This window comes from Dermacentor albipictus, chromosome 1 (assembly GCF_038994185.2).
Source record: "Dermacentor albipictus isolate Rhodes 1998 colony chromosome 1, USDA_Dalb.pri_finalv2, whole genome shotgun sequence".
Taxonomy (NCBI): Eukaryota; Metazoa; Arthropoda; class Arachnida; order Ixodida; family Ixodidae; genus Dermacentor; species Dermacentor albipictus.
The window spans coordinates 217,180,155-217,319,185 of record NC_091821.1 but is presented as its reverse complement, the minus strand read 5'-3'; the positions used below and the strand labels follow the sequence as shown (position 1 = coordinate 217,319,185).

At 44.8% G+C, this 139,031-nt stretch overlaps 3 protein-coding genes across 4 annotated transcripts in view; 1 reads left to right on the top strand and 2 right to left on the bottom strand.

The window, feature by feature from the left end:
- Positions 1-31,605: 31,605 nt before the first annotated feature.
- Vps35 (Vacuolar protein sorting 35) lies at positions 31,606-90,328 on the top strand. Of its 2 annotated transcripts, XR_011511074.1 has the most exons (18): positions 31,606-31,847; positions 32,292-32,490; positions 32,603-32,726; positions 39,906-40,091; positions 40,585-40,641; positions 40,745-40,961; positions 43,482-43,675; positions 47,770-47,866; positions 52,574-52,722; positions 65,155-65,362; positions 72,278-72,433; positions 72,527-72,649; positions 75,550-75,729; positions 75,880-76,119; positions 76,769-76,912; positions 79,285-79,491; positions 88,457-88,563; positions 89,430-90,328. XR_011511074.1 is itself a non-coding variant. In XM_070530882.1 (17 exons), the coding sequence occupies exons 1-16, from the start codon at positions 31,845-31,847 to the stop codon at positions 79,462-79,464; spliced, it is 2,457 nt and encodes an 818-aa protein (XP_070386983.1). In that variant the 5' UTR covers positions 31,607-31,844; the 3' UTR covers positions 79,465-79,491; positions 89,430-90,328. The 2 variants fall into 2 exon arrangements, 1 of the variants encoding a protein (XP_070386983.1); XM_070530882.1 differs by lacking the exon at positions 88,457-88,563 and having other exon boundaries at positions 31,607-31,847.
- Positions 90,329-101,046: 10,718 nt separating this feature from the next.
- On the bottom strand, positions 101,047-103,478 carry Pdp (pyruvate dehydrogenase [acetyl-transferring]-phosphatase 1-like protein, mitochondrial). The gene is made up of 2 exons (XM_070530881.1): positions 102,956-103,478; positions 101,047-102,688 (listed from the first exon to the last, which is right to left on the bottom strand). Exons 1-2 carry the CDS (start codon positions 103,097-103,099, stop codon positions 101,411-101,413), a joined length of 1,422 nt encoding a protein of 473 aa, XP_070386982.1. The 5' UTR covers positions 103,100-103,478; the 3' UTR covers positions 101,047-101,410.
- Positions 103,479-135,582: 32,104 nt separating this feature from the next.
- LOC139056386 (uncharacterized) overlaps positions 135,583-139,031 on the bottom strand; it is a 6,432-nt gene continuing 2,983 nt past the window's right edge. Inside the window, exon 3 of the mRNA XM_070534587.1 lies at positions 135,583-136,107. Coding sequence (XP_070390688.1) covers positions 135,924-136,107 — 184 coding nt within the window. The 3' untranslated portion in view covers positions 135,583-135,923. The remainder of the gene's footprint in view (positions 136,108-139,031) is intronic.

Below are 139,031 nucleotides of genomic sequence, written 5' to 3'. Positions count from 1 at the left end.
ATAATGAAACCATACCTATCAAATTATTCATGTGGCTACTAAAAGCAATGAAGGGAGTAAAATAAATAATAATTTGGTGCCCTGGAAATGGATATATTTGTTAAAAATAAAAAAAATTTGGTGTATGCTCGTATTGTTTTAAACATAGTGACTTTTTATCTCTGTTGTTTCACACCAGGGTTTCTCCAAGTTTGTTGCATTGCGTCACAAAAGAATATCTTGATTTTCACTGGCCACAATGTAAAAGTGAAGTATTAAGAATTCACAACTCCTGTCAATTTACAAATATTGCCTTTCTTCCAAAATCGAGAAAGAAAACCTCCACTTACATTCTTTCAAGCATCTTGCAAGTAATTCTCCTTAGTAAAAAAAGAAAAAGGAAACATTCAAAAACATAGTGCATCATTTTAATTTCTTTTTGGCAAAGTTGTGAATCATCAAGCTTTGTACAGTAAAAGCTCGTTAATTCGAACCGCAAGGGGAAGCCGCTTCAGTTCGAATTAACGAAAGTTCGAACTAACGAAAGTGAAGGAGAGCAACAGTACACTGCGATTTGGAAGCAGTAGGGCATGTCAGAAATTTGGCGTGTCGGAAAAAGATGGCGTGTGCCGCGGGCACACGCCATCTTGAAGTCGAAGCTCTGGGTCCGACTGTGCCACACTACCGATGTCCACCGAAACGAACGTTAGCCGAGGCTTAACACCATCACAATGAATCGCGATGGCCGATACCTCCTAAGCTGAAAACAGACGTGCACAACCGATGAAGACTGCCGAGACAAAGACGCTGAACATGTGAAGGTGGCGAAGGCCCTGATGGTTCTTGATTGCAAGCGCAGCTGCGACGTACTTGATTCGCTGTGTTACGATGGCGCTTGCCGTGCCATCTCCGCACAACATTAGCAGCTGTACAAGATTTGCAAAGCCTCCGAGATTCGCAACGGGCATGAAGTCTCGGAGGTTACGTAGAACGGAGAGGCGGCAGCTGCCTTCTGGCTGACCCCGCGTCGGTTAGATTTTTAACGCGATAGCGTTAAGGAGCTCGTGTCGCAGAAAAGCCGGTGTCGTCGGCGTCGGTGTCGGCGTTTGCGGCGTTGACCGTGAGCGATAAATCACGGCAGGAGCTTCATAAATAAAAAGCAACTTCTAAGATTGGCCCGGTGGGAATCGAACCAGGGTCTCCGGAGTGTGAGACGGAGACGCTACCACTCAGCCACGAGTTTTTTTTTTTTTTTTCTTTATTACCGGCTTGGCAAGTACATACAAATATTGTCAAATAAATCCGAATGTTAAAAAGTCTAGTCTTTACTAAGACTGATGTGTCATGTTAAAATGGCTTCATCGAAGCCAAACTGTCCAACACTGAAAGCCAATTTGGCGGATCACTTAGCAGTTTCAACACTTCGCTTGTATAATTAACATTCTCGGTAAAATAATACATTGCTGGCCTTGCATCAACATCAGCATTGCGTACAGCCATACGAGTTCGCCACACACTTTGCATACACAATAGCATCAACATGTCCACCGGCACACCGTCAGGTTCAGCACATGGCAAAAACCTTATTCCGAACGCAGTGATAGGAAGCTCCTTTTTTAATGTTCTTTGCAGGATGTCCCAAAGAAAGCGGGCATCGTGGCAGTCAAGAAAAATATGTTCGACAGTTTCTTCCTTGTTACATATAAGACAGTTGTCTGACCATGGGACAAACAAGCCCTTGCTTCTTAGCCATGGCTTAACAGGCAGTGTGCCGGTATGCAGTTTGAAAAAGAATGATTTTGTGTTAGCTCGTACAGGCATATTATTGACTCGCTTGAAAACATCTCGTTCAGGCCCTAAGTAATACATAGAACGATACACTGGTGTAGGTATAAACACTTCAACAAGATCCTTATACAATTGTTTTCGTGACACTGCAAACAAGTAGTCTTTCGAAAAACGAGCGTTTAGAAGACGTATCGCCATGGAAACTTCACGCAGATAGCCCTTTAGTGCCATCGGTTTGATTGCGTGCGACGATACAACAAAATCGGGCAAAGCGTCGCGCAATCTCACTTGGATTACCGTCCGCAGAAACCCATCGCTTTGGTCGCGGAAGAAGACAAATCTCGATACAAGTTGCTTGAAAAACAAATGCGTTAAACCAAGTCCCCCACTGCGCAATGTGTGAAACAAATTACCTCTGCTCGTGCGTTCCCACACCGAACCCCAAATAAACTCTGCAAACACTCTGTGTATTTTTTGAATTGAAGATCGGCTCATGCATAGCACCTGCAGGACGTAGAACACTTTAGCTACTAAAAAGATATTACATACTTTGGCCCTAGCAAACATCGAAAAGTTGTGGCCTCCCCATTTGTTAGTTTGCTCTTTCATTCCGTCTCTCTCGCTCGTCCAGTATTCGATTGGCTCACGGTAGGCACTGAGTGGAACCCCAAGATAAGTGCCGGGTAATACACTCCATTGCATTTTGCAAAAGACCTCTGGTGCATCTGGCCAATTCCCGTGCCAAAGCCCTAAACATTTTGACCAACTTATGGCACTACCGGAAGCCTTGCAAAAAGCTTGGGCTTCCCTCACAGCTTCTGCAATGCTCTGTTTATCACGACAGAACACTGCTATGTCGTCGGCATAAGCTAAAACTTTTATTTCTCTACCAAAAAATGTGTACCCGCGAATATTATGGTTATGTAGTAACTTTAAACAGAAAGGTTCTAAATAAAGTGCAAAGAGCAAGGCTGAGGTCGGACAGCCTTGCTTTATGCTAGACATTACTGCAATCCGCCTGCTCAGTTTGTTGTTAATGATTAAGTTTGTGGTACAACCATCATACATCATTTTTACCCCGTCCAAAATGACTGATCCGACATTAACATATTCAAGAAGTATAAACAGGATTTCGTGGGACACCCTGTCAAAAGCTTTGGCCAAATCTAGTTGTAGCATAGCTACATGATCTCCCATCGTATCGCAACATTCAAGTATGCTTCGCGCTATATGTATATTTGTGAATATAGTCCTGCCTTTTATACCGCTTGGAAGCATCGAACTCGTGGCTGAGTGATGAAATCCCTAGTAGGTACACATCACTCAGCCACGAGTTCGATGCTTCCAAGCGGTGCAAACGCGCCTCTAGTGAATGCGGTGTTGCCTTCGAAACGAGCCGTGGAAAGTTATACTGAGGTGTATATCGGTAATTATGAACATGTAACGTACAGAAGTCACAATTACACGAGTTGCGAAGTGCGTTTCCGCTGCATTTCTTCTGCGCTTTCCGCACACGCAGAGCCATCTTGCGGCAAACACAGAAGACCCCCTCCTCTCAATGTACGGCGCTGCCCCGACAGGAGGCGCGCCGCGCGCGCATTGGGACCGCTGCCAGGCGCGTCGCGGGACTCCCTCTCCCCTGACGACGCTTTTTTTCCGATTTTGCCTTCTCTCGCCGTTCTCTCCGTTTCGGGGGCAATGCAGCCTTGTGTGTAGGCAGTAGGCGCGTTTCTCTGGCCGTGTGCCAGGCGAGCGTAGTTCGAATTATCCGTGAGGGAACCTTCTCGCGTTCGAATTAACGGACTTTTTTATACATACACTACTGTGGAGCTTGGCCGGACCAAATCGTACAGTTCGAATTATCCATAAATTCGAATTATTGAAGTTCGAATTAACGAGCTTTCACTGTATTAATCAATCGTCAATGTCAAACTTTGTCACCATGAAAATTGCTTTCTATAAAAACAGTTTATTTTTGTGCTTTTGGCTTAACTTTTCTGCATAGTGAAGGCTAGGTCACATGATTGCCAATCAGTAACAAGAGCTGGCTGCATATTCCAAAGAACAGAGGAAAGATCGCCCATAGTGTGCTAATATATTATTCCATGTTATTCAATCGGCCTCGCGCAGAGGGCAACCGGAGGCTGAGAATGGAGTAGCCCTTCTGGTTGGCTAATGCGTCCCTTAGCTTTAACTAAATTGCACAGAGGCTTGCCTGTTTATCTTGTTTTGATGGAATAATGTGCTCAAACACAAAACATAAGCAATTTCTAATTGTTAAACTTTGTATGTAAACCAAAAAAATTATGATAATCAAAACTGAGAGCTGGGCGAGTTGGTGTGGTTCCATCTTAATGAAAAAGTGTGCGAAAAGAACGTAGACGAGAAAAAATTTGTCATTTCTCTCTTTCTCGTCTACGTATTTATTGCACACTTTTTCGTTAGGATAAAATATGATAAGCCTATGCCAACAATAAGAAAGTCACAAATGCGAAAACACAGTCACTGCGATCAATGCTTGTGAAATAGACTGCAAAGTCTATATATGTGGCTGTGCATACGACGATGAAGGTGCCGGAAATATGGCCACTTGCTCCATCTCATCTTCTCCCAGTGTTGATTGATTGAATAAATGTTCATTGTCCAAGCAAAAGAGTTGGTTACAGCATCAAGTTTTTCTTCCTGGCATGGGCTATACAGGCTACAGCAAATCAACAGACCACATAGAGAATACAAATGGCACAGACGGCATCATATCATGAGAAGCCAACAAACAAATACACCAAGGACAACATAGGGTAAATTACTTGTACTTACTGAGTTAAAGAAATGATAAATTAATGGCAATGAAAGTGGATGAAAAAACAACTTGCCGCAGGTGGGGAAACGACCCCACGTAATCGCATTACGCATGCAATGCTTAATGCGAAGATGTGGGATCGTTCCCCACCTGCGGCAAGTTGTTTGCTCATCCTTTTATCATTTATTTAATTCAATTAGTAAGTACAAGCAATTTCCCCTATGTTGTCCTTGGTGTCTTTGTTTGTTGGCTTCTCATGATATGATTAATAAAAATTGGGCCTCTCGGTTAACCCCCTTTCTTCTCGTTTTTACAGAGTGCATCAGTAGCTCCTGCCAACTCCAGTGTTCAAAGCGAAAGCAGTTCAGTAGTATTGACATAGTATAACTACTATGCTGTAGTAAAGAGTTTAGACTCTCGACCGCAGTGTGAATGGTGGTCGAGAGTATGATCCCGTGGTCACTTTCACTCAGGGTCTGCAGCATTTTGGAAAGTCTGCAAGAGAAATCTCGGTGCCCAAACACATGAAACACACGCAAGGCCGATTATTGTTTAGGGACAAGATTAGCCTCCAAGTTTGCAAGATTTTCTTGGAGGCATACTAACAAAACTTTTGTCACATTTATATTTCTTTATTGGATAGCTGTCAATGCAGCAATTATGACGTGGAGCATCATTTCCTCAAGAGCGCAGTGAATTATTAATTATGTTGTTTTAATGTGACCATTTCAAAAGGCACACCAATTGTAGTGCGGCTTCATACACAAAAAAGGGGGACTCGTCACATCATCTAAACCTCTTGTGGTGGTCTCGCAGTACCAGATACCGCGGATGGGTACATTTTGCATGCACACATTATGACCTTGCTGCCGAAAGCCGAGTCCATTTGGCCAGGAGGCTCTGATTTGGCTCTCTACAGGACGAGGGGATCAAGAGAGCAGGTCCTCTTGCGTTTTTGGCCATAAAGTATCGCCAGTGGTTTTGCTACCAGTTTGTGATGAGTTGTTTGTGGTGCCACATGACTACGTACTACCTCCGCTTTCAGTCACGTCTGAAGCCACGCTGCTGTTCTTGGCATGCGTTATGAGCACACAAACTTTATTCTCGCATTTTCCTGACCCAAAGAGCCCCAAAAGAGAAATCTGGGGACTTCTTAATGGGGAATCTTGCTCCTAAATGTACCTTTGCCTAGGTGCTGTGGAAGACGACATGCTTTGATTCGTTGGTCACTTAAATTTTCATGCAGATGGGATCATAGCGGCCGATACAGATGGCAAAGCGTCAGTTTTTTGTCGTCGGTGGTTGGCACGTGTCACATGCAACATGAGGTTTGCTGTTTCGCAGTGTGTCCTCGGTGTGCAGCCACTGGCACGACTGTAGGCGACGAGAAGATCAGTACGTGCCACATGGGCACCCTCCGCTTACCCGCGGCCCAGCCACAAACAAGAATTTCAGTACAGTCAAGCCCACTTATAACAGTATCGGTTTTAATAATATGTCGTCAACTTTTGTATGTTTTATATAGGAAAATAACCCGTTTAATACAATATCCCCATGCCGCATTATCAGTTCAAACGATGAAGTCTGGGTGCTAGGTGTCTGTGCCGAAAGGTAATGAAATGCAAAATCCTTGAAAAGAAAAAGTGAAATGCGAGCCGCTGCACAATTGCCCACCACCCCAACTGTCAGGGTTGCCAGGTCTTCAAGGGAAAATATAAAGTAGCCAAAAAGTTCCAAAAAGTGCCAGAAAAGGTCGTCACAGTGCAACAAACCAACAATTGCCAATTTTTGACGCGAAAATAAAGAAAAAAGCAAGAAAGACTTGTAGTTTCGTGCTTCACTGATGGCAAACAAAAATAACAGGACAAAACAAATGTTATCACATATTATTGTGTCATAATTTACCATAATGGCCAACTGACATATGATAATTTTCGCCGCCCACTTTCATGCTTTCTCATAGCCGAAACTGTGTCGTCAGTTTCAGTTCAATAAACTCGCCGCATGGCGTCCTTGCACCACTAGCTATGACTTCAAACATTCCCGTGACTCCCGTGCGAACTATATGACATGACAGACTTCACGCACTGGTACGCAGTCGCATATAAGCACATAGACATTGACACCTGTAATGTCATGGCTGCTATGAAGCGTTTTCGGTTGTTGCCGTTTCTGTCCCCAAGAACCATGGTCTTCGAGATTACTCTATAGAGCTAACTGTCACTGGGGGTAGTACTGGGACACCACCTATTACTTACATCATCCGAAGGACGCAAAAGCATTTCCTTTAAGATTGGTTAATTCCTGTTACTCAGAGGGAGCTGCTTGGGCCTGTTGAATTATCCGTCCATGACAGTCCCGGATTGCCCGAAACATTGATTTCAGCCAACGAACGTTGCATATATGAAGCATCTCGGGCAGTCCTGGACCAGCGCCTCCTCTGCCTGGACAGCCTAGGGCAAGTTCAATAGGCCCACTGACCATATGACGGCTATGATATGTATTCAGCTCCTAAATTTGCTTCCGGAGCTTGCAAGGCACAAAAGCACGGCCTTCAAGATCTGGCCAGAAAGTAGCCAAGTCGCCAAAATTACGATTTTCGGTCGCCAGGAGCCTCTAAAGGTAGCCAATTTTGCGAGAAATCGCCAAACTTGGCAACCGTGCCAACTGCTGCCGCGCGCTTGTATGGTCCCTAGAATATATTCTAGGGATCATAGCTCTTGTCTCAAGAGATGCACACCAGCCTGGCACGCATCTCTCTCGTCGCCCTTCCAACCCTCAGAACACGAATGGGCTGCGCTCATAGCTCTGCGCCGCGCCAACTGCACTGAGAACACTGCTGGCGCTGCTACCAAATTGCGCGCACGGCCCTCACAGTTGGTTCTTTATTCTCTGGCCCTCATTCTACGCTATTCTGCGAAAGGATGAAGTCGCACGTGCTTGTCTTTGTTCGTTGCGTCGAAGTCGTTCCTGGCCACGTTTTCTCAGCGCGCTCGTTTGACTAGTCGTCGAAACGGAAGATGGCTGATCCCCCCACTGATCACCGGCAATGCACGGCATTGCCGGTGAAAAGAAAGCGCACTGAAGTGCTTCTAATCGATATAACCGATGAGGCGATTGTCGCGAACTTGCTTGCATCGGATAGTGGCAGTGACGGCCACGACAGCAGCGCTGACGCGGTAGGGCAGGCTGCCTCAAAATTGTCCCCGCGGGAGGACCTGTAGATGATTCAGTCCCTCATGGGCTTGTTTTCGCGAGGGACCTTTCGCTTCACTACATGGAGCACATGGATGCCTTGGTGAAGGTTGTCGGCAAACTTCGCGTAGAGCAAACAAGAATGACGGACATGTGGTTTTCTCTAGCAAGTCACTGGGAAGTACATGGCGAGATGCTTGTGGCGATCTCACTCCAGTGTTTATGGATTTCTCAAACTGAGATGCTGCCGCACCAACCTTCCCGCATATTTTAAAAGGCGCCTCTTGGAGCCACCAAAGTGATGCTCCGGCGGAGCTCGTATGTCACTTGCCGCCCGTGACCCTTTGCAGTTGCTTTAGACGTGGCATTCTTAAACGCCGACAGCCGCGGCTTGTTAACAACATGCGATCAGAGCGCGCAGGAAGCAGAGTTAAAACGAATCAACACAATCAGAAGCCGGATGGAGAAAGGTGGTGGGGAGGAGAACTGACCTCTCCGCCATTATAGTTTTGTCGGAACACTACACAATCTCCCACTTTTAATATTATTTTTCATGCAACGTGGTTATAACAATGGAATTTTCATGGCACTTGAATATTGTTATAAGTGGGCTTGACTGTATAACCTGTAATTGAATATTAAGCACTAAATGAATTTGCAATAACAATTGCATGTCATTATAATTGGCTGCGGTCGCCAAAGCGGCATACACATTTACCTAAGCCTCCCTCCCCCGGCCACGCTAAGAGAGATTTAACGTGTCACATCGCGTCCACCGATGCCATATATGGAAACAAAGCATCGCATGAACAGAGGTCTATCTGCGGCGGCTGCTGTGAATCGTGCCCCCGCGTCACCCATGCATGCACTGCCTCTCACGATCTCCCGATCAGCGAGGCAGTCGCGCTACAGTGTACTAGAATATGGTTCTAGTACACTGTAGTCGCGCCACACTTCGCTCCATTTGCAATGTGCCGCACTGGACCGTGCAACGTTTATAAAAGTATTTATAAACGTTGGGACCGTGTGTCTGCGCAGCCACGCTACTCACAGCGTTCTCTGCCACACACACACACACACACACACACACACACACACGCACGCACACACACACACACACACACACACTATACTGACAAGCATACTTTTGCATGAGCTGCACTCAAATTGTATCGTAATCGTAATAATCACTCCTGAATATATATATATATATATATATATATATATATATATATATCCGCTGTCACGCCGAGCTAGGCTAGGGACAAACGGATCGAGCAAAGCGCGTTGTCCTCCATACTGCCTGTGATCAGAAATTCAGCAGCAGACAAAATAGAAATGCCTAACGCTATGCATGAATGCGAGCGGGCGAGCTTTCTGGTAGAAAAGCGCGGTCTCTTGCGTGGGCTGCGGATGCGCGAAGGCGAGCGCAATCTGGATGGTCTTGTGGCAAGGTACTGAGCGCAGCGCGCCGCTCTACGAATGACAGAAACGCTGGAAAAGGGGTTTATGTTTGAGTTTCCAGATAACAGAATCATGTTTTCTGGTATATTCAAATTGCAATCCGGCACTATCATATGTTTGTAGGTTGTGTTTAGGTTGTACTTTACGATTTTTCTGACGCATCTTACTTTGAGGAATTAAATTAGTTCATTAATGCCTCTGCGCCTAGCGGAGGGCCTGCGTGGTTGTGGTGCAGAACGATTTTACCATAGATGATTTTACGGTGAACGACGTCAGACGCAGGACGCCGACACGGATTTTATGCGACAGGGCCCTTAACGCTATCACGTACATTAAAATCTGGGGGAATGTGTGACTTTGCCCAAAAAGTACTACGAAAAAGTTTATTTGCTCGTTTTCCCTTAGTTTTCCTCGTGATCCTTGGATGTTGAAGCTAAACATTTCGACAGAATTGCCTGTGTGGTTGGGATATTGATTAGGACTTTCAGACTGACTCCAACCAAATAAGTGAATGTTATTAGCCCGGCATGTTCTGACGTCGTTCTCGTGTTGTCTGATCCTTTCCTTTAGATTTTTGGTTTCCCCGATGTACGATGCCGGGCAGTCGGCACAGCTGATTTTGTAGACGCCCTAGCAAAAATTCTAATACAAAAACTAATAGCCTATGAGGTTATTGACACTAATACAGTCTATTATGTCTATTAGTGTATTAGTCTAATAGACCTATTGGTGTATTGGCCTATTAGTCTGATAGGTCTATTGGTGTATTAGTCTAATAGGTCTATTGGTGTATTGGTCTAATAGGTATATCGGCGTATTAGTCTAATAGGTACATCGGCGTATTAGTCTAATAGGTCTATTGGTGTGAAAGAAAAGGTCTCAATGCACCAGTTACAGAATGAAAAACAGGCATAATTGCTAGGAGCATTTATTAGCACACAAATATTTTTACAGATTTCTCTTTCGAGATCTTCGTCAGGTCAGCAATTTTTATTGCCAGAGCTTTTACTCCACCACTTCGACCAGAGAACGTCCTTTTGGGGTGGTCAGAAAAACCTGGGTTGAAACATACACACATATAGAAACATTTAAAAGCAGGGGTGCTAGTTCTACCACTAAATGTTTAAGCAGGCAATATTTGCTTCTAAATTGGAATAATATGGCCCCGTAATTTCCAAACTAATTTTACGGCAAAGTTTGATATGCTTAGTTCGATATGTTTATCATAAAGAAAAATGACGCCATCTGATATGACAAAACAATTAGACAGCACATAAAATGCACCAAAAATGTTCTGTGTGTTACATCGAAACTGTAGGCAGATAAAGAACAACTCTAGACAGAAATCTTGCACAGCATTGTCGGAAACATGCATGTCACTGCTGCTATGCGCACAACAATCGGCCCAATCACACTGTACTGAAGTGCATCCACCATTGGGATAAAAAGAAACAACTTTATACTATACTATAGAAGCATAAATAAGTACAATAGTTACCTCCAAATGGAAAGGAATCGGCGCCGGCGAAGACACATCACATCGATGCACGCTGATAGCTCCACGAAGCACAGGGGTAAAAACAGTTGCCTTCCGTTGTTTTGAAGTCACACAACACCCATATCCAAGTATTATATTGCAGGAATAAGATTGCGCAGACGCCAGCACTTCGGGTTCCTTAAAAACACGTCGTTAATTCACTAAAAATCGCGCACACTTCGCCTTGACATGGCTACAGTACACTGCAACATGGTAGCCGCCAATGCACACGTGCTGTGCGCAACTACGGCTGACTACGGCCGTACTTTTGCGATCTTCCCGCCTGCCGTGTTCCCTTCTCTGCGATACTGCTCATTGATGTCAATAAATATTACGGCCTTTTATATGGGGTATTAAGTTATCAATTTAGGTTACAAGTTTAACACTGCTTTATGCGCACTTCAACAGAAGATACGGGACTAACGCAACTTCAGTGGCAAACAACTATGGTTGCTGCGATTGCACCATCGTTCGTAAACCCACCGGGCATCGCGACTCTGCCTCGCAGGTCACGGCTGGTTGTTCGTTGTTTTTTTTTTTTTCGTGGCGAAGTATTTGTTGCGTTGTAAACATAGCTGTTTCCTCACGACTCATCGCGACGAGGCTCAACAGAGGCCTAGTTATGAGACGTCGCCAGTGAAACAAAATTAGCAAGACCATGTTGGCGCGCGTCGATCGCTTTCGTGTATATCGCTGAGAGATAAGCTTAGTACGATGAAACTAATACAAACGTGCGAATGCTGTGTGCTGCACATTTTGTACAGCAAAACTCTTAATTATTCAGCGAATAATCAGAGACCTCTATGCAAATGGTCCCCAATACAGACTTAATTTTTCATAAACTTTCACCCTCGCATTAAACAAGCAGCAAAAAGGGGCAACAGAATTCAACAATGCATGTTGCATAACAGACCAGCAACAATCTGTATAAAGTCAATAGGACGTATCAGTCTAATAACGAAACTAGCAGACATGCAACACTGTTTGTATAAGACTAATACGCCTAATACATAGGCTCTAGGTCTTATAGGTCAATCAGTACAACTGATAGAAATTTCTATTGGTCTAATACAAAACTTATACAACTAATACAAAACTGTATTAGACTAATACAAACTTCTATTAGAATTTTTGCTAGGGCGATGCCTTGAGCTTTTTCTTTTGGTGGACGATCTCTTGGTTTAGGGAGGAGGGTATTGGAAGTGTTTATCGGTTTGTGCGCAACTTTGAGGCCTTCTTTTTTCTACATTCGGCTGAGAGCTTCGCTGGTACCTCTGACGTATATGGGATGTATACTCGATCGTTTCTGGGGTGGGGGAGAAGTCAACGGCTGAAGGTCCAGTCGTTTGTTTCTTCTATTTGTTGTCGGGTTGTATTTCGAATGAAGTAGACTAGTGTAGTCATTCCTTTTAAATTCGTTGAGAACCGTTCTCTTTTCTTTCTTTTGATGTCTGATTCTGAAGAGGAATGAGTTTCGCCTCTTTTGAACAAAGAATTTACAACAGACGTTTGTGGTTTGCCGGATGGTCGGATTCGAAGGTAGCGGTCCGTGTGGGTTGGTTTTCGGTAGATTGAAAATTTTAGAATGCCGGACGTCTATCTGTTCGTGTAACTTCTACATCTAAGTATGGGAGCGATCCGTTCTGTAATTCGCGCTCATATGTGAACTATATATCTGGGTCTATGGAATTTGTGTCTCTGCAGGTTTTCGACTTGCCCCGTCTTCACGATGCAGAAGCAATCATCCACGTACCTGAGGAAGCCTTTTGGTTTCGGGGAAAAGGTAGCTCCTTCCTCGATATTCTCCATAGTCAAGTTAGCCATGACAACGGAAATTGAGGCCTTCATGGGAGTTCCTTTAACCTGTCTGTAGTAGCTGCCTCGGAAGGTGAAATAGGTATAGGACAGGCACAGTTCGTGAAGGTGGCAGATCTCTACACTCAAGGGGGTTATCTCGCTGAGTGTATCGTCGCGTTGCCTATCCTTTCCCTAGTTGCGGAAATAGCCAACTTAATGGGTACTCTGGTGAACAGAGAGATCACATCAAAAGAGACTCGGCATTGATCATCTTCGATACGTAGTTTTGATGCGAGTTGGATGAAATTCTCGGAGTCGCGCACGTGGGATGCTGTCATTCCGGTGAGTTTGTAGACGTTTGGAGCATGGAGGAAGGAAAAAAAGATAAGAGGGAGCATACCGCAACGCGATTGAAGCCGAAATCTGCTGGGCCAGTGGTGGCCCAACACTAGATAGCACGTCAAAGTGCGCGGGTGGTTTTAGTGTTCCCGTTTTACAGGCTGTTCGAGCCACGGTAGGGCAATTGAACAAGCGCGCACCGAATAAAAACTACTGGCATATATACTGGGAACCAAACATCTCAAGAAATCTCAATTCTTGCTCTGTGATACGACGCAAGAGGCCACGTGTTGGGCCACTACTGTGGCTTCACGGAGCATTCGCTTGCCAAGGCTGTCTGCGGGACGTAATTCTCTCTCCTATATTTTCCCTTTCTCCATAGTTGGGATACAGTGTACTAGTTCTAGTACACTGTAGTTGGGAGTAGAGTGTACTACTCTGCTCCATAGCTCTACTCTACGTATGGGCCGAACGGCGCTCTCCCGTTGATGCGCTGAATATCTCTCGCGTGTGCGAGGACGCTGCGAGCGAGCCTGGATTGGGGCGGAGACGCGCTTCGCGGCAAATTCAACGTAATTTCGCTTCGGGCGCTGAGACCGAGTGCGCGCGTACGCTCTGATAATGGAGCTTTATTTCAACTGCAAACTTATAATGACACCTTTTTGCTACGTATGCATGATTGAGGCATGGGTTATGCAACATTATATCTTCAATTTTGCTGTCGTTGTCGAGTGCGTCGTCTGGTAGCGAGCGTGCGTTCGTTGCGCGGACGCTGGCGGTCGCCGTTTTTCTCGCCTGTGCAATAAAATTTTTTATGGCTTTATTGCTTTGGTGCGCCCGCGACTCTTGTCAGCCGGTACCAATTGTAGTTTTAGCCTGTTGAACTGCTGTATTTTACACTGTTTTCTAAAAGTAACACGTAATTTTAGCCACAGAAGCTGCCTATCTGCAACATAAAGCTACGTAAGAAAATTTTATTGATATCATGTCATTTTACGCGCGCTTCTTGTTGGTGGAGTATTGATCAGGGACAATGATCAAAGATAATAATGTAGTGAAATAAACCAGGTTAACTGCGTAGCACGAGAAGATGCACATGACCAATGCACTTCTAGATAAATCTAAAGATACATAGACATATATATCCATGACCCTTATGTAGGAGAAAAGTTATCAAATATTGTAAATTCACTGATTGAAAAAAGTGAAAATTCCCGACCGGGATAAGCTTGCTTCTTTTAAAGCTGCAGCAGCCCCAGGTGAACCAATCGACTTTCCGGGAAAAGCAATCAAGGCAATTATTGGTTATTGGACGCAATATGAACAACAGTGATAGGGAAAAAAATATTGCCTATGTACACAAACTGAATCGGGGAGACCGGGAAGTCATTACCAGTGTAATCTCGGCTTGTTTGGCGATCTCCTTCAGCGTGCCAGCAGGCGAAAAGAAGTAAGAAACACACACACACACACACACACACACACACACACACACACACACACACACACACATACATATATATATATATATATATATATATATATATATATATATATATATATATATATATATATATATTCCAATCTAATGATTCAAAGTTGTTTTGGAACGTAAAACCCCATAATTAAATTAATTAATCGAATGGTATTTGCTGTTCAGATCGCATTCTACTTCAGAATTCACTATTAAAATTAGCGGATAGCCGTTTCTATTCGAATATGTAACGCATATAACAGCACTTTTGACGTCGTGAAAGTGAGGGCCCGACAAGTGAGGACTCTTATTCCGAATGATTGTGCTGCTGGAGAGACGTGGCTGTTGCGCAGAGGAGCACCAGTTCCTGAGAGAATTAACACACTGGTGCTAATTCGGTTCTGCTGAACAAGGTCCCAGCTGTCATTCAATATAAACGCCCCGTTTTGGGCCGGCCTGTAAATCTGCTAACTTGATTCAGACAGGGATAACATTTTTTTTTACAATCATATATGTCTGCAACCCATTAAAACTGTGTGCTTAATCCACACTTGTATCTTCTTCGACTAACACAGCAGATCTACAAATATCTCTACGTGTATATGTGAGGCATATGTGCCGTGTCTTTAATTGCTTCTTATTATTGTCTTTATGATAGTGCACCGGATAATTGAAAGCAGCCGTTTATAATGCAGACGCTAGTTGAGCGGACGTACAGTTCGGAACGACATTGCAATTAGGTATGAAATATAATTAAGACCCTAGAAAAAAGTTGGACGCTACAGCTATACCTCCTTTTTTTTTAAACAAATTCTGGCGTTTTACGTCTGGCGATAAGAGTATGAAGCACCCTGTTCACTTCTCACCATCTGGGCTTTTTTTTACGTGCACCGAAACAGAAGTACACGAGTGTTTTTGCATATCATTCCCATCGAATTCTGCGACCTGGTTTGAACCCGTGAGATCGAGTTTAGCAGCGCAACGCCATATCCACTGCATATGTAGCTAGGCTACCGCGCCGTTTTTTTTTCTTTTTCTTTTGTTGTTGTTGTTGTTGTTAAGCATGGACTGGAAAAGAAATTTCACACGGCTTACGGGTAAAAGATTATGGCTCCCTAAAACTGCTTTCGGCGCCCGAGGTCCGACCGCAATAAAAGAACCCGTACCAATTACTCTGCATTCTGTTACGCTAGGAAGACGGAAACATATGAATGGACTGTTGCACTGCAGTTTTTTTTCCCCCCTCTTTTTTTGAAAAGAATACTTCCTGTAAATCTGAGTACAGGGCGCTGGATGGGGCAATATGTTTTATTTGTTTGAAGCGGCAGGCAGGAAGCTTACATATATTTTTGCCTCATGCACTTCGCAAGACATACTGATGGAAAACTATATGCGCAGAAATACACACGATAGATATATGCTGCTTGAAGAACGAGACAAATATTTGTTCTCCAAAGGGAACCGTACAATAACATGGTAGAATGAGAGCCGACACTGCGGCCGCAATGTACGCGCAATAACCGAGCGGCATTAAAAAAAGAAAGAAAAGTGAAATAAATTATTGCTAAGGCATAAATACATGTCATATCCAATCATAAACACTGTTTGAGCAGCCTGAACGCATGCGCGAAGTAGTACGAATGACCCATCCCAGAAGTATCGCCAGCACTAGGGTGGCACATCGAGGCACCCTAGCCAGCACTAGAGTTACTGTATATGCTACCGCAGGTATTACCTGTGGTAGCATATACAGTAACTCTAGCCAGCACTCTCCAACGGCGCCACCTTTACGCGGCCCAATGCCACATAGAATAAAGAACCAACTTCTGGTCGAGGCCGACGCCGCGTCGCTATTGGCCTAACGGCATCACGTGGGCCCTCGCGCTGGCTTCGTTTGTTTACAGTAGAGTTCACATCTGGTTTAACCGGAGGGAAGTGAATTCGGTCTCGAATACCGGTTATCCGGTTGTCCGGATTTCAATAAACGGACATTGAGGATATCCGATTTAAATAACCGCTTAGCCGGATATTCGAATATTCGATTTTACTACATTTTCCCGCTCAAATTAATTCAAGCGCCAGTGAATTTAACTCTACAGCTGCGCATTCATTCTCAGCGCAAAATAATTTATCTACGCACCACATATTTTAATCCTAAAGCCAGTGAATCTAATACAAAGTAAATATCCATTTGCGGAGGTGTTCTAACATGTTCAAAATAATGACGAAATGTTATAATATTGCACGTACCAAACGACTGAAGAGCTTTCTTGATGAGCGTTGTCATGTGACAGCAAAAATTCCTTTTCTGCGCGATACATGATTTAAATAATACATTGTTATGGACACTGCTGCCATGAACAGGTCATGTAAAACGTAGTTGTTTGATGGCTTTGCTCACATGCATTGAAACAAAGGGGCGTCCAACAACAAACCGTTGATGTCTAAAGCTCATAAAAACCGGCTAAAAAGAGCGTCACCTGACCTGTCATCATTTTGTTTTCTACAAGGCCCGTTGGCATGCATAATAAACGAACGAGCTTCGAACAATGTCTGCGGTTATAACATAGTCTTTCTCTACGGTTATAACCACATGACGCTTCTGAGATCACGTTGAAGAGGGTGTTACGGGATGGCACGTAACATTCGCCAGCATATTCCTCATTCTCAACTATATTGACATGGATATCAAACGATCGGGCTTCGAAGGAGCTCCGTGGTCTAGCATGCCCACGAAGGGTATGCTAGACCACGAAGTGAAGGATGTCTCGTGACCTTGTGTAACTTTCGGAAGCCCACATGTGATTCACAAACACAGTGAGATGGGTGTCAAACGAACGGCAATCGCAAGAGCCATGAGATGGTACACACGTAGCGAACGTCAAATCACGTGGAAGACGCTGTCCCATGACCTCATATATATTTCGCTGGCCCATGCGTGATTCCCAACCATACTGACATGGGTATCACACGATCCGGCTTCGAACAAGGTCTGCGATAACACGCACTCCCCGTACTTCAGACCACGTAGAACAGAGTCACGTGACATCACGCAACTTTAGCCAGACCATGGTTAATTACAAACCATGCCGACACGGACATCAAACGAGCGGGAAAATCAAAAGCTATGCGATGGTGTACACGTAGTTAACGTCAAATCACGTGAAAAAGGGTATCACGTGACCTCGCGTGTCTTTCACTAGCCCATGCGTGATTCCCAACCATACTGACATGGATATCAAACGATCCGCCTTCGAACAAGGTCTGCCATGGCACGCACTTCGCGTACTTCAGACCACGTGGAAAAGAGTCACGTGACATCACGCAACTTTAGCCAGACCATGGTTAATTACAAACCATGCCGACACGGACATCAAACGAGCGGAAAAATCAAAAGCTATGCGATGGTGTACTCGTAGTTAACGTCAAACCACGTGGGATAGGGCGTCACGTGACCTCGCATATCTTTCGCTAGCCCATGCATGATTGCCAATCATACTGACATGGATATGAAACGATCGGGCTTCGGACAAGGTCTGCGATGGTATGCACTTCGTGTACTTCAGACAGACCACGTGACATCACGTACCTTTAGCCAGACCGTAGGTATCACCAACCATGCCGACACGGATATCAAACGAACTGGAATCGTGAAAGCTATGCGATGGGGTACACGTAGCGAACGTCAAATCACGTGGGAGACGCTGTCCCGTGACCTCATGTATATTTCGCTGGCCCATGCGTGATTCCCAACCATACGGACATGGGTATCACACGATCCGGCTTCGAACAAGGTCTGGGATAACACGCACTCCCCGTACTTCAGACCACGTGGAAGAGAGTCACGTGACATCACGTAACTTTCGCAAGCCCATGGGTAATTTCCAACCATTCCAACATGGATATCGAACGAACTGGAATCGAGAAAGCTATGTGGTGGTGCCCAGGTAGCGAACCTCAGAGCAGGTGGCGAAGGGTGTCACGTGTCCTCACATAACTTTCACAGGCCTGTAGATGCTTCTCAACCATATTGACATGGATAGCATACGAATTCAGAGTGAGTGTTATAAGACATCATGGGGCTTTCTCCAGTAATCTTATGATTTACAGACATACTGGTATGCATACTAAACGATTAGCAGTCGAACAGCCCGTGTGACTTTTGGCACGCAACACCACGAAAACGGAGGTGAAAACGCGTCACGTGACTTCACGTAAATCTGCGTTGAACGTGATTTACTGCTTAAGCGGTCGCCGTGGATATCACGGCGAGCGGAATTTACCTTGAAGGTGATGTGGTACTGATAGAAAACATGAATTGGTAATGCTTGCCATAATTTTTTTTCTTTCCTCACACACGCACAGGACGACTGAAATACTTGCAAATTCTGGTTTCTATAGTTGCTGTCCACAAATTAACGATGCCATCGAATTGTTGTAATCGTCTCGTTCATCCGGATGCTGTGCTACATTGTACATAATTACTGAGTCAGGAGCTTCAGGGGAAGTGTTTGCAACCATCGCGGGAGCACTGCGTGCTAATAAAATTTATTAAAAGCTTTTTTCTTCCAGTTCCATTCGAAAACGTCACCCGCACCCCAGAAATAGGTTTTTGTTGTTGGGAAATGAAGCTGCTAGGAAACTGAGGCAGTCGGGGTAAGCGATAATAATTTGATATAGACATGTCAGGTAAACAGGTTTGTTAAAGTTCGGTGGTGCCTGCAGGTTGCTCGTTGCATAAACGGTGCTACATTTTTCTTGTGCACACATTGGTTATAACTGAGCTAGCTGCCCCAAATGAGCCGCATGTGCTGTAGAGAAATCTCGAAAAATTTGTCACGAGAAAGCGCAGCGATGGAGATTAGAAGGTATGAAAAGACCTGTATCCCTTTGATGTGCATAGTGTACTGTGATATGACACTCTCTTGCTATTTGTGCACCTCAGTGCATTGCGAAGCGCGCATATAGATTAAAATGGCTAACTGAAATATTAGAAAAAATTAGGAAATATATATGAATGAATGAATGTGTGGTGTTTATTGGCGCAAGGGCCAGGTATGGCCGAAGAGCGCCAAGGAAATATATAGTACAACGCAACACGAGTTCAAGCATTGCGTTGTTTGAAGTAGAGAAATAATACCAGGATAATTCTCGCCGATATTATTCTGTTCATATATTTCGTTCCGTCGAGTGGCGAATTCCGGTGAAAGTTGACACTCAACTTGTTCGAGCCAAGGTCGCATGGCGAATATTAAAAAAAAAAATGAAATGAAATGACCGCTATTTTCTATTACGCCTAGTTATACTTCTGCTCACCCATGGTTCGGAAAGGCGCGTATCTCTTTTCACATACAAAGGAATTTCGTGCAGTGATAACGCACAAAGCAGCCCAGAATTCCCAGCAACGAGACGATAAAATTAATTCGATAGCGTCGTTAATGTGTGAAGAGCAACTACCGAAGCAAGGATTTCAAATCATTTCAGGCTTCCTGTGTGTGTGTGCGAGGAAATAAAAAAAAATATATGGCAAGCTTTACCAATTCATTCCTTGTATCAGTACCACATATGGCTTTCCACGAAAATTCCTCTCGCCGTGAAATCTGCGTCAATCGGTTCAGCAGTCAGTCACGTTCAATACAGCGTTACGTGAAGTCATGTGAGGCGGTTTTCACCTCTGTTTCCGTGGTGTTGCGTGGCAAAAGACGCACTGGCTGTTTGATTTCCATGCGTTTAGTGTGCATGTTGTTACGGTTCACTGCGTGCGGCGATGAATGGAACGGATGTCAAGCGCCTGAGACGACGCGCCTGATCGTCACGCTGCTCAACATGAAAAGACTTGTCCGTTGGGTGTGTGCGACGGGATTATGCATCAGTGCAAATCCAACTCTCGTTTGTCCTACGTTTTTCCCCTCTACACCAGGGAGTGGTATCGCTCCGAATTCCCCTTTGCGGGTTGGCCAGTCGGTTAACCAGCGTGTTGACGCGACGTGACCTACGCTCCCCACCACTACTTCAGTGAGTGGTTTTTCTCCGTATTTCTCTGTGTGGTCAGCGTGTTGACGTGACGTGACCTACGATCCCCGCCACTACTTCAGTGAGTGGTTTTTCTCCGTATTTCTCTGTGTGACCAGCGTGTTGACGCAACGTGACCTACGATCCCCGCCACTACTTCAGTGAGTGGTTTTTCTCCGTATTTCTCTGTGCACCGGCTGACCAGTGTGATGACAAGGCCCTCGACCAGAAAGAAAGAGAGAATGAGGTTGCCCGGATTGTGTAGCATATAAGGAGGTAAGCGAGATGCCACGAACACATCGTCTCTGCCTATGCGTGCAGCAGCACGCACGCTGAACGTTCGCTCACTCGTAACGGGGCATTAAACTTCTGTTATTAGCTTTTACATCATATCATCTTTCCTGCCGGACCCTAAACGATACTCAATCTAGTTCTAACTCAAGCCGCTGTTGAAGGTCTCCGAAAGCCTGTCCCCGAGACATCTTTATGTTTGTGAATCACCGAATGACTGGAGAAATTCTCGTGAGGGCACGTGACAACGTGACACTTAATCGCGTGGTCTGACGTGCTTTTCGTGCGTACCATTGCAGAGCGTATTCGAAGCCAGTTCGTATAATATCAATGTCCAAGGAGGTGAAAATAAATGAAAAATATGATTGGGAAGCACCCATGGGCCTGCGAAAGTTATGTGGGGTCACGTGATACACCTCGCCACCTACCCAGTCTGAGGTTCGCTACGTGGGTACCACCGCATAGCTTTTTCACCCTCATTAAACAGTTGAAGTAGCGCCCGTGGTGTCGTCGTCTTTCTTGTGCATGTGTGTTGTTTTTTTGGCGCAAAATCTGGCGCAAAATTTTGGCGCAAAAAAGAAGAACAACCCCCTGAAGAAGGAGCCGAATGGGCTCCGAAACGTCGGGCTAATAAAATTCAGTTATTTGGTTGGAGTCAGTCTCAAGTTCTAATCAATTTCTCAACCAGACAGGCAATTCTGTCGAAATGTTTAGCTTCAAAATCTTTTCAGTATTTTCGATTCCCGTTCGTTTGATATCGATGCCGGTATGTTTGCAAATTAACCATAGGCTTGCGAAACACTGACCTGGAGAGGCAAAGCAGAAGAGTGGGTTTAAAAATTAATCTGCAGAAAACTAAAGTAATGTTTAACAGTCTCGGAAGAGAACAGCAATTTACAATAGGCAGCGAGACCCTGGAAGTAGTAAGGGAATACATCTACTTAGGGCAGGTAGTGACGGCAGATCCGGATCATGAGAGAGAAATAATCAGAAGAATAAGAATGGGCTGGGGTGCGTTTGGCAGGCATTCTCAGATCATGAACAGCAGGTTGCCATTATCCCTCAAGAGGAAAGTGTATAATAGCTGCGTCTTACCAGTACTCACCTACGGGGCAGAAACCTGGAGGCTTACGAAAAGGGTTCTACTCAAATTGAGGACGACGCAACGAGCTATGGAAAGAAGAATGATAGGTGTAACGTTAAGGGATAAGAAAAGAGCAGATTGGGTGAGGGAACAAACGCGAGTTAATGACATCTTAGTTGAAATCAAGAAAAAGAAATGGGCATGGGCAGGGCATGTAATGAGGAGGGAGGATAACCGATGGTCATTAAGGGTTACGGACTGGATCCCAAGGGAAGGGAAGCGTAGCAGGGGGCGGCAGAAAGTTAGGTGGGCGGATGAGATTAAGAAGTTTGCAGGGACGGCATGGCCACAATTAGTACATGACCGGGGTTGTTGGAGAAGTATGGGAGAGGCCTTTGCCCTGCAGTGGGCGTAACTAGGCTGATGATGATGATGATGCGAAACTTAAGTGACATTACGTGACTCTTTTTCACGTGGTCTGAAGTATGCGACGTGCGTACAGTCGCACAGCTTCTTCGAAGCCGGTTGGTTTGATATCCATGTCATTATGGTTGGGAATGACCCATGAGCCTGGCGAAAGATACGTAAGGTCGCGTGACACCCTTTCCCATCTCATTTGACATTCGCAACGTGCGTACCATCTCATAGCTTTTACGATTCTCATTCGTTTGATAACCACGTCGGTGTGTTTGTGAATCACATGTCGGCTTTCGAAAGGTACGCTAGGTGACGTGACACTTGGCCTTTACCACTTGACCTGACGTGTCTTGCGTGGGTGCCATCACGGAGCCTCTTCGAAGATCGTTTATTTGATATTCATGTCAGTACGGATGGCAAAGACCCATGAAACTGGCGAGAATTACGTAATGTCACGTGACACCCTTTTTCTCACGGTTTGACGTGCGTGCCATCGCAGACCTTGTTCGAAGCCCGATCGCTTGATATCCATGTCAGTATGTTTGGGAATCACGCATGGGCTAGCGAAAGATACGTGAGGCCACGTGACACCCGTTCCCACGTGATTTGACGTTAACTACGTGTGCACCATCGGATAGCTTTTCATTTTCCCGTTCGTTTGATATCCATGTCGGCTTCGTTGATAATTATTTGTGGTCTGGCTAAAGTTGCGTGTGTCACATGACTCTTTCCCACGTGGTCTGAAGCACGCGAAGTGTGCACTATCGCAGACCTTGTTCGAAGCCTGATCGTTTGATATCCATGTAAGTATGATTGGGAATAACGCATGGGCCAGCGAAATATCCGTGAGGTCCCGTGACGCCATTTACCACGTGATTTGACGTTCGCTACGTGTGTACCATCGCGTAGCTCTTGCGATTCCCGTTCCTTTGACCCCCATCTCACTGTGTTTGTGAATCGCGTGTGGGCTTCCAAAAGTTACGCAAAGTCACGTGGCATTCTTTACCATGTGGTCTAGCGTACCCTTGGTGGGTACTATGACAGAGCTCCTTCGAAGCCTGATCGTTTGGTATCCATGTCAATATGGTTGAAAATCGGGAATATGCTGGCGAATCTTACGTGAGATCCCGTAACACCCTCTTCCACGTGATCTCAGATGCATTACGTGGTTATAATCGCATACATTGCTCGAAGCTCGTTCATTTGATATCCATGTCAACGGGCCTTGTTGAGAACAAACTGATGAGAGGTCACGTGACGCTCTTTTCAGCTTGCTTTTATCAACTCGCTCCTGGCTTTCGCCAAGGACGCGAAGCTCCTAGGACGGCTCTGAACACGCCCCCCCCCCCTCCTCTTCCTATTCCCCATTATAGGCCTTCGAGCCATCCCCCAATAAATACATCTTATCATCATCATCATCATCATCAGCTTTAGCAATCAACATATTGTTGCGGGATGCCGCTTTGTTTCAATGCATGTCAGCAAAGTATCAAACTAGCTAGGTTTTGCATGACCTGTTTATGGCAGTAATATAATGCCCATAACAATGCAATATTTTGGTGGTGTATCGCGCGGTAAAGGCATTTTTGTAGTCACATGACAATGCTTTTCAAGAAAACTCTTCAGTTATGTTTGGTGGGCGCAAAATTATTACATTTCGTCATTGTTTTGAACTTGTATAACAGCTCCGCAATTGCATCTTTGGATTAAATTCACTGGTGTTAGTATTAAAATACGGGGCGTGTAGAATAAATTATTTGCCGCTGGGATTAAATTGACTGGCGCTTCGACTAAAATAGCTGGTGCCTGGAATAATTTTAGGGGGAAAAACTGTAGTACTGTTTTAGAGAGCACAGTCATTCGGAAAGACAAATTTAAAACGAAAGGCAAGGAGGTTAACGAGACAGGATGTCGTGTTTGCACGAGCGGTTGCAATAATAACTACAAATCTAATACAAAAGAGTAAGAGAGGTAATTTGGGCACAAGTACAGATGAACAAATACCAGGGTATCCGAATAACCGGCTATCCGAATATCCGGTTACTGATAACCGAATTACCAACCGCATAACCGATCACTCCGGTTATCCGGTTTTCAAATTCGGATAACCGGTGAATCGAATAATCGGATTTTCCGCAAAATCGGTTTCATATTGCTGCACTAGTTTACAGTCGCGCTTCAGCGCCATTTTCCCTTAAGAGGAAGCTTTAGCTCGGGTGTTCCTATCTAAATACATGTAAAATGAGAATCCGTCTTTTCGGCAACCACTGCACCAAATTTGACGAAGTTTGTTGCATTTAAAAGAAAAACTTAAAATCTAGTGACTGTTGGTTTTGAATTTTTGAGTTAGGTCGGTAATCTTTTATTAAAAGTTGTCAAAAATCAAAAAATTTTGAAAAACAAAACTATCAAGTTCACAACTCTGTAACTCAACAACGAAAAATGATAATACAATTCTGTGAATTGAATCTAATAGTGCATCCAAAGCGCACAAAATTGATATGTTAAACATGAATATAAAAAATTAGTGATATGGAAATACAATTTTTGCAGAACCATTGTAAACAACGTAAAAAAATCATGTAAGATGTAAAATGACGTATCAAATTTGTCCGCTTTGAATGATCTAATGGACGGCTTTTACAGAACCGCAATATCTGTCCTTGATGTAGAGCTATGAATTTGTAAATTTCGAGTTTCTATGTTTTTCAAATGGTCGAATATTTGAAAATCTGTTTAACAAAATTCAGGCCCTAAATCAAAATTTCGCTTCCAACAGTCACTAGAATTTAACTTTCTCTCTCAAATGCAACAAATTTCATTAAAGTAGCTCCAGGGGTTATCTCAGAAAAACGTTTTTGCGTTTTACATGTATTTGAATAGGCCGCGTCGGAGTTGGGCCCGAGGTAAAGCTTCCTCTTAAGAAGCGCCTACGGAGTGGCGTGGAGAACATGTTAGCGCCGTTACTCTTCTGTGTTGTTTTGGTTTGCGAACATGAACTTTTGTGGCAAGCGCGAACATACAAAGCATAATTTAGCTGGCGCTAAATATGCTTTCCATGATAGTTTACCAACACGCCCAACAAATGGCAATGCGACGTCGCTTCACGGCATTTTCTATCACCATAACCTGCGCTGCGCCTTCGTATGCCAAAATAGTTTCAGCAAAGACAAGAAGTTCTTCTCGATACTGTCCGGTAAGCGCTATACGGGTTAAGAAGAGACATGGATCCGTCGAACTGAGAGGGAAACGTAATTACGAAATCTTTAGGATTCAGCGCATTCCTTTTGACAAAATTTGACACTCAAGCTTGAAAACTCATCTTAGGAAAGCAACTCTGCATTTGGTGGTTACTAAATAGCCTTCTTTAGAGCGAATAGCTTTGTTTGCATCTTTTCTTCGTGTTCATCATTGGCGGTCGTCCGGTGGATTTGCGATAAAAAAGGAAAAGCGTGCGTGCTCTCCCGAAACCGCGTTCGTCGCCGAACGATATTAGAGACGTACGTGTTAATTCGTGCCAGCTTTAAAGTGTCTGTAGGTTAAGATGCGGCGGTGCAGCACTCGTAAAGGAAACGTGCGATCGCCCGCTCGTTCACTGGATGGTTTAGTCGTCGTTCGCGCGTGCGTTTATCGTTCGCTTACTCGTTTGTGCAACTGTATATTAGCTCATTCGACCACTATATCTCTTTGAGACACACGTAATGAGACAACAAATAGTGCCTCAATTGAACGACTGCATCATTTCACTTTCCGCAATTTCGGCCGCGTCAATGTATGTTCTGAGCGTCCCCTTTGGAACGGGGTGGTGGATTGCGCCACCAAGCTCTTGCTATTATACTGCTTAATGTCCTACCTAGGTTAAACAATAAAAAAAAACACTATGAACTCCCACAACCAAATTTTCTGATCCCATATTGCGAACTGTGCTTTTGTACGTCTCCGTTTTTTGTCGTTTCCCTACTTTTATTCCACCAATCCTCCAATCGCCTCTCACTAATCCCTATTGCGGACATGTTTACTTTTCCACTGCTCTCGCTGAACCCAAGGGCTTCAAGGAGGCCAGTGGTGCATAAATCGACCGCTGGGTAGACTTCTTCACATTCTAATAAAACATGCTCCATAGTTTCCCTAGCTTTACCGCAGCAAGCGCATGCTTCTTCTTACTTCTTATATCTCGCCTTATAGGTGCGTGTTCTAAGGCATCCCGATCTCGCTTCGAAAAGTGATGAGCTTCTCTTTGAGTTATCATAAATAGTTTCTTTCCCGATTTCGTTTTTTTTTCTCTCATGGCAGGTTTATTTTCCATTGCCGCCACCCATGAGATTATTTCGGCCTCTCTGACTTATCGCTTGACGTTCTTTGTTGCTGTGTTGCCCACCCTACATGCCGCATACTTGCTGGTATGCTTCGTAGTCCTTTTCCTCCACTGTGAATCAATATTTTTCCTGTACAGATACCACAACACTGTCCCAGCCCATTTACTTTCTTTCATATTCCTCAGTCATTCTTCATACTCAATTTTACTGTGAGCTTGCCTCACTTCAAAACTTGTCCAGCCCATATCACCCGGCACAGCTTCATTTGTAGTCTTCCCGTGAGCGCCCAGTGCGAGGCGTCCCACTGACCTTTGGTTCCCATCAAATTCTGATTGTACCCCTGAGTTCAAGCAAACAACCGCATTTCCAAAAGTAAGTCCTGGAACCATTACACCTTTCCACATACCTCGGAGCACCTCGTACCTATTGTATCCCCATAGCGCTCTGTGCTTCATTATGGCTGCATTTCTCTTCCCCTTCACTGTTATTGTTTTTTCCTGTGTTTCCATATATCTATTGCCTTCGTTAACCATATACCAAGGTATTTATATTCTGTTACCCGAGCTATTTCCTGGCCCTGCATCGCCACTGTCTGTTCACTGTTTTCATTGAATACCATAACACCTGATTTTCCAACACTAAATTTCAAACCTAAATTGTTGCCTTCCTGTTGACAGCCAGATGTTGCAAATCACTTTACTTATTAGCTAGCAACACAATGTCGTCCGCATAAAATAAACCTGGGAGCTGCTGCTCCACTACTGTACCCGCCTGTTTGTAAGAGAGATTAAACCCGATATTACTTCCTTCTAGCGCCCTATCCACCCTCACCATGTACGTCATAAACAGCATTGGGGGTAAAGGGCACCGCTGCCTCAGTCCTTTGTTGATATGAACTTTCTCCTCGCTCCTAATTCCTTCCCGTTCAACGCAAACAGTATTTTCTAGGTAAATCTCTCTCAAAAGCTGTAGACAATCGTCACCTAAGCCTTCCTCTTCCAGAATATCCCACGAAATGTTGCGGTCTACGTTGTCATAGGCTCCTGTAATGTCTAAAAAGGCCACATATAACGGTCTGCTTTCTACTTTTGATATTTCAATACATTGAGTAAGAGAAAATAAGTTATCAATCTAAACGCCTATTTATTCTGAAGCCATTCTGAAGTTCTCCCAAAATGCCATTATTCTCTGCCCATGCTTGAAGCTTTAATTTTATTGCCTGCATTGCTAGGCTGTATATTACCGATGTAACACTCTTAGAAAATTTTACACCCTTTGGGGCTTATCTTGTCCCACAACAATAATCGTCATCCGTGTTGCCCGCGTTTCCTTTCTTTAACGCTGCGAGCCCGGTACTTCCCAGTCACGAACGACATGCGCGTTATCAGTGTGACGCAGCATTCTCGACAGGAAAGTAGCGAACGCCGTGCTTTCAGGAAAGGAAACGCAAGCAAGGCAGATGACGATTATCATTGTGAGACAAATATACACCCCAAAGGGTGCAACCGTTTTAAGAGTGTAATGATCAACGGTCTATACAAGTGAATTCTATCGTTCTCCCCCTTACCTTTATAAATAAATTCATTCTACTTTGTCAGCAACTCTGGTATTTGTCTATCTCAATGCTTTCTCCACTGCTTTCATCAGAAATTCCTTACCTTTTGGTCCTAGTTCGTTAATCAGCCTAACGGGAACCTCGTCTAGCCCTGTGGCTGTGCGCTTAGGAATTTTCTCTTACACTCTTAGAAATATTTACACCATTTGGGACGTATCTTGTCCCACAACAGTAATCGTCATCTGTCTTGCCCGCGTTTCCTTTCTTTAATGCTGCGAGTCCGGTACTTCCCAGTCACGAACGGCATGCGCGATATCAGTGTGACGCAGCTTCTCGAAAGGAAAGTAGCGAGCGCCGAGCTTTCAAGAAAGGAAACTCGGGCAAGACAGATGACGATTATTGTTGTGGGACAAGATAAGCCCCAAAGGGTGTAAATATTTCTAAGAGTGTAGGCTTTCTTCCAGTTGAAATTTGTCAGCACCAGCTCCTTTTCCACCTGGGTCTCTTTCATGCTCTTTTTTTCTACAAATACAACCTCGGCATTGCCTTGGAAAGATTCGGCTGTAATTTATTGCCGCTTCTCCTTCCAGTCTGTTTCCATCTTAGTTTAGGATATATTGTTGTATTGTTGTTGACTTCCTGCCTTCAGAGCAGCGATCGTTTGTGCCCTCTATGGGCCTTAATTTTTTGTACATAGCTGATACGTACGCGTCGCGAATTCACATGGTAAGGACGGCGCGGATCATTTAGGCTACTGAGGGCTTGCTGGAGGTCAGGATGTTGGCATTCGATCGTAAATGTGTTATCTACAACCATTCGCAACAGCATCTTGCGACACTCACTTGACAATGTTGCGTACCTAATTGTAGTGCACGCGATACATTCGGAGTCGCGCCATGGCACAGCCAATGCCTCCTTTACTAGATGCCTGCCGCGTGAGCTGAGAAGCTGGTTCTTGCCCCTCTCCTCTTTACTCTTCCCCACCCGGGTTACCCGGGTTAAAGCCCCTCAATCTCCCAAAGTAGCGCCATTCACTTCCCTCCTCCTCCGCTCGGCGCGGCCTCGACGGTGGCGCCGCTGGTGGTGGGCCTGCCGTAGCAGACGACGGCTAACACGCTACGGGAGGAAATCCGCGGAAAAGTTCGTTCGAGTCCTGTGGAGCAGTTTTTTCAATCTAGATCTTGCCTTGTCAGTCGGTAACTGGCCTTAAGAATGTCGTGTCGGATTTGCGGAAGAAATAGAGAAAAGCACCATTATTCAAGGCGTATTTAAGGCGTAAAGCGCGCGCACGTTGAAAGTTCGTGTTGCTGAAACACGACACAAGCACGCGGTGTGCTCAGACACGCGAGTAATTACCAGAGTTTCAGGTTTTGACAGCGCGAAAGTATGTGCACGTGGTTTCGTAGGTTAATTTACGTACCTGCAGGATGCTTTTGTTCGGCCGGCGCGTGAGAGATTCCGACTGTCTGCGGTCAGCAATGCCTGGCAGCAGGGCCGTTTCTGTTCCGCGCCTTTTACAGATGTACGTAGCTCATGCACAGGTTGTGGTGGCCATGAGCAACGTTTTCACACATAGCCGGTATAGATAATTTTAACAACGTACCAGCATATGAAATCGTTATTTATTTATTACAGCGCAAATGGTTAGAATTTGATAGAAAAGAAAGAAGGAACTTGATGGGACAACTGGAAAGAGGTTCAGAAAATAATTATCCCCCTCCCTCATTGGCACCAGCAACACTTTTGTTGAAGTGCTAATTTTATCTCTGTGTACTACGTGCGTCTGTATTCTTTTGCGTTGTAAGTTTTCACAAGGAAGCAGTGTTGCGTTAACTGGAACAGTCAAGGCACACAAGACAGAAGAAAAGTTGATTCTTGGGTTTTACATCCCAACACCACGATCTCATAAGGCAAGCCATAATGGGGGCTCTGGATTAATTTTTTTTGCAGCTGGGGTTCTTTAACGCACCCCCAATGCACTGGACACGGGCCCGTTTTGACACGGGCGTCAAAAGAAGAGGTTGGAGGAGCCGTGTCACTTCACAAAGCCGCGCGTTCTTTGCCACTTGCTCGAAGTCAGCCCGCCCGATCTTGTGAATCCACACTTTTCTTCGTTTTGCGTTGCGCCCGGCGGATGGTAAAACAAAAAGCTTTTTGCCGTCACTGGGTCTGTTGTGGCAACCGTAGGCGCAGCAGCACGGCATCGCAATTAAGCACTCGGCCCTAACACATTGTATAAAACTACCGCGCTCCTTCAAACCGCCTGCCGTACTTCGTCGCGCAGGCCCAAGAATGGGGGTCGCAGGCCCAAGATTGGGGGTCGCAGCGCGCTGGAAAGAAAAGATATACAAAAGCGCGGCGCCTGCTCTGCGCCAGAAAGAAAAAAATATACAAAAGCGCGGGGCCCGCTTTCACGTGACACAGATTGGCCAATGGGGGAGCGGAGGAGGCTGGGGCGACAGGAGGAGTGGAGGAGGAAGCGCCTGGGTGAGCGGGGTGGCGGAAAGATCTAAGAATGGCGCTACTTTTGGAAAATTGAGGGGCTTTAACCCGGGTCGGCTGCGAGCGCTAGCTGTGGTGGCCGCTGCAAGCCTAAATCACGTAGCCCAGCCTCCGAGATTTTAGCGGCGTCTGTTGCGATCCCGGAGGCACAGGACCCGCGGTCTCTCATCAAGCCATTGGTCGAGCGCGCGCCAGCCTAGTAATCGTCACTTCCTCCGCAACAGGAAGTGGGTCGGCTGCGAGCGCCGTCTCTCCGCGACTACCCTGAACTACGGGAACCTCCACTCCAATGGGAAGACTAGCGACGCGGCAGGCATCTAGTAAAGGAGGCATTGGCACAGCGTTAGCGCTCGTTCAGATACTTTGAAAAATTATCAAAACAGGAACAAAAGAAAAGCTTCCGTCACCGAATTTGTATAACTGTCCGTATAGAAATTCTATGCTGTATACGAAATTACTCGGAGTTAGAAAGCCAACGCGAACGTCTAGAGCGCACCGCCTTGCTATGCGGGCATTCACTCAGAGCGGTGTAGGCGGCGCCACGGCCGAGGAGAGAGCGTGAAAGAGAGGATAAACGAGGAATGAAGGCGGAGGAGGAGAGTGTCGCTACTCTATGGGTATTCTAGGGATCATAGTTTAAGGCATAGATGTGAAACTCTATTAGGGTGGCCACCCTAACTCTATGGTTTAAGAAGTTTTAAATCCACTTCGATCGAAGCGCCGCCACTGTATTTTTCGTCGTCGCGCGCCTCACTGCAAAGCATGCGCTGCCCCAGCCTCTCGTCCCATAGAGTTTCTATGGCTCGTCCTACTCAACCATGGAAGAAGGAAAAAAAAGCTCAGCTGTATTCTAGTACACTCTAGTTGGGAGTAAAACAAAACCTGACAAATCCCCTCCATACACGTTTTCGCGTCTGTGCAAAGGTGGCTTTGATCTGTGGCGCATGGATGGAGGGGACTTTAGTTGGGAGGGAGCCGGAGTTGCGTTTTGTAGACTTCGCTCTTCGTCCACTAGAGGGTCTAAACTCTTCCTGCTGTCATAGCATCATAGCTGTCTGCAGCTAATGTGACTTCTATACCAGCGTAATAGTGGCTCACCGTCGACGTTGTATCTGTGGTTGTATGCACTTCATGGTGGGCGTCAAACGAAGTCATTTTGGTGTGTTTACGGCGGCGTACTGCCTGAGTATTCAAGCTGGTTAAGTCATAGACCACGTATACGACGTAGTACTGGGCTTCAACTCGGCGGGAGGCCACTATTCCGTACTGAAGCGTTGCCTGTGGACATCCCGAAATGGTACGCACTACGTGCATTTGTGTGTATCGATGATCTGTATACCCCAAGTAACAGTTGACGGCTGTATAAACGAAAATCTTTGTAGCTCCTTGTAGTTGTGTTTGTTGTCTGTCGCGAGAACTCCGTGGAACAACCTCTAGGTCATTAACTCGTTGACCTTACATGGGTAGCAAACGCAGACCTCGTCAAAGCTTTAGTGAAGTTCTGCGCATACTATATAAATATAGTTAGCATACTATATAAATAAATAAGTGCTATATAAGTATAGCAGGCGTGTAGCGTTAGTGCATGGTCAGTTTAACATGTGTTACTGCGAGAGATGGTTTGTCGGCAGATAATGCACACCCGCGTCAATGCTGATCAGTGCTTGTTGATTAACGATCTATTGTAAATGCATCTCCCTCCTGTTTAGTTCATCCTGATTAAAAAAAAAATATCTTGCAGCCTCAGACACCACAAGCGTCCCCGCAAGAGGACCAAGAAAAACTACTTGATGATGCGGCCAGCATTGTCAAAGTCCAAGCATTTCACATGAAACGCTGTCTCGATAAAGGAAAGCTTATGGAAGCATTAAAACATGCTTCTAACATGCTCGGTGAACTTCGCACTTCTCTCTTGAGCCCGAAGAGCTACTACGAGTTGTGTATCCTTTTCTTAGTTCATGGATATTGATATGTGAAGATGCATGCAATTTTCACAGCATTTTTTTTTTTACATGGATAATGTTCTGACGGTTTCCTTAATTAACTATTTAGATATGGCGGTTACTGATGAGCTGAGGCATCTAGAAATTCACCTTCTAGATGAAATTCAGAAAGGGCGCAAGATGTCTGATCTCTATGAGCTTGTTCAATATGCTGGCAACATCATCCCTCGTCTGTAAGTTTCTTTGGCTTCCTTTGTACTGGCGTTAAATTATTTCGAATGCAGGCAGTCATGCTCACTGCTTACTTTGTGGCCAGACTGAAGTAATGTTATACTGTGCAAGGCAGCTTGCTTAGTGGTCTTAGTAACATGCTTAAATACAAAATAAAGAAAGCAATGCCTTCTTAGTCCCTGGCTGTCTTGATTGATGCTACATGGGAAAGGGCAGTGCATTGCTGTTAAATGGTGCACACTTTGACTCTTGCTGTATAGGCTGTATTTTGTTGTCCGAATAGGTAGTTGAAACTTGATTTAACGAAGTGATGACCATGCTTAAATTATTTCGTTAAATTGGGAAGTTTGTAAAATTGAGAAAGGGATTGTTTGGTCCTTCGAAATCTAAAATTGTAACGTAGCAACACCCAAAAGCTGCCACGGCATTGTATTCGCTGCTAACCCACGCTTGCGTGTCTACGGTTGACGCTGCTGGACTTACCGCTTAACACTTTTTCTGCAATCCTGTATTGCTCTTTAAAGCATGAGAGTCAGCCTAGGTTCGTCCTGAACTCATGGTACCCAAGAAAGCAGACAAAACTATGTACTTTCTGTTGGACCACTTTCCCGGTCCTTGCATGTCCATAAACCACATAAAGAGGGCTTCCTCCAGCTTATCGTGTAGTGTGATCAACATCTTTTTCTTGGATACGTTCCCGGACAAAGCGGCATGCATGATGCCATCCTAATGCCATCTGGTAAGTAACAGCGCTACCGACTGCCATGTCCGTTGTTCCGTGCATAGGCGCAGCGTGCAGCCGTGTCAAAATAAAAGTTAGGGCTGTGACTAGGACACCGAGATGTTTTAACGCTGTAGCGTTAGTGTGCATGCTTGAAGAAAAACCCATCTTTGTCAAAATTAGAAAGAAATCACTTTCTTTTTAACTAATTTATTGAGTTTAGTGGCCAAGTTAGTTTCGTTAATTCGGGTATGTGTCAACGTTGAATCCTATGCGTACCTGCCGGGGAATGGAAGTTGCTTTGTTAGATTGGGAACTTTGTAAAATCTGGTTTTGTTAGATCGAGTTTACCTGTATTGGTATATTATTTGGGGTATGGTGTTGGTATAAAATGCTATGTAATACTTTCTGCTGGTCATATGGCAATAACCATCCACCATCTCTGTGCATAAGCTGCCTAAGTATCTGGAAATGTTTCATCCTCATTTTGTGCTTCTTTTGTACAACATAAATTCTGTCAACTTGGAATTACCATGCTTGTATAAGGAGCAACTTGACATTGTATTGAATTCCTATGTACAAGAATATAGAACAGACTAGCAATGACTTTGAAGGTAAACAGCATAAAGGATGATGACGGACAGAAGAAATGAACACACACCGCAAAGCACTGGACAACAACTGGAGGATTTATTGTGATGACAGCAATAATAAAAAGGAAAAACAACCAACATGTGACAGCAAGGAACATTGTTGCTTGATCAAACTAGCTTGAAGAAAGCTATTAAAAAAAAAAAAATCTGCAGACTCACCTGTGCTGATCTTTATGCACTGTCAGGGTAACTCATCTTTTTTAGTTAGAGGTAAGGACGGGGTGTGCACACAAGCATCACCTCTTTTATTGATCGTGTATGCTTCAGCGATAAGGTGACCATATGTGCTACGATAACATCCTGGCACCTTGCACTTTGCAAAGTCTGGAGCACAACTGCAGGCATTGCAGTGAAGAGCCATGTTGCTGCCTTTTGTTTGGCAACACTTGTTGGCATGCTCACTGAGCTGCTGGTTAAGACAGCGACTGGTCTGACCAATGTAGATGTTTTTACAGTAGAGAAGGACTTCATAGACGACGTTGACTGTACACTTCACGAAGGGCTTTGTGTGCCTTGTGGTACACACAGTCTTCTTGGGCCCTGTTGTGTTGACGTGTCTACATAGTCAACTCAGCTTGTCGGGGGCTGAGAAAAGAACTTTGACTCCCACTCTGTGGGCAATTTTCTCGGTCTCGTGGCAAAATGCAGTGTAGGTACAGAAAAATGCTCGTCTGGGACCTTCTCTAAGCTTGCTGCATGTTGCTAGTCTACCAGAGAAGCTCAGTGAAAAGCTCTTTGGCTAGGAATTGGAAGTCAATTTTCTGGGTAACCTGTGTTCCGCAACCTTTCCACTTGAGCCTTGAAGCTGAACCCTACCGTGTGATGGCATGGCCAGGTGAGAGCTTTCTTGAGCATGGTGGTACCAACAGCATCCTTGACAAGTTTTGAGTGGGAAGAGGGGAACGGGAGCAGGCCCTTTATGGTGCAGGGTGCATAATGCCAGCAAACGTGGTTGTCGAGTCTGGTTGGGCTCCAGACATTACAAAGTGCGAGTTAAGACGCTGTCGCAGAACATATACTTGCCTGTTGCTGAAGTGTATGTGATCAACAAAAGAACTGAGGCCTGTGTGAGCAGCCCATCCTTAGCTCGAACTAAAAACAGTTCAGTTATGTTGCCAGTGTGTAAAAATCCAAGCGAGGGTCTCTGCATACTTTTCTTTGTACCATTTCTTTTTCAATAACTTTCCTCCTGCTAGTTTTCTCATGTGACAATGTTTCTTGCTGTCACATGTTTCTTTTTTTGCTTTTTATTATTGCTGTCATCACAATAAACCCTCCAGTTGTTAGTCTGCATTTCGTGGTGTTTGTTCATTTCTTCTGTATGTTGTCATTCTTTGCACTGTTTTACCTTCAAAGCCATGTGCAACTAACTAGCCCAGCATTGCATGCTTCTGCAATATAGTAATGAATATAGGGGAAAATAGCAATGGGGATGCCTCACCTGCACTGTAGCTAGTGGCATATACATGAATGTGACAAGTGGTGCATTGCATCGCATTTACAGCCCATCACATTCATGTAAACGGCGGCAGTGTGCTAGGAAGGTGAATAGCATTGATCGACAGGAGAGGCTAGTTCGAGATAGTAGAATTCGTCTCGCATGGAGCAATCAAACGATGGTGTGTTGCACTGAGAAAGACAGAGACAGCTGCCGCCATGCGCTCCCCTCCACTTGCCGATGGAATGCAAATACCTGAAACAGGTTTCAGCTTGTTTCGGATGAGGGCGGATGTGCCACATGTAAATGCTGTCACATGGCAATTATTGGGGTGCGCTAAAGAAGGTGACACACTACTGTTGCATTCATGTAAACATAGCTACTGTCTTGCAGCATTGAGAGAACCTGAAAGATGCCATAGCTAGTTAGAAATAGTGTATTAGATCAAAAATGTCTGGTGCGCAAAACAAAGGTTTCAAGAGAGAAGGGCATTAAAACTTCGGACAACATGGCCCTGTCTAATGATAACTTGATATGTAGTCATAGCTATTTCAATGCATACTCTTCCTTGCCTTTGTTTGAGAGGCTTGAAGTGACTGTAGCCTTGACTTTGTGCGTACATTTTACTTTTCTAAGATAAAAAAGTCAAAGGAACCAGTACAAACACCCTGAATTATGCCCAGGTCATTGTCTTATCCCTGAAGCATACACTCAGAAAAGGGAGCAGATGTCTCCATGACTATACAGCTAGAGTTCATTAGCCATGCATGTGATGTAATCAAGGTAAAGCAAAAATTTTTTCAGTGGCATCTGAGAAAGGTGATAAGGTTCTTAAATAGTCACTTTTTTAACTAAAATTTTAATAATGTGCCTATTATGTTTATATAAAAACATCTAGTTCACGGACCCTTGTTACAACTATGAAAATTGTGGGGCCCCATCTTCATAATGTGCCCAATGTATAACTATCCATGCAATAAAAACTTGCATGGATGAGAAGTGCAGTAACCACAAGTAGACAGTTGCATTCTGTACACATTGTAGAGCGTGGATGCAGAATGTTACACAAGACTGCAGAAAAGTGTAAAAACCAACCTGTGTTGCAACACAAGAAAACAGCATTTTAATGGGCAATGACACTGAGACAGTGTAGAAAAGTGCTTTTCTCATTGCAGTTTTATTGTTAGAATATAAAGTTTGCAGGAGTTGAGGGGTCCCTGAAAGGGATTGGACAGATATTGTAGACACGTAGGGCACAGCTACAGTAAAGCATTAGTGCCACAATTTAAGTGAAGCATCTCATATTAAGAGAGCTACAGACGATTACAAGTTGCCCTCCTCCCTAGACACGCTTTTCCTCCTCAACATGTTCGCCGAGTGATCGGGGCTAACGTCCGCCTTCACTGGCTCTGTGTCATGATCTGACATGTCGGTTAGTTCCGGTTGTCTTAGAGCCAGCACGCGAAGCCCCTTCAACCTCTCCACTAGCCGCCTGGCCGTTGATCCCCCGCAAGAGCTATCCAAGCAGCGAGCGTTCTGTTGCAGTGCCGAGCGTGTACAGTATTCTGGCAAACTCAGGCGAGCTGGGCATTTTGGCAGATGGGTGGAGGTGTAAGCTAAAGCCCGTCTATTCTACTACCGCTGTGATGAAGGGCTTTAGTGTAAACGTGAGCTGCCTGCACGGTGTAGCCACCTGGCTGCACAGTGCTTAACCAGCCAAAGACAGAGCTACTATTGCTGGAACCCATTGTAAAACATTTCAAATATTTGCGCAAAAATTTGCACCAGCAGCAAAGTAGAATACACTTGTTTACTGCTATGTTAGCTATGTGTTTGTCTGGTTGAGCTTTGTGCCACCAGGTAGCTACACCATGCAGGAAGTTCACGTTTGTGCCTCCACTCATTCAGTAAAACATCCAGTCTGCTTGCGCTTACCTGCATACTGGACATGCTAAAGCTCTCTATTATGATAGTGATCTTCCGGTGTGGAGTGATTGCTGCCAATGCATAGATGCTGGCGCCAATTGGATACTGACAGTCCGATGCGCTGCAGCCACTCTGCTCATCTGCTGCCTTGCCGAAGGACACGATGTCGCAGCTTGACATAACGGTGATGGCTACATTTGCAGCCCACAATGCAACAAGAGCGAACCAAGGTGCTCACCCACTGTGGTTGCTTAGTGGCCATGGTGTTGGGTTGCTGAACGCAGGATCGAATCTAGGCCATGGCGGCCGCATTTCGATGGGGGCAAAATGCGAAAACACCCGTGTACATATATTTAGGTGCGCATTAAAAGAACCCCAGGTAGTCCAAATTTTCAGAGTCCTCCACTACAGCGCGCCTCATAATCAAGTTGTTTTGACATGTAAAACCCCATAATTTAATTTTTAAATTTGCATTCTCATGAAAAGAAAGCTCAAGTCCGACACTGACCGCGCAGCTCGCGTCAACATGGGGCACGTTGGAACACAAGCAGACAACACTTGCTTTGTGCCAGAAGTGCTTGAGTGCAGTGATTAGCTGTGGTTTTGTATTCTCCTTCTGTAACTTCTTTTAATAAAAACAAATGAATCAACATTCCAATTTTTACAGAGAACATTTGTTCACCATAAAGTTGTAAAAATTATCAATGACGCGACCTGGGTAGCCAATCGGATAGCTCACCAAACTGATGTCAGTTGGGCCAAACGCGTCAATTGAGATGGGGTGACTGAAATGTCATGGGCGCGGCGTTGCTGCGATCGGTAGCAATGCATATTTTTGAAACCCTATAATAAATAATCATATCATAAGAAGCCAACAAACACTGACACCAAGGACAACATAGGGGAAATTACTTGTGCTTAATAAATGCAATGAAGAAACGATAAATTAATGGAAATAAAAGTGGATGAAATAAACAACTTGCCGCAGGTGGGAACCGAACCCACAACCTTCGCATTTTGCGGGCGATGCTTCACCAATTGAGATACAGCGGCGTTGTTTCCCCGTCCACTTTCTTGGGTATTTATGTGTCCTAGTAGAACCCTGGGAGCGTTAGCCAGCACCACCACCCACAGACCTTGGCGGCAGACGTGGAACGTCCTTTTTTCCGCAGGCGTCACGAGAACGTGATCTTTTTGGGTGAAGGCAATGGACCAATCAACCCACACACGCTACCTGAAGGCATCAATGTTGCCGGATTCGAGACCCTCATTATGTTCACCCAAAAAGATCACGTTCTCGTGACTTCTGTGGCAAAAAGGATGTTCCACGTCCGCCGCCAAGGTCCGAGTGGTGGCGCTGGCTAACACTCCCAGGGTTCTACTAGGACACACAAATACCCAAGAAAGTGGACGGAGAAACAACGCCGCAGTAGCTCAATTGGTAGAGCATCGCACGCGAAATGCAAAGGTTGTGGGTTTGGTTCCTACCTGCGGCAAGTTGTTTTTTCATCTACTTTAATTTCCATTAATTTATCGTTCTCTCTCTCTCTCTTGTTTTCCCTACAGAAAATTGACTTTGATTAGTATCTGGGGCACCTGAAAAGTAGTGTATTCAGGGTGTGACTTGTGCTCTAATGAGTAGTGTTAAACACTGAAGTGAATCGCACATTGGAAATTGTGCAAATTAGCACGTTTAAAGCACATGTTTACATAGCTGCCAAATAGCACACACAGCTGAAATCAATCCATGGTTACATGCACAAACATTTCATTTTCCGTACCAATGTTTCAAAATGTGACCCAGCTTATTGACCTTTCTAACAGGAGGTCCCTTGGCATCCATAATCTATTGCCAGACTGTTGTGAGCTTGCATGAGCACCTGATGAAAGTAGAAGGCAGCAACACATGTGCTTTGCACTTGCTCCCAGCTGTATAAGCCTTGGCGTAAAGGACAAACCTTGGTGTAAAGCAGAAAACTGTTCATATCAATCTTTCAGATGTGGCTGTGCTTTATTATTGTGAGAGCATGTGAACCCTAGAGGAAGCTTCTTTCAATGTAAACTACTGAGAAGGAAACACTTTCATCAAAGTTTTTGGTAAACTTTCTTAATGCACAAATTTTTAGAATAATTAGGTTTAGTCGATAGTGTCTTGTGGTTATTATCTGTTATGGGTCTGTCTAATATTCTCCTTGAATTTAATTTCTTGCAATTTGTCTTAATCTACATTACATTGTGTAAATGCTAGTTTTATCTCAGTGTGGCTTTTTTTTTTTTTGGTAAGGACGTGTTGCTAACATATACAGCTCACTGTGTGTTTGGATTTCCTAGTCTTGATATTATGGTTTCAAATAGCTATTTCCCATCACCTGAATGTCTTGCTGTCCTTTAAGCATGTCCTTGCCATTCACAGTATACTACAGCATGTGCTTTCTCTCGATAGATATCTTCTAATCACTGTTGGATTGGTTTATATGAAGTCAAATGAACACTCTAAAAAAGACATCCTTAAGGACCTTGTGGAAATGTGCCGTGGAGTGCAACACCCACTACGGGGGCTCTTTCTGCGCAATTATTTGCTGCAGTGCACACGCAATATTCTACCTGACAATGAAGAGGATGCAGCCCTGTAAGTAGCTGTGGTGTCACTTCAGTATCGGTCAAGATGGCTGTAATGATATATTTGTGTAGCATTATCTAAATTCTATGCTATTTAGCCAAACAAGGTACAGGAATATGCATCTAGTGTCCCAAGGAGTGGTCAGAAGTCTGTAAATTGCTTGTGGAATCAAATTCTAATGCTGTCGTGTTTACCTGTGTGGCAGGGTGCAGATGACATCTGTAGAGAGACATCAAACACCACATGTCATTTTCAGTGCTCGTGCAGCACAGGTGTGGTCTATGCATTATTATAGCAGGTAATTGATTATGGTAACTAGGTAACTGCAGTAGAAACTGAATACCTTTCTGTGGAAAAAAAAATGTGTAGTTTTAAATAAGTTTCTACTGTCACAAAAGTAGGTGGCTATATAACTTTTTTCTTTTTTATCTGTTCATACTTATGTTGCACAGCATAAAAGTTCATTTCACTCCACTTCAGAGTACCTCTTGGTGTTTTCCAGGAATGACGCAAACCTGAATGCTGATGGAGGGAAAGTTGAACTGCTGATGTACACAAGGTAATCGTCTAGTATGAGTTTGCAGTTTTAAATTTCCAACTTCAAGGGGAACTATTTCTGTAAGGTAGCTGCACAAAGCAGTCTTGTTGCTGTTTTTTTCCAGAGACAGCGAAGTGAGTGGAACAGTGAAAGATTCTGTAGACTTCGTTCTTCTTAATTTTGGTGAAATGAACAAATTGTGGGTGCGGATGCAACACCAAGGCCATTCTCGGGATCGAGACCGCAGAGAAAAAGAACGCCAGGAGTTGCGTCTGCTGGTAGGAACCAATCTGGTGCGTCTCTCTCAGCTTGATGCTGTGGACATGGAACGTTACAAGAAGGTAGGCTGTTGTCCTAGTTATTTTCTGTATAAATGTGGACAGGTTTTCCTTGTGATTAATGAAAGGTGCGATGAGAATCACGAAATGATGTCTGATGTTTTGTAGGCTACTGGCATAGCAGCCAGTAGCCTACAGGCAAGTTTTGTAGGCATGTTTGCATAGCGTTCCATTACGCTTCTGTCGTCTTGACCAGAAGCAGCATGGTTATGACAGCTGCAAAGGACAGTGTTGAATTCAAGCACCAAATATCCTTCTAGTCAGCTTACAGAAAATATTGAGATGCTTACACCTTGTAATCCTTGCTTGCTGCATCATAGGTAGCTGACTAATTTCGTCATTGGTCTTCAATGCCCCCCTAAACCTTGGTATTTTAACATTTCAGCAAGGAGCATGACCCTATGTTTAATCTTAGAATGCTGTTTCAGTCTTGGTTTCATTTGATGCTTTCTGATGCAGTGGTGATCATAATATTTAATGTACCCAACTAGCAGTTGACTAGGGACTCGTATGTTTGCACACACATCTGTGGGACCCATTCTTTTTTTCTAAATAAGATACGATAATGATGATGATTGTCATGCAGTCAGCAGAATGAAGAATGGTAATATAAATTGCAATTAAATAAAAGTAGATTTGCTGTAATAGTTGAGACAGTAGTGTTGAGACTGCTTCAAAGTCTTGGAGTTTAAGTGGTATCACCTTATTGATGACCATAGCTGGGTTTTTGGGATGTGTCCCAGTTTTGTACAGTGTCTCAATAATGTCGGGTACCATCGGACATCTACTAAGCACCATGCACTTGGTTTTCATCAACATTTCTGTCCCGAGTTGTCCTGAAATTATGTTGAGCAGCTTGCAATTTACAAGTCGTCCGAACTTTCCAATAAATGCGTCGTTATTGAGCACATACCTGAACTCGGTATGTCTTTCACCATCGTCAATATCTTTGAATTGGCAAGCAGTAATATGTATTGCTCCCCTCAAGCAAACAGCTTTATAGAATCTGAACCGTATGTGCGTTCAAGCTATGTACACCCATGAGCAAAATTATATAGACCACAGGGTCACCGAAAAGAACAGGATTTCTTTGTAATTAACACGTATAAACAGAAACTGATGAGTGCACTAGAAAATTCGTAATGCTAAGTTTGGACTGTAGTCTTTACTTTGAAGTTGCATTCACAGACAGAGGAGAAAATTAGTTTTATCGTGCAATCCCTGGTCCGTATACTTTTGCTCATGGGTGTACACCGTGTGTGGAGTGAGACAAATTGCTGGACCAAATGATCTTCAAATGCACTGGCATTTTCCCTGTCTGCTCTCTTTTCTAATTACAGCAGTTGGCTTCATGCTTGAAGATGACCAGGAGTGAGTAGGTGTGAAGTAGATACAGTTTTAATTTACACAGGGCATCGCAACATTGATGCTTTCTGCAAGTAGTGTGGGTTGAAGCAGTTTACTTTAACAGGGATTTTTCCTAAACATTAGCTGGTAAATTGAATCATTTTTGGAAGAGGAATATATTCTGGCAGCAATCCTTTAGTTTAATTTTACATTGAAACTTCTACTTATCTTTGTGTGCTTTTCCCATCATGTTCATTATCTTTTTGTGTTGCTGCAATGAAACTGTTCTCAGCGCCTGTTGTGTGGTCTTGCTTACCTACCATATCTTCTGGTGTATAAGTCTTGATTTTTTCCTGAATTTTTCTACTATGCATCTTATAGAAGGTGCAACTTATATACGTTTTATTTTTTCCTGAAAATAACTGCTGTCACAATTGAATTGGATGCTATGGGCACGCGAAGCGTGCTGGGTTGACCTCCTCTGGCAGTTGCTATGGGTTGTGTGTATGCAATGGAGGTACCGGGTTCTTCTCGTGATCGAGTTGCCGAGTGTGTTGCGAGAAGGACGGAGCAGCAATGCAAGTGGCAGCAGGCTGACTGCGAGTCGACCGACTATAAAGTTGTTGCATCTGCAGGTCGCACCACTGCGCAAACTATGAAGCTGCTAAAAGAGTACAAGCCCCCCTCCCTCCTGCACTGCCTTGCTGCTTTTCTTCCTTGTGTGCGATTTGCCTCACCGTTGCACGCTTTCACTCGCACGTAGAACATACTGTGCGTATGGGCGATGTTATTGCCCCTGGACTTCATACGGACCGTCTCGGCGACCACAACGGCAGAAATGCGCCTGAAGTGTCCATGTCATTGCTTGTGCATGACCCGTGTTCGTGAAGTGAAATGTCACTATCTTTTTTAACTCGTTTACCGAATGAACAGGTGCATCTTATACACCGGTGCGGCTTGTATATGTTTTTTTTTTACTGTTGTTTTTAGGGGCGTGTGACTTGTACAAAGATGCAACTTATAGACCGGAAAATACAGTGTGTTGTTTGCAGTGTGTCATCAAAATAAAGTCCAGTTGGCCTCCTGGCAGCAGCTGGCCGGCCTTAACTCTTTTGCGAAAGGTGTATGTGTGCTGTCATTTCATGTCGCTTCTTTTCGGTGTGTGTATGTGATCAGGTGGTTTTGCCAGGCATTCTGGAGCAAGTAGTAAGCTGCAGGGATGCCATAGCCCAGGAGTACCTCATGGAGTGCATCATTCAAGTTTTTCCTGATGAATTTCACTTACAAACTCTGAGCTGCTTCCTGAAGGCCTGTGCAGAGCTCAGGCCGCAAGTAAATGTCAAGAACATCATCATTTCCCTTATTGACAGGTAACTGCCATTTTTCTTGTTTTTCACAACTTTTCTGTTAGACCTTGATTTGATTTGCCAAATGCATTTGGAAGGAAAATTAAATTCTGTTTAAAGAGATGCTGAAGTAAATGTGTGCTTTGCACTTTGTACAGTCACCGAGGCACTTTTTTGTCTAATCGTTGAATCCAGCTATTGAACTTGGTGTCATCCAAGAAATATCCGAGACATTAAGTTCGGCCACCTTCAATATCCTTAAAGTACATTGCAATTGGCTTAGCAGCTGTGGTGTTGTGCTGTTGAATGCAAAGGTGCACATTCCATACCTACCAACTCCTGAATATTTCGTAACGTTTTCAAATTTGGGCTCGTTCTATGATTTTATTAATGTTGTGCCACATTTTATAAAAAATAAATCTTATTTGTAAAAAAAATGTTAAAGGTGTAATAGATGGGCTGACACAAGATTGCAAAAAAAAAAAAATGCATGGGAAAAAAGAATTATGTGGTACTTGTGCTGCCTTCTTGAGGCAGTACAAGACATATACTAATGGGGTACTTGCTTTGAGCAAGTTTTATTAAGTATAGTTCCTGTAGCAGGTGAAATCAGCAACGGCAAATTTGCTGAACATGTCAATGTAATCTAAAGACAATGTGTTGTGGGTTAGTCTCTGCTGCTCCAAGTTTGCTGCTGTCTGTGTGCTGTGTCCGAAGCTAAATCAATTATAAAGCACACGTACGTATGCCAGAAAAGGTGTGTTCTCAGGTCAAATTTCTTAAGAATGTGTGCCATACACTTCTAAAATAAAATAAACCTAACATATTGCTTAAGCATCAGGCTTTTCAGCATGCCTACCCTTGATACTGTGAAATACTGCACACCTTGATTGTAACGTTTCAGTCATGGTTGATCACACATAAAGTTGTTAGAGTTGGTAGGTTAGTGAGAAATTCTTTATTGATCATTTTATACCTTTATCGCTTGAACAAAGCATATCCTTCTTTCTCGTATGCTGGCATGTCTCGACCATAGAAGGACTACGTTGTGTACTTCACACCAAGGCAGTGGTGATGCTATCCTGTACCTCGCGGTTTTGGACAGCTTGCATACTATGATGATCAGATGAAAATTTACAGATAATTTGATGATGTGACATATGATGATGATGATGATGATGACATATGATGATGTGACATGCAAGGAATTTGAGAACATAATGATGACTTCAAGAGAAGCATTGATATTTCACACAACATTAAATATGTTCACGTACAATTGTAGGCTATTTACTGTTGTCAAAAACTGTTGTGAGTAAAGCCATCATTGGCTTCAATAATTGACCTAATGTGGCTTTGAAAATGACTGCATGCTTGGCTGTGTGCCTGATGTTGACCATTTTGTGACATGTCACTCTTGCCACGTCACTCTTGCCACGTAGTGTACCCTTACAGGCCAGATACATGTCACATGTTGTGTTAATAGGAGAGTACATTTCCCCGGCACAACTCAAAAGGGCAAGCATGCAGATGGCTACCCATACTGTAGCATTTTTCTTGAAACTTGAGCATTTTTTCTTGGCACCATCACTTGACCAGTTGATGTTTAACTCAGCGTCAAGGTTTTGGAAGTTGTCATCGACACCATGCCATTGGTTGAAAGGACCAACGCAGGCGTGCAGGTGACATGTTGTCCCTTCAGCTTTTGTTGTGGTTCCACAGGACCTTCAACCGGTCAAAGAAACTGTTATGAGACAAATAGGGCCAAGCCCTCAGAAAATTTGACTGAGCTGTATCATGGAAGTAAAAAAATTCAATGCAAGCCATCAATGTTGTGTGATATCTCAAGTGCCCTAACTTTGGTTTACTAGCTGTAGAAAGTTTGGGCATCCAGAAGTTCCTCTGTGCAACAGAATGCATTGAAGAACACTATGCCAAACTTCTCAAAAGACTGGATCATTTGCTGGGCAAATACACAATCCATCTGGACCCTGCAGATGGGCCATATTTTGCCTTAGCTAACAAGCAGACAGGGCAGGGCCCCATGTAGTGCCACATGCATGTGCCTTGTATTGAAAAAAGAGTGTGCTTCCACTGTGCACATCAAAGGTCAAACACATGCACACCTGTACTTCTCAGCAATACTTTTTTATTCCCAGCCAGCAGTTTGGAGAGTCACGCTTCCTCATGCTCTAAACATGCAACATATTTCTTCTACAATAGCAGCCTTCAGCAAGCTTTTAATATTGTGTTTTCTTTAAGATCCTTTTTACTGACACTGCAGAGCTTGCAGTCTAGTGGATTTAAATGTTGGGAACTACGAGGTGGGTATGACGGGCCTGTAGAAGTTCACAGATGGCTGGCTACTCTTGGGCTTAGCCAGCTGTGTGGGAGAATGCAAAGCCATCATGTAGCACTGGTACCCAGTGTGCTTGTGTACAAAAAGCCTGACTATTGACCCTGCCCCTTGGCAATGGCTTGGCAGTGGTCTTCATTGACTTTCAAGTGTTCTCACTCATGATGTTGTGTACCTGCTGGACGAATTCACCCATCTGGATGACATCCTACTGCCGGCAGTGCTTCTTTCTCTCTGCTACAGATTGCATGTTGTTAGCAGTAATGCATTCTTTTCCGACCTTGAAAACAAAGGACATAGGTGGAGAAACTGCACTTAGAGTGCTGACATGATACTTTCAACTCTTCATTTTTTTCATTAAATGAAGGTTTTGAACCTTGAAATCCTAGAAAAGATACTGAAAACCCTTGGAGCACCCTAAATATGTTAATACAATTGCTTTTCTACTACCAGTGTCTGTTTCATTTCCAGGAGGTTACTGTGTTGTGACAGCACGACACAGCAGGTCATCATGACGTTTTGACACTTGCTCCAGCTTGCTAAGTTGTCTGCTGTGCTGCTACAAAAGGCCTCACAATGAGTAGCAGCATAGAAAGCGACTGAGGGAGCCAGAACAAGTGCCAAAACAAAGCGATGACCTTCTCCCAAGTGACCACCTTCTGCACAGTGAGGTCACAACACAATAACCTCCTGCAAATGAAACCGAAACTGCCTGTAGAAAAGCAATTGTATTAAATTAATTAGGTTGGGCTGAGGCTTTCCAGTATTTCTTCTAGGATTTATCAGTATATAACATCAATTTAACACAAAATTAATGCAGTTGAAAATATGTAAGTACTTCTCTAACAGGACAACAGCAGTCAACACGCACAATTGTTGATGGGAAACTTTAATCTTTATTTGTGGTGAAGAGCTACATATATGCAGGTGTCACCAAGTGCAAACCAGCAAGAAATGTTTACAAATCAGCAAGAAATGTTTACAAATCGCACTCAGAATATGCCAACTCTTTTTTGGACAAAGATATGGAAGCTTTCTTAAAGCACTGTCCCTTTGCCCAAGTATAAACCAACCAGTCTATATTTATACTCTGCGATGGAGATTGTCACATTTAAAAATGTGGCAATCTCCAAGTTGCGGTAGCTTGCAGCGAGAGCAACTACGACTGCATACGTTTACGTCCCTCTCCATTCTCTCCCATCAGAATGGAAACAGCCACTTTTGAACAAACATCAATGACAGAAGAATTGATGAAAACAAATTTCAGCACCTAGACAGATAATACACGAGTGTTAATTTCTTTTGTGGTGAGCCAAAGTTATGTTCTCTAATATCTTGCACATCTAGTGTTTAGAGATGGGTGATGTTTCATTCAATGTCAGTGTTTTAAGAGTTCCTAAAGCGACATATTGATTGTGAATGTATATCAGTAATGAGCAGTGTGCATTCATGCATGTCAGCACTATGTAGCAGAGTCTTTTTTTTTAGTCATGAAGCACAGAAAATGCTTGTTGAAGAAAAAATATTTGAGACATGTATCCACCTCAAAACCTTGAAATTTGAAGACTTCGTAATAAATTGATATATTCTAAAGGTAACATCAATGTATTTAAGAACCTACTAGATATTTCTGAAAACGTGTAACTAGTTATTGGCTGGATCTAGCTACATCTGTATCTCAGCATATTGAAGAGACCTCTACTGTGAAGGTTGTTCTTAACTGTGGAGCATATCGGCTTTTCTTTTTTTTTCTACCCACTAGACTAGCAGCCTATGCAATGAAAGAAGATGGACCAGGCATTCCAGGTGACATCAAATTATTTGACATCTTTTCTGACCAGATAGCACAAGTGATACAGGTTAGTGCTTTTGTTAAGTGTGTTGCTTAATTTGTACCACTTAGTTGTCTTTGGTTTGAACATTTAGCGCTTATTAGGCTCTGTTTGTGTATGTTACTACTGTTTGTGTTTGGTTTGTTGACGTGTAGTGCTGGATATTGTTAATTAAGGAAAAGCACAGTCTATTCTGTTTCCTGAAGTAGGTGTGAACATGAAATAGCCTCATATGTCATATCTGTTTATTGCAGTCTTTCTCACTGGAAGATGGAACACTTACGTTACATTCATTGTATTCAGTTTTCTGCGGCATTGATGTGTGGGCCTAAGCCTCAGACACACGATGAATCGCTTGTTTGATAAGGATGGAGGACATTGTTTGACACAACAAGGTGACAGTGCAGTTAAGAGGACAGCTAGCACACATGAGGAACTGACAAGATTATGCGGCCTAAGTCATGCAGTGGCTACTAGAGCCTCTTGCGTAGGAAAGTTTCTTGGGCTGCATTAGCATTAAATAGTCACATATTGTAGGTCCGTATATACTGGGTGTTTCTTTTTCTTCTTTTTTTTGCTACGCCAAATTTTTAAGAATCGCCTGCGACAAGTATTGCAGATAAGTCTCTACAGTTTAGTCAGTTCAGAGAGTCTGGCACTACTCTTGTGAGCAATCACAACATTCACTACAGTAATTAAGCAAATTTCAATTAAAAAAATTATGGTTAAGTACATTAAGGCACCTGGTGTGATTGCAGACAGAAGTTGATCAGTGCTGAATGCATATCAGAGTGGAAGCTAAAAAAATTTAGACTAGCGCCAGTTGCTTGATTGTTTGCACTCATTGGTTGATGGCATTAAGTTATCACAAGTTTTCTAATTTGGTGGCAGTGAAAGTCATGGGTGCACCACATGGTGGCCAATTGGTAAAATTAAATCAGGTGTTCAGAGCTATAAATATGTGCCCTTGTTCAGCCTGCTAGAATTTAGAAGCCTTTGTGAGTAATGAATACCTTCTTCCGCAAGTGCAAGTGGACCTGGAAAAGCTCAGATGAGGAAACAAGAAGTAATTAATTTATGGGGTTTTACGGGCCAAAACCACAATCGGATCATGAGGCATGCCATAGTGATGGACTCTGGATAAATTTTCACCCCCTGGGGTTCTTTCACATGCACTTAAATATAACTACATGGGTGTTTTTGTACTGCCGCCATTGAAATGCGGTGGCTGTGGCTGGGATTTGATCCTACGACCTCGTGCTTGGGAGCGCAACACCAAAGCCACTATGCAACCACGGTGGGTGAAACAAGAAGTTGGTTTCATACTCGGTACAACTAAAATCAAGAAATAGGTTTCGTACTCATGAATGAGACCTTAACTAAGCTAATTTCAGCGCCCACAATTGAAGTTTGAGGTAAGCCATTAAGACAGCAAAAAAGGCAAGCTCTCCCAAGTAACAAGGGAACTAATAAGGGAACAACAAAGCATGACAGTTTATAATTCAGAGATAAGATTGAACTGGCTGATTATTGAAGCTGATAAACAGGAAAAAGTGACATTCAAAAGTATAACATTGGAAAGGTTGAGGAAGCAGTAAAGAAGGGAGACAACATGAAATATATAAGGAGGAAACATTACATTGGCAGAGTCAAGGCGTATGCAGGCAAAGATAAGCAGGGCAGTGTCACCAGTAATTCTGACAATATAATAAAGCCAGCAGAGGAAATTCTGTATGTGCTAGTACCCAACTTGACATGTAACTGTGATTGAAAGTAGTGATGAAGAGGGAACAAGTTCTACGTGTAGCTAGAGGTGAGGTTAGAAGGGCTTTAAAGAAGGAATTACGGTTGATTAAAAGATGGAGGGCATACTGCACTCTAAAAGCTTGGGACCCTTTATATGCAATGCCTCATGACTTCACTTGTACTAGAAACTTGGAAGAATGCCATAATATTGCCACATCCAGTACGCGGCACATAGAGAAAGATGAAAATCTCGCACATTGCAGAAGAGAAGAGGTCCCTGCGTGATCACTTTTCAGTTGGCCTGCAATTAAAGTGTCCTGCCCTTTTTTATCAGTTCTTGCTGCTTGTGAATCGTGACAATATTGTCATGTTGTAGTGACTATGAAGAAAACAGCCAGAAAACTGTACGACGAAACTAACTTTTTATTCGGTAAACCTGTGCCCACAAAAGCAACAAACTCAAAGCACAACTATAGTGGTGAACACAGTCTGTGATCGTTGAAAATCTGATCTGCGGGTCAAGCACATCAATTTTTATACACGAGTCATCGAATGTTCCAGAGTAATTGCTGGTGCCCGTGTGTATCCTAGAAAGTACTGCATAATTCGCATCGCGCATACAATCAGATTATACGAGGTTCGGTGACAACAGACAGCGGATAGAATCATAGATAACATTCGAGAAACTTCCGATACATGCAGGCACACCCTGTGCCGAGTGATAACATTTGTTAGACGATGAAAAGCGGTCAGCAGAGAAAGATAAACAAGTACACGTTTCAATAACTCATCCTTAAAAAGCATCGTCCCGATGCTACAAACATGAAAGTGAAAACAAAACCACGCATAATAAGCAACGAAAAGTCCGTAAGTTTGTCAGCGGGTATAGAAAGGCTTACGACACACCACTTGGACGACTTCAGGTCATGCGTGGCGCTGCTGTGGTTGCAAAGTGCCGTCTGGCACGACCTCATAGTCCAGTGCGCGAATACGTCGGCTGATGTTGTACTGCCCGAAATAGCGTCATAACAGTTTCTCTCAAAGTCGTCGGCGTATTGGAGTCTGACCCAAACACAGTCGCGGGGCTGGTATTCCATATGACATCGTTGAAGATTGTAGTGCCGGCGGTTGGTCCTCTGCTGGTTCTTGATGCGCAGGCGGGCGAGCTGATGGGCTCCTTCAGCGTGCTGGAAATAGGCGATGACGTCAATATTCTCTTTGTAGGTGACTTGCGGCAGCATGGCATCGAGAGTTGTCACTGGGTTTCTTCCGTAAACCAGCTCGAATGGTGTGATCTGCATTGTTTGTTGCACTGCCGTGTTGTAAGCGAAGGTTACATATGGCAGGATGGCATCCCACGTCTTGTGCTCGACGTCGACGTACATTGCAAGCATGTCGGCGAGGGTCTTGTTCAGCTGCTCCGTAAGACCATTCATCTGCGAGTTGCAGGTAGTTGTCCTCCTGTTGGTTTTTTAACAGGGATAGGCGGGCTAGTTGGTGGTCGATATTGGAATGCATCATGTAACCGCGTAAACAACAAAGGACAAAGAAGGAAACACACAGGCCAGGTGCAGACATCCGCTCCTGTCATGTGTGTTTCCTTCTTTGTCCTTTGTTGTTTGCGCGGTTACATGATGCATTCCAATACCTCCTGTGGCTTGTCTGGCTCTACTGCAGTATAGCTTGAGTAAGCTCACCTGTAAAAGCTGTTCCTCTGTCAGTAATGAGGACTTCTGGTGCACCATGTTGTAGCAAGATGTTTTTGATGAAAAATTTGGTTACTTCCGCTGCACTACCTTTGGGCAGGGCTTTTGTTTTGGTGTAGTGGGTAAGGTAGTCAGTGGCCATGACGATCCATTTGTTTCCAGATGTTGACGTCGGAAAGGGTCCCAACAAATCCATCCTGATCTGCCGAAACGTTCGGCAAGGAGGCTCGATCGGCTGTAGTAAATCCGCTGGCCTTGTCAGTGGTGTCCTTCGTTGCTGGCAGTCATGGCATGTCTTGGTGTAGTGGGTGATGTCGGCGGTCAGGCGTGGCCACTAGTACTTCTCTTGTATCCTCGATAGCGTCTCGGAGAATTTGAGGTGCCCAGCGGTTGGATTGTCATGTGAGGCGTGCAGTGCTTCTGGATGCAGTGCTGAGGGAACAACAAGGTAGTTGGCATGGACTGGTGAGCTATTATGAGGATGTCGTTTTGCAGGGAAAATGAAGACAATCCTTGCCTAAATGCCTTAGGGACAACAAGTACACGTGTCAATATTAATCCATAATAAGGGAGACGTTGAAGAGTTGATGTGTCAATAATAATCCATAATAAGGGAGGTGTTGAAGAGTTTAAGAATATAGGCCTATTAGCTTCCTTACTGGCACATGTGCATCTCTGTTAGTTGGCTTAGAACCACTTTTAACAATAGACAACCCCTCAGCCTATATAGCAAGATTTGCTTTTTTCAGATTTACTTTATTCTGCATTGAGAGATATGAGGTCAAAAAGTCAACCCGGACGTTGGATTGGGGAGTAACCATGCCCCTTTTTGATGTACAAGGGACAGTGGCAGCAAAACAGATAATACTACATCTTGATTACAGCAAAAAAATGCAAGAGCACATTGAACTATTGACAATACTACAAATATACAAATGACTAGCTCTTACTTGTCGAACATGATTATAAAAAATAACGAATTTATCACATGCATTATGAAACGAATTATGCTGGCACTTGTGTCACCACGAGTGGGGCCTGAGTGAATTGGACAGTGTTGCAAAAGCTTTGCATTTACTTAGCCTTTTTTTTTTCCGAAGCTTTTGGTTGTGCACATCCTCGGAACTTGTCTGTATCAAAGCTTGTAAAGTTTGACTAAACCCTTTATGTTTGCAGGATTGGTTCTGAAGGTCTTGTGTATAAAAACAACTCACAAAATGTACAGAAATACTGCGTATGATATCTACAGAAATGCTGCACATAATTTTTTTTTTCTTTGAAGATGAGGCAGGACATGCCAACAGAAGACATCGTGTCATTGCAAGTTTCCTTAATTCACCTGGCTTTGAAATGCTACCGAGAAAGAGTTGACTATGTCGACAAAGTGCTTCAGACAACTGAGGAAATCTTCATCAAGCTTGGCATAACTAGGTATGAAACAGTGTTTACTCTCCTCTTGAGCAGCAAAAAGAGCTGCAGTATGTGAAATGACATATCAAAAATAGCTTGAAAGTATCGCTGAAAAAAAAATAAAAAATGTGCGCTTCACAAATTGGAGATGAACTCAGTGTTTTGAACATGGTGTCATTGTAGGCAGTCTTGCATAAGAAAGAATATGTTGCTGTTTAAATCACCTATCTAGCTAGCAGTAACGTTTGACATTGAAGATAAATATGGAAGCTTTGTTATAAAGATGTAGAGTGTTTCCGTAATCAAGCTCAAAAAAGTTGTACTTGCTTGAAAGAATACATGCAGCACATTGCAGTAAGAAATTATAATGGTTATTGTTTACTGCACATGACTACAGCTGCATGAGCACCATGGCGACAAGAAATGAATGGTTAGGCTGTGCCTGCCTGATGCATTTGTAAACAAGCTTCTAATGTCAATGGTTATTTTATTTTTGACTTTGTTTAGTGCTTAGAAAAAGATGTCTGAACAGTTTTTGGCACTAGCTCATCTTTTCATCTATGCTCTACAACCTTCTAATTTTTTGAAAGATTTGTTAAACTGTACCCAACTGTTTTCTAAATTTAATTGCTTAGCAAATTTAATATCCTTCTTACATGACATGGCTTTCAAGAACACAGCATACGCTTGATTGTGTCAAAGTCATTTGTTATACTTAGATAAATACCATGTTTGAACAAAACATTATCAAAAAAGAAAGACGCATTGCTATACTACATTTAAGAATAATTTGACTTGGGATGAAAACTATGAAGTTTTGGCACTTGAGACTCGGCAGGTGATGATATGACGCAAATGGACACAATGCAAGGTGGATTGCACTCAGGTGATGATGCTGCTGATTGGCTTATGCCAACTGTAGCTTCAATTGCAGGGCCACATTACTGCAAAACAGTGCAACCATCCAGTGAATGTTCTTTTTAAATGAAAAGACCACAGTAAATTGGACATGCAGCAGATTTAGCTCAAGATGATTTAACTCTATCACCAAAAGAGCTGAATGGCATGCTCCTCATCCATCTAGATAAGGATTGGTATGCAAATGCAAGATTTTATGCAGTAAATAAAGAACAGTGGCTGACAGTAGGCACTTTTTGCAGAATTCAGCTTTGGCGTGTTTGGCATTTGCATAAGTATGTGGCAGCATCAACATACAAAGTGCAGGCAGCATGTGTAGTCACTTTTGCATTGACACATCTATAAATGCATGCATGCAAAAACATTCGTACATTGTGCTGGATTCATCTTGTAATAAAGTCAGTTGGAAACTGGAGAAATGTAATGGTTGTAAAGTCTGTGCTCTTTGTTCCATTTCTACCGAGAAGGTTGTCATCGAGACCTGATAACCACACGATTGATTCTTCATTTAATCATTCAAGGCTCCAGAACCTATGAGGTCTTCTTCCGTTCAGTAGATTTTTAGGATCTTAGTAGATAACGTCATTTCAACCACGATAATGATGCTCCTAGATCAACAGAGTAAGAGGTGGTACTTCGGCACAGCCATGCACGGTCGGTAAGCTTTCAGCAACAGGCTCTTGGGCAGTGTATTTAGCTGGGACAGCTGAGGTATGTGCTAGCAAGATGCCTTCAAGTTTGGGGACATGATGGGAGTTTAGAAGGCTGATTACTATGTTGACAAAGCATGCAGGGAAAAATTCATAGGGGTGCGCGAATATTCGAAATGCGAATATTCAAAAATTTCGAATCATATCGAATATTATATTTTTAATGTTCATATTCGGTTTGGGAACTAGATGTTCGAACATTTTGGAATATGCAGTTGGATGCGAATATTCGAAACAAATCGAATATATTGCTGGTGATGCAGGAGCAAACACGGTTCTTACCGTTTGTTTGTGACTAATCTAAGAATATGTGGCTGATATTGTGCTAAATTTTTTGGTAATATTGTGTTGCTGGTGAAATTTCGCCTGTAAAGCACGCTTATCCACTGGACGTCCAAGCTGTGCGGGAAAGCCAGTTTATCAATAGCAAGGGACACTGGTTTGCGGACAGTGCGGCTGCACTAATTTGCAGTGCCATCCCCAGTCCTGGGCTTATTGCTTGACAGCAGATGCGATGAGTGATGACTAACGCAGGGTGGAACGCCTCCGAGATTACGGGCATGTGATGTTGATGATCAGGCACAGGTAGGCGAGAACAGACATCTGGTGGGAATTACTCAATTTTCCAAGTTAACCGGAGACAAATATACAATATTTTAGTATAACGGCTGACTTGTCTCATTTTTGCCATTAACAATGGAATTGTGATGTTCCAACATGTTAAAAAAATTCTTAGGTGTCTTTAGCTATCGCCTAAGAGATGTGAAGGCAAAAGCCTTGTAAAGCATATTAATCCTCCTTCATCCACCTTAATCTACCTTAATCGACATAATCCATCTTAAGCCACCCTAATACACATGAATCGACCCTAATCCTCCTTCATCCACCTTAATCGACCTTAATCCACCTTGATACACCTTAATGCATCCTAATCCAACCTAATCCAATCACTAATCAATCATTAATTAACTTTGCTACTCATTGATCATCTCTTTTGCACGGCTGGACATGCTTTGGTTCGCTGCTGGCCTTCCTTGGGTCACGTGATATTTTCTGTACCTCACAATGCAACCTTGAGACAGACATTTAAGGCTTTCGCCTTAAAACCCAACTTACTAAAAATGCATGTGCATATTCAGTACTTGAAGCTAAGTCTTCGTATTCAATTCGTATTAGAAAATCTTTATATTTACACACACCTACAAATTCAGAATGGCATAATTGTCACTGCTCGTTGGCTGGCATCTCCATTGAAATACTGGGCTTTCAGCTCACCATGATACTGCGGTTTTCCCCGCAGGGACATCTGCGTAAGTGGGCATTTGGTGTGTTGCAACACCACAGACCCAAGCACATGGGGGTTGGACCCTCCTATGTGTAGCCATGTGCGGCTTAGCCTAGTCTGGAGAATAGGGGATCCTGGGGGTTGAGCCTATGCTGGGTGTTTGGACCTTTATGGCCCCTCGGCAGAGGCAACACACCTCTTGGACCTCCACTTCATGTTTTCAGCATCCCAGTACTAACCCACACGGGGGAAATCAGTGGTTGCCTTTTCCTGCCCCTCTTTACACCCCTGTGATACTTGGGTAATGCAGGCAGGGCAATTATTTTTATTCTTTTAAGCCCAATACCATCTCTCTGTACCGCTTCACAACTTTTCCTTTCCTATTCTCTTCCATTTCCTATTCCAAGAAATGACGAGCTAATCTCGCCATTTCTTGTCGCACAGAGCCTTACCGAAACAATTGGACCTGCGTATAAAGCTAGTAAAATGGCCAGTGGTGACCTCCATCTGGAGCTACGTGACAAGCTTCAGCAGGAAATGCTCTTGAAACTTGTACTCTTTCCCGACATCCCAGTCACTGCTACTCCACACCACTCCTTGAACACCCTACGAGGCGTTATCTTCAATTCTTATCTGCTTGTTCTTACTACCAAAGAGCTCCTGGAGAGTTCCAAAGACCAGAATGTAGTAGACGTGTGACAGGTTGTGATAAAGTAAGAAAACAGAGATTCCTGCAAAACACTTGATTCTTACATTTTCATCCAGTATTCTGCCAGAAAGCTTTGAAACTGGATGCATCAAAACCCGTGTAGATGCTTCAGATGTCAGAAGTATAGCCATGACTCACAGAGTTGCCATGGTCTACTCACATGTGCAAAATGTGGGACCCAAGGCCTCCCCGCAGGTGATTTTGCTGCTGCATTCCACTGTGTAAACTGTGACGATGACCACGTGGCGTATTCAAGATTTTGTCTAACATGAAAAAGAAAAAGAAATGGTCACTCTGAAAGTAAAAGAAAATCTCATTCAACGAAGCTCAGAAAAGGTGCTCAGCTTGTCTTATCCTTTATTTTTTTTTATTTATTTAAAATTTCCTTACAGGCCTCGTATGAGGCATTGGGTAAGGGGCCGTCACAGTATGGACTAAAAGGACAGCTTGTGCTGATGTGGCATGTCAGGGGACAGCGTCACACCTGCCTTCATAGTGGCAGTAGCTAAGTCTACTCCACCTGCTCTGCAACAGAGCTCGGTGACTCCTGGACTATCAGGCCAGAAGGTATCTTCTCATCAGGCGAGGCCTGACGCAGAACGAAGAGCCTGCAGGAGCAGGCATCTAGCGCCTCCCAGGAGGCTATAGACATAACTCCAGCTCCTTTGGTGCCAACTCAGCGCCGCAGTTCACATGATTGCAACAACAATGAAAAACCAGATCACTGTTCACTGGTTCAAGAACCAGTGAACATAAACATAAACGCTTCCCTGGTGCACGGAACACTTTTATTTTATTATTGCTATGGTGGTACAGATAATGTATTGGAATGTGAGGGGTCTCATTTGCAACCTGGATGGCATCACTAAAATACTTTCTGAATATCAGCCTAAAGTGTTCTGTATCCAGGAGATGCATCTAAACTCGAAACAACTGAACTTCCTTTGGTGATATGCCATCTTCCAGAAAGACTGACAACGCTGATGTCTCATCCAGTGGAGTAACTATACTTGTAAGCAAGTCTGTGGCTTGTCGTCATGTAGCTCTTCGAACGCCCCTTGAGGCAGTGTCAGTTTGGACAGTTCCTATTTATAAGCTCATTACCGTCTTTTCCGTGTACAGGGTGTCCCAACTATGATACACAAAGATTTAAAAATATGTGAATGCCACATACCTAGACAGAACCAAGGTAATGTTGTTTGCCGTCTCTTGGAGATACTCAGGGTATATCTTACATTTCGCCTAGTTACATAGTCTTCACTAATTAATCAACTTCTGAAATGTTATGATTAGATGAAGGGTGTCAATGAGAAAATTGTAGAGCAGCAAGTAAAACTCCCGATAAAGCTTTCTGTTGCTCAGTATGTGCTACATAAGTGTTTTTCCAAGCGTGAAGGAATCCCGCAAATACACACAAAATCGGCGCGCGACTTCCTGCCCGAGGCACTTTACGTGTATTTGCAGGCTTCTTTCACAATCGGAAAAACACTTTTATCGAACATGATGCACAAAGCAGCTGGCTCAGCAGGACAAAAGTTGAGATGCCTTATCAGTCGAGTTGGCACTCCTGTTTATCATACTCCATGACCACAATGCTGGTGTGATGACGAGCACAGGGAGAGGGGAGCGAATGCTTCGTCTGCCTCTTGCTTCAATGTGTCTCTGTAATCTGAGTCTTGCGTGACCTTGAGAACTAAATGCGCAGAAAGATAGAGCACATGAAGCCACCAGCCATCGCAACTCTTCTAGCATATGTACCCACCACAGATCACCTACAAGATAGTGCATGCAGTTCACGTATGCATTTGGCTGTGCAGACAGCCATGCGAGGCCACAGCCATCCTGCTCAGCTCATCCTCGCACCCACAGCATGTGACGTGCAGGGCGAGATAGGATTTTATCACACATGGACTTTGTACAGAACATGGTGACGATAGGGTTTGCGTTCAGTACCATTACTGCTGCTCATTTTTATCAGTGTTATTGCCTCCTGCTGCGGTGGCTTAGTGGCTATGATGTTGTGCTGCTAAGCACGAGGTCGTGGGATCAAATCCCGGCCGCGGCGGCCGCATTTTGATTGGGGGTGAAATTCAACAATGCCTGTGTCCATTGCATTAGGGGCATGTTAGAGATCCCCTGGTGGTCAAGATTAATCTGGAGTCCCCCACTACGGTGGGTCTCATAATCAAATTGTAGTTTTGGCACGTAAAACCGCAGAATTCAATTAATTGTTATTGCCACATGAGGCAGGAATATTTGCCACAACCAAACACCAAATCAGGTGCTTACGCGATGCAAACTTGGAATGCAGAATTATATGCGGCATAGAATGCGTGTTGGGCTGCGCTGGCACCACACTTGCCACTTGTGACCGATAAAATCAGGAAATGAGTGCTGTGAGATTTTGGACGCCATGATCAGCTGAATGCGCAGCTACCAGCGAAAGTGCTGTTCTGCTTCTGTGGCTTCTCTCTGTTGCGCGGCATGCAATTCGAGAGGTGCGTTAGCAAGCAAGCACATGTAATCCATACATTTGACCATCTATGTCCGTGACAGTTTTCATTTATGCCCTCAGTATTGCTGCAATTAAATTTAATTATATTAAAATTGCATATAGATACTTCATTATATTGAGGTTCAAAATAGCATGGTGTTCTATGGACAAGAAGTTATAAAGAGTTAAATGCTCTGTTATATCATGAATTCATTATACAGCCAACGCCCAATTTTTTTTAGATGTCTGATGCCTGACGCCTTCCTGGCATCGCCGTGTACCCCTTAAAGCCAATGTACAAAGACTTCTGAAATTTCAGACGCTCACAATCCTGCGACATCCGATTTTTCTAACATTTTGCCATGACCGCAAGATAGAAGTGGCATCAATTGAAGCCACCATCGCCGCCATTTTGATTATTTGCCCGCTCGAAACAGTGCTCTCGCATGCCGGTCCACTGGCAACCATAGTAGTCGTTTTGTGCTGTCATTAGGCCTAGCTGCCGCGACGTTTGCTATCAAGCTTCCTGATGTTAGCTGCCGTGTTTTTTTTATTTAAAAGATTCGCCGCTGTCAGCAATGGTACCGACTATGTCGTCATTATCCTCGCGGATGGTTTCGAATCGTGAAAAGCATGTGCAGAGTCTGAAGTGTTGCATATTGCCGGTTCCCGAAAGTCATCTTCACCGCAATACAGCGGTGTTACACGATCAAGCATACGCAATGTATTGCTATGACGTTTTGACAACTGTCACTGGGGTGGTAACTGTATACGTACTAAGCTTGCCTTTGTCCAATCAGTTTGTTTCACCTTATTACAGGTTTTTACCAAGGTGAAGCACACTAAATATTGTCTGTTGCTTTGCAAAATGCATTAGTTTGTCATGTGTACAAGTAACCACTTGGCAGGTGAGGAAAGACACATAGAGCCCTATAATGTAAAATTATTCCAATCTGTTTTTATTCCTATCTTCTGACATTAAATTTACGTAACTGCCGACACAAGCATTGGGTGGTGACCCGCAGCGTTGTCTGAACAGCCCAATCAAATGTTCTCCTCCTTTATAGGAGGTCACTTTTGTTTGCTTTCAAAAGGAGTAAGATTGCCTAGATTGAGTGGTTTTTCTTATCTGATTGGCTGACAAGAGGCGAGGAGCATGCTCAAGTGGAGAGGGTTTCAGTGGGGCCGAGCCAGCATGGTAAAAATAGATAACCAGATGAGGAGGGTGGTTCCAGTGTCTGTGATTAGTCTGCTTCGCCTTGCTTAGCTTGCGGTGGCTGGTTGAAAATTGCGGTGGCGTGTGATGGAAAGTTAAGAATGCCGATAAAATGGGTCCCCAGCGAAGAAGAGTTGGCAGAGTGATGTCATATGCGTGTCAAAAGGGCTCAATAATGTTATACTGCCATGCAAAAAGATTATTTTATGCAAACAAATCCATGCTCTCTGGCAGGTGGAAATAGTCAGTGCCTGAGCGATCGGTGGGCAGCCATCTTCTATTCCTTTCGGAATGGGGCAGTCACTGGCTATTCAGAAAAAAAAACTTCAGTTTTGTTCATCATATTAATGCATCTTTAACGTGTACATGTCACTTTGACGCGGTGAGTTTTCACAGTTTTGTGACGTCGTGTGACAGACAGGCGAAGTGGGTGCAGCCCGAAAACGTTTGACGAATAACAGAGGGCTAATGGCGAAAAGGCGCCGAATCAGAAATAAACTTTGCATTTCTTCAATATGTTCATGTATTATTAGTGTGTACATGTCGTAGATACGTAGCTATCACAATTTTCGTGATGTTGTGTGATAGACAGGCGAAGTTGGGGTGGCCCGAACATTTTTTGACCAATTGTGGAGGGCTGATTGCAGAATTGGAATAGAGAAGTTTGGAATAGCTTTACGCTATAGCGCCCATAGTTTGGAATGTGAACTCCTCTAATGCCATAAACGATTTTTAAAGAATATCTACAGCGGGATGGCTGCCTGCAAGGCGCCATTGTATCGCTGTCAGCACCACACCACATGCGTGTTTGCTTGTTCCAAAACATTATAATTAATGCCTGTTGATGGCAGTCCTGGCAACGTAGCAGGGGTATGTCTGTTGGCCTAAGTCATGGTTTTAACGTCCGAGTGCCACCCAGCAGCAGTTGCGATTCGAATTTACTTTCATCAACTTCGCATACATTATGCCCGGTCTCCCGAACAAAATACGTGCTACCTAATGGACAGGTAACTCCACGATGGGCCATTTGTCATCAGAACAAGTTCAACGAAAATACCAAACATGTAGCTGACTTTCTTCAATGAACCAGCTGGGTTCAGGGGTTTGGGCCATTGCTTCCCTGATATCCATGCCAGCAAAAAATTCGCAGACGATTACTATACTCCCTAATGCGAAATTTGAGTGCAGCTCTATATGTGTTTTCATTTTGGGATATATTAGCTAGTGCGGATAATCTGTCTCATGCGGCATGTTACAAATGGAGCGAAGTGTGGCACGACTGCCTCTCTAATCGAGAGATCAAAAGAGGCAGCGTGTGGGTTATGCGTGAGTGCGATTCACAGCAGCTGCCGCAGACAGATCTCCACACATGCAGCACTTTGTTTCCATGCAGACGATGCGCACTACTCTGGCACCATCTCGTAGCCATCGTCGCCGCAAAGCCTGTCTTGCGCTGCACTACGCTTCTCACGTTTTTGCCCTACCTTCCTCCTCCCTTTTCTGCCTTATGGTTCCACTGCACCTTCTTCCTCCACTTTCTTCCTCGCTCTCTCTTCGCTGTTGCCATCATTCATCCCACACTGCACTCTATCTTTATTTCATCCTTCACTGTGCTCATTCGCTCAGTTACGAGGGACAACACCAACGCTCACCGCAGGAACGGGTGCCTAAAAGCTGCGTACCTGGAGCATTGCTGTAACACTCTTGCACCCCACAGCACAGCAGGTTTTGCGGTTTGGACATGGATTTATTGCAGTTAATGTCTATAAGCTCAGTTTTCAGTTGAAATGTAAATGGTCCAGAACAAAACAATGCAAAGAGTGTGGCCGGACTCTGTATAATGACACCGTCACCATTTTAAAAACATTGGTTGCTGCTGCCAGTATTAGTAACTCTATATGGCTGCTGCTGCTAATCTCAGGTTACGCTCATGCCCCTGGTAAAGGCACCCTCGTCGGGGCTGCATCTGCAGGGTGCCTGTAGAGGAGCCACTGATTACCATCTACCGGGCACTTACGAAAGCACGCTTCGGTGCAGTAGCAGACAACTCTTTGCAGCAAGGATGACTGATGTATGCGGCTACAATTTCTCCTTTGTTCAAGTGCTGGACAGCTTCTGCTAAGGTGACAGCTGCAGGAAAGGCGTGGGCCCCTATGAGAGCAGACATGTACGCTATGTTACTGGAGTTTAGGACAGACTAGTCCGCGTACATGCCAGATGCGTCCCGCAGACAAGCCTAATGACTGCAAGTTACGAAGTGGAGCTCGTGTTAAGCAGCTATTTTGTTTTGTTGACTAATGTGATGACTCAATCATTTTTTTTTCTAAATTCTACCCTTGCTGCATTGCTGTTTCTATACCTCAATAATCAGCACACGTTGGTGCAGACTTATATCTCAAATGACTCTCACAGCGCGATTATGACACACATTGTAGTGATCTTGCTACTGCTGAATACACATGACATCACTGAATAACCGCTGTGAAAATCGCCTCATCAAGAGCAATCATGAAATTGTTAACAAAAATGTGTACCCTTGTCCGAAGTCACCAGAAGCACAGGTGAATACAAGCACAACTTGGAGCTGCACCGCTTATGCGATTCCGCTGCGTACGTTGACAAAATGCTCTTCCCGCTAGTCGTTATCTCAATTCGAAATTGTCTTAGTGACCTGCTTGAAAACGTACAAAGCTAAAGTCTTACCAAATTTTGAGTGTCTTTTAGAGCGCAGCTCTTAGGCGACCATTCCTGGGGTGAGCGTTGGCATTGTGCCTCAGTGTAACTGAGCGAACGAGCACAGCGAAAGGTGAAAGACGCGAGGAGGAAAGCAAAGAGGAGGTTGCAGCAGAACCATGAGGCACAAAGCAGAGAAGGGTATTGTGAAAGTGGGAGACGAAAAGCATAGTGCGGCGATGATACATACGAGATGGTGCCAGAGTAGTGCACATTGTCTGTGGGGGGGTCTGTTGGTGGCCGCTGCTGTGAATTGTGCCCATGCGTTACCGATGCGCTGGCTCTCATGATTTCCAGATTAGCGACACAGCCACACCACGCTTTGCTCCCTTTGCAATGTGCTGCATGAGACAGATTGTCTGCGCCAGCTAATATATTTTAAAATGAAAACACGTATAGAGCTGCGCCCATATTTCGCATGAGGGAGTAGTGTAATCGTCGGTGAACTTTTTTCTTCAAATGTAACTGAAGAGAGTAGCTGCATTACATATTTAAAGGCAGAGCAGTGCCAGCCAAAGTACATGGGCGCTGGTGGCAAGGGCAGGTTTAGTCCTTTGCAGCGTAAATATTGCACTCCTACAGATGATTACAAAATGCACACGAAAAAGGCATCTGGCTGTGGAACAAAGCACTCAGCATGGTAAGTCTGCTCATACAGCAGCAAGCTTTAATGACTTCACAAACATGACTCAAATTTTTCAGGAAAAAACATACAGCAATGTCATATGCAGGAGCTAACAGCAATCCTCGCCTTGAGCTACCCCTTTTCTAAAACATTTCACAAGTAACCACAATATCGATGATGCCCTTGGCTGTAAAGAATCGCGCTGTTAAAGAATCACTTGCCTGTAATCATTCTGATGAAACAGGACGTGATTTAACTCTGCTACAAATGAAGCTAACATCTCGTGCATAAAAAAATGTTTTAAGAGCTCATTATATTGAGGTATAACTGTATTTTCAGAATAATTAGCAATGTAATAGTGCTTGCGTTAAGTAAAAAGGCCTTAATATATTTCATCTTATTCCCCATTGCAGTTTTTCTTGGTGGATATTTACCAAATCTTATCCGATTTCTAGTGTTCTTGCTGAAATTATGCAAGAAAATAATGCCAAGTGTTTGTAGACCTTAACCCTTTGAGGGTCGAATTATATTGAAAAAAAACTTTCCCAGGTGGTCAAATTACTTAATTGCGGATCTTGAATTTACAGAATGTGCAAAGTCTGGAATAAATAGTAAAAAAAAATTAGGAACAGTATTTTGGTGTCGGCATCACTCAGAACCGCAGCATGTTCAATAGTATTTCAGAGTGCAGTACTCCTTGAAATGCGTGTCTATGCACAGTGCCTTATCGCAGTCTGCACACCTAAAACGTGGGTCTGTTCTCCTCTTGGAACGACAAGTTGTGTTGGCACACACGACGTATTCTCTGCATGCGGCTGCCTTGGGCAGAGGTCTGAGGCGCCCTCTCGCTTAAGCGTGTTGTCGCAGAGAGTGAGAATACCTCGTGAGCGACGGTGATAAACAAGCTAAGAGCAGTGCCACAAGCTAAGAGCAGTACTAATCAAGATAGAAATCAGCTTCTGCCGCCCCTGCAAGAGAGTGGCGACAAAGAGAATAATCGTGTTTCGCGCGCCTTCATTGCGATCGTGCGGCAGAACCGAAACCGCGAAAGTGCGTTGCCGCTAAGAGCGAGAATACCTAGCGAACGGCGATAATCAACAAGCTAAGAGCAGCGCCAATCAAGATAGGAATCAACTTCCGCAACCCCTGCAAGAGAGTGCCGACAAAGACAAAGATCACGCTTCGCGGGCCTCTGTTGCGATCACGCGGCAAAACCGAAACCACAAAAGGGGTGTTGCCGCAGTCTGCGTGATGCACTGAAGCTAGAAATCAGTTCTGCTTATTTGTGCAAGAAGGTAGCACAAATTTCAAATGCTTCTTGTAAGTCCTAAGAGGTGGCAGCACCTCCCAGTAAGCACGCATCATCATTATGGCGCGAAATTTCGAACGGAGGGTTGAAACCGTACCCGTACGGCAAAGACCTTGCGGGACAGAAAACCGCCGCCGGACATATACGGCAAAAACTTTCAAAGGGTTAATAACGTTCATTTTCTATAGCTTCTGTTCTTATTGAAATTGTTCATATGTAGTGGATTTTCAGCAGGTTTGCAAAAATCTTTAACAGGTTACAACGGGTTTTCAATGATGTTCTAGTGAAATCTTTACAAGAAAAATGGCAACACTGATGCTGATAATTGCTAAAAAGTGTTTGCTGATTTCATTGTAGAGAATGTTGTTTACATAAAAAAATTGATGAATATAAGAATTTGCTATAGCCTGTTGCACTGACCTTCTTTCTATCTCATTCCTGTTTTCTCCTCTAGAGTGGAGCTCTCAAAACCTGTTGGAAAGGAGTTGGTGCGACTGCTGAAGATACCTGTGCAGTCATACAATGATTTGCTGACAATTCTGCAGCTCAGCCACTTTGGAAGTCTTCTGCAGCTTTGTGACTACCGTGGCCGAAAAGTGATGGCCTGCTTTCTTGTAAACAGTGCCCTTGATAATGACACTCTGATTCCAACACCAGAACAGGTATTAATGCATGTTTTCTGGCTTGAAGTATTGTTGGTTGAAGGCTACTAACAGTATAATTAATAGAAAAAGCTCCATATTTTATCATGAAATTTCAAGCACCTGGAAAGCCTTGGCACACACATTTATGAGCATGGAATAAGCCACATTGCAATCCGCTGATAGCAATACCATATATAACAACGCTGTTTGTAGCAATGAGTCAGCATTGTCAGCTGTTAGGTAGGCTGTATGTGAGAAACTGCATTGCAGGTGTTTCAAGGAACACTTAGTGACGTTAAGCTCAGCGTTGTAGTAGAGACTAGAGGCGGTTTTTACAAAATTAAACCAGCCATTATGCAAAGCAAACCCATTTGCTTGAAGGCTTGTGATTAGCACCAGTTCTGAAAAATGTCCTCGGAAGATGCAGCAAAATGCAGTGCTGTTCCACTCAATGTTTTCTGTACTGCATAATAATGCCATGGGAACTGCTAGTGCTCATGGGAACTGCATGTTAGTACAGTGACCTGCATTTTTGTTCCTGCAAACATCTGATAAATATTTTATGCTTACCGTTCACCTTTTTTGTCTGGGTCAATTGATAATGCACTTGGCGTCATTGCTCACCTGGTTCATCTAATTCACGTATGCACACTATCATATGGGCACTTTTATAGTGAAGCTTTCTTTAGCTACACTACTGGGTTGGTTGTCTGGCAGGTCTCGAGCAGAGCATACCCAGCACAACACACTCGCATGGAAATCTCGCCTGACGTCTCTCGAACACAGTGCACAGAACTCTAGGTCAAACACAATAGACACCAGCATCAATTCAATAGACTCCCACATCAATTGCAAGAAGGAACGTGCTCACATGGAAGTGTTTACAGGCAGCCTTATCGTATAAATCGGAGTGGTGATGAGACGAGACCACCAGAGATGCCTGGCAGACCTTCGAAGAAGCGAAGCAGGGGAAAGCTGAAAGAGAATGTCAGTGCTGTGCAGCAAACAGGGTAAAACATCAGCGTCGGGCAGCAATGTCTGCACGAATGCCTTGAAAGCTTTGCATTCTTGTGGTTCTGACAAAGGCATCTAACCTGTTCAAATTTTATATTGGTGAACCAAGTGGCTGCAGAGACATAGACTAATTTCATTCCCTATCAGCAAATAAGGAGAATAGCATAAAGAGCGATACTAGCAGCAGGGCACTGCTGGCTCAGCATATTTCAGAGTATCGCTCTTAGGTGCCTGTTCCTGTGGCGAGCATCAGCGTTGTCCCTCATAACCAAGTGAACGAACAGAGCAAAGAATGAAAGCAAATGCGGAGCGGCAGCAGAAGATGAAAGATAGCAATAGCAAAGAGAGCGCGAGGAGGAGGGTGCAGTGGAACCATAAAGCGGAAAGTGGAGGAGGAGGGTATGGCAAAAGCGCGAGAGGAAAAGCGCAGTACAGTGAAACTTCGTTAAACCATAGGTGGCTGTAGCTCGGAAAAAGTATGCACTAAACAGTACTGCTTAGCCGAAATAGCACGAGATCGCCCACTTACCTGTCAAAAACGGAACTCGGAGAGAGTGCGATGAAAGCGTAAAAACATGCAGTATTCACTTCGTGCAGCAAAAGTGTTATTTTCACTCCATTTGATGCCGTGGCAGCCTAGCAGTGATGACAGCGGCCTCTTACTTACTGAACCTGTGAACCAGCTTTTCAGCCAGCCTTCTCTTCTCGGCAAACACTTGCATGGCTGATTCCTCGTTGGCATTAGTACATATTCTCCGTGCATGCACGCGGTAGCCCTGCAGAAGTTGCGGGGTGCCTTTTTCATTGTGGGGTGCTGTTCCCGTCGCGACGATTGCATTCATGAGGCTGACGTAACGCACAGCTTCTGCCACTGTCGGGCCTGAATTGCCCATGCTGTTGCTTTCCGTGTCGTCCTCATCACTGTCGTTAGACGACACTTCGGCAACAACAGAGGCAACGACGAAAAGTTGAACCTTGTAGCCGACATCTCTTCGTGGTCATAGCAGCGCTGCCGTGAAACTTCTTCTTATTCCAAATGCCACATACCGTAGTCAACGGTATATCCCTGTCGCGTGCCAGCACCGACTTCGTGTCACATTCGATTGCACGAATGATGTCCAATTTTTCTTCTATGCTGAGCACCTGGCGTTTTTTTTTTAATCCGAGCTTCAGCATGATGCGAGTCCTAGCTTGCACAACGCCACAATGCTCTCTGGCAAGGTGGCACAGCGCCGAAATGATGTTGAACTTGATGTGGCTTCACGCACGAACGCATAGGGCGCTTGGAGGCCGTTCTAATATCTGATGCTTGTTGTTCTATCGAGCCGCCTGGTGGGGACGACGCACCACCGTGATTGCGCGACAAAGAGTATCGGAAACACTACACGTTAACCTATACATATGCAATAAGCTGGTACGGTTTATGCGGATACAAAACACATGATGTTCAGTGGTTGATGAGTCGGGGATTTGACTTTACTACTTTTAAAACAAAACTACTGTTTAAGCGGGTACAGTTTAATGAGGTTTTACTGTACCGAACAAGATGGGCTTTATGGCGACGATGGCTACGAGATGGCGGCAGAGTAGTGTGCATTGTTTGTATGGAAAGAAAGTGCTGCATGAGCGGAGGTTTGTCTGCGGTGGCTGCTGTAAATTGTATCCACGTTTCACCCACGAGCCACCGGCTCGTGATCTCTCAATAAGCGATTTGTAAGTGCTGCAAGTGCTGCAATGATCTCTCACTCCATTTGAAAGTGCTGCAAGAGACAGATTTTCCATGCATGCCAACATATCGCAAAATGAAAACACGCACACAGCTGTGCTCAAATTTCGCATTAAGGAGTATCGTAATCGTTAGTGAATTTTTTTTTATCCTTTTACTTTGACGTCACCAAAATGGTTTCTCTTGATTGAAATGTAGCAGCTCAGCTAAAGTACTGTTGGACCAACTTGGACTATATTTGGTTTTTGGAGGCCAAAATTATTTATAAGCTGGTGTTTGGGTTTCACCGACATGGCAGATACTCCCCGAGAACAGAGACTCCCCTTCCACAAACAGTGAGATCACGAAGTATTACCTTCTTAATCGCAGGGTTTACGGTTTGCCACATCCTTAACTAAACAAGGCTCAGGCACTTACATTATGCTTACTACAGACTGGTACTTATCCTTGCCCATGGAGGCTGAACATGTTTTATCCTGAGACTTATACAGAGCTTTATTGCCAGGATTGTGGTGCTTTAGCCACGCTCGAACACATGCTTTGGTCTTGCGAAAGAATTGAAGACTCGGCGATCAAGGACACGTCCAGGTGGGAGGCTGCACTTAGCAGCCCGGACCTGGATGAACACTTCTGGGCTGTCCAGCAGGCTTACGACGTGGCTGTGAGGCTTGGCCTTCCGGTCCGGACGTGGGAGCGGCCCGCGTAGTGGTTAATTATCACTACTTGCAGGACCAAATCAAGTTTTTCATCCATCTATCATAATTTCGTGCCCCCACCCCCCACCCTTCTCCTTGCATTCACTGTTTACAATGTTCGCATGCAATGTTTACTTGCAATGCTTACAAGTTTATAATGTTGATAAAACTACTATCCTTTCTTCATATTCATATAGCTGTCTGCTAATTTGCTATCGCAATCGATGCTTTGCCTCTTGGGCAAAACTGCGACTTCTTTTTGCTAGATTTACTAGCCATAGACGCTCCAAGTACATGTTTGAAATGGCTGAAACTTCCATTAAATTGAAACCATGTCACGAGATTACTTTGTTAAAACACTGCAAAAAAAGAAACAAGAATGCATACACGGTTTTTAATAAATCTAAGATTGGGAAACGCAAATACCGTATTTTCCGGTGTATAACTCGTGGTTTTCTCTAAATTTTTTTCCTTGGTGCGTCTCATAGAACGGTGTGACTTGTATATGTTTTTCTTTTCTGGAAAAAAGTGCCGTCAGAATCGGGTTGGATGCTATGGCCACGCGAAGCGTGCTGGGTTGACTTCCTCTGGCAGTTGCTACAGGTTGTGTGCGTGCTATGGAGGTATGGGGTTCTTCTCGGGGTTGAGTTGCTGAGTGCTGTGCGAGAAGGATGGAGCTGCAATGCAAGCAGTGGCAGGCCGACCCCGAGTCGATCGACTCCAAAGTCGTCGCATCTGCAGATTGCTTTCAAGATACGGCGCGCACCTCTGCGCAAACTATACTGTACAATCCGCCTTTTTCTCGACGCGATGGCGCATGCGCCCTGCCCTAGCGGATTAGTCGCGAAACTTTTGGAAGGGACGCACGCGTGGCCGCACGGCTAGATATCGGGGGAAAGTACTCCGAAAGAAAAAAAAAGCGTACGGATGCTCACTGCAGTGAACACTTGTGCTGTGTACCACGTTGAAACTCTACTGGTAGCTCGACGTCGGTGTGGTGCCAAAAACATGCGTAGCGTAAGACTGCAACTCCACTTTAAAACAGAAAAGGGCCAGGGCTTCGTCCGGACTGCACCGTGAACCACGTAGTTGCCGTCCTGCATTGACGGCTGTCAAATTTATCAATAAATCCCTGCATTATACTTGGGCGACAGTTCAAAAACACGTTGCGGACGCAGTCTTCTTGCAGAGTCAACCCACTCTTGCTGGTGCATGTGGTGGCAGCGCATGCCTGAGTTCACATACTCATTTAAGGCGTGGTAACACTGGGTCGATACGAGACCGACAAGACGCTGACGCCGGCGATTGGACGACTATTCAGCACTGTGTCACTGAGACCATTTGATCATAATAGGCCGACAACGACACAACAAATGGGTGCGAGTTGTCATACAGCACGATGAGCTTTCTTGTTGACGGCAACGACAAAATCAGCGTGTAGACCATGATAGCTTGATGGAACCCTACGCGATCAGCCGTCGAACCAACAATGCTATAGCTGCAGCTCATTCCCTTGTATATATAATTATTCGCACTCAACATGCGTCGACATGCCTTCAATGTTGAAATGCACAAAGCTTCAGTCCTCTCAAGCCATGCACGTGAAGTTTGAGCCAATGTTGATCATGTTTAGCGAAGGTTGGTTAGGCCTTACCCCGTTGAGTTCGTGCACCCGCTACCGATGGACCTGAGCTTAAAAAATAAGCAATCAGGATGAAGGAAACCGCTCTTATAGTTCAGTTGTGGCATTTGACAACTACTCTTCACTTCGCATGGCATGTACACAATAAGCGGCAAGCGGCGACACGACGCTGTGCCAAAATCTTGTACTTTGATCACCGTTCCCAGCACTGCCAGTCGCATTCGTGTAAATGGTGGGTCTGTGTGTGTTGTTATGCTGACACATTTCTTAATTCCAGAGAAGCACTTTTTACATCTGCGTCAAACAGGAAAGAAGAGACAGTGCATTCGGTACAGCAGCATAAGCTCGCTCAGTTACCAACGGTGTCAGCGATGGCATGCACGTTTTCGCGAGATAACTACACGGCCTATAAATGAGGGCTTATGCCGAGCAGTGTTCTCTAATAATACATTATAGTATGCGCCAACTGTAAGTATGATGAAGTTAAACAAAAGCGAGAATCAGTAGTAACAGCCCGTAATATATATGTGTCTGGATCACAGTTGCAGTTGTTTAAGTGGCTCGGCTGCTGATATTGACTCCTCTCGGGGTGGAACAATACGGCCCACATGCGCAAATATGTATCTTCTGTTAGTTTTTGAGAATCAGTGATGTGCTGTTTCTACAATATCCGTAGCTAACAGCAATCTGAAGCTGTACATGTAAACAAATGCACCGCTTTGGTAAATCCAACCTGGAAGGCTGCGCTCGAAGGCTTCTTGAACATGCGAAATGTTTAGTGAATGTGTAAAAGGAATACAGAAAGCAATGTGCAAACGCAGACATCAGTGACAACGAACTCTAAGGCAGCCGTGTTGACAGATGGAACTCGGCGTGCCTTTCTCGGCCACACTGTTACCACAACAGCATACTCAGGCCTGTTCACCCAGTTTAGTCGATAGGTGAACGACATGCTGCCCCAGAGAAACCATTAATAATTAATCGCGATCCATGAAATGCACAACCGACGCACACTCAACATGGGCACAGGTGCACAAATCAACCGGCGAAATCCCCGGCACCCTTGCAAAATGTTTCCAGCGGCTTGCGTCGGAGGGCAGCACAGGAACATAAAAAATGCGGATTGCGCAGTTTGCACAGAGGTGCAAACTGCGCAATTGCAAACAGAGTATAAGCCACCCCCCTTCCCTGCTATGCTGCCTTCCCGCCTTCCCGCTTTCGGCTCACCGTTGCACGCTTTCACTCGCACATGCAGCATACTGTGTGCGGGGACGATGTTATCGCCCTTGGACTTCATACGGAACATCGTGGTGATCACAACAGCAGAAATGTGCCTGGAGTGTCCATATCATTGCTTGCGCGTGACCCGCATTCACGAAATGAAACATCACATTATTTTTTTAAATTGTTTCTCGAATGAACAAGTGCATCTTATACACCGGTGTGACTTCTATACGTTTCTCTTACGGAAAAACTGCCGTTTTGAGGGGACTGCGACTTATAGAGCGGAAAATATGGTAGTTTGTTACATTGCAGGTTTCATTAAATTGAGTTTTGATTTTATATGTCATCATTAGAACTTACTGAGCTTGGTAAACCTTTCTTAACTATTTATAATGATTATATCTCATTTGACTGCAATCAAAATCAGGTACCAGTTGATGTAGTCAGTACACGAATTCTTTCTTGTTACATCATTAATAATTTTTCTACCTGCATAATGTTCTGCTGAGAAACTGTGCCAAGTGATGACCAAGGTAGCTTATGAGCCACATTAAAAGTAATTCAGACTTCTGACCTGCTGTGCCAAACACAAACCCTTCAAGCCTACCGAATGGTTTGCTTGCTGTTTCCAGGCAGATCAAGTGCTCAATTTGATAAGCCCACTGGTTCAGGACCAGCCAGACCAGCCAGACGAAGAGGAAGACCCAGAGGACTTCTTGGAAGAGCAGGTGCTTGTAGGGCGATTTGCAAACCTCATGGTGGCTGACTCGCCTGACCAACAGTATCTGGTTTGTATCAATGCCACTCAGCTGGAAAAAAAAGAAATGCACATTGCTCTTGTGATTCGAAACATTTTTCAACATGTATTGTTTAACTTACAGATCGTGATGACTGCCAGGAAGCACTTTGGCAGTGGAGGCAACAAGCGCATTCGCTACACATTGCCTCCACTTGTCTTCCAGTCGTATCAGCTGGCTTTCAAGTACCGTTCCTTGAGTGACAAGGTAAAAGATTACCAGGATTGGTAGGACAGTTTATTTGCCTGCCCTCTGAGTGTTGTAAAACATGTTGGTCACTATGTTACAATTTGTCTGTAGAGTTGATCTAGTGCCACACAAGCTATTAAGTAGGACAGTTTCTTTGCCTGCCCTCTGAGTGTTGTAAACATTTTGGTCACTATGTTACAGTTAGTCTGTAGGGTTGATCTAGTGCCACACAAGCTATTAAGTAATGAAAGGGAAAATCGTCATGTACTTGACTGTAGCACAAAGCTACAAACCTTTCTTTCAAAGCTCTCTTTCACGAGCGTTTCATCATCTTGTGGCCTTCCACAGAACTGAATTGCCATAGTTAACCTCCCTATGCTTCAGATTGTTCGTTAATTTGCCTTTGCTCTGCGATCTGCTAGCCTCCTGGTTAGCTCATTTGGTAGTGATTGCTCCGGAAAGGCTTTGGTCCCAGGTTTTATCCTCACACCAGGAGAAATTTCTTAACTGTGAAGCTTTCCTTCTGAGAAAACCGTATTGGGGTTCTTTCATAGCTTCATGCTAAAGTCGGATAGATAACAATTTTTCCTTTCACAAACCTTCCGTCACCTTGCGGGCTTCCGCACTTCCGAACTTCCAAACTGATTTGCCATATCCATTGTAGCGGGGGTCAGCATTTAAAGGGACACTAAAGGCAAATATTAAGTCAAGCTAAAGTGATAGATTAGTGTTTGAGAATATCAAAGGCGTCAATATTATTGCGAACAGAGCTTTCGTTATAAAGAAATTGAGGTAAATGCAAGACATGATTGACATGATCCCTGGGAGATTCAACCACTAGCTCAATAACGAAGGTACTCTTCATTATACCACATTTACTTGAATCTAATGCATACTTTTTTTCCGATAAAACAAGTCGTGTGCGCGTTAGAATTGAGTACGACCCTAAATCTGCGTTATCATATTGCAATTGGCATTTCAAAATGGCTGCCTCGTACACGTTTTGAGCCTAGCTGCCGTAGCTTTCTCCATGTGCTATAGTATGTGTGCTTAGGCAATGCTTCCTTTGGCTTAGGTTAGTGTGCGGTCCGTCTTCCCATTTTCTGCGTCTGCTCTAACAGCATGGGAGTGCCGACTGCAAAGACATACTGAGTTCATCACGATGCCGCAATTAAAAGGAAAGCGATCACGTGCGTGAAGACAGGCTGAAATCGGGCCGCATCACGGGCGTTCGGAGTTCTCAAAACTTGCGTGCAGGACTGGCGCAAAGAGGAGAGGCGTTCTACACTGACGGCTGCTACGTACGGTGCATCCGCGTGGCATCTATCTTGAAAGCGATCTGCGGTGGAGACAAGAGTCTGCACATCTAGGTGCACTGCGCTGTTCTCGTCGCTTAGTTCGCGTCGAAGCGAGAGGCCCTACAAAGGTCAATTCCCTTGCTCCTGCTGCTGCACTTCCTCACACCAGTGTTTAAAGAGTTTCCACGATCATTGAGGGAGACGTGTTCATGCTTGCGTGCACGTGACAGCATGCTTGTTAATTTAGTTAGTAAGCAAATGTTTAAATATCCGTACAGCGGATAAAACTACTATCCTTACTTTTCGTATAGCTGTTTACTAATTTGCTAGCATAATCAATGCTTCGCCTTTCGTGCGAAACTGCAACTTTTTTTATTTATTGCAACCTCAGTGCACTGGGAGTAAATATTTGTTTTTTCCAAATGAGAGAAAGTTGTAATTCTGTGAAAGGAGCTGTGCAGTACTGTAAGGAACTTTTCTTTAGGTCACGGCAAACAGGTGCGCGTTGCAATCCAGGGCGTTTCATTTTCCCCCTATTTTCAGTCGTGAAAAACTCGTGCATGTTACAATCGAGGGCCTGGTATAATCGAGTAAATACGGTAATTCTTTCACCAGTATTCGAACACTCTTGTAAAAAAAAAAATCGATGTATTGCAATAGAAGACGAAAGAAAATGCTATTTTTCCAGTTCTATTTGATTTTTAGAAAGAACTCGTCGATGTTGCCCGTGCCCATGACGCAGGCAGTCGAAAGGTTTCGTTTTCTCCACACTGTGCTGGCCGCGCTTTCGCATTTCACTAGTTTGGCTATCGCGTAGTTCTGTGCTGGTTTTGCCAGCTTAGGAAACTCGCACAAACTGCAACTAGGGGAGAATGCCTCGTCCATGTGATGTTACAGTATTCCAGAACGGTCCTTGCGACTTGACCAAGAGCAGCTGCAGCGGTGAATCCAACACTCTGTCTTGTCTTGGTTCCTCCATGGCCGTGCGTTTGCATTTTGCACAGAAAACCATAGCTATTTTACTCATTGATGGCTGTAAAGGGTGGTGATAGCATATGTAACATCACCGTTCCCCACTGGGGGTGGGTGATTTGAATTGTGCTTAAGCATTGCGCTTCAGCGGCAATTTTCTTGTAAACCGAGTATTTTCTTGGCAGGGAACAAGCACTGTGAGATTTCTGTAATGGTATTTTAACAGTCTACATCGACTTAGTATTTTTCTTTAGTGTCCCTTTAATAACAACGTGGTGCAGTGCATCAATTTTTATGGGACACCTGTACTAGAAGTTATTGCTATCTAGAGGTGGTCACATGTACCTGGGAATGTGTTTAGTGTGAAAGAAAGCACTTTTCTGCACTGCACTGTTATGTAAGGATCCACATGTCATTGTTTGTCCGCATGACAATTGTCATGAAAAATTTAATAAACACAGGCTTTTGCAACATGCTGTATTTTCTGACATATGAGGCTCGTTGCATGTCTCTTGTAAAAGATTGTGACCTATACATGCAATAAAATATGTTATAGCTGCACTAATCTTGTTCCGATGGTTTCAGTGCTGAAATTAGTACACTGCTTTTCACAAAAAACTAGCTGACAACCTTATCCATCTAATGCAGGATGACAAGTGGGAGAAGAAATGCAACAAGATTTTTCAGTTTTGCCACCAAACTATCAGTGCACTTATCAAAGCTGAACTCGCCGAGCTACCTCTACGCCTGTTTCTTCAAGGGGCACTAGTTGCTGGTCAAATCAAGTTTGAAAATTATGAGACTGTGGCCTACGAATTTATCTCGCAGGTACTTTCATTGCACTTTCATACGCTTGCTACTCGTTTCATTTGTTCTTGAGACTTGAGAGCTATAGACCATGAGCTGAAATTAGGGCGAAACTGTATTTTTCTGTGTTATCAACACATAGCATATGAAATTGCTTTTTTTTTCTTTTAGGCTTTTTCTCTGTATGAGGATGAGATTTCAGACAGCAAAGCCCAGTTATCAGCAATAACCTTGATTATGGGCACAGTAGAACAGACAAGTTGCTTCTCTGAAGAAAACCATGAGCCGCTGCGTACACAGTGCGCACTGGCAGCATCCAAGCTTCTCAAAAAGCCTGACCAGTGCCGTGGTGTAGGTCTTTGTTCACACTTATTCTGGTCGGGCAAGACCCAGGAGTCTGGAGGTGAAGAGGTTTGTGGCCTTTCTATATGCTAAGTATATTTCAGCATCATTGGACATATCACTTCAAGAATTCCTTCCTTAGATTATGTGGCTGATATGAGGAGCATTAGATTATGGTGCATTCCATTCAGACTGCACTGTCGAGCTTGTCTCTGCCTTTACTTTCTTACCTTAATGTATTTGCAACTTTATTTAGAACGAAGTTTAATTTAAACTAAACTTTTGCAGTTATTATTGTAGTAGGTTTACTTAGGCACTGGGACCCGCCGTGGTTGCTCAGTGGCTATGGTGTTAGGCTGCTGAGCACGAGGTCGCGGGATCGAATCCCGGCCACGGCGGCCGCATTTCGATGGGGGCGAAATGCGAAAACACCCGTGTACTTAGATTTAGGTGCACGTTAAAGAACCCCGGGTGGTCGAAATTTCCGGAGTCCCCCACTACGGCGTGCCTCATAATCAGAAAGTGGTTTTGGCACGTAAAACCCCATAATTAATTAATAACTTAGGCACTGGAAACTGTCTGCAGTCATTTAATTAACTCTAATCTATCATTGTACAAGTTTTGTTGTTCATAGTTTTGTAGCCTGCTTACAACAGATGATTGTAATGTTTCCTATCTGACATTGCACAATTTTGGTTGTGTCTCTGCTTTCTTGCAGCTGCATGATAGCAAACGAGTTGTTGAATGCCTTAAAAAAGGAATTCGTATTGCCACACAATGTATGGACCCTTCAGTCAAAGTGCAGCTTTTTGTAGAGCTGCTGAATTATTATATTTACTTCTTTGAAAAAGGCAATGAACAGGTGAGTTCCGATTGTTTTTATTTTCATGTGATGAGTTAGTTTTATTTCTCCTTTTTTTTTTTAGTTGTTGAAAGGAGGTGACCTTTGTGTAACTTATAGCCTGTGGTATGCATCAAATATTCTGGACATGGAATAATAAACTAAAGCATTAATAGCGCTTGCTGGCACATTTGAATGTACTATTACAATGGCACGTTGCTGCGTTCTGCCAGTAACTGCCAGTTGCTACCGATTCATAAACAAAATGGTTGTATGTGAAATGCATCCTTTCTGTTTGGGGATGGTGATGGTGTCTTTTTGGTCCATGACTGTGTTACACAAAGACAAAGGAGCTCAGCTTTGAGAGATGAGAAGTGTGGGCTCTTGTTTAGTGATAGTTGTGGTAATAAGTTGCTTTGATGCCAAGGTGATGGTATAGCATGGTGCTGAGTTGGCATGAAAATGCTCTACTTCAGACTGAATTATTTTCATGGGCTTGCCAGGAAACCTGCTTTTTGTCACTAGGCTATTTTTGTCACATTGTATATTTAACATTTTTGGCCCTGGTATTCTATAAAAAGAACACAAAGAGAAATTATTCTAAATCGTGACACAAATAGTCAGCAAACTCAAGAAAGAATTTGAGCCATTCTCCATACACCTCCGCCAGCATAGGCGACAGTTTCTTTGTCCTTGTCTTCCTCAGAAAACCCTAGCAGTAAAAACAAAATGGCGCAAGGCAAGAAAGACGACTGTGGCAGTATCCATGTCCTTTGATATTTTGCTCAATACCTACTGTCACAATAGCGATTATAATTTTATGTGTTGTTTCTGATATGCTTCGGGGTGTATTTATGTCAGGAAGTTTTGCCTCTCATTTGCGCGTAGCCCACAGCACGCCGTTATCTACGTGTCATGAATATCGGACACCAACGCTCAGTGGTTGTCAAGGGCCCGGCATGTGTTGAATGTAGAGTGAGGTAGCTGTTGCCTGTGACAGCTTCCCATTTCTTGTTTTATTATTCCAGAGGCGATAAGTCATCCTGAGCTGCTGTACTTAGTGGTAAGGGGACTCTTATAGGGAAAAGTCTTTTTATCAAGGACCCAAATATATTTGCTACATTATAACATGTGTGCGATGACAATGAAAAGAAACATATACAGTTTGCTTTTACAGGCTTGGGGGACAGTAATTAGTAGATGAAGAATTAGCCGTGTATTATGAAACACATTAGCTTGGACACAAAACAGCTTTCCCACTGTCATGTTGCAAACTGAAGTTGTTACAAATCAGCTGACTTGAATTGGACATACTTTGGCCAACTAAAGGGATATAATGGGTCACCAGCATTTCATTCAAGTATATTCTCACACTTGTGTGTTTTAACATGCACCAGCACTCGCCAGCCAGCATTTTCACACTAGCTTGTGGCCCTCATTTAACTGTTATAAGTATGGGCAACTCATATGGTAGTGCTCACCTGTGACATCAAGCTATACTCCATTTCATACATAGCAGGCAACACTACAAAGGCTAGGGAGACTTCTCTGGCTGGTGTCTTCCCTCTTGCATATGTAGCAATTTAATCTAATGGCTAAAAGAATTCATAACTTCACTGGTAATGTTGTGGTGATACAGAAACTTGTATATAGTAAAGTTGTAATACGAAGGCTGCAAAAGGATCTGCACTCGTATAAAAAAAATCAAAGGCCATTATGGGCTATTTCGAAAAAGATTAAGGCCACAGTATTTTTGCACATAAAGCCCCATATTGGATAACTAGCCATGTAGCCTAATGGTCCAACTACAGTGCACTAAAAAAAAAAATAATAATAATAAATTCGCTTTGATGTGATTTGAAGCTTCACAAGGGTGAAGTAGTGGCAGCAATACAGGAAAGGATGGCCCACTCCACAAGAACATATGAGTATGACACGACAGGTGTAAAAACAGCATGATTGGGCTTCCTCCCCCTTTTTTTCCTACGGCACTTTCACTGCTGGTTCTTTCGTTGATACTGGCTGTCTTGAAGGTATGATGGGCCGATTTTCTTTCACATGCTTGATGAGTGCATCATTCTGCTCTCATTGAGTGTGCATATTTGGTATACAAATCATGGCAGTGTTTTTGATATTATGCCAATCACTTAGAATGTATAACTGTGGTGGCATATGAAATTATATATACACTTACTGTGATCATTAAGCTGGAGTTTTTTTGTCTAACTTGCCTTGTCTTGGTAATTTGAAACATTTCATGTTATGTTACTTACAAATTCAGGGAGGGTACCATCTTGATTACTGGTAAAATAAGTTGCCTGGATGGCACAGTACATGTCCCTTTCTCAACTGAAGTGATGTTCCTTTTACTAACATATCTGAATATTTTTCAGATCAAGACTGACACTGTTGGCCAACTTATCGGTAGAATAAGAGAAGAGCTTCCACAGCTTGAAGCAAATGAAGAGACAGACCAAATCAAGAAGCACTTTCAGAACACCTTAGATCATCTACGCACTCGTATGGAGTCCCAAGATGCCGAAGGACCATCTTACGCAGGCCTCTCATTATAAGTAGAAATTCGGCAAAGACATTTTCAGGTGAGCTATCTGTAATCAGGATTTTCTATTCTTTTGTATTTTCGGGCACATGTAGCATAAAATCCAAACGTACTGCGCACACCTTGATTACAAATGTAGTACAAACTTCAAACCTGCTGTGTTCACCTTGGTTACAGATGTGTCCTCCCATTATTAAGAAATCTTGGGCATCTGCTCCCTTTTCTAGTAACAGCAAGATCTACAGAAACTAAAACCCCACAAAGTCCGTACACCATTACACTTAAACGAAACAACAATTTGTTCACATATATTTCTGGACATGGAAAGTATACCGGTACGAAGAAAACAATGTAATGATAATTGAGTAAAAATTAATTAGTATGGCAATTACTTACTTAGTAATTGATTTGCTGAACTATTCATAACTGAAAACTCCTGCCAGCATATCAGAAACGCTAGTGTGGGCTCTACATTGGGCTTCCTGTGCTTAATCCCTGCCGATGGCGAGCTAACTCGTCATTACAAAGGTTGCACTACCTTGTAATTTTGACACAAATAATTCACAATGTCTTTTGCTATTTTTTCAAACAACAGCAGTAAATAGAATTGCTATAGGCATTCCTGGTATCATATTTTTTTGAGGTGAATGGCAAAGTAAATGCAGGTAAAAGGAATCTGGACTTTTCACAAATAAAAAAAACTTCTGTGGTAGTTAAGGGGTTAGGGTAGATACAGGTCTCGAAATGCTAAAAAAGTATTGATATCGTAAAAATGCATTTTACTATGTTTATACATTCAAGAATGTCCACAAAATGTGAAAGCCAAATTCAATCTGAAGGTATTGTATATACATGGTATAGTATATACATGGTATTGTATATACAGGTATATACATGCCAGGGCGGACACGAAATGGCCAAGGATACGCCAAATAGTCGAAGTTTGCACACTTGCAATGTGCGAATGTAGTGACCGGCAGTCGCCCTCTTGGGCTTCTTTTGAAACTGCTTTCCTTGTGCGTAGTTTGCCCATCTTCAAAATGGCATCAGTGTGTGGTCCTGTGCCTTTGTTTTTCTTTCTTCTTTTTCTTCTTGGCTATGGTGCTTCTATGCCTTGCATGCTTCTTAGCATTTGCTAGATGCATCGCATCTGTCTACTGTATCACTTTGGTGCAGCCGCTTGCTTTGCGACCACATAGAATGACCGGCCGCCTTTCTTTTGCTCAGGGCCCCAATGGGGCCCCAATGTGTGGAGATATTCATCTTAAGAAGACTACACATGAAGCGTTCAACAAGAAACGAAGGTGACCGTGGAATTCACGACACAAAACAGCAAGGCATGCCATACTCCCAAAATTGCCGTTTACCAGATCCGAGAACGGAGCTGCAATGTAACCTAGCACGTTCAGAGTGGACTCCTCGTCGATCCATACCTCATGTGTCAGCATGGACTGCATCATACTCCTGGTTGCCAGATTGAACACAGAACTGCAACCTAGCATGTCCAGCATGCACACCTCATCGACCCATGCTTCGAGTGCTGGCACTCACCGCATCATACTCCTGGAATCGCCAGTTGCTGGACCGAGCTTGTCCAGCCTGCATGCCTTGTCGACCTATGCCTCGAGTGCTAGCATGGACTGCAGCGACATTGTTTTCTTATTGGCTGAAGAAAGTAGCGAGTGCACAGCGAGCACCAGCAACTTGAAAAAATGCTTGACCTAATAGTTGCCAATGAAAAGCACGTTCAGTCTGGTGGGCATTGACATGAAGGAAGGGAATGACAGTGGGATGGAATTTGTGATTTGTGGATTTGAACGTCAGCAGTTTTTTACGCTTATGCCCTGCCTCGAGTATGGTGAGAAAGCGGTGATGCTATATGAGAACCAAGGCCAAGAGTATGGGCTCTCTGTGAAGCTTGTGCTAACATTCTGTATGTGCAGCATGCGCAATGCATGGTTTTCTTTGTCGAGATTGAGTGGTGGGGCCTATATAACTCCATTCAAGGTGAATGTCTGAGCGATGAAGGCAATCCAAGGCATAGGTAAGGGAGCAACAACCCTTTCTGACATTTTTGCAACTATGAACATATTACACCGCAGCTTGCACCATAACACCTATCAGGGTCACATGGGCATGATGGTGCAAGTGTGCAGCAGTATAGTCAAACCTGGCTATATCGAACATGCAAAAAAATGCCTATCAGTTCGACATAGGGCATAATTCAATATAAGCCTGCTAAAGAATTGGACGTCACAAAAGCACATGCCATTTATAAAACCACTTTATTGATGAAACTAGCTTAGTTTCGCATGAAATAGTCCTGTGTTTTCTTCTGCTTGTGGAATTTCTTTGCCAGCGACGCACACACTTCTCCACATTGTCTAAAGAGTCGGAGCAGCTGAGGCCGCAACCTTCCACATTCACGCGGAAGCACCGGACTAGTGCGAGTGCACCAAACACCTCGGAGGATCTGGGCAAAGGACCACCGTTGCTTTCCTCATTGTGACCACTTTCACTAGTGCTCGGTAGGATGTCGGCAATGTAGTCTTCGTATTCGGCCTCTCCCGTGGTCACGACACCATCATCTGCACTCACAAACTCGTCAACGGCTTCTGGAAATTCTGATAGCTCGCTCCAAACTTTGGCAACACCGGCACTGGCTTTGTCGCACTCATCAGAATTACAGTCATCATTACAGGAACATGGAAGCCGGCATGTCCACTTGTACATGGCCGTGCATACGTGTTGGGCGCCACGGGCACCGGGTCGCGAGTTTGTCCACTTTAGCCTTAATCTCCCCGTTATTCTTCCAGATCGTGCTGAGAGTGCTCCTCAGAATCTTGCACACTGCGGGGTCATCCGACTTCTCACCGTGTTCGATCCGATTTATGATTTCAAGCTTCACGGCAAAAAGCAAATTTTGCCGCTTCATCACGGCAACACTGCGGGAGAAGGCCCACAAGGCAAAAACACAATGAACCGGAAAAGCAGCGAGACAACTCGCACTTGCGCCATCTTGCACAATGAGAGCACAAGAGCCTCTGATGGGCTGTCTGAGCAAGTGCTGCAGGTGGGCCAGGATCATTTTTTGCAGGGGGGTGTCAATGGCTCGCCCGACGCAATGCGGTCACAGTAGGGAGAGTGGTTAGATAAAGCCAGGCCGCTGTGAGGGAAAGCCAACTGCTGGGGGCACTTTTGTGCCACTTGTCGTTGACATATCGGGAGTCGCTGCTATTTTTGTTCGATGTAAGTGTAATTTTTGCTATATGTACTCATTGTAACTATAGTACCGTGTTCAGAAATTGTTCGGTATACAGAATAATTCGATGTAAACGGGTTCGATATAGTCGGGTTTGTCTGTAGCACAGCAGATTGTGAGGCTGCAAACGTAGACCATATCAAGGAGCTATATAATGACTTTGCCAACCTACCAGGGAATATAGATGTGATTTTTGATAGAGCCTCGCTCACACGCAGCCACAGTTTTCACGTTGCTGTTGGCTGCATCATCAAGATGTACTCCAGGCTTGTTGTGGACCACATTGTGCTGTCCAACTTTTGCTTAGGCTGCTAAAATGAACCAAAGCCCAGTCAGCTGGAGTACAGTACACAGCTTGGCATGAAAAACATGCTATGGAGTACCAAAAGAACATTGACTATAAAGCTGGGCAAATGGGTTGCCAGCTGTACTGTACATGTTTCAAAACCCACTTGACCAGTATAAGCTGCACTATACAACAATGCTATTTGATGGGTACAGCAGGACTTTCCATGCCTTGACAGATTCATCTGTGTACAGCTTCTTTAAAGTGAAAAAAAATGGCTGTGGCTTAGCTAAGGTTAAGCCCAGGATGCGAAGCATACTAGCCTTTATTTTAGTTGTTGAACCACTGTTTAGCCTGGTGAACTGCTGTTCCTTGGCTATATTTGGTTCGGCTAGACGAAGAAACAACTCATGCGTTACCCTGCTTCGCCTTCAAGAGTGGAACGCGACAGCATTCCTGTCGACCCGCCAGCGACTACGCGCCCCGCATTGGACGCGGTGAGCGTCGAGCAACGCAGCGTTCGGCGCGGCAACGAAATGTGCGCCTGAGCAAGCGTCGCACGCCTGAGCCTTAGAAACAGCTCGTTTCTAAGGCAACACCGCATTCACTAGAGGCGCTTTTGTACCGCTTTGAAGCATCGTACTCGTGGCTCAGTGGTAGCGTCTCCGTCCCACACTCCGGAGACCCTGGTTCGATTCCCACCCAGCCCGTCTTGCAAGAGTTGAGCCAAAGCCACTTCTCCTCTGTCGTGACGTCACGGTGTCACGTGGTTTCATGGCGACACCGCCGCGCCTGAGGAGCTGGGTTGAGCCCTCGTAATATGCTTCGCATAAAAAAAAAGACTGTCAATTATGTCTACCAAGTACGTGGGAGCAGCCTTGCGTGGGCTTGTTGACCAAAAGGAGGTTCAAGGTAAGACGATTGGAGGAAAGGGTGTCTTGCCCAGGACAAAATAAAAGTAAACAACAAATTACTATGGCTATGCCTTTCAGAGCCACAGGAACGATGTGCCAGGCATGAACAGTGCAGTTGAGGCCACACTGCAGCACATTTCATCAACTGATAATGTTCCTAAGCATGGCCTTTGCACTGAAGGGCCATGGAAGCTTTGGAACCTGTCTTCAAGCAGCTGAGTGATGCCCTCTTGGAGTGGTGCAGTGGTAGCATGACTCAATATGCAAGTGAGAACCTGTAGTCTGTCATCTTGGAAGTCCCGAAGAATAAACATGCCTCACTACACAGTGTTCAGAGGGCAGTGGGCCGAAGCCGGTACAACCAGGGCGTGAGATGGGCAACATTGCAATAGCCAAGAAGCTGGGCTACAGTGCAGGCACCTGTTAGGTGTGCTGGAGCCTTGGAAATGATTGCCGACAGTTTACATGTCTAACAAGGACCATGCAGACAGATCTGCTGTTAAAAAAGCAATCTTGCCAAGAGGCACGAGCCAGCAATGGACTCTGCCTACAGTCACGGTCAGCGGTAGGGTCTAAAAGCAATCAGAGGCCAATGCCGTAGTGCTGCAAGAATTAAAAAATATATATTATTTTGCTTCGGGACTATGGACTTGGTGCAACTTTACTTGTAGAGGGGCAGACCACATGGGGATGTGATTTGTGCGACTGCTGTTCATCTACAAACTTAAAAAGAAATGTTGGGGAAGTGGCTGGTGGTAGCTTTCTCACACTGTTTTCTTGTACTATTCATGATGCTACAACAAATTTTTCATTATTGTTATTGTGTTGTGGCGGCATAGCATATGTGGCATAAACTTGTTGATGAAGACCACAGCTACATGGTGATGCTATTTATATTGCTATATAGTACAACGCCAAGTAAATTGACAGAAAATGGAAACTTCAAACACATTTTTCTCTTGTTTTACATTTTTCGACATCGCACCTTGCCTTATGGAGCATTTTCATATATTGCTAACAAAATTTGTGGCTGGGCTAGTTGGTTCATGCTTAACTCAATACTGGTAAGCACAATTCTAAGATGGGACAGAAGATAGACACAGAAGCACAGGACAAGTGCTTTCCACTATTCGAATTCTAGACAGGGGTGGCAATGCTTTGGCCAAAGAAATCATGGAGGCATATCATATTAGAAAGAAAGGAAGTGCCTGTATTAGCGATATGTCGGTTGTTTTGCCTAGCAAAGAAAAGCAGTTTTTAGAAATGATGCTGTAATCTATATGCTTCTCAATATGATGCATTGGTTGGCTTGATGGACAGTGCACTTTCACGACCCTGGTCTGCTGTGTACTTAGTAGGCGAAGTCTTCAGAGTAAAATTTAGTTTTGAGTAGCGCTTGTCCTGTGCGTTTGTATCTACCTTCTGTCCCGTCTTAGAATTGCGCTTACCATTATTCAGTTGTTAATCATATATTGCTTTTGAGTACTGGCAAAAAGTTTGATACATTTGTGTTCATATTGAATAGATCTAGCAGGTGATGCTACTTATTTTGTTCTAATCTTGTTTGCCAATTTATAATTGCCTATAATCATAAATAACATGTAAAACCTTTGCACTCAAGTTCGCACTTATTTTGCATTTCAATTGCATTGAGAACAATAAAACTAGCATCACCAGCTAGAGCAACTCTGGCAGTCGGGCTATGTACTTTGTTTTTGTGTTTGACAAAGAAAAGTTACTAAGGCCCTGCAAGAAACAGACTGAAATTAGATATTAAAAATTTAATATCTCTTGTTCGTATGCACCTATCCAAAATCCAGTTGAAGATTTAGAATTACCAGGAGAAAACTGAATGAGAATGTCAAATTGGGGGGGAATTCAGTTCACACCCAAAGTAGAAAAATTGAGGTCCTCGTCTCCGCTTAAATCAGGGTTTTTAGGCATCAAATTCAGCGTATCAAAAATATGTTAAGCTTTGTGGGGTGAAAAGGGCAGGCTGTCCTGCTCATTGCTTAGTCAGCAGTTAGTGCACAATTATGAGCTTCATGCTCTGTTATGTACTGGTTTTATTTTACAAGCTACAACCTGCTAAAGTTGGATTTTGCTTTCTTTTGTTTCTTGCTGTTGCTATTTTTGAATATGAATAATCTTAGGATGTTAAAATACAGTTAAAGTACACCAGGTGACATTTCAGAGTGCATTTACACCATATTTAGTCGTAATATTTTTTTCTTTACTGGCACTTCTGTGGAACTGTCCGAAAAACACCATTCCACAAAAATATTTTGGAAAGTTGAAGTGGCAGTGTAGGCAGTATAGGTATTAGAAGCAGTTCAGCTGACTTCCCTCCTATATTCCAGCACCTTCATCCTACCATGTATGGCCCTTTTAAGCCTTTGGGAAGAATATCTTGTGTCATGAGGTGCTCTGTTGCATTTGCCCTGGTGCTGTGTGACAGAAATGTTCTCTCCTAGTTGCTGCAGTTTTGCATTCTCTGCGTCTGCTGGCATTGCAAGCTTATGAAAAATTTTTGTGACTGCAGTAGCGAACTTATGTTGCTGATTTGGCAGTGCCTGTACCGATACCACTTACTGTCGACGAAATTGGCAATGTAGCTGGACAGTGTACCCAAACACTTTCTTTAGGCTCCTCATAATATCTAGAGTGTTCTGTGGATCACTTCACCTAGTGCTACAGTATGTATTGAATCAAAAAGGTCTGCACAACCCACTGCAGTGACTCGGTGGCTATCGCAGTCTGCTGCTGAGTATGAAGTCATGGGTTCAGTTCCCTGTGTGGTAGCCACATTCGAAGGGGGCAGAATGCAAAATTGCTCCTGTACCGACCTTTGGGTGCACATAAAGGAGCTTGAAGTTTTCAATAATAACCTGGAGCCCTCCACAGTGGCATCTCTTAGTCCGTAATGCCTCGGAATGTTATACTCCATCAATCAACCATGATCTGCATTTTTCAACTACTGACTAGCAGGCACTACTGTTGTGCATGGTTTGGTAGGCATTGTACTGCTACAATAAAACCTTGTTAATTTGACCCTCGTTAATTCGGAACATCTGATAATTTGGACTCATCCTCTAGTCCCGGTAGGCATGTGCATTATTTCATGCAATGAAACTCGTTAATTCGGACGTATTTGGGTGCACATCGGTTAATTTGGACAACTCTCGGAGCTCAAAAGGCGTGGAGCAATGCAAATTTCTGACGCGAACGAGCAAAAATGTGTTAGCGTCAACCAAATGAAGTGGCCGAGTTTGCATTGCCATAGTCATCAGTGGAAATTGTATGTGAATGACAGCAATGCCAGAACGCTGCATGCCTATTTGTGGCTTTACCTTTCTTTTTGCATTTACTGCCACGCTTAGCACTGCATTGGCCACGTGCCTTCACAACTGCGTAGTTGCCATACATGATCGCATCGATATCGGCCGCAGTTTCGTCCGCGGCGGTTGTGGCAAACAGTAGTTTCGTTTTGACTCGGTGCGCACTGCCGATAGTCCGCGCATCGGCTGCACACCTTCAGAACCACAAGGTCACCATGCATGATCGTGTCGACAGCGGCTGCAGTTTTGTTCGAAACGGTTGCGGCAAACAGTAGTTTTGTTTTTACTCAGTGCGAAGCTGTCGAGGATGAGCACCGTCTACATCGCTATGGGTGATGACCTGGCAACACTGGCGAAAAAATAATCGGGATTGCGCGCGGTAGTGAAAAGCGTCTCAGATAAAGACGCGTGCCCCGGCCGCGCTGTGAAGGAAGTCGTGAGGCCTTCGCTGCTGCGAGCGCTTATCAGTCACCAGATGAAAATTGCAGCTTTGCACTGCTTCTGTGCAAAATAGAAACAGGATTTGCTATTTTATTCAGTAAACAAAAGCATGTTGACGTAGTATGCATTTGCTTATTGTTTTCTTGATACCCCCTATAATTCAACATTCGGTTAATTCGGTCATTGTTTTCCATCCCGTGAAATCTGAATTAATGAAGTTTTATTGTAGCTGTTTGAAGGTCACTGATAACCTGCCACAGTGATGCTGCAGTTGTGGGGTTCTCGTGCTGAGCATGAGGTCACAGGTGCGGTTTAACTTTGGCAGCCGCATGTTGATGGGGGCGAACTGCAAAAACGCTCATGCATACGTAGATTTAGGTGCAAATTAAAGAACCCCAGGTGGCCAAAAATTAAAGGGCAACTGCAACAAAATTTCAGTTTGGCTAAGTTGGTTATAGATGATTAGTATAACACCACTAAAGCAATCTTCCCAAAGTCGCTGGGCAGAGCATTGTATAATTTTCCTATTAGCAGCTTCTGAACAGCATCTAAGCAGATGGTGCGTTTACCTGGTGGTTAGCAGCCATGATGCAAGTCCCAGCATGTACCACCCGAGATCTTTCAGCACGCCGTAGGCTGTCGCGGGCACCGGCTAATTTCAGAAGTCATGCTGAGGAGCCGTGCGTTTCAATATCAAAATTGGCTATTTTTGCAAACTTTGCATGATGCTTCCACTTTTATTTCAAATGTGAAATTTTGCACAGACGCTCCTCCATACCTGCACTATCTTAAGAAGAAGATTTAGCTTGGGGAATCCTAAGTGCATGAAAAAGGAGAAATCGTTTTTCTCTGCAACACTGCACTAAATTTGGTGAGTTTCATTGCATTTAACAGAAAAAGTTAAAATCTAGTGACTGTTGGTAGCAAATTTTTTATTTGGGCCGTAAATTTTTAAAATAAAAATTGAAGAGCTCATATTTTCAGAAAATGAAACTATGAAGTTTACAACTTTAACTCAGCAATGAAAAATATTACAATTCTGTAAATTATATATAATAGTACATTTAAAGCGGACAAAATGGATGTATTATATATGGCTCTCGAATAGGCCACTAATATGTGAGTGGAACTTTTGCAAAATCCTTGCAAACAGTGTAACAAATTCATGTAAGATGTAAATTGATGAGTCAAATTTGTCCGTTTTAAATGCTGCAACGGATGCAGTTTACAGAAATGCAATATCTGTTTTTAGTGCAGAGTTAGATTTGTGAACTTTGTGCTTTCATTTTTTTTTTCAAGCTTACCAATTTTTGAAAGTGTCTTTAAAAAATTTGGACCCTAAATGAAAATTTCGCTTCCAGCAGTCACTAGAATTTAACATTCTCTGAAATGCAACAAATTTCATTAAAATGGCCCAGTGGTTATTTCAGAAAAGCGTTTCTGCGTTTTACATGTATTTGAATAGGCGGCATCGAAGTTAGGCCCGAGCTAAGTTTCCTCTTAAACTTGCTTTTTTTTAGGCATTTCTAAATTTTGTTGCAGTTGGCCTTTAAGGCCTTTAATCTAGAACCTTCCACTATGGCATCTCTCACAGACCCAGTACTGCTTTGGGACATTAAACTCTATGAATCAATGTAATTAAGATCACGAATACATGGCCATTTTTTTTTCCTGGTGTGCAGAAATTTATAAAAAGCAGCAAATATTTAAGTAATTAAAGTATTTTGCCTTTTGCAGCAACGGTCCCTCTGATGTATCATCGCAGCAATCTTCAAGAGGAGGTGCTGAGTACCCTATCTTGGAGGCGTGTTGTCTTCTTTTTTTTTTTCATGTTCTTTAGCCAGAGCTTTGTTCAGAGAATTTGTCCTCACTTTACGGAAACATAAAGAATAGCAGGAAATTTTTTATCATGTCCTTCCAAGTAAGCATGTGAAAATGCATGCACAATTAGTGCTATAAATCATTTCATTATGAGAGTGTACTATTTTTCACTGCAAAGTCTGTTTTTTGGAGAGGTGAGATGGTGTGGTTTCTTCCCCCGTTTCTACCCTGTATTATACTTGTCTGTACAGTCGGATATTTGTGTTGTAATGAATACCAAATAAAGTGTGATCCACTAGTATTGACATGTCCAGCAATTCTGGTATGAGGCAGTATGGAAGGTATCGGTTTTTTGACTGAGCGTCTCCTACAGTTTTATGGCTAGCCTTATTAGAATTTCTTATTTGTTGATGCCATTATGCAAGCGGTACAGCTTCATTTGTGCAGTAAAATTTTTTTTAGCTGTTGAGAGCCTCACACGCAGTGCGTCTTTCACTACTTCAACCTGTTGGCAGGTGTTTTTGTAGTTTTCACATTTGTTAAGAATAGTATACTCTGTGCATCACTTTGTACAGTTGTAATAGGTGATGCAAGTAGAGAATTTTTTACAGAGTAAGGAACAGCGAGGAGTCAGATTTGTGCAAGTGTTTTGGCGCAGTGCAGCATTTCTAGAGGACATTTTGTTCAAGTTGCATTGTGCATAAAAGTAGGATGGCTATATGGCAGGTGACATTCTTGTGTGATCATGTTGATATTCATGCACTCTCACCAGAGATGTTACTTTTTGAATAAAACTGCACTGCTTGAAAGTAAAATTTGTATAGTGTTTGCTGTATAGCTTTGTTGATCCACTGTGGTCCACAGCACAGAGCTAACGTGTAGTGACATGCTTTCACTTTGTGTACTTGCTAGTCGGCAGTGTCGTGGTTTGCCAAAGGTTTCGGTGACCATATTTGCACTAGAAAGTAAATCTTTTATAAGGCTTCACTTATTTTTTATTGCAGTTGTTGTGGTGCTGCCTGCTGCAGCAGCGTGTTCGGTTGCAGACGACGACATGGATGATGACAGGAGTTAGTTGAAAAGTTCAGTGGGGATCTCCTGCTTCACTTCCAGAAAACGCCATACTTGGAAGGTTATGACATTCATGTAGAGGATAGTCTCGCACTGAATAAACCAGCCAAATGGGAAGTTATGGTAGAAGGCTGGTAGAGGCAGTGGTGCAAGGGAAAGGAGCAGGGTCTGGCGCAATGTGTTGTGGTGAGAAGCCATGGTTGTAACCAAGGCAGCAAATAAGCTGTAGACTAACTGAATTGCTTGCAGGTTGTTGTGGTCCACGTAGTCTGTGCTCACCGAACTGTGGGGATCGGCAGTGAGGTGATTGCAGCCGCATTTATTCAAAAGGTCCCTGTGAGGCAAGAGCAGCTGACAGACATGTCAGGTCTGACTTGAAGCCAGGAATATCCAAAGCCCACGTTCCTGTCATCATCCTCGTCTTGTACTTTGGGTGGACACGCTGCTGCAGGAGTCAATGCCAATACAGGGGCTTTAATTTGCTTTGCTTTAAGTACCATGGTGCAGAAACTGGATCTCTTTCATGGCACAGTGTTGCATCTGGTTACATGAATTTCTAGAACGGCAAGTTGGGCAAACTTATAGCATAGTAACCTCCTTATTACAAGATGTACATGAAGCTGCCTGTGACAAACTTGTAAGTTGCAGCTTATAAAAAGAATATGGTGTGGTCATGCACATTTAGTTATCTGGCTTACTCCGCTGAAAGGTTATTTAGCTGACATCATAATACACTAGAACTTGTTATGTAGTGCATATAAGATTCATATGTGGTCTGTAACAAGCTGTTCACTTTCTTTAACCGATTGTGAACCCTTGCAGCCACAATTATTTAGGCTATCAATATGAATATAAGTGCTTGCTCATTCAGCAAATGTAGTAATGGAAAATTTTAAAACTGAATAATCCATATAAGCATGAGAGTGAATTGACCTTCGTGACCTTCAATGTTGAATGTGCACTTGACTTTGAACAATGAATGTTGACATTACATTTAATTTACTTCCTGTGTTGCATGTTTGCTTTTACAGGTCTTGAATATATACATGCACCAAATCAGCTTTTGTACCAGAATGCTACATTGTTGCTCCTAATTTTGCAACATTTCCAGCGCTAGTATGCATTTGCTTATGGATTTTTTGGACATAGAGGGTGTTGTGAAAAAAATAACCAGGCTAAAAAAAAGCAATTTGAGGGAAAGTTTGTCTCCCTGCAGCACAGCACCTGTTAATGTGCAATATTAAGTACAATGTTATAGTTGAAAATTAGTGGTGGGTATGCATTTAATTTTAGCCCAGTGTGCAAGCGGTGTCGTCTCATACATGCTGTACATAAGCAACATGCAAGTGTGCCTACCATTGTGACTTGGTTAATAGTGTTCTCTTTCTGAGCATGAGGTTGAGAGATTGAAACCTGGCTGTGATGGCTGCATACTTTGATGAAGACAATGCAAAAACATCTGTGCACAGATATTTAGGTGCGTATGAAACAGCTCCGGGTGGTCGAAATTAACTTGGAGCTCTCTGCTATAGTGCCCTGCATGGGATTTAAGCAGTTTCTGTGCCATGAATGTGCTTTGTAGGCTGTTTGCACCAAGAACTTTGTGGTTATGTTGAAGCATTTTCTAACCCAAATTACATGCTCAAAGGCTCCCACAAGCTGAGTGAACACCAAATAGATAAGAGGATACCCATGCTCTGACTCTGATATCCTCTTGCAAGGCTGAAACTCCCATTGAAAATCACTCTTAGAAATGATCATACTAGGCATTGCTTGCATCCCTAACTGAAATGCATGAGTTGTTGGCCTTTCTGTGCAATGCCATGGCTTGAAGTGCATAGGCCTATTGTATAGGAGGCGTTGGTAGGGTACCCATGTACAATCACTCACTCCCTCAACTACCTTTGACTGGTGGTAGAATGTGCTAGTGATAGGCATACTCGCAGTGCCCTAGTTATGTCTGAGCTGTTTTATTAGTTTTGTGTTTGCTCAATTTATGCTTAGTGGTGATATTACACTTGTGAAGTCAAGAAATAGGCCTCACCACTGTGCACATCGCTCATTTATATTGCAAAAGCAATTGTATGGACACTCCAGGTGCATTTCTGCCGTCGCCGTGATGTTCTGTATAAAGTCCAACGGCGATAACACAGTCACCGCGCGCCTTATGCTGTATGTGCTAGTGAAAGTGTGTGAGTGAACCGACCATGGCGGCTCAATCTCGCACACACAAGGGAGGAAAGTGGGGTGGAAGTGCGCAGTCTTCCGTCGCATGCAAGACACTGGGAAGAGGGAGGGGGGGGTGCATTCTGCTCTGGAGGCTGCTGCATATGGCGCAGACCATATCTGAGAGCAATCTTCGGTCACATACAAGGCGCCGGTTGGGGGAGGGGGGGTCTACTTTTGCAGCTGCTGTGTATAGCGCGGCTGCTATTTTATAAGCACACTGTGATGAGTACAGAGTCTAGATGCGCGGAGGACTCAAAGCTTTGTGTTTCGACGCTTAGTTCGCGTTGAAGCGGGAGGCAGCATGGAGGTCAATTCGTACCCTGCTGCTGTTGCACTTTCTCACCCCAGGGTTTTGACAGCTAGTTTCCGCAGTCATCGAGTGAGATGTGGTCATGGTTGCTTGCGCGCACGTGGCACCATGCTTGTTAATTTAGTTAGCGAATGTTTACAAGTTTATACGGCCGATAAAACTACTACCCTTACTTTCTATAGCTGTTTACTAATTTGCTGTTGCAATCGATGGTTTGCCTTACGGGCGAAACTGCAACTTTTTTTTTTTATTATCTGAAGGACATTAGGGAAGAGGCAGGAAACCAAAAAGGCATGTGAATAGCTTTTTACCAGCCAGGGCCGGAATAATGTATAGATTCTATTCCAGTGCTTTTATTTTTATGCGAAGCATATTACGAGAGCTCAACCCAGCTCCTCAGGCGCGGCGGTGTCGCCTTCAATGACCTTTGACCCCATGCCATACCACGTGACACCGTGACGTCACGACAGAGGAGAAACGGTGGTCCAACTCGCGCCGCCGCTCGTGGCGTCGCGGCGGTATATAAGCAGCTGCGCTTGTTTCTAGGTGGCTTTGGTTCAACTCTTGCAAGATGGGCTGGGTGGGAATCGAACCAGGGTCTCCGGAGTGTGAGACGGAGACGCTACCACTGAGCCACGAGTACGATGCTTCAAAGCGGTACAAAAGCGCCTCTAGTGAATGCGGTGTTGCCTTAGAAACGAGCTGTTTCTAAGGCTCAGGCGTGCGTCGCTTGCTCAGGCGCACATTTCGTTGCCGCTCCGAACGCTGCGTTGCTCGACGCTCACCGCGTCCAATGCGGGGCGCGTAGTCGCTGCGCCGTAGCCCATTGTCTTACACCCCTTGGCGGGTCGACGGGAACGCTCTCGCATTCCACTCTTGAAGGCGAAGCAGAGTAACGCATGAGTTGTTTCTTCGTCTAGCCGAACCAAATATAGCCAAGCAACAGCAGTTCACCAGGCTAAACAGTGGTTCAATAACTAAAATAAAGGCTAGTATGCTTCGCATCCTGGGCTTAAGCTTAGCTAAGCCACACCCATTTTTTTGTGCTTCGTCAGTAGTCTGAGCGGTGCTCTATCCACATTATCAGAGGGATCGATTGGCTGGTTGTGAATGGTGGGTGATAAAAATGGTACAGAATCAAGCGAGAGGAATATGTACAGGCGCAGCCACTGCTAGCGGGAGCATGGGAGCCTGTGGCAGTATAAATAGCAGCGCTATCTTCGGAGTGCCACCGCCTCGCGAAATCTTGCGGCGTAAGTCATGGCCTCTGAGATCACCCCCGCCTCAGAGGCCATGCGTAGGTGCAAAGTGAGGCGGAGCCCCCGGCGCACCGTCTGCTACGGCACCTCCCCTTTGCCACCTTCGCTGTGCGCGCGTTGGTATCGTGCGCACTAGCGGTTCTGAGTATTCATAGAAGTGCTGCGAAAGCGAAATGTATGCAGGCTGATTTATCATGCTTAATGCAGGCACACAGAATTTGGAATGTGAATAATACTTCCACGAAGTTTTCGTTTGCTAAGGATCATTTTAACCTTTGTTATTGCTTTGTAAAATATAATGCTGGTTTTGAAAAGCCGTGCTTTGACTTCATTAGAAAATAAATGGAAAAAATCCCTTCCCAAGGACTATGGATAGCACCATGGCAATTCACTGGGGCAACAATCGGAGGAGCCATCAGACTATGCCAGCAGACTATGCCAGCAGCTGTGGGGATAAGAGCGGGGTTGTATTCTTGGGTGATCACTTTCGTGGATATTTTCACTTTAGTGCGATTTTGCGTGACTCGGCACCCATAGAGTATCTAGATAAATACCCTAAAGGGAAATGTGGCGCTAGTGTCTACAGGGGCTCACCTGAACGTTGCCTCAACTTACATGGGAATGATGGAAAGTACAGGCTTCGGATTGACTTCAATCTTTAGACTAGTGGTGTTTGCTTTCGGCGCAGTAACCGAAGCTATACTCAAATATTATCCTGTCAAATCAAATTTTATTTCTACAGTATCTTATATAATACACAACACATTACACAAACGTTGTATGACCTTGAGATTGAAGCATGGTTTACCATCGGGGCACACCAGGGTATGCATTCTTCTGCAATTCTGTTACCGATTTAGCGCCAGAGAATAATTATTTATTTATTTTTTGCAACAGCAATAACTGTGCATTTATATATATATATATAAATACTCATCAAGTACTTATGGAAATAAAAATCTTGTATTGTGAGAAAGTGTTGCGCCTTTGAGAGGAATGCTACAAGTGTCGTCTGCTACGATGCCTGATCGCTGCCATATGCTCGCTGTGAACGTGACACTTTCCTCACAGATGCCAGGCACTTGCTAACTCTCTTGCTCTTTAGAAAGGCTGCATCGGCTGTCACGATTGCTGAATGTCTTCAAGTACTTTTAAGCACATCTGCTGCAGTGCTAGCTAGGATGCTTGTGGCCTTCTATGAGTATGCTTCTTTATATTTTATATTGACGTACCGCTTTTGAAGTGTCTGCCAGCAGCTGTTATGGCATGGCTTTTTACTTACCAATTTTGCGACAGCAGACTACAGCCAGGAAGCAGCAACCTTTCCTACCACAAGTAAGCTTGTGTTCTCAAAGTCCTAAAACACACATTTCAATGAGCACATAAACGAGCAATACATAATGAAGCCCTCAATAAAATTTGATTGTCAAGCCACTAGAAGTACAACTGTCCATGTCTTGTATGAGTAGTGCCTTCTTTTTGCTCTTCTGAAGTTTCATAAAGCATGTAACACTACAGCACCAACCTAACACATTTAACAAACCAAGGTCAAAACAGTCTAAACACGTTCTTTCAACGTTTACGATGCCGTCACTTTCTCGTCAGGGCCTCGACACTATACCGCGACACAAGCATCGGCCCAGCCACTGGCCCAGCGCGCTATCGCCACTTCGAGCAACAGAACAAAGGTAGAGAGCTTTGAGTCGCACTGTTCCACTGCAGGTTACAGCAATTGCGCTTCGAGTGAAACCAAAACTGCCAAAAATTACTTGTAGACTAGTTCGCCAGTCAACAAAATGCCAATCTGTAGCCTGTATTTCTCATCATTCCCATGATGATTTAACGATCGCAGCGCCAGATTTCCCTCTAGTTATACTAGTATGAAACTCTGTCGGCACCAGACGTGTCTGTGTTTAGGACAACATTGTTTCTGGCGCTGTGCCAAGTTCGCTATCCTCACGTAGTACCAAGTGCTCTGTCGGCCGTATGTACTTCAACGAGAGCAGTGCCAAGTCTTGAGGAACCTTCAAAGTTCCCGAGAGTGAACGCTTGAGAATACCGCCCTTGTAAGACGACGCATTCAGCTTGTGTGGTTTGAGCCCATGATGCGATTAGCTCTGGTTTGCTGCATTGCTCTCGACGACAATTGTGCAATAATCCAGCATAGCAGGGAGCAGTGAGGCATCCCAGAAGCGACACATGCAGCTTGTGTGTTCCATGTGAACGACACAAACTACATCTGATACTTGGTCGCATCACCACTGGGAATAGTCACGCAGAATTCGTCCTCCGATACTCTAGCCATTGCGCAGCAGCTTGCTACAAAGTGAAGTGGCGCAAAATTGCGCCAGTTCTTTATAAAGTGTTATAGAGATCAAGGTCATATCAAAAGTTGGGATCATTACAATTGTGCCACTTTGTCCTTCATAATTGCCATAAACCCACTGACGTTGAGAAGGGCTGGTGTGCTCTAGCTATTCTTTATTCTCGGCAATGCAGGTGTAGCTGCGCATTTTATCGCCTTTGCATCAAGAAAAATACAGCCACATACACGACCTGGCTTTTAGGCTTGATTTACATGACTGGATGTAGCGCCAATTTAGTCCAAGGACGACTGTGAAGCGATTGGGCTGCAACTAACGCCTGTAGCACCTCACCTCCAGTGTTTTTTGTGTGTGGTGTGATTCGGTGGCACTAAGCCACGTCATGCTCATCTGTTGGCTGGATCTGCAATCCATCCTGTCGAGTGAATCCTGCTTTAGTCACAAAACTTTGTTGCCATTGACAACATAGTAATGCGAACATCGAAGCAGTGTGAGTGGGTGCGGCGGAAAGAACTGTAGCAGACGACGCGCCAGGCACTTTGCCTATCGCTTTGACTGCGCCTGCACAGCAACACTTCATGAGGCATCAGTAGTGGCTCTCTACAGAGTGCTGCCACAGGCCGCCCGTGTTCCTGGTATCAGTGGCCGCACCTATACATTATACCAGCTCTTGTTTGGTTATTTACTGCGCTGTAATATTTAACTGCTTAGTTCTATATGTTGCACAGTGTGCACACACAATATGAATTCAGAAATGCAGTTATTAAAGTAAACATGCCACTGTATATTCTGGTGGTCAGGTACTAGCATACAAATAGTTGTAATAAAGTTTGGGTCATACAATATATGAAATGATGGCATGGCAAAGTATTCATTGGGACACGTTTAGATTACATGAAATGCCATCAAAAGGTTAAACTTTGGACATGGGTATTTTTTGAAGCAGTCTGGATAACACCATATTATAATCACTCAACCAGTACTGAACCTTTTTGTGTAGATCTTGCAAACAGACATTTGATGTCATGTTTAGCAGCAACCAGCAAAATTGCATAATATTGTGACATTTGCGAAGTTCAAAGCAAAGTCTCCAAAATAGGTTTCCGTCCACATCTTGGTATCTTGCCCATCTGACTCCACTTGTCATTTCGAACATTGTATAACTATGCATTTACATTTATAGCAGATGGAACAGCCATTGTCTGCTAATCAGACACATTGCAAATATTTTGCTCAAGAAGTGAGTGAACAAGAAGTTTAAAAGAAGCGAGGTTCCATTGGGGCTTTGTTCAAAAGTGTAGTGTAATGTTTTAAATTTTTTTGCTTTGCTGCAACACCCCATATGCAAAATGCTTGTCGGGATGATTTCCCCCTACCATTGGTGATGGGAAACCACTAAAATTCAAACTACCTATCTCAAATGAATCGTCACGTGCTATCAGCATAAATTTTAAAGCCTTACAATGTGCATTTGGGTCCACACCATGCTCAGTAACCTGCTAGGAAATCATTGCAACTCTCTAGTGTTTACAAGGAAGAAGTGTTTAGACTATTCTTTTCCTGTTCACGTTTCCGCTTATGCTGATAGTACCAAAGCAACACAATTTTTATGGAAAGCCTTAATCCTGAGAGACTTTACAGGTAGGCAAGCTTAGTTTTAATATGGCGCAGCACACAATTGAATAGATGGTTGAACATCACTGTGATAGGTCTTGCCATCCTTGGAAAGCAGAGGGAGCATAGAAGTAATCCTTATTCATCACCTGCATGTTTGGTTGTGGAACAGCCTCTAATATCAGGCTTCTGTTAACATCACAGGCTGTCCTTTGTAGACAGCAGTTTGAGGTTCAGTGAGCATTAGATTTTTTTTTTTCTTTGTAATGAGCTAAGACACCTAAAACAAAAGGGACTGCAGAGAACAAACTTGAAATGTCATGTTTCGTATGCACCATACGAGAAATTCACATGACCTAATTACTTTTTTGGTTAAAGCTGAAGGGTGAGAAAGCTGTTTGCTCAGCTTGTGAAGCAGATTTATTGGAGTGCTACAGACAAAGCTTGTAAGAGGGCTCGGGTAATCATTTATCCCATGTCCTCTCGACAAGTATTAGGTCCGTCGTACTATTTGCAATGCTTGGAAAGTGCAGGTCCATTCAAGTGACAGTTTGTGAAAATGACCTTGGATCACATAGAAGATTAGACTGGTGCACTCACTACATTAAGACATTACCATAAACCACAATGACAGTACATTATGAACGTAAAAAGTATGCTGCTTCGATTTGTATAGAATTTGTTCTGAACTGATGCCGTGATTTATAATTAACCCCAATTTGAGAAATTACTCAGTATGAACACCTTTGCATCATCCAGCAAATCTAACAAGAAGCCTCTGGAGCACTGCCAGCTCAGTTACAATTAGTGAAATTAAGCAAAACTGTGGAACAGTAGTGTCACGAATGCCCAACATGTAAACCAAGATCTACAGCGGAAGCTTCTCATAGCTCAAAAATTGTCAGTAGAGCCCGTTCAGTGCACAGGAAGTTGCCAAACAAAATAGGCCGGTTAAGATTTTAAGATTGCTTACCTTGTATGCCAGATGTTGTGATGCTGGGTGCACGCACGGAATGCGCAGCCAGTTGCCTGGCTGTCAAAGACGCCATTGACTTTAAACAAGTGTAAAAGGGAGGCAAGTTCTGTAAAGGTGCTCTCCAGAAACAAAGGCCATGCTTGTGCCTATTTGCAGCACACTAGGCTGCAGGTGGCAAGCATCTGACTAGCTTGGGGAACTGTGAGAATGCAATTATTTGGTAGAGGCTATTTGAGCAGACCTCAATTAGCTTCTTGCAAAAAGAAAAAAAAATTGCCTTTTGTGTTATTTTCTTGCTTCAAGCATTGATCTAACTCCTTGTTTACTCCTTCAGAGGATGCTTTATGGGTAGTTACAAATATGACAAGCTTATAGAGAACAGTTTGTTGTAAAGCTATATTGCAAGCATGCTTGACTGAATTACATTTTCTTATAACTGTGCAATGTCTGTGACACTGTAATTGTCACTTCAGAATTAATGCACTTGTGGATGCTACTAGATGAAGTTATTGACAATACAATGACAGACACCAGCAGGCCTTTGCATTTCTTATTTGCCGAGGTTGCCTGTACTGTGCTTGGGCAAACCACCGATGTGGAGCATAATGGTGGGATCGGGTCTAATCAAAAGCTCATACTATTTAAAAACCATATTGCTGTTCTATTCATGTAACTTTCATACTCCTCCACTCCATGGCAGTGCGGCAGTTTACACCAATAGGCAAGGCAGTTGGGATGCATGTGGCCTCTCCCTTTCTAATGAGTACAATAAATTACTACTACTGCCACCGAATACTATATGCTCGTTAGTATCAGCAATGGCAGAAGGCTAATACCAGACTTGCATGAGCATACACTTTTAACAACTGCTTGCAGCAAGAGACGTCCTCAATAAAAAGCATCTGTTAGCAAATTTTACAAAGCAAAGGCCATTTCACTAAAACTAAATGTAGGTGGCATGTGCTACTTGTACAAATAGGTCAGATAAAATTTTATTGCAAGCACTCCTGCAACTTAAGTTGTGACCCATTGACATAAATGGCAGCGCCAAGTTATAAATGCAGAAAAGAGCAGCAAGGCTTAAAACTTGTGCAGCCACATGTTGGTGAGCAACCTCTTCCAGTGAACCTGTTGGCTTTTCCACATTCATACCATCATGCAGCTTTGCTTGCTTAAAGAAAATCCTACTCTTTATAACACCATTAAACATAAGTGGCATTTGCTTTATATTTTTTCTCTCTGAATTACTATAGTAAAACAACTTTAGTATTGATATACCACCAATTTCACTGTCAATAACAGTCAGACTGTCATATCATATGTAGGATACTTTTTGAGGCACAAAACAATGTGTCTGCCCAGCTAAGACCTCGTTGAAAGGTTACTGTAAAATAAAACACTACCAAACCTTGGCAATTATTGGTGCATGTCAAACTGCAGAAGTGCATTTATAGGCAGCCAGGTAGTGACACTTCATAGTCTGTTTCCATGTACTGCCATGTGAATAAATTTATTATTTATTTATTAAACAAAAGACCATGTTAAACAGCCACAAAGTAGCAGGAATGCACTTGCAGTGCTTTCCTGCTTCTTTGCTGCAACATATCAGTATGATTTCACATTCTGAAATTGTGCTGCGTGGAACATTTTGTAGACTAGACAAACCTCGTTCTAGTAGTTAGCACTGTTTGTGCACAACTGTAATTTCTTGATAAATTATGTTGGAACTGGTGATAAGAAAAGATTCTGCTGTGTCATAAGACGGTGAACATAATTTATTAAGAATCCTAAGGTAATTACTACACACTGAGGTGTCCAGAGCAGTCCTCAAACACCGATATACTATTTACCCTTTTTCAAGTTGTTGCTATTCCTATCGTAACAACTGGGACTGAACACCTGGTTGCCATGACTTTCACATTCTGAAATTGTGCTGCGTGGAACATTTTGTAGACTAGACAAACCTCGTTCTAGCTGCTATGTGCCTCAGCACCATGACAGTGGCAGTTTTTCTTGCTTCTTTTTCTGCACAATAAATATTTTTACATAAAATATCACAATGAGAGGGTGAAGCAGATGAAGACGGAGCAATAAATAGATGATGTTCAGAGCTGTTAGCCGGCAGGTGAAAGCCGAAGGAAGTCAGAGTCAAAGTAGATGACAACAACAGTGATGTCGTCACGAAAGCTGCGCACCACTTCTTGTGGCAGTGCCAGCATGGCAGCCAGCTTGCTGTGCTCAATGCCATATTCAGTGCGCCCCAGTGCATTGCGGATGAGGTGAGTTGCTGCATTGGCATCTGTAGGTTTCTGGGCCAAGTCTTTCTGGCGGGCAGCAAGAATGCGTGCCACCTGGATGAGGCGCATGTTGGGCTGTGGCAGGCGCAATCGGTCCAATGTTTGCCGGCCACTCATGTGCTGGCCCACAAGCTTTGCCACACGGTGTGGTTGTAGCTGCTCCCAAAGGCCATCAGTGGCCAGCACCAAAAATTTGTCATGGGGACCCAGATGGTGGTGCGTCACTTCAGGTGCACCAGACAGGTAAGGAGGTGTACAGTAGTTATGTGGCAGAGCATGAGGTCCAGCCAATGGCACCAGAAGCTTGGTCACCTGGCTGACAGGCCATTTGTAGTTGTAGTCTCCCAGGGCCCTTAGTGGTGCCAGCTGCCCCAGCAACCGGTCCTGTCGCACCACTGTGTTGTTTTCAGACTCTGGATGCTCACTCAACACACGGCGAAGCTCTGCTATGTTGTCTGTGTTGTGCTCCAGACTGAGTGGCTTGGCTCGCCAGCTGGAGTCTTCAGTGAGGCTTCCCAGTACTGCTCTGCAGTCACCTGCCGAGGCCACATGTAAATGCAGCCCATCCACATGCACGACGCAGGCGCAGGCTCCCATCAGAGCATACCGAAGGGAGTCTTGCCACTTTTGCTCAGTTACTTCACATGAAATGTCAGCATCTAGTTGCAAAAAAGCTTGGTGCAGGGCATCTTGCATTGAAAACGGCCTTCCCACACTTGAAAGCAGTTTACGAGCAAAGGCATAGAGGCTGTCAAAGTGCGCTTGATTTTGCTCGTCTGTTAAAGAGTCTATACAGTGCATAACTTGAACAAGATGTGTCCTATTATTTTGTTCTATGTATTCCTTAAGTAGAGAGTGGGGAAGAACAGAGAGTGCTATGTAGTCAAACAGGCGTTGGCTCGCAAGTTGTGCAAAACCAGGTCCACCGTGTCCATCGAACACGCCGAATAAATGTCCCGTAGTGAGCAGGCAGCGAGCAATAACAAGGCGGTCCTCCATGGGGCTGTTGGACGCAAGCTGATTTGTATCGAAGGACCGCAGAGACCGGGCTTGTACTTCTCTTGACGTTTCATTGCTTCGGAGGATCTTTGATACCTGCGGGAATAAACAGTTCCAGATGAGTCTCTTCCCAAATCTATATGACAATTTACAAAACTTCAGCGTGCGAATCATACGGTGAATTCTGACAAAGATAACATTATGAAAAACGAAAACCACTCTAATCGGCAGAGCGTGGTGTTCGCATGGGGTCTGTCTTTTGGCTGGAACCAGAATATTATAGGAAAAACTCCAAAAATGATGCGAAAGGTGGCAATGAAGGTTATTGGAGGCGGACACTCCGCATGTTACTAAAGGCATTACCTCTGGAGGCCCTAGTCTCGGCGCTCCAAAGAGGTCGCTCCGTGGGCGTGACTGCTGCTTAGGAACGGTCAGGCACAAAGCAGGTGCAATTCTTCGAAGCCTCGGAAGCGCTAGATGCCGAAGTCCAGTCAAGGTCGTTGCCATCGCTTTCTCCAAATCATTTGTATTTTGCTTAACCCCAGAGGTGTTTACACAAAAGTCGTCTAGGTGCTTAGATTAAAATATTTCGCCATTCTCTTGAACATAGCAGCTTAGACATTAACCAGTCAGGCATTCGACGCACTGCGGTCGGTTAACGCAATAACTCCAACCACCATGACTCCAACAACTACTATCGTGCACGTCGCCATGAGTGTGGCCAGATGCCGTAACCATTCTGCCGTAGCTAGACATGGCTACACATTTACAAATAACTGTGCATCCTGTGAAGGTGCGCGTTATCACTTGTAATCCTTAACCTAAAAATGCGCAATATTCTATTCTTGTCAATCTTCGAGCAGCTTATAAGGCTATAGTCAGAGAGAAAATTGCACATTGTAATTTGCCGAGTCGGCCTGCGGGCAACTTTCTGTGGCTATGAAGGGAAAGCCATGGAAAGCTACGGGAGGGGGCAGGGGGGGGGGGGGGGGAGCTTGGGAGCTCCTGCACATGTGTTACCGCGCCAAGTAGTCTGCCAGCGCTTCACAGTGCTCTTGGTTCCTCAGAATAGACGCTGAATCGACGCAGCCTCCACGAGAGACGGTTTCGCGTTTGACCAGCCGCGAAGGGAAAAGCCGCAAAATAAGTAAACCTTTACATTCAGTGGTGTGTTTTAACTGTTGCCAAACGTTAAAGGGCCCCTGAATCGGACAAATTTTGTAGGCGCGTAGGGTACAGCTTAAGTAGAACATTCGCACCACAATTTAAGTGAAGCGTTACGTATTAATGGAGCTGCAAGCGATTAGAAGTTACCCTCCTCCCTAGCTATGCTTTTCCTCCTCAACTCGCTCGCCGAGTGCGCGGCGCTAAGCTACGCCTTCACTGGTTCAGCGTCACGATGCGACGTCACATCGTTCACTTCCGGTTGTTTTGGAGCACGCCCCCTCGCGCGCGAGACCTCTCCGCTAGCCGCTTGGCCGTCGACCGAGAGCTATCGAAGCAGCGTGCGTTGCGAGCACTCTGTCGTAGCGCCGAACGTGTCCGGTGTTCCGGTAACCACAGGCAAGCTGGTCATTTCGGCAAATGACTGGAGGCATAAACTCAAGCTGATGAAGGAACTTTAGCGTAGACGTACGTGAGCAGCCTGATCGGTCTGCACGGTCCAGACACTTGCTGGCGCAGCGCTTAACCAGTCAAACAAAGCGCTAATATTGCTCTAACGAAGTGTAAAACATTTTAAACATTTATAAAAACGACGTGTTGATGATTACACTCCTGCGAAAAATACACACCAGCCGCAAGGAAGAATACACTTCGTTGCTGCTACTGTGTATGGTTGAGCTCTGTGCCACCAGGTGGCTGCACCGTGCAGACCATTAACATTTACCTTTCTGCTCATCTCATGGCTCATCCCGGCACAGTCAAGCGGCCAGACCCTGTCCCCTTGCGCTTGCGTTTGCCCCAATACCGGACTCGCGAAACGCTATTGCGTTAGTAATCTTCCGGTGTAAAGTGACGGCCACAAACGCGCAAATCCTGGCGCCGATCGGATACCGGCAGTCCGATGCGCAGCAGCCAGTTCGCTCGTATGCTGCCTTGCAGAGGGACACAATGTCGCAGCTTGACATATCGCCAGTCGCTAGGTTCGCAGTCCACAAGGCAACAAAGTCGAATGTAGTGCTCGCGAAAAGACTGAGACCGACTCTGACCGCGGAGCTCTCGTCAAAATGGAGTACGTGTAACACAAGCAGACGACGCTTGCTGTGTGCCGGAAGTACTTAAGTGTACTGAAAGATTGTTCTTGTGCATTCTCTTTATGTTACTTTCTTTTTATAAAAACAAATGAACTAACATTCTAACTATTACGAAGGTTATTTGTTCACCATAAAGTTGGAAAAATTATCAATCACGCGGCCTGGTCAGCCAATCGGATAGCTCACCCCACTGCACGTCATATGGGTGATTTCCGTCATATGGGTAGGGGCGGCTCAAAATTCCGCCGAGCAGCGTGCTGCGATCGGCAGCGATGTGCATTTTTAAAACATTATAATAAATTACACGCTTTACACGGAGCACTTATATGTGTCAATTAATGATCAGAAGGACCTACTCTAACGACTCCGTACGTTTGTAGAAAATCGTCAAAATCGTTTCAGGGTTAAGGTACAGAAAGAGAGCGGTTTGGATCAGAGAGCGAACGGTAATAGACATCAAGAGAAAAAAAAAATGGAGCTGGGCTGATCATATAGGGCTCTATTCTGGGGCCGAATCTTATAACGGTTCGGTTGGGGAACCGTTTCTTTGGCCTCACCTGATTGGCCAAAATTTTTATTACGTCACAGGTCGTCAGAGGCAGCGGGGCGGTATCGCAATTTTCGAATACGTCACGCATCTGTCAATCATCTTCAAAGCGAACCGGTCGTAGGAACCGGCGAAGGGGTAGTCCGCTTTGGGTTCCGTTGCTGTAGCTTGGCTTTGGCTTGTGACCCTGGCCGCGCGCGCCGGTCGCGCGACCCCGGAGACACGCGGGCGTCGCGCGCGCGTGCGTTGGTTGCTTCGGAGGCTATTACTTGCCTTCGTCGTCTGCTTGGCGTTCCTCTTTCTGTGTCGACCACGGCTGGAAGCGCGATACGCGTTCGAAGAAGTGACGGATAATGAGTTGCACCGCCCTTGCTGGCTTTCTAAGTAAACCTTTTGCAGGCTACGCTATCAAATGTAGGGGACTCAGGTGCAAACGTACGAGTGGCCATTCCACGCGGAGGAAGGAATATTGCGCGCTGCGGTTCATCGCCACTGGCCTACAGCTCCCAGAGGTCGGTCGGACGTGAAGCATTCATCGGAATGACCTAGATCTCTGCTGCCGACACCGTCCACAAAGTTGCTCTCGCAATTACTGTGTTGGCCGGTTGAAGGGCTGGGTCAGCTTTCCCGTGACCTCAGCTTCAAAGCCAATGCCAATTAAGGAGATATTTGCATGGTGAGATCGAATTCTCAGTGCTATCGCCAGCGTGAATATAGCTTGCAGATCGCCGTTCAGCAGTCAGAAGGGTTCAACCTAGACTGGTTCAGCACTTCCATCGTTCGGCTGATAAAACTATACAGTCAGGACGGGAAGATATTGTGGAGATCTCTTATTTGCCTGCCTTTTTTTCTCTGGTTCGGGAGTGCCGCACATTGTTACTCAATTTTACGGCACAGTGCGCACCGTCAGCACCACACTATTCGATTTGACTTCGCGCAGGCAATGCAGGGCCCGTGTATCGTAATGTTCGATTTCAAGTTCCATTGCTTTTATCACGCGACGCGCCGTGGGGCTTATCGCAGGGACAGCGGCAGCGCGGCGGCGAGCGAGTCATGTTCGAGCCGATGACGTAGGGCGAAAAAAGATGGAAAATTGATACAGTCGGCTAGTAAAGGTGTCCCTAAGAACCAGTTCGCGGTTTTGTCGCGCTCGCTACTTGAGAAGTGCCGGCAGTGCGTTCCTGTCGCGTGCATCCTGCGAGCTCCTGGTAGCAGACGACATAGCGCTGCGCTCTGCCAACTCATTTACGCTTGCGATACCGCCTGTCGGCTGAGAATAAAAAAGAATGACATTAATAAATTACTTCTGCATTGCGTAAACGCCCGGCACCACACGTTTATACTTCAGAACTTGGCGTATAATATTAAATTTATATTTTACATTTATTTAGCAAGCGGAAACATTCTGCAATTCCTCGATTAACTCGTCATATAATGACGTACACTTCAGAGGTGGCACCCTCTCATCTATTGGTCGCGTCCTCCCCTTCTTCCACCGCCGGCTTGGGAGTGGCACATCTAGTGACGTAAGCGGCGAAGCGAACGGTTCGTATTCCGAACCGTTATAAGATACGGCCCCTGGACACGCATGGCGGCTGCACGGCCGCCATTTTCCGCCATGTTTACTCTCTGATTGGCTGTTGAGAGGTCACGTGTTTTGAAATTTGTGCCGGGAAGCGGAAGTATTGCAAAATGCAATTTTGTGTTTTCATCAAGATGACGAAACGTGACGTGGAGGTGCAAATGTTATGGACTAATACATTTTTTTGGTCCTTGGCAGATATATTGTGATGTTAGCGCTTCAAAAAGAATGTGAGCGGTAGCGTGCAGAAGCCAGTGCAATGCATCTGCAATTGCGCGAATATGTGGTGGCGATTCAAGATATGCGCCATGCCAGCTTGCTGATTGGCTGAAGGAATATCTCATGAGGAGCGTCACAGGAAGGGCTGTTTCGTAAACGTCATTTTGACGACGCGTGACGTTTCGCAGGGCCGCCATTGCTGAGATTTTCCGCCATAATTTTTGCTGCGACGAGCCGCGCGTATTATGCTAATGGGCAGCCATATGCAATGGCAGCCGAGAGGAATGCGTATCGCCACATTTTCCCCGTCGTTTGGCGCCACGAAAATCTTTTGTTCATAACGCGTGCTCATAGTATTTGCATCGCTCTCGGTAGGTGTTGGCATTTGTGTTTTGGCCCATCGTTTTATGCGAAGCATATTACGAGGGCTCAACCCAGCTCCTCAGGCGCGGCGGTGACCATGAAATCACGTGACACCGTGACGTCACGACAGAGGAGAAGTGGCTTTGGCTCAACTCTTGCAAGACGGGCTGGGTGGGAATCGAACCAGGGTCTCCGGAGTGTGGGACGGAGACGCTACCACTGAGCCACGAGTACAACGCTTCAAAGCGGTACAAAAGCGCCTCTAGTGAATGCGGTGTTGCCTTAGAAACGCGCTGTTTCTAAGGCGTGCGTCTCTTGCTCAGGCGCACATTTCGTTGCCGCGCCGAACGCTGCTTTGCTCGACGCTCACCGCGTCCAATGCGGGGCGCGTAGTCGCTGCCCTGTAGCCCATTGTCTTACACCCCTTGGCGGGTCGACGGGAACGCTGTCGCGTTCCACTCTTGAAGGCGAAGAAGTAATGCATGAGTTGTTTCTTCGTCTAGCCGAACCAAATATAGCCAAGCAACAGCAGTTCACCAGGCTAAACAGTGGTTCAACAACTAAAATAAAGGCTAGTATGCTTCGCATCCTGGGCTTAACCTTACCTAAGCCACAGCCATTTTTTTTTTAAAAGAACGCGTTTATACGAAATAATATTGGTTGAATATAGCAAACTTTCAGCAATGTTGTCCACTTTTCACTGCTGCATTTGTATTGTAATCGAGATTAATGCCTTTTCGCACAATCAAAAGTTATTATAACGGCCTTTTTCTAACTTACAAAAAGAAATGTACGCAAGGCGGCGCCTTGAAGTTCCCTCCCGTAGGGTGCCTCGATGCACGCCCGCGCTCCGTTTAGGGTGAGGACAACCACGTCGTCTGCTAGCGCGGCCGCCATTTTCTTGCATACGCTGGTCGCGGTGCGCGCGTTGGCTTCGTGACGCGCCTTGAATGTGCTGGCCCCGCTGGCAGTGGGGGCTTGTATGGGCCTTTACCTTTGATAATTATACCTTTTCTAGGGTAGATGAAAACTAGGAGTAAAGATTTGGTGACGCATTCGCTATTTCGAGACGATTAGTGAAGGTATATCGGATATCTTTTTTTTTTTTCAACGTTAGATGAGCACGGCGGGCAACTTCTCGCCGTCGTGCACTTGCTGTCGTTGCGCTGACATATGGACAGAGCGGTAAGTAGGCGAAGTACGCGAAGGAAGGGAACTGCTGCATATTCAACTACGGATGCACGGCATGTTTACGTCCACTAGTAATATTCTTCGCCGTGGTGACATAGGATTACCTGGCTGCAAACTGTCATGCGTAGACCATGCAATTAAAACATGAAGGCTCAGGCGCAAGGAAAAACAATGATTTAATACCTTGATCCACAAATACGTGATGTTTAAAATGATAACGAAAACACTTCACTGCAGTTGTAATGCTGCTTATGATTACTACACTTAACTTTTTCTCATGCTTATGTGCATGTATACGAAAAGTTCATACTTAATACAGCGTCTTTAAGTTAAACTAACACCAGCACAAGTTTTGCTTCCGTGACCTCCAGCACGTGTGGCTGGGTACTGACGTAAATGGATACGTAGCCGCAGTCTTGTGTAGGTGGCTATCAGCATTTTAGATATTGCTTCCCTGTGGTCTGCGCATGTGTTCAGGCATGGCCGGTCTACCTTCGCAAGGTATTCCGTAAGCGATTTCAGCGGGGACTTCATAGTGTGTATATTGTCTGTGCACCACGCGATAACACCCGTGAAGTGCTCCTCGTAGTTCTTTAAAGTGCGGATCACTTCACTGCTCGGATAGATCAAGTTCCGTCCATCCCTTACATACTCCTTGAGAACTGTCAAAGAGGCATATTCATTGCTTGCTGCTCCAAGGAGGGCATCCTTGCATTGGGAACAGGATACGTTCTTTACGATGCTTTTCAGGATGAAGCCACCAAGGTAGTATAAAATACAACATTCCGTTGACGTCAGCTCCTCAATGAACAAAATCTCAGAGTCGTCTATTTCTTCGGACAAATTTTCTGAGCACTGCTTCTTTGCTTGAGAAAGGAGGTCGACGAGGTACTCTCGATCATCAAGCTCATAGTTTGTTGTTCGCGGTGTGTGTAGAAACTGGCTCACGCTCACAAGCCTCAGAGCACATTTTAAGTCATATGCCGTTGGCACTGGCTTCTTTAGGCGTACTACAGAAAAAAGATTTTCGAGGCAGTCTTGAAGTAGCCTGCTCGTTAGGAAAAATTCGTAGCGTTCATTGCCCAGGAAAACTTCTTGGAGGCGAAGGACGACTGTCGTGGAAATGAGGAGCCCAGCTTGGGATGGTTTCCATTGAGATGTGGCGCCCATATTCATCCCTTGAATTGTTTCTGCTGCAAGGCGCAAGGTTTTCAGAGCGGCATAATATTTGTCCATATTCCGGTTGCTTAAAGCTAAAGTGGGATGGCGTGACGACATCAAGGCATACCACTTTGACACCAGATCCATGAACCATGCTGTCGTTTCCCCAGATGGGTCAAGCAGCCCTTCTTTTACCAAAAATCGGATGGCCGGTGCAGCTTCTCTGAAGAATTGGAGAGCTACACTAACCTTCATTTTTGTGAAGTGGCCGCTGCTCACATGAACCTCCGATAGGGCAGGGGCTACTTTAAGTTCCCTTTCTGCGTCGTAGTCCACCACTGCCTCGACGTGCTCCAGTTTCACGTTCGGTGACGGAAGGTTGTTGTCGAGCACGGTGGCAGCGCTCAGTGTAAAAACTTTGGAGCTTAAAAGTTGCCCTCGTAGGTTCTTCAACACATGTGCTGCATCGGCAGTGAAAAAAAGCTCTTTACCGTCCAAACATGGGTGTGGTATCGAGCACACTGTGGTGGAATTTCTATGGCTCGAAAACCCGAATTCTCGCCACATTGCTCGATTTGCTGATCCCATGTCACATGTCACTGCACGGACTCTTAGGGAAATCTGGCTACAGCGCCGGGTGATGTCGAGAACATAGTCTTTGAGCAGGGCAACTTCCACGTGTCGGCCAGTGAATTCATATCCGATGACTTGCTTCCACCGCTGATTAATTCCGCCCAACATGAACACCAACGCGTGATTGGCGGGCTCCTCTGGCTTTGAAGGAAGTGTTGTACCTCCAAGGAGAATGTCTTCACTTCTATCCAATTCAAACGCTGTAGCTATTTCCATCTCGTCTAGAAACAGCACGCAGTCTTTTTCCACGTTTTCCATAGTCTCTGCCTTGCACTTCATGACGTCAAAAACTTCTTGAAGAATTCCTGGAAGGAACCTCAGTCCCTGGATCCTCCGCGCCAACGTCCTGCTGGACGGAAGAGGATAACCCAACTTCCTCAGTGTCTCATAGCCGGTCGTTCCGCAAGCAAACTTAATTTGCAAACCTTGTTTAACTGTCTCCGCAGACCATGTGTGACCCTGGGTGCTATTTTTAGAAAGAGCGGAAATCTGATCTGAATTCAAGAACCGCGTATTTCTTGCGAAATTATCCGCCTTACTTTCAAGCTTTTGCACTTGCTTTTTGAGGTTTTGGATGGCGTTCTTAGCAATTGTGTGATGTTCTTGAAGAGTGGCGTATTTTCTTTCCATGTCTGCCAACTGCTTTTTCAACTCAGCACAATTCCTTTGCGCCTCACTAGCTGTGGGAGTTTCATCTGTCGAGCTTGGAATTCTGACGTTCAAAGCTTCGTCACCTGGGTTGTTGACTTGGAAGTTGTTCGATGACGCCTCTTGCGATACCGTGTGAGTTGACTCGGGGAGCATTTCCCCTGCCTCTGATCCGGCGTGAGGTACTTCAGCGGGGTTGATTACCTCTTCATTGGTGGATATGGGCACAGGCTGCGTTCTGTCTCTAGGTGGCTTTCGCTTCCTTAGAGCAACTGGAAGCAGAAAGGTACACAAACCGATTATCAAACTAAGCACTAAGATGAGGGAAAACGCGGTATCAAGGAATATGGAAAATCAAGACAATGCGGAAACAAGGCATGGCCAGCGTCTCGGCAATCTTTATTGAGTTTTCAGTTTTCCACAAAGAAAACCTAAGGGTAGGAGGGCAAATAGGTATACATAAGTACCTGACTAGGTATCCGCTCCCTGTAATAATTACAATGTCGACTTGGTTAATTACACATTAATTAGCCAACGCGACTAATTCCCGTTTTCAAGAGGAAATGTGTTAAGTGGGTGCGTTGAGATTAAGGTTGTTGCACGAACCGATCGACAGTACAACTGATTAGGTAGAAATGCTTCTCGATAAGAGCGGCAGAAGCAGCATTGATACACACACGCGCACATACGTACATACATACGTACAATCATACATACATACATAACCTGTTAAAATCAAAATATGTGACGCATGTCGGGCCAGCGGCTCAAATACTGCTGAAATGTTTCCGAGCGACCACCACTCTTTCGGTAACGAATGTATGCACTTTCAAAGAATGAGGCGGTGAATCAAACGGGAAATACCTACCTCTGAATGGGAAAACCGTTGGTACAGCATTTGGTTTCAGCTTCTTCCATCCATCTGCTCGGTTTTGTTCAAAACAGGATTCTTCAAAGTGAGCCTGCACGAAAAAGTGTTGTTAATATAGGTGCCTTATTCACCCGAGAAATAAGATTAAATGACATTAAAAGAAGGAAACCGAACGAACTGACACCGGCACACATATGGGCTCACATCTGCACACATGCACAAAATAAGGCGTCATTCACAAATTTATTCACCTCCATGCGCTACTTCCGTGACTTATGATATAAAGCTGGAATAAATGTCATGAATAGCATAATTTTCGCACACAAGAAAAAGTATAAAAGACCTTTTTTTGAAAGAACACGGAGTAAGCGCGAGCATAACGCGTCGCATGCTCTTTTGCGCTCCGGGATTCGCCCTCCACACTGCTATATGCGCCTGTCAAATATGGGTAGCGAGGGCTCTTGGTGAAGCAAGCGTGATGCGTGGCTGAGAAAGATCGTTTACATTTTTATAAGGCTGTGCCTTATTTCGTGATGCCAAGCGAAATAAATAGAGCTGCAAATGTGACTGGGGTTTCATGTCGGCCCCCAGCTCTAAGAGGCTACGTCCGTTTGCAGCGATCAAATATCAGAAGGCCGCAAAAGCATGATGACGGCTCTAACATGAACACATAAAATCGTACGTCTGGTTTTTAGAAACAGTTGCACAGACAAGCTGTCCGTAAGCCTAAACATAGATTTGGCGTTGCTGAGAAATTGGGTACTTACACTGCAGATACACGAGTAGTTCGTCGGCTGCCACTTGTCCCGCTTGATTTTCACAGTCCACAGAAGTCGTCTTTTTTGGTCTCTAGGAAATGAAAACATTCTCCAGCCATTCTTAGCGCTGTTAGTGCACTGGGGAACGCAGCAGCCAGGCATTCTGCAAAGAGACTGCGTGAAGAATGCCGCTTTCCGTGTAGGGAGCGAGTCGGCGTGCCGGCGGGAACGGATTGCAAGAAAATGGCGGCGGCGCCTCCCGAAAACTGGTTTTGGCGGCGACGACCCCTTCAAAGAGTGGCGCCACCCTCTGCGGAGAGCGGGCGCACATCGAGGCACCCTACCCTCCCGCGGCAACGTTTATACATACTTTTTTAGTTCCGGAACTGCGCGTTCCCAGGCGGGCGTGATTTCTTCCTAGGCGCTGAGAGGGCGCTGCGGTCGCGGGTTGCGCGGTGCCGGCGGCAGCATTGACGGCGTGTGCCGGTCGCCTGAACTAAAAGTTGCGGCACAGTTGCGTGTTTTCTGTGCACGATTCTTTTAGCCTGCGTTTGTCTTCGTGCACCCCTGTGCGAGAACCTTGACCTTGCAGTGCGCTCGGTTTGTGGGGCTATCGAACAGTGCGGCCGCGGACGGAAGCATTTCGTAACTCTGTCGATACGCTGTGTTCTCTCTGATGTGCTGGGCCACGGCCGGTCTCGAGGGGTGCGCGCGCGCTCCCTTAGAGACCGGCCGTGGCTGGGCTTAGCGCAATGCCGACCTGCTACGCACCTGGCTGTACGAGCGGGTACAAAAGCAACACTCAGACGCGTCACTTTTTTGCACCGCCATCGGATCCGGAACTTCTCAGCAAATGGAAAAGAGCTATTCCCCGCGCGGACAAAGAGCTGAGCAAAACGTGCAAGGTTTGTGACCTTCATTTTGACGAAGCGGACATTTCGAAGACGTTTAAGCATATTATCAACGGTGAAGTCGTCGAGATCGACCGGGCGTACTGGGCATTGAAGGAAGGTGCAGGCCCCGTTAACTTTCCCAACCTTCCCAGTTACTTGTCGAGAAAGCAGACTCGGCGGCGGTCTCCGAAAAAGAGAGCTGCAGCATCTACGCACGATGTGACCACAAACAAAGCACACTTGCCCACGGAGCGACGAGAGCAGCTGACTAACCAAGAGGCGCCTGTTCCCCTGCGCAGTGCACCGATTTTGCTCAGATTGTCGAGAATAGTGCGACAGTTCGGCTCCCAGCCAACTGGACAACAGCAGTACTCGAAAAAGAACCAGGGCAGCGTCGGCAGATTGTTTTTTACGTGGCCGGAATGAAAGCGGGGGCGTATCCTGAAGAGCGTCGTTGTACGGGACGATATATCACCTATGTTGTCCACGCAAACGGGAGGCTGCTCCGACAGTCGTCTTTTGATGTAGAGATTCGTTCTCTGCAAGATCTAGAAGCCCTGCTGCAGATTGTACACAATAAACAATTTTGCCTAGGCTGCTCTTGCAGTGATGTTGCCACCAGCAGAGCAGGAGTGAAAGTTGGAAGCACGTACATTGTTCCACAAGGACCGCTCAGTTTTGACAAACGCAGACAAAGGTGTCTGCAATATGTGCGTCACTTTGATTAAGAGCCTGAAGAAGAAGATATCTACGCCAGCAAGGAGGAAGGTCCCTGTCGCAGCTTGTGTGCTGAGGAAGCGATTGATTCGCGCCACTGCAGCACGTGAGCGCAAAAAGCGGGAAGTGAAGCGGCTCAGCGAGAAGCTGAAGGACACGTTCACAACATCCCTTGACGAGCTTGTGCAAGACCTACTTGAAGTACAGAAGGTCGCCATTCGCACAGCAGTCATGCAGCAGGCAGCAAAATCAGCCCGCGGCCATAGATACACGCCTGACTGGATCATGGTGTGCTTGCATTTGCGGCTGACAAGTCCAAAGTGCTACAGAACACTATCAGCTTCATAGGTCCTTCCCCTCCCTAACGCCATTGTTAATAAAGTTCCTCTATTTCCCATTTTGAAAACAGTAACTGCATGGATCATGCTCATACAATCGCTGTGTACTGCGTGTGCATCGCGATACACATGTATTGAGCAAGCCAATGTCGAATATTTCTTTAAAGTAGAATGAGCGTGGAGAATTTCGGATGGAAGAATACAAGTTAGCACTCGATGGCTGCGAGTTGCGCAGTCGCTGAAACGGGCAGCCAGCTCTTGAGGCGCACAAATTCAGCTACGTGCATCTCTGCGCGTATCATAAAGAAAAGAGTTGTTCCGCACGGCTGTGAAGAAATATCATACGTGCTGCAATAGATTCGCGCGATTGGCATGGGTAGCGAATTCGTGTGCACGCTTGACAGCCACTGATGCGCGAACGTTCATTTAAAACGCTGTTATTCTTGATATTTCCGCCACCGCTCAACATACCTGGGCGTACACATTACTCCTTGCACAATACGGCCCGTTTCAAATAAATCGCGAACTGGAATAGCCGCAAAAAAATGCCGAGCAACTTCCCGAGAACACTTATTTCTTCTGCAGTAGACGGCCAGAATTGGTGAGAACCTGAGATGCCGCAGCGGAACGCTGCCTGCTAGCAGACGACGCTCACTCTCCTAGCGCAACCCGTAACCGCAGCGCCACGGTGGCGAGAATCGCGACAGGCCGCTTTTTCTCTATGGGCGAGGCGGAGAGATACGGAACTAAAATAGTATCTATAAACGTTGTCCCGCGGTGCGAGTAACTAGCGAAATGAACAAGAGATGGCAGCGCCGGCGCTTGCGTCGCTCTAGTGGATATCTCTGGCGCGCGCAGCGCTATCGGTGATATTCGGCCGTTTCTAAGCCAGCCGAGTCGGGCTGAGTCACTTGCGTTTCACGAAATAGCGATAACGTGGCCTAGAACGTGCGCGCATCATTACTGGTAGGTCGCGTATGTTGTCTCAAGAAAGAAAACAAGCGCGTTGGCGCCAACATGCGCTGACTCATTCCATTTTCCAGGGACACGCATCCGAGCTACTGAAGCAGACGACGGCTTGTACGCAGCAGACGACGGAAGCGAGAAGCGTTTTCGACAGAATAATCATACGCTTTGAGATAGCTGCTTTATTTTTACTGCGGAGGAAAACTGTTTTGCTTTACCGATAACGCTACATTCAGTGTCTTCATTTCAGTTTCTTAGGCGAAACGTCAAGTTGGCGTCACGTTACGTAAGCAAAACTGGGCCACCAGCGCCATTTTGTTTGCGTCGCGCCCACGTCACGCACCGAAGAAAATGGCGGAATGTCCAGAATAGCGCCCATAATGCGCCTGTTAGATAACCGTTGGACCGTTAGGGTTACAGATGTATACCAACAGAAGGGAAACGCAGTCGAGGACGACAGAAGACTAGGTGGATCGATGAAATTGGAGATCGCAGGGAGAGGTCTTCGTCCTGCAGTGAACATAAAACAGGCTGATGATGATGATGAATAAGGCGTTTATGTTTTCTCTTGCCCAGCTTAAACTAAGGTGGATGAAAACACGGGACTCTTCAGAAGCGCTCTCTCTTGTGCGCGCTTTGCCTTTGTAGCTTTCCCTTCATAGCCACCATAAAGTTGTCCGCGAGTATTAAAGGGCCCCTGAAACGTGTCGGCCAAATTTTGTAAGCGCGTAGGGTACAGCTTAAGTAGAACATTCGCACCACAATTTAAGTGAAGCGTTACGTATTAATGGAGCTGCAAGCGATTAGAAGTTACCCTCCTCCCTAGCTTTGCTTTTCCTCCTCAACTCGCTCGCCGAGCGAGCGGCGCTAAGCTCCGCCTTCACTGGTTCAGCGTCACGATGCGACGTCACATCGCTCACTTCCGGTTGTTTAGGAGCACGCCCCCTCCCGCGCGAGACCTCTCCGCTAGCCGCTTGGCCGTCGACCGAGAGCTATCAAAGCAGCGTGCGTTGCGAGCATTCTGTCGTAGCGCCGAACGTGTCCGGTACTCCGCTAAAAACAGGCAAGCTGGTCATTTCGGCAAATGACTGGAGGCATAAACTCAAGCCGATGAAGGAACTTTAGCGTAGACGTACGTGAGCAGCCTCATCGGTCTGCACGGTCCAGACACTTGCTGGCGCAGCGCTTAACCAGTCAAACAAAGCGCTAATATTGCTCTAACCAAGTGTAAAGCATTTTAAACATTTATAAATCAACGTGTTGATGATTACACTCCTGCGAAAAATACACACCAGCAGCAAAGAATACACTTCGTTGCTGCTACTGTGTATGGTTGAGCTCTGTGCCACCAGGTGGCTGCACCGTGCAGACCGTTCACTTTTGCCCTTCTGCTCATCTCGTGGCTAATCCCGGCACAGTCAAGCGGCCAGACCCTGTCCCCTTGCGCTTGCGTTTGCCCTAATACTGGACTCGCGGTTTGCAGGTCGCTAGGTTTGTAGTCCACAAGGCAACAAAGTCGAATCATAGTGCTCGCGAAAAGACTGAGACCGACTCTGACCGCGGAGCTCTCGTCAAAATGGAGTACGTTGTAACACAAGCAGACGACACTTGCTGTGTGCCGGAAGTGCTAAAGTGTACTAAAAAACTATTCTTGTGTATTCTCTTTAAGTTATTTTCTTTTTACAAAAACAAAGTAACTAACATTCCAACTATTACGAGCATCATTTGTTCACCATAAAGTTGGAAAATTATCGACCACACGCCCTGGTCAGCCAATCAGATAGCTCGCCCATGTGACGTAATATGGGTTATTTGCATCATATGGGTAGGGGCGGCTTAAAATTCCGCCGAGCAGTGCGCTGCGATCGGCAGCGATGTGTATTTTTAAAACCTTATAATAAATTACACGCTTTACGCAGAGCACTTAGATGCATCAATTAATGATCAGAAGAACCTACTCTAACGACTCAGTACGTTTGTAGAAAATCGCCAAAATCGTTTCAGGGTCCCTTTAAAGGGACCCTGAAACGATTTTGACGATTTTCTACAAACGTACGGAGTCGTTAGAGTAGGTCCTTCTGATCATTAATTGACACATATAAGTGCTCCGTGTAAAGCGTGTAATTTATTATAAGGTTTTAAAAATGCACATCGCTGCCGATCGCAGCACGCTGCTCGGCGGAATTTTAAGCCGCCCCTACCCATATGACGGAAATCACCCATATGACGTCAGTGGGGTGAGCTATCCGATTGGCTGACCAGGCCGCGTGATTGATAATTTTTCCAACTTTATGGTGAACAAATAACCTTCGTAATAGTTAGAATGTTAGTTCATTTGTTTTTATAAAAAGAAAGTAACATAAAGAGAATGCACAAGAACAATCTTTCAGTACACTTAAGTACTTCCGGCACACAGCAAGCGTCGTCTGCTTGTGTTACACGTACTCCATTTTGACGAGAGCTCCGCGGTCAGAGTCGGTCTCAGTCTTTTCGCGAGCACTACATTGGACTTTGTTGCCTTGTGGACTGCGAACCTAGCGACTGGCGATATGTCAAGCTGCGACATTGTGTCCCTCTGCAAGGCAGCATACGAGCGAAGTGGCTGCTGCGCATCGGACTGCCGGTATCCGATCGGCGCCAGGATTTGCGCGTTTGTGGCCGTCACTTTACACCGGAAGATTACTAACGCAATAGCGTTTCGCGAGTCCGGTATTGGGGCAAACGCAAGCGCAAGGGGACAGGGTCTGGCCGTTTGACTGTGCCGGGATGAGCCATGAGATGAGCAGAAAGGTAAATGTTAATGGTCTGCACGGTGCAGCCACCTGGTGGCACAGAGCTCAACCATACACAGTAGCAGCAACGAAGTGTATTCTTCTTTGCTGCTGGTGTGTATTTTTCGCAGGAGTGTAATCATCAACACGTTGTTCTTATAAATGTTTAAAATGTTTTACACTTGGTTAGAGCAATATTAGCGCTTCGTTTTACTGGTTAAGCGCTGCGCCAACAAGTGTCTGGACCGTGCAGACCGATCAGGCTGCTCACGTACGTCTACTCTGAAGTTCCTTCATCAGCTTGAGTTTATGCCTCCAGTCATTTGCCGAAATGACCAGCTTGCCTGTGGTTACCGGAATACCGGACACCTTCGGCGCTACGACAGAATGCTCCCAACGCACGCTGCTTCAATGGCTCTCGGTCGACGGCCAAGTGGCCAGCGGAGAGGTCTCGTGCGGGAGGAGGCGTGCTCCAACAACCGGAAGTGGACGATGTGACGTCGCATCGTGACGCTAAACCAGTGAAGGCGGAGCTTAGCGCCGCTCGCTCGGCGAGCGAGTTGAGGAGGAAAGGCATGGCTAGGGAGGAGGGTAACTTCTAATCGCTTGTAACTCCATTAATACGTAACGCTTCACTTAAATTGTGGTGCGAATGTTCTACTTAAGCTGTACCCTATGCGCCTACAAAATTTGTCCGAACCGTTTCAGGGGCCCTTTAAAGTAAGGGTAAGAACGAAAAGCATGGCTATGTGTGCTGTAGAGATGGAGGACATACATACCATGGCAACTACTCCCGAAATGACAAGGTGCTGCTTCGCAGGGCTGCGAATAAAGAAAATGCGCAAGTCACTCATTAAAAAATATAGGTGAGTGGAACGGTGCGCGGGGAGTTTGAAATTCACGCTCCCGACAGTGGAGCTTCCCGGCGACGGCCGCGCCACCTGTAGCGTCGAAAGCGCAACCTTTCTCGCGGTTCTTTCCTGGAGGATCGCACTAGATATTATTGTAGTCAGTAGACTGAAGTTTTAGGTCGGGAAAGAGTCTGACCGGGCAGCCGACTTACATATTTTTGCAAATTGTCCATATCTTTTAGAGCTATTTATTTTGCTGTACGAAGCGTACTGCGTGGTGGCTGCAGGTGTTCTGGCTTGCGTGAGTCGCTGAGCACTTCACGCTGTGTGGCTCTGCTTGGGTCTAGGTTGCCGGATAAGGTCACCTGAGTCTTGGCGGCCGGAGCGGCTGAAGGTAGTGCTGCTGGTGCCTCGGCAGATATACACCCTTGGTGTGTATATCTGCCACACAGCCACCACAACGATAATCGTCATCTGCCTTGCTTGGGTTTCCTTTCTTGAAAACGCCGCGCCCCCTACTTTCCTATCGGGAATGATATGTTGCGCTGATAACGCGCATGCCGTTCGTTACTGGGAAGTACCGGGCTCGCAGCGTTAAAGAAAGGAATTGTGGACAAGACAGATTACGTTTATTGTTGTGTGGCAAGATACAACCCAAAGGGTGTAATTTTGTTTTAGAGTGTAAACAAAGTACTGCGGTTGCTTGGCAGAACATAGCAATCTAATAACATTTTTGTGCAAGTTGTTTAAAATAGCCTTTTAATAATTCTAAAATATATGGCGCCCATCATTCCAGGCTAATGAGGCTTTGCAAGCGTGTCAAAACAGCACCACGGAAGGACACATTTTGTCTACGGTAACTCAAATGGTTGGATAAAAACACCTGCGCCTAACGCTTAATAAGCTCAGCCATGCCTGCACACTCAATTGAGTTGCTTGATCAAAGCATAATATGATAGTTGAGTGTACTCAGGCCAGAGATACGCAGCAGTTGTGTTTGCCTTGCTGGGAGTGACACTTCGCCCGCACAGTCACACCGGCGACTTCTTTCACGCTGTGAACGTGGCCGGCAGCGTAGAGCTTTTCCCCTCTACGACGAATGGCAGGGCGTATCCGACCGTGTAATTTTGAGATTGGTCTGAAACCACGTAGCAAAACTTGCGCCATTTGTTCGTTTCAAAACAAGCATGAACATGCGATCACGTTGGCAGGTCCGCGTGAGTAGCATGGTCCGTCAGTGCCAGTTTTGATGTAAGGTGCCGCAAGAGGCGCTGACGATCGCTGCTGGCCTTTTTAGACATTACAGGAGCCTACGACAACGTGGACCGCAACATTTTGTGGGATATCCTGGAAGGGGAAGGCTTAGGTAACGATTGTATACAGCTTTTGAGAGAGATTTACCTAGAAAATACCGTTTGCGTTGAATGGGAAGGGATGAGGAGCGAGGAGAAAGTTCATATCAACAAGGGACTGAGGCAGGGGTGCCCTTTATCCCCGCTGTTGTTTATGATGTACATGATGAGGATGGAGAGGGCGCTAGAAGGAAGTAATATCGGGTTTAATCTCTCATACAAACAGGCGGGTACAGTAATAGAGCAGCAACTCCCAGGTTTATTTTATGCGGACGACATTGTGTTGCTAGCTAACAAGCAAAGTGATTTGCAACGTCTGGCTAATATCGGTGGACAGGAAGGCAACGATTTAGGTTTGAAGTTTAGTGTTAGAAAATCAGGTGTTATGGTATTCAATGAAAACAGTGGACAGACAGTGGAGATACAGGGCCAAGAAATACCTCGGGTAACAGAATATAAATACCTTGGTATATGAATAAACGAAGGCAATGGATATATGGAAACACAGGAAAAAACCATAACAGTAAAGGGGAAGAGAAATGCAGCCATAATGAAGCACAGAGCGCTATGGGGATACAATAGGTACGAGGTCCTCCGAGGTATGTGGAAAGGTGTAATGGTTCCAGGACTTACTTTTGGAAATGCGGTTGTTTGCTATAAATCAGGGGTACAATCAGGACTCGACGGGAACCAAAGGTCAGTGGGTCGCCTTGCATTGGGCGCTCACGGGAAGACTACAAATGAAGCTGTGCAGGGTGATATGGGCTGGACTAGTTTTGAAGTGAGGGAAGCTCGCAGTAAAATTGAGTATGAAGAACGGCTCAGGAATATGGAAGAAAGTAAATGGGCTCGGAGAGTGTTCAGGTATCTGTACAGGAAAAACATTGATTCACAGTGGAGGAAAAGAACTAGGAAGCTTACCAGCAAGTATGCGGCCTGTAGGGTGGACAACACAACAACAAAGGTCAAGCGGAAAGTCAGAGAAGCTGAATTAATCTCATGGGTGGCGGCAATGGAAAAGAAACCTGCCATGAGTAACTACTTAAGAGGAAAAAACGAAATCGGGAAAGAAACCATTTATGATAACTCAAAGGGAAGCTCATTACTTTTCGAAGCGAGATCAGGATGCCTTAGAATACGTACCTATAAAGCGAGATATAAGAAGGAAGAAGAAGCATGTGCTTGCTGTGGTAAAGAAACTACGGAGCATGTTTTATTAGAATGTGAAGACGTCTACCCAGCGGTCGATTTCGGCACCACTGGCCTCCTTGAAGCACTTGGGTTCAGAGGGAGCAGTGGTAAAGCAAACATGTCCGCAATAGACATTAGTAAGAGGCGACTAGAGGATTGGTGGAAGAAAAGTAGGGAAACGACAAAAGACGGAGACGTACAAAAGCACAGTTCGCAATAGGGGATCAGAAAATTTGGGCGTGGTAGTTCATAGTGTTTTTTTGTGTATTTTTTCATTGTTTAACCTAGGTAGAATATTAGGCAGTATAGTAGCAAGAGCTTGGTGGCGCAACCCACCGCCCCGTTCCAAAGGGGACGCTCATAACATCCATCCATCCATCCATCCGGACGCGCCGCCTGGGCAGTGTCAGGAGCGTGAAGTGAACCGTATTCCCACACTAGAGATTGGGAATACGGTTCACTTCAGTGAGGGGCTCGGAACAGCTCAGCTCACTGAAATGAACCAGTTCATTAGAACGGCTCACCGGTCCACTTAAATCTGTAACCTGTGTTATGCATATATAGTGTAGTTATGTGGCTTTAAAAAAATGGTATCTTCTTTAGTAGACTAAGCATATTATAGGCATTTTGACTATATTCGGTGACTTTTTAATAATTTTTATGTTAAAAGCTCTGACTGTGTTCTGGGACAAAGGCCACAAGAAATAACATGCTTAGATGTTCCTTTGACAAAAACTAAAAGCCACCCCATCTCATATAAAAAGGCTCGCGTATAATAATCTCGTGAGGCCAGAACTAGCATACACGAGCATAGCTTAGGATCCGTAATTAAAAAAAGGATATTTACAAGCTTGAAATGATTCGAAGAAAAGCAGATTGTTTCATCTTTAACTCCTATTGTCGCAAGGATGAGCCGACATTTTGTCTTCAGATAAGAGGAGAGCCTCCGCTAGACTAAAAGCTGTTTTTATTGCAATCCAGTCAGTTTAATATTAGTCCTAAGTCGCACTTAAGCTCATGTTATCACGAACAACACGGCACACTCATAATTTTCACTTAGCAGCATATTTAGCTCTCGCAGCGCTTCTTCGACATCCATTTTCCCCCGGACTATAATACAATGGAACGTCTTGCCAGAAAGTGTTCCGATGATTGAAGATGTGAAAGCATGCAAGTGTGTTATTAAGCGCTTTTCCTTTATCTTAATTGTATCTAACTTCTTGTCAAAATTTTCTTTTTCTCTAGGGTCATCACTACTCTCCTTTCTTTTTTCTTTCTTCTTATTGTTTTTCTTTGGCATGTCTTTAGATATTTTGTTTTGTACAATGTTATTTTGTATTTTGCTCTATATATGCTGCTTGGTCCTCGGACTGCAGTATATCTTAAATAGGTGCCGGCCAGCCAGGATAGACAGACTAGCCCACAGATTACGAACAGGTAATTATGGACGATAAGTTCCACGGGCCACATATGCAGCTTCTTCACGAAGGACTGCACTCATTTATTCACCATAATACCTATTTATGCCGTATGCAAACCACACGTGCGGTAAAAAAAGAAGGAAAAAAACTCTCTCAACTAGGCTCCGTCTACATCTAGGCATAGGAGCGTTTGCCAGATGCCTTCACGTCTGCTGTTACGTGCTAATGCTAAAGAAGTATGCTCACCGAGTTTAGTTCTACTCTCCTGTCGTCATCTGATTACATCTTATTATCGTATTTTCCCCTCATCTCGCTCCCCTACGCGGTGTAGCAGGTAACAGACAATCCTCCGCCGACCTTTCCATCCTTCTTATATCAAAAGTTCACCACAACAGAACACCTGCGGGCGTTGTGTCGATGGGCACTCGAGGATGCGAGAAACACTGGCGAAGCAGGACTGCACGTCTTCATTGGTGCGCAGAGGGCTTTCTGTGGCCGGCCAAACACCACCATCGAAGTCACACCGGACGCTTTGAGCTCGCCGACAAACGACGGCGGTTCATATCCAGCTTCCTGAGCGGCCGCACCCTCCGAGTTCGGGTAGGAGGGACCCTATACAAAGCCTCAGCACATACCCGGGATGTGTTGGTTCGCGTGCTGAATGGGTAGGTGCTGAGTCATTTCGTATTCAACCTGGCCCTGTCCCGACTACCGGCCTCCATCCCAGCTGTTGTGAGCTTCCTGGCACACTGCTCAGTGTGCGCTGACGACGCATATGGCTCGTGGGCTTGGGGCCTCGGAGCAACTTCCCTGCAGTACGGAAGTGGCTGCAGCAGAGCTTGGACGTTGTAAAGGCGTGTTCTTCAGGACCGTGGGCCGGATGGTGTCGCCAACCAAGGCCAAAGGCCTCCTTATTCACCCGATGACTGCTGCACAAAGAACCGCTGTTCAGCTGTACCTTAATTGTAAACTAAATTCACTTTCATGGCAGCAGCTGGTTAGTTATCTGTTTGAAGCGGATCGACCACCGCCTCACATGGTTCGAGGATGTTCAGGCATTAACCATCCAGGTGATCAGGGTCACCAGGCAGCGGACCTGCAGACTCTTCCTGCGGGGCCAAGGCTGCTCTTTGACATGGGCCCATCGCTTCTATACGACGCGGCAGGCATGTTGCAATTACTATTTGCGCTGCATCCACCTTGTTGTTCCCCGCAAGGAAAAACAGGCTGGAGCTTCTTCACCGCAAAACCACCCGAAAAATTATTGCGCTCAGATTCTCCAAGGTGGCCCCCACCCTGGCCTAGGCAGGAGCATGACCGCTGTCGCTCCTGCTCCTGCACAGTGGCCTGAACCACACAGCAGGCGATGTATCATGCATCAGACGTTTCGGTTTTGCTCGCTCGAGCTTGCGGAGCCAGCCCTCATCGCGCACGCATGAGAAGCCTATGCGAGCTCTATGCAAAAGTCCCCGAGCCCTCAGCTCCCTCCATTATGCAGCTACCACAGCGCGAGATGCCGCTGAATATGAGTCTTTCCCTCGAGGGACTCAACAAATGACGCTGCGCCCTCCAGCAGGCAGACCAATTGCAAGACCAATTGTAGAGCCGCATTATCGTATACTCGGATGTCTATGCCCTTTCACATACGAGAACCACGGCTCCCGCTTGCGAGCCTACTTTCTGTAACGCTTCATTCAACGCACGTATTATGTAGGCGTATGCCGAGACTGCGATGTTCCGGACCTTCGCAGAATGGCGACGAGCTCCACAGCGACGGAGATTGCAGGACTCTTCCTAGTAGCCGACTTTGCGGATGACATTTCCGAAGGACCACTGGGCGTTTATGTGTTTGCAGCCCGGTTCGTCAATCTTCCCTCACCCAGAGCAAGACCGACACAGGCGCTAAGCTCGTTGCCATCCGGGCCAGTGGGCTATCCATCTCCTTTCGTTTGCTGCCCTCGCATATGTTTGGAAATATTATGACATAACAATTGTTCCACTAACAGATGAAATAATACTCTACGCTGATGACACTAATGTCTTTTTTCCGGAGTCGACCTTCACGAACTAGAAGTTACCGCAACTCATTGGTTACGAGAACTTAGCAAGTGGCTATATATAAATAAACTTGACTTAAACACGCACAAAAAGAAACTACGTTTACAGTTTTTTATTCAAAGAATAAGCAAATACAGTAGGTTACGACCTGAAACTTTTCTACTGTGGATCGCAACTTGAACATGTCTCAAGCCAATCGTTTCTGGGTGTTACATTTCATAAAAACCTAAGCTGGACAGAGAACATAAATAAGGTACGCACTAAGGTTGCACTATCTGTCGGCTTGCTACAACGGATCCGATGCTTTGTGCCTGTCAGGCTTCTCAGACAACTGTACTTTTCGTTTGTGCACTCATATCTTAGCTACTGCCTTTTAGAAAGCGGAAATTGAATGGTAATAAAACTGATATAGAAAAATTGGCAGTATTGCAATGCCGAGCTGTTCGGTCGCTTAACTCCTCAAAACAATACATAGGATTTTCTGTATTAATGATGCCCTACAACATTCGTAATGATAGAGACTCTTACAAAACAAAGATCTGCATACGGCTATTTAAAGAGTCTCCAGCAACTTTGAACAATTTTCAAATCGTCACCTGAGTAGAGACACAGGATACAACCTATGTTGCACTTTGATAGTACTGAAGAAACCAGGGACAAAATATGGTACGCAACCTATCGAATATGAAACTATGGGTCTATGCAATACATACCCTAATATTGTTGACGAAGCTACAAATTGTAGAATAATTCACAAATTTAAACATGCAATACTAAACAGGCTATGTTCTGATCACGACATATTTAATGAATGTTAATGGAGTTTTAAATTGCTCGATGTTAATAGTGATGCTATAAATGTTACATTCAAAATGTATAACTTATGCTTGTAACAGAATGTTCTTTTTTTGAAGTGCTGTATATATTTATTTACTTGGAATTTTGCAAACAGTTGATACTTTGTAGTGTGTTTAAAAATTGTGCTGTAAACAGTTTTGATGTTTTCTGTCTTATTCGTTGTTGTATTTGATTTTATTAGTATTGATACTTGTAAACTGCTACCTGTGCTACTCCAGCCAGATAAAGGCCTTAATCAGGAGGTTTACGCCTTCCTTTCGCCTTACCTTGCGGGCAAACCTTTATTTGTTTTGCCCAAACAAACAAACAAACAAACAAACAAACAAACAAACAAACAAACAAACAAACAAACAAACAAACAAACAAACAAACAAACAAACAAACAAACAAACAAACAAACAAACAAACAAACAAACAAACAAGCAAGCAAGCAAGCAAGCAAGCAAACAAACAAACAAACAAACAAACAAACAAACAAACAAACAAACAAACAAACAAACAAACAAACAAACAAACAAACAAACAAACAAACAAACAAACAAACAAACAAATAAATAAATAAATAAATAAATAAATAAATAAATAAATAATAGAGGCAGAAACACTGGTTAGGGGAGCACAAGCGCATTGGGCCCCCTCTACCGCGTAATGGTGGCCTTCGATTGCAGCGGACGAAGGTCACTAATTGCCATCCATCTAGGCCCCTGAGTCGCCGCCGGCAAACCGTCCCACCTTCTGCTACGGTTTTCATAGGAACCCTAATTATGCCAGAGAAGTAACTGTCCAGGCGAGAGCGGGCACTACTACGAATGCAGACTGGCAGCATATGGATGTCCGCCGCTTCAGCAAGAGCGCGCGAGTCATATCACCGGCCTTACAGTTAGTGAGGCCAACCCTAGACGCTGGAGCACCTCCTGTGTGCCTTGGCTACGAAGCGTATTTCGTCCCGCCGTAACCCTTCTCCGAGCAAACTCGCAAGATATTGCTCTTTCCTGGACGACACCAGTCGTAATCACTAGTCGTAATCTATGGACGACACTAGTCGTAATCTATGAAAGCCATATAGAGAGGCTTATTGTACTCTGCGGATTTCTCGATTACCTGATTGACGAGATAGATGTGATCCATTGTAGAGTACCCCTTCCTGAAGCCAGCCTGTTCCCTAAGTTGACTAAAGTCCAGTGTTGCCCTTCTTCTACTGGATATTATTTTGTTAAATATTTTATATAATACTGGGAGTATGCGAATGGGCTTATAATTTTTCAATTCTTTAACGTCTCTCTTTTTGTGAATTAGTATGACGTTTGCATTCTTCCAGTTTTCTGGCACCCTTGCAGTCATTAGACACTTCGTATAGAGAGCCGCCAGTTTTCCAAGCATTAGGTCTTCTCCGTCTTTGACTAAATCCACTGTTATTCGATCTTCTCCTGCCGCTCTTCCCCATTTCATGTCTTGCAAGGCCCTTCTGACCTCATCGCTAGTTATAGGAGGAGTTTCTGTATCCTGTTCATTACTGTTACGAATGGAGGTATCCTAACTCCTCTGGTTACTGTACAGGTCAGTACAAAATTCTTCCGCTGCTTTTACTATACCTTCGAAATTGGTGATGATATTACCCTGCTTATCTTTGAGTGCATACATCTTGGTTTGTCCTATGCCAAGTTTTCTTCTCGCTGATTTCCGGCTGCGCCCATTTTTTACGGCTTCTTGAGTCTTTCTCTCGTTATAATTTCGAATATCGCTTATTTTCGCCTTGTTGATCAGTTTTGACAGTTCTGCGAATTCTATCTTATATCTCTTGAGTTGGACACTTTGATTCTTTGTCGTTTCTTTATTAGGTCTTTTGTTACTTGGGTAAGCTTGCCTACTGGTTGCCTTGGTGCCTTGCCTCTCATTTCAACTGCTGCCTCTGAAGCCAGCCTAGTTACGGTTTCATTCATTACCTCTATGCCATCTACATCTCGCTGTTCCAAGGCTGCATATTTATTTGCAAGTACCAGCCTGAATTGGTCCGCTTTTACCCTTACTGCCTCTAGGTTCACCTGTTTCTTGTTGACCAATTTTACTCTCTCTCTCTCTTCTAATTGAGGTAAATCCTAGCCCTCACTAACCTATGATCGCTGCACTTCACCCTCTTTATCACTTGTACATCCTGCACTATGCTGGTATGGGCAGGAAGTATGAAATCAATTTCATTTCTTGTTTCACCATTAGGGCTTTTTCAGGTCCACTTTGTGTTTCTACGCTTCCTGAAAAAGGTGTTAATTATTCGCAGCTTACTCCTTTCTGCGAATTCTACCAGCATCTCTCCTCTAGCGTTCCTAGAATGGACGCCGTAGCTGCCAATTGTTTGTTCACCAACTGCTTTTTCCATACTTTTACATTGAAGTCGCCCATTACTACAGTATATTGAGTTTGCACTTTTCTCATCACTAATTCAACATCTTCATAAAACTGATCTACTTCCTCATCATCGTGACCGGATGTTGGAGCGTAGGCTTGTATTACCTTTAATCTGTACCTCTTATTAAGTTTGATTACGACTACACCTACCCTGTCATTAAAGGGACACTAAAGGTTACTATGAAGTCAAGTTAAAGTGATAAAGCAATGCTCTAGAACGTCTAAAGCGTCAATATAGTCGTGAACAGAGTTTTAGTAACCGAGAAATTGAGGTAAATGCACGACACGATTTGAGACCCCCCAGCGACATTCCGGTACTAGCCCGATGACGAAAGCACTGCTCATCATAATTTATGTCACTAGTACTCAACTACTCGTATTAAAAAGATCATTTCATTAGGTTATAAGATGGAAGAAAATGCTACTTGTCGATTCTAAGAAAAAAATACCATTTTTACGTTTCCCTTCAGCAGGGTCGAAAGGTTTCGTTTTCGCTCGACTCTGCGCGCTCGACTCTGCGCCGCGCGCGCTTTGGAGTTTCAATTGTTTCGTTATCACGTCGTGCTGCGCTGGTTCTGCTGGCTCGTGAAACTTGCATTTGGAACAAGCAGCGAGAATGCTACGTCCATGTGATGTCATGGGATGCGCGAACGGTCCGCGGAACTTGGCCAAGCGCAGTTGCAGCGGCGAATCCGAAGTTACTTATCACTGTGTGCCAACGAGTGAACCTCTCCGTTCGAAGTGGTTAAGTGCCGTACCTCTGCCACAGCGCGCTGGCAAAGAGGCGAAAAATCACGTCGTGTGCTCGCTGCACTTTCGTCCAGAGGATTACGAGTTCAACGCTGACATACTGAAGTCCTGTGGAGTGCCTTTCAAATCAATGCTTTCCCGTAGTGCTGTTCCGTCAGTCTTGCCTGCATTCTCCGAAGCGCAAGAACTGCAGGTCGAAGACGGGGCGGGGCGGTGATTGCGGCATTTGGTTTTTACGAAGGAAAAGCTAGAAATGTGCGAATATGTACAGCCATGACATACAGTTGCCGTCGTAGTAGTACGCAACGACGCCGGCAGCGCGAGCCCTCAGCAGCAGGTCATGTTCATCAGTACTTAAATCGCTGAAGTTGTGCCCAGCATCGCGAGCCAATGTGTCGTTCTCAGGGTCGTCCATTGCAACGAGCGTCAAAGTTGGCGTCAGAAAATAAAGAACCAGCTTATCGTCACGCGCTTTCCCTTATGCTAGCCACCATAGTACCGCTTTCGCGCTACTGTCGGCTCTATCTTGGCTCTGTTTCTGTCCGCGCGTTTGCGTTTTGTGCAGCAAAGCCGTAGCGCTGTCTGCGGGCGCCGTTTTACTCATCGACAGCGAAACTCAATATGAGACCATGACGTCACCACTCCTCGATCGGAGGGTGGGCGATTTGAACTGCGCTAGAGGTACGCGGGCGCTTCAGAACGCATTTTCTCTGAAAATAAGTCTCTTCTTCGCATGAAACAAGCGTTTCGAGGTTTCTGGGATGGTATTTCAACAGTCCACGTTGACTTAATAATAAACTTTAGTGTCCCTTGAATGCTGTAGAATTCGTCAATGTTGCCCGCTATGTCTTTATGGATTATGAATCCTACCCCGTATTGCTTCTTATCTAGGAAACCTCTATAGCAGAGGACATGGCCGTTATTCGATCAGCACTGTATAAGCCTCACCAGTTCTAATCTCGCTAAGGCCAATGATATACCAAACAATCTGATAGTTCCTCAAAAAGTCCTGCTAAGCTAGTCTCACTCGACAGAGTTCGGCTGGTAAAGGTTGACACGGTCAGTTTCCATTGGCGGCCTGTCCGGTCCCAGAGATTCTTAGCGTCCTCTGCTGCGTTACAGGTCTGACCGCCGCCTCGGTCAGGTGCTCCGCAGCTGCTGGGGACTGAGGGCCATGGGTTAATTGTAGGAATCATGAGGGAGGTAGTGGCCGAATGCTGCACCAGGGAGGCCAATTCCTGTTCTGGTGAGGGAGTGTCTTTGTAGAAGCTTAGTGGGCCTTCCTAATTTGGTTGTACCTGGATTAGTATATAGCCCCCCTCGCTCTCGGCATCTTTTGCCGGCGTCAGGCGTCACTCCAAGCCTGTAGATGTAGTGCACCACAGAGAACCTAATTTCGATTATACAATGCCCAGATTATATGGCGGTCTAGCATGGGCCCCTCAAAGTCGTATAATTGTGTTTCCACTGGGCTGGAAATATGCTCTAAATGTGCACCCATACAATCAGCCTGGCCCTCAAAGGTGTCTTTCTGTGTATTTACTCATAGTAGAGGATGAGTAAGCTGGCCTTGTTGACTTTGTTGACCCTGTTCTAGGCTTTTCTTTCCTCTTTGCGCAATGCCATAGGCGTACAGCTGCGGGGGCGGGCACAGCAGCGTTGATTTCACGTGCGACCGTTTCCGTAGTTTCGCCCTGACCCGACAGTACTTTATTACGGCTTTGCGTCAGTACGCCGTGTATCATTTGTCCGCTTGACATATTTGCATGGTGTTTATTTTTCAGAAATAGGAGAAACGGTATACCGGACCTTGAATCTAAACTTGTCAGTTTGCCCGCAACTGCTGTCGTGTGTATAGTATTAGCGCTTCCTCGCCTTCTCACTTCGCCTGTTCCCTCTCCCGCCCTCCCCGCATATATATATATATATATATATATATATATATATATATATATATATATATATATATATATATATATATATATATATATATACGTATAATATGCGGGTATCGCGAGCGAAGAGTGGCAACGCTGTCATTCACTCATTTCGCGACTGCGTCAATTCTACCAATACCACCTGGAAGAAGTTGACGTCGAAGCACTGCCTGATGTCTGCGACCCTACGTCATCGAATGGAGCCGTTCCAAATAACGCACCTCACCTTGGCCGTCAGGCTTGTCAAACGGTGTGCCCTGGCACGGGAACATTGTTTGCGTGCCATCGCAATCGTGTATCTATTGTCATGGCTCGTCAAATAGTGCGTCCAGTCGCTTTTGTGCATTAGATGAGCAAATTCGCTTGTTGGATCAAGTTGTCTACAATTTATCGTGCTGTCCAAAATCGCGTCACTAACCCTCCCCCATATGACTTGAAAAAGGTCCACATTTTATTATTGGCGTTACATTACCATCGGCATGACTAAGAAGTGTTGTATTCCCAACAATCGGGGAAAGCACGGCGCAAAATGCTAGGTGCGTGTGTTCAGCTTTCCTTGCCATAATCGTCTGTGCTCTAAGTGGATACACTGTATATAGCACAAGATCTCATTATTTATCAGCACTACAGGGCGAGTATTGTCAAATACATATTAATTAGGGTTGACCCAAACGCTCTTTAAAAATATGTTGTTCGCAGAGTATTTAACCGGTACCAAATAGCGACTTCTAGCGAAAGTATTACCGTGTGTCGAGCAGAAATATGTTACTTGCAGATAACATCCCTTACACACGAATACACTGTACCAGAGTGAGAATGAACGTTACTTGATGTAGAAGGATATTTAGACGAAATACAGAACATAAATGTTTTGCAAAGGCATCAGCAGTGTTCGAGACATCACCATTTTCATCATCAATACATACATCTTGGTAGCTTTTTTTACAACAGTGAGAGCGAACGTAGCTCCTGTAATATTTTGATCTACCTCTCTTGCTGGCTTCAACACGTTCAATGTGGAAGAAGTGATCATTGTTACGATCAAATTACAACGGTACTAACAGCGCCTAAATTTTTTTAGTTTCTACATATCTAGGCCTGTTGGCCCCGCTTTTCCGTGTGGGCGGTCTTTCAGATTTATTGTCGTGTATAGTACTTTACAAAACCAGTCAGGAATTTTGGGCCATTTTGTAGGTACGAATATGGACAAATAAACTTTCGTGACCTTCGTAAAGCAATTAAATCAACATCAGCTGTCACATCTACGAACGACCACAATAGTTTTCAACATAGTGGTACAAGCCGAGGGAAATGTTCACGCTGCGCTTTGTGTTGTCGTCGGAAAGGATAGTGCGTTTCTTAGCTACCAGAGTCAAAGGAACACTTAAAGGGATACGGACACAAAAATTGGTGGGTGGTTTTCTGCGTCCGAACAAAAGTTGAACTGCCAGAAATGACGAATACAACAAGCTGCTTAGAAAAAAAGAACGAGAAACACCATTCTTTTGCGATTTTCTGTTGCGCCTTGCCTCCAAGCGGCCGCCGAGAGAAGCTGAAACTTGACGTCATGACACCCTCGCGTGCCCGCGCGCGCGCCGCCAAGGTCAGCCACAGCCGGAGTCAGTCTTTCCGGAGTGTCGGTCCCTTGCAGCGTTTGTTTATCGCCGTCGGCTATGTTCGCACGTGGTCTGTCTGAAACATTATCCCCGTCAGCGCTCCATGCAGGTGGTGCATCTTACACGCGTGTTCGCATGGTCGTCGATCGGTATTGAAGCATTCATCGTGGCGGAAGAAAATGCCCAGACATTACTGCGCCCACGGCTGTTATAACAGCATTATCGGTCGTGACACGCCGTCGCGCACGTTTCCCAGAGACAAGAAGGTGCGTGAACTTTGCATACGTGCCTGTCAGCCACCACACCCAGCATGGAGACTTCTAAAAAAATGGCTTCATTTGCGCGGACCACTTCGGCGACGATGCTTATGCGACCAGCCCGGCTGCAGTGCTCAAAAGCCTTGGCATGCCGCTCAAAAGGCTCCTGTTGAGGCAATACAATTCAAAGAGCGGGTGCTTAGTGATGCATTTGTAACTGTTAGCTGTGTTCGCCAACTTTTGTTGTTCTGGCAACAGACCCTCTCTCTTTCTGTATGCATGTAGCTGCAGTGTTGACCGCAGGAGTGCCTGTTGAAAGAAGGGAAATTACCCTTTCATTGGCTGTGCAAGAACAGATATTCTCGGCTTGTGACAGAAATTGTTTACCCTGCGGATGCATGTGTTTATCACAAAACAAAATAGTCATGTTGCATACACTCTCGCTGCGTCTAATATTGAACGACAGCATACGAGCGCTCTTTTAATTGATGAAATATACAAAACACAGCCAGTGAATGAACGCCAGACAACAGCATACATGTGTAGTAATCTAAAATGCGCAGCACATTTATCTACATTGCCGTTTCACACGTTGCTTTTCAACCTCAAGCAAAAAATTACGGATTTTCACCCGACGCATAATCATGCGTCGGGTTTCATGACTTGATTGTTCGCGCAGCATTTCCCTATTAAATGTCACAGCCAAAGACTTTCCTTTGTCTATGGCCACAGAATCGATGTAGCTAAGTGATCTGGTCGACGGGTCCCGAGCGCAGCCACCCATCTCAAAGAGTTCAACCAGTAAATAATAATAATATATGGGGTTTTACGTGCCAAAACCACTTTCTGATTATGAGGCACGCCGTAGTGGGGGACTCCGGAAATTTTGACTACCTGGGGTTCTTTAACGTGCACCTAAATCTAAGTACACGGGTGTTTTCGCATTTCGCCCCCATCGAAATGCGGCCGCCGTGGCCGGGATTCGATCCCGCGACCTCGTGCTCAGCAGCCTAACACCATAGCCACTGAGCAACCGCGGCGGGTTTCAACCAGTAAATGGCTTCTAATGGCGTGAATGTGAAAGTAGCCGTAAACACAGGGCTATGAAACGGCTGGAAAATTCTACACATGCCGTGCCTCGTCGCATAAAAACGAAGTGTGCAGCGACCGAAAGCAGACAGCGTAGGTAAGCACAAAGCGACGAGCTACGCTACCTACGATTCAGCCGTAATAGCTCCCTTTCTGCCTCAACGCGGGTCACGAAACTAGGCATTTTGCATCCTACGTAACATAACTTTACCAACTGCTGCTGCTGCACTTCAAGTTTACTAGAAAAAGAAATTACCATGTTGCTGGCCCGGACTGCCTGACCGGCACGTTCAAGGCCGCCTGCTCTTCTTCGCCGCTTTACGCGGAAGGCTCGTAACTGTAAGCGGTTATATTTCTTGCTAAGTTGAAACGGTCCTCGTCTGCAGACGTGTACTCATCGCTGGTAGAGGCACCAGAACCCCAATCCATGCTCGCGATTGCGGCGGCGGCGCGCCTCGAATGACCGTGGCCGGCCGGCTGGCTATTCGACGGGGGTGTCGTGACGTCACGCCTTCCAACTTGCTTGGGCCAGGCGGCGTCGCGCGCGCTCATAAAAACGCCAAAAATAAAGCCATCCGCTGAAAAATGAGCGAAGTGACTACTTGTTTTCGGTGTACTCGCACGCAGAGGACTCATTTTCTGTATTATCGTAAAATGTTCAAATTTTGTGTCCGTATCCCTTTAAGGAGGGGTGGAACTTGCAATAATAATAACAACAACAACAACAACAACAACAACAATAATAATAATAATAATAATAATAATAATAATAATAATAATAATAATAATAATAATAATATTAATAGTAATAATAATAAGCTGGGTAATCATGTTTTCGTGCTTTACTTCATCTTCCCAACCATTACCCCGTCCGAACGTACAGTCCACAAGTCCCTCTTAGGTCTGAGCGATACGAACACATTTCTGCGTATGTGACTGTGTGTTCATATTTTGCGGCTATCCTCCAAGCAATCCTTAAAAAGGAAGGCTGAATCGCGGCAGCTTTAGAAGGACTTCCTTTCGAGCAACGCGGCGTGCAATTCCAGCGACCCCTGTGCATCCGTAGATTACATTCCATTGCAGGGTATTACAGTCAAGCACACAAACAAAACCATTTGACTGGTCTGGCCACATTGTCGCGAGGCAGGATTGTCGAAATGACGTCGTAGCTTTTGAACGGTATAGTTATCAAAAAAAAGAAAAAAAAAATAGAATCACAGTGCAGGGCTCATTCAATTTCGCCCACTAACGTCGCCCAGAAACGCCATGCTCAAGGAATCAACATACCAACATATTTCGATCGCAAAAAACTGTATTTTAAGCACATATACTAATACTATTTTCACACCAATACACTGAAAAAAACGTGAAAAGATACGAAACAAAAGAGGACGCACTATCCGCAAGCGGCGCCACAGTTTCGTTGCACTATCGCCGCGAGATAGCGACACGGCGACTAGCTCGCAGCGGTTGCTGGGCACGTCTTCGCCAAACCCTGCGCAAGGTGGCCATCCTGTGAGCGGAGTGGCGCCGCCAGTGCGCCCCCAAACGTCTACTGTGGCCATCGTGCCAGCGAATAGAGTGCGCTTCGAAGTCGCTGGTCACGTGGTCAGCAGAGAACGCACGGCCAGCCACTCAGCTTGGATGAGCACAGCTGAGGGGACGGTAACGCCGCCTGCAGGGCCTGGTGGTGTTGTAACGCTGCAGTTGTGACGAGGTGCAGCCGAGCAGACGGCAGCCACACGCGCGGTGAAGCAGTAAGCGACGGGCGACTCCTGTCGGGATTGCCGTACTGCCGTCTGCTCTGTTCGCGGAGAACCTGATGGAAGGAAGGAAAAGATGCGAATTGTTTGTGACTCAACCAGGGCTAGAGTCAATGTCCTCTTTCCCAGTGAGAAAATTTAAAAAAAACTTTTTACAGCAGGTGAACGCACTGTATCGCCGAAAACAACTTTCGATGGTTTGAGCTTGTGTGAAGCTGCTAATGATGTGTTCTGCGCTGTTAATCGAATATTCTTCAATATAGCTATCATCCATGAAATACAAGCAGGCCTGTTTGTATCTAGAAAAAATAGGCACACCCTAAAACACTGGCAACAAACCCGCTTTGCTCTGCGAAAATCTGAGGGATCTGAGGGTTTGGGATTGACGGCGTCTCCTTAAATGGTACTTGCGGGCTCTACAATAAAAAATATTTAAAAAAAACGCAGGCAAATACGAGTCAATCTTTGCCAAGACTACTATCATAGCCTGGTGCTACTCATTTAGAATCAACCTAGCCAAGTTTAAACCGTTTAAACTTAGTTGCGGGTGGACATTAAATGGGACATACAGTGTCATTTGGTCTTGAATACTTTAGTTTCGAAGCGACCTCGACGCTTCGGGCGGTACGGAGTTTAAGTCAGGGCTCAGTTTTCCATCGGCATCCAGATGTATATATCTGCACAAGAAACTGGCTACTCAGCATAGATTCTATATTTTTCTCAAGGCTAATGAACGGGAAAATAAGTTGCGCAATATTCAGTATGCCTGCTAAGAGAATCAAATACCTCTTGGTCGCGTTCTCCAGGGGGGCGCGTTTTCTTCCACTTTCTACTGTATTCAGTGCGCCCACAGGATACGCTGCGCATGTGGCTGTTGACATCGCGAAGGCGATGTGAGCCAAGGCACATCGCCTAGGCTGAGAGACCCTTATGGGTTTCCTTTATCGCTTCGTTCTACATGCAGTCGGGTGGATAACAACTTTGCCTTTCTTTCGCTCCTTTGAGAACACAGTGACAGTGACTCGTAGCTTCCACCAGGCGATACCTTTTCTGTAAGACCATATTTGACCACCATATGGTCTAGCGACTGGTCTCACGGAAGACTAGAGATTGCGAGGCAAAAGTGGCTACAGCAACTTTGGGCTTCCGCGTATTATATCCTTGGTGCATCGACAACCAACAGCAACACATTTTCTCTATCTATTCATTGTTAAGTTGGCGCGGTTGTTTGTTTTCGTTTCTAAATATTTACATACCAGTTGTATATTTATGGTATTTCTAAAATAAAAATAAATTAGGGGTGTTAGCTGCCAAAGCAACGGTCTGATCATGAGGCACGCCGCAGTGCAGTACTCCGGAAATTTGGACCACCTGGGTTTCTTTAACGTGCACCTAAATCTAAGTACACGGGTGTTTTCGCATTTCGCCCCTGTTGAAAGCAGCCGCTGTGGCGGCGGGGATTGGATCCCGTAACCTCATGCTTAACCCTTTCAGTGCCACTCCCGAGATAACTCGGGCGACCACACATGCACACCCCCTGCCTCGCCCGAGTATACTCGTTTTGGCTTTTTAACTCACTCCCTGCCGCTCCCGATAATACTCGTCTAAAAGAAAAATATAAAAGCATGTAGCGCCATCTATGGAGATCCCACATAAATAACATAAAACCAGTAGGATGATTTTTCAACAGGTGGCGCGCATGTTTCTACGTCCGCGTCGCTTCGTCTTCGTCTCGGCAGAGCAGCGGAGCAGCCATGGCGAGGCAGCGTTCCACGTTTGTCCGCTCTTTGACGGACGAAGAAATTCAAGAACTGCTTATGAATTCGGACTCCGACGACAGTGACAGCGAGGAAGCAGCCCATCTAAGTGCCTTGTCGAGTGATGAGAGTGATGATGAGCCCCTACCACCGAGAAATCCGCGAAAGAAGAGGAAACCTGGCGAGCGGGATTTCTGCTGGAAGAAGAAAGAGTTCAAGCCCCAGGAGCATGCTTTCGATCCAGCTCACTCAGGAATCTGCAATGACATCACAGCGGCGTCCAGTGAGCCGTCCAATGCCGTCCAGCGGCATCCAACACGGCTGACAGCGCGCCACTTCCTGTCTCTAATACCACTGACTACCGCGAAGCAGAACCCAACACGAGTCTGCCGCGTCTGCGCTAACACACAGCATCGACCAAAGCAACGAAAAGAGTCTCGCTATCTGTGTTCTAGCTGCCAGGTGCCGCTTTGTGTGGTGCCTTGTTTTGAAGAATACCACACCAAAAAAGTATTCTAAACACCTGGACATCCTAATTAGCAGACAATTATTGCTAATTAGTTAAGTGCCAATTTCTTTAAGGAAAACTGGTATCTGCGAGATAATCCAGAATAAAAATGTTTACATGACGTTAAGAGCATTGTAGTGTGTTACTAGCATAGGATTTTCAAGAAACTAACATGTAAAAAAAACCTGGCAGGGAGTGTGCGGCAGTGAGGAAAAAACCCGGCAGTGAAAGGGTTAACAGCCTAACACCGCTGCAACTAAGCAATCACGGCGGGTGTATCGTACTATTTCTCATCCTGCACGCTTTTTTCTAAACACGTAATTTCGTACGAACTTTATCGCATCTATTACTCCTGTGATATTGGTGGGTGGTGTATTTCATGGTAGATGTATATGGTTCAGGTTTCCATAGAGAAGTCAAACAGTAAGCAAGCCCGCAGCCTCTAGCTTTCCTCTTCGTCTACGAATTCACGTAAGGTTACCACCGGTACTGTCCGCATTATGACTCAACTCATGGAGATTTTAGAAATATATCGGTCATATATTACTCAGCTACAAAGTTGTAGACTTGGTGCGGCTCTTTACCTCGTGTCTACTTTTTCTAGGATTTCAAGTTATGTGTGACTGAAAGAAAACACGGATTATGCGAAGTAAAAATTTGGTCTTCACAGCCCGTATATTTCTGCATACTCTCTCTATCTCATAACAGCTTTGAC

Bases quoted from the DNA above. Each gene is read 5' to 3' on its own strand.
- Vps35 (XM_070530882.1), top strand. The intron at 40,962-43,481 runs GTAGGCTGTTGT...GTATGTGATCAG, and splicing joins ACATGGAACGTTACAAGAAG to GTGGTTTTGCCAGGCATTCT. The intron at 47,867-52,573 runs GTTAGTGCTTTT...TTTTCTTTGAAG, and splicing joins AGATAGCACAAGTGATACAG to ATGAGGCAGGACATGCCAAC.
- Pdp (XM_070530881.1), bottom strand. From the start codon at position 103,099: ATGGCAACGACCTTGACTGGACTTCGGCATCTAGCGCTTCCGAGGCTT. The intron at 102,689-102,955 runs GTAATGCCTTTA...TTATTCCCGCAG, and splicing joins CGAGACTAGGGCCTCCAGAG to GTATCAAAGATCCTCCGAAG.